At 34.7% G+C, this 121,525-nt stretch overlaps 6 protein-coding genes across 9 annotated transcripts; 2 read left to right on the forward strand and 4 right to left on the reverse strand.

The window, feature by feature from the left end:
* Positions 1 to 8: 8 nt before the first annotated feature.
* LOC128992552 (putative glutathione-specific gamma-glutamylcyclotransferase 2) lies at positions 9 to 4,237 on the forward strand. The gene is made up of 3 exons (XM_054416183.1): positions 9 to 315; positions 1,831 to 1,872; positions 3,748 to 4,237. Exons 1-3 carry the CDS (start codon positions 154 to 156, stop codon positions 4,144 to 4,146), a joined length of 603 nt encoding a protein of 200 aa, XP_054272158.1. The 5' UTR covers positions 9 to 153; the 3' UTR covers positions 4,147 to 4,237.
* An 11,433-nt stretch (positions 4,238 to 15,670) lies between these two features.
* LOC128992245 (leucine-rich repeat-containing protein 40-like) lies at positions 15,671 to 32,034 on the reverse strand. The gene is made up of 5 exons (XM_054415720.1): positions 31,785 to 32,034; positions 20,627 to 20,770; positions 19,454 to 19,621; positions 18,264 to 18,361; positions 15,671 to 17,290 (listed from the first exon to the last, which is right to left on the reverse strand). Exons 1-5 carry the CDS (start codon positions 31,933 to 31,935, stop codon positions 17,225 to 17,227), a joined length of 627 nt encoding a protein of 208 aa, XP_054271695.1. The 5' UTR covers positions 31,936 to 32,034; the 3' UTR covers positions 15,671 to 17,224.
* An 8,610-nt stretch (positions 32,035 to 40,644) lies between these two features.
* On the reverse strand, positions 40,645 to 49,659 carry LOC128993204 (alpha-ketoglutarate-dependent dioxygenase alkB homolog 6-like). Its single transcript, XM_054416968.1, has 5 exons — positions 49,594 to 49,659; positions 48,028 to 48,204; positions 44,780 to 44,887; positions 43,953 to 44,063; positions 40,645 to 41,333 (listed from the first exon to the last, which is right to left on the reverse strand). Exons 1-5 carry the CDS (start codon positions 49,615 to 49,617, stop codon positions 41,076 to 41,078), a joined length of 678 nt encoding a protein of 225 aa, XP_054272943.1. The 5' UTR covers positions 49,618 to 49,659; the 3' UTR covers positions 40,645 to 41,075.
* A 1,891-nt stretch (positions 49,660 to 51,550) lies between these two features.
* Positions 51,551 to 70,792, forward strand: LOC128991430 (serine/arginine repetitive matrix protein 1-like). 4 transcript variants are annotated; one of them, XM_054414298.1, is made up of 11 exons: positions 51,551 to 51,826; positions 54,451 to 54,651; positions 57,060 to 57,280; positions 58,148 to 58,456; positions 59,491 to 59,686; positions 60,466 to 60,678; positions 61,169 to 61,289; positions 62,087 to 63,521; positions 65,957 to 65,986; positions 66,696 to 66,902; positions 68,204 to 69,081. In XM_054414298.1, exons 1-11 carry the CDS (start codon positions 51,731 to 51,733, stop codon positions 68,805 to 68,807), a joined length of 3,633 nt encoding a protein of 1,210 aa, XP_054270273.1. In that variant the 5' UTR covers positions 51,551 to 51,730; the 3' UTR covers positions 68,808 to 69,081. The 4 variants fall into 4 exon arrangements, with proteins under 4 accessions (XP_054270273.1, XP_054270270.1, XP_054270274.1 ...); XM_054414295.1 differs by lacking the exon at positions 68,204 to 69,081 and adding an exon at positions 69,803 to 70,792 and having other exon boundaries at positions 51,554 to 51,826; XM_054414299.1 differs by lacking the exons at positions 65,957 to 65,986; positions 68,204 to 69,081 and adding an exon at positions 69,803 to 70,792 and having other exon boundaries at positions 51,554 to 51,826; positions 62,087 to 62,933.
* A 782-nt stretch (positions 70,793 to 71,574) lies between these two features.
* Positions 71,575 to 80,491, reverse strand: LOC128992969 (lisH domain-containing protein ARMC9-like). The gene is made up of 10 exons (XM_054416717.1): positions 80,432 to 80,491; positions 79,152 to 79,325; positions 77,605 to 78,114; positions 76,704 to 76,941; positions 75,875 to 76,026; positions 75,238 to 75,369; positions 74,136 to 74,452; positions 73,033 to 73,237; positions 72,403 to 72,630; positions 71,575 to 71,781 (listed from the first exon to the last, which is right to left on the reverse strand). The coding sequence occupies exons 1-10, from the start codon at positions 80,489 to 80,491 to the stop codon at positions 71,575 to 71,577; spliced, it is 2,223 nt and encodes a 740-aa protein (XP_054272692.1).
* A 13,863-nt stretch (positions 80,492 to 94,354) lies between these two features.
* LOC128991433 (uncharacterized) lies at positions 94,355 to 109,342 on the reverse strand. The gene is made up of 4 exons (XM_054414302.1): positions 109,329 to 109,342; positions 100,768 to 100,849; positions 95,930 to 97,359; positions 94,355 to 94,477 (listed from the first exon to the last, which is right to left on the reverse strand). Exons 1-4 carry the CDS (start codon positions 109,332 to 109,334, stop codon positions 94,451 to 94,453), a joined length of 1,545 nt encoding a protein of 514 aa, XP_054270277.1. The 5' UTR covers positions 109,335 to 109,342; the 3' UTR covers positions 94,355 to 94,450.
* Between the last annotated feature and the right edge of the window lie 12,183 nt (positions 109,343 to 121,525).

A 121,525-nucleotide genomic window follows, 5' to 3' on the forward strand; every position in this document is an offset into this window, starting at 1 on the left:
GTAAGTAAATTTGTAACGTCAAAGCAAGGAAAGTTTCAGGTTATGTTTACAATAATTAATTATCTAAATTTTATTGTATTAATTTAATCGAAATAGTGATTAGGCCTCCCTTCACTCTATTTAGTACTTACTGTGAGATGCAAACTTTTTGTAATGGGAGAAGTTAATAACGAGTCACCTTTATGGATATTTGGATATGGATCCTTGTTGTGGAAAACTGATTTTCCATTTGCTGAAAAGCAAATAGGTTACATAAAAGGATATATAAGGAGATTTTATCAATCAAGTGTCGATCATAGAGGTGTTCCTGAAAAGGTAAGTGGATTAATCTTACAAGCAAAATCTTACGCTGATTACGGTACAGTAAACTTAAGTTAAGTTACCACGATTTCCAATCAGCAACTGACTAAGTTGGGCCAAGAATCAGCCAGTGTATCCGACCGAAAAAATAATCCCGCCTAATGGGTCCAGAAATCCCGTTTTATCCCGCTTTTGAGTACCGGTAATGAAAAATCCTTTTTTATCAAAGACGGGAAGCTTTATTCGGTTTAAACTTATCATACTTCATCAGTTAGGCCTAAAATTAGCTGTTGTTTGGAATAGTGAATAATAACTAAAATTTATTCAGCGATTCGTTCAACTAAAAACCATCGATTGACGCTAAATAACTAAATGCTACAGTAGACTCCCTCTTATCCGGACACCTTTTAACCGGACATCGGTTTAAAGACTACACTTGGCGAAATTGCAATTTTTAACCGGACAATTTTTATCAGCACATCGGTTTAACCGGACCAGATCGGCAGGAAGTGAGCGTTACTGAAACGACTGTTCTCGTGGGAAAGATTTGAGACCAGTGATCACGTGTCTAACTACGTAATAATCATTATTGGCTTATGCAGTAGGCTATGCATTTAAACGGTCCGTTTTAACAAGTTTTTGGGGACGTAGGTTTAACCGGAAAAACCGTTATCCGAACTGGCCTCGGTCCCGAGGAGTCCAGATAAGAGGAAGTCTACTACTGTATTCAGTTTCTCATAAGATAAAAATTAGTTGTGCTTTGGGACAGTGAATAATGACTAAAATTGGTCCGGTGATTCATGCAACTAAAAATAACCGATTGATGCAAAAAATAACTGATAAATTATTCGGTCATGGAAACTATTCGGATATCCCATCATTACTTTCATTTTATAATCAGCTGGTAGTTAATGTATAATGTACCTAGCCTATAATAGTAAATGTAGGACATAAACTTACATGCAACCAAATGATTTTGCATCACATCCACTAACGTACTGTAGATATCTTGGACTTAGACCAAAACGTTATAGGCTACCGTACTAAGCAAGGGATGGAATGGTTCAGTATTAGATAAAGCTGTAGTTCTTATAAATTATCAGTATGTAGCAGCATTGGAATGTGGACCTCAACGCTAGGCCTACTACAGGCCTAGTTACCTTAGCACGTTCGCTGTGTTAAAAGATCCCGAGGTTTCGTATTGTACCTATATGTGCGGGACACATATTTTGGCCTTTTCCCTTAACTTAGGACATCAACATTTTGGCGTAAAATACAGGTCTGACTTTTATTAGGCCCTAACGCGTAGGTAATACTTTAAAAAAACCTCGTGCCAGAGGTAGGCCTATAGGCCTAACTAACTTATTTTATTTCCGTAGAGAAATAAAAAAAATATTCCTAAATCAAAACTGGAGTTGCAACGAATGAGTTGGTCTGATATTTAAATACCGAATCCTTATTAATAGGCATTCTTCTGTGATAGCCTAACCGTTGAACATTTGACCATCAATAACTTGGGTTTGTTTTCAGCCAGGACGAGTTGTTACATTACTGACTTCGACCAATCCTGAGGTAAGTAAATTAAGTTACGGTATCTAAACTCAACTTTTTATCATAGAGCTTAACTAGCACCTATGACTTTTTTACAAAGTCATTAGTTAGCATTAGTTTTAAATAATATGAATGAATATTTTAAACTGTTCAGTTACTGCCGCTAGTTGCTGGTAGGTAACTTGAAGCTGAAATATTCAGAAAAATTACATCAAATCTGTTTAAGAAAATAAAAAAATCTCTAGGCCTTTCATGTTTCTACTGCATAGGTAGGTTAATTCATGTTTTTGCTTTATCAAGGATGTATAAACTGTCATAGTCAATTCAATATTTATTGGGTCTAACTGAGTGTAATAAGTATGTGTCAGTGTAAAAAGTGATAATTGATGTAAACAATTACTGAGTAAACGACCAGGAAGTATGCAAAAATCGAGATGGGGATGCCTCATGTACCTTGATACCTTGATACCTTGAAGAAAGCAACCGTTGACCAGTAGACTGGAATGGGCCTTGTCGTTAAAAAACTCAAAACGCACACACATGCAAAAAAATAAAAACTTTTAGATATTTAACCAAAGTTAAATAGAATACAGGTGACTATCAAACATTGCTTTTAAATGGGTGGATAGCTCTGATAACACGGACCAGGCCTCATAGTACGCCCACAGGCATCCCTGTTTTAGCGAATTTCCCATATAGGGAATAAGCTATTACCATAGTACTCATGGTAAGACCTGGACGTGGGACCGATTTTTTTTTTTCGTTTTGAGGTCCCTAGAGGCCAAAAACACCATCCGTTCAAATTTATATATATATATATTTATATATATATATATGTCCGTCAGCACGATAACTCGAGCAAAAATGATCAGATTTTGATGAAATTTGGTACAAACGTGTAAACGTACGTTTATTCGAACGAGTTCGCGATCCAGCATGATGGGAACGGGGGTTTACGGGGGGTTTTATGGGGTAAAAATAGGTTTTTCCCATTTTTGACCCAAAAAACATAAAATTTAGCAATTTCTTTCCAAACTATTTTGTAGAGCTTAAAAAAACAAATAATTTAGTATATTGAAGCGTTTTTATTCGCCTAATGGTTACGGAGAAAATTCCAAAAAATTGTAAATTTAAAATTCCCATGTTATTCTTATGGAGAATAAGTAAACTGTTGTAGTTTGCTTGTTTGTGAACATATTTTGATCAAATTTGGAAAATGTTTTTATTTCTTACTAACTATTCACATTTTACAAAAAAAAACACAGTTTTACCCTCCCTGATGCAGCAAACCTAAGTACTTGTTAATCTAATTCTATTTAAATCAAGAATAAATGTTATATTTTTAAGTAGACATTTCAGTGTAAATCCAATCAGTCAAATGGAAATTTGCTTAGTCTGCAGGTTTGCTGCGGCGGGGGTATTTTATTTGTTATTGCAGAGTAAAAAAATGGATCATAGGTTTTAAATTTGATATTTTTATAGTTTAAGTGCAATTTCTAAAAGCCTTTAGAGTTAATAGAGCCTTAAAATTTATGAATTTCATAAATTGTTTGGCCAGATGCAAAATATTACCCGGAAAGGCGTAAAGATTTATAATAATAATTAATGAGCAGATTCCATATTGGAGGCATCTGATGCTGATCTTAATTACAGGATGGGTAAACAAATGTCAGCCAAGTAATAAGTAACACAAATTGGAAAACCCCAAATTAATTTTTATTGTGTATTTTCAGCCTTACTAGTTTAGTAAGCATATTGATAGTCAATATAGAGTAGACTATTTGTGTTCCTCGGCACAGATATAACCTTTATTAGGTAGTAGCTATTTTGTAAGGCCCCTAATCTAAGAAACTTAAGGAAAATATATATTGACTGAAAACATTTATATTTCGGCAGGATAAAGTATGGGGTATCGCATACAGAATAGAAAACTCGGACAAGCAAATGGTACTTCGCCACTTGGATTTCAGAGAAAAGAACGGTTATGTCAAGATTTCTGTGAAGTTCTACCCTGTGGATTTCATACATACCGTTGAAAACAGACCTTGCAAGGGACAGCCTTGTGAGCTTGTGATATACCTTGCAGACAAGAGCAACGAGCATTATGCTGGCGAGGCAGATATAGAAACAATAGCTCGGCAGGTGATTGAAGCAAGCGGGCCGAGTGGACCTAACAAAGAGTATGTCTACAAACTTGCTGAGTACATGAGGAAAATAGCCCCTGGGGAAGACGATCCCCATCTGTTCGCTTTAGAAGCAGCTGTGAAAAGGTTAGAGTGCAAAACCTTTGTTTAACTCATGATGTTAGATTTAATTTGACCAAAATGTCTTTCAGTATTATTAATTTGTATTGGTCTAAGATGGCATATTAAATTTGTTGATTAAATGCTGTGTTATTATTATTTATTTGTTTATTGTTCTGTTATCTATCTATAGGCTATTTAATTCTGTAAGTGAATCAGTCCCCACGAAATATATAGAGCTAGGAAAAAGGTAGCATGGCTTTTGAGGATTCATTTTAAAGCTTAAGGTGCAAGGATGGTGGGAAAAATATCAGAAATATGTAAAAAATTACCCCTGCTCTGCCCCACAGGCCGTGGGAGATTCAGTAATTTTCTAATGGAAGTACTGTTACAGTGTTTCTATCATGCTGGGACAGTGGCGACGTCCTGTAATCCAGCTACTGGAGGTCACGAATTGTGGATATTGATAGGCATACACTGTGGATACGATACTCCCTGGTGTGGATTAACGCCCGCACTAGTGAGTACTACGACTATCCGCAGTACTATCCTGATAATTGGACCAATTCGTTAATACCAAGGCAAAAATGTGGTTCGGATTTCACTATAAACTGTAGGTCCCTTAGTTGCCATTAGCTGTATGGGCTACTAATTAAGAGGGTTCCCTACCCCCACCGAAAAACGTCAGAAAACCGCTTCACACGGTATCATATAGCGATTCTAGTTTAAACATTTAAATTGTGAACCAAACACCATTTTGTATATAAAGAGAGGTTCTACTAAGTTTGCTTTTTAAAAAATGTCTATGCTTACGCAATCAAGGGCAACGACTTGTCAAAGTTAGTGATCTTTACAGTTAAATAATAATATCTTTTTATGAAATCAGGCCTATCGATTTTTAATAAAGCAATATAAGTGCGAAATTTAACTAAAAATATCAAGTCACTTTTAGTTTCAAGAAAAGATTATTTTTTGTATGTGCAAAATGAAACCGCGTAAAACCTTGCACGGCGAAAAGTGCTATGATTCTGACGGACTCTAGCGGCCTTTATCGAAACTACTGTCTCGTGGAGGGATACAAATTTTACACATTCTTCATCATTCATAATATTTCCCCCAAGATGTATCCATGACACATAATAACATTATATTAATTATTATAAACCAGTTAAGCAGTATAAATAAATATAGCCAAGAACCTGTTGATAATATAAAAACGTTCAGTCATATAGGTTGTACGGTGACACGACCAGCAGACAGCAATCCTAGGGAATATTTTGTCGACTTGTAGTTCCAACTAAACTCACCAGGGTTGCAGAAAATTGAAAACAGTCCAAGGTAGGGAACCCCCTTAACAGCTGTGTCTAAGGAATATGTCGGCCTTAGTCACTTACAAGACTACAAGATCACTCATCCTACACTCATCTCCATTCATACTTGGCTTAAAATACTTACTTTGTATGGTCGACATTTCATTGAAAATTAGTAAAGAATAAAAGTATTAAAAGTATTAACCCTCCCGAGTGTTATTTGTTGCTGCAGCGACACATAACACACGTTGTGTAGTGTTTTGTGTCGCTGCAGCGACTCACAAACACTGTTTACGGCGAAGGCTCTATGACTGACAAAATCGGATTGAACTGGATCGAGTTAGGTATCGTTTTATTTGACAGATTCAGAGCTTTCTCCGGAGGTCTGTCTCTAAGCGCTATTCATTTTAGTTCCGAAAATATTGTAGCAGACAACTGACGTGCGTATTTGTAAACAGCTTGGTTAACCTCGGACCGATGACTGATGTGTTTTATTACGTTTATCATTGTTTTATTGTTAAAAATCAAAAGTAGTGATATACGTGGTGCATTATAAGAAGATTTAAGTGATTTTGAAGGGCTGGTTGATGATCCTGAAGAAGTAGGTAGTGATATTGATGTAAATTATCAGCCAGATTCCTAGCTATGGTTAGGCTATGCATTCTTAGCTAAACGCTATGTACTGAAATCTGTTTTTTGCCCATAACTTATTTATTTGCAAATCTACTTCCTTATATTATTATATATTTGTAATCCTCATAAAATTTAGAACAAAGTGGCTATTTTCAAATATTTATAGGCCTATAATTTATACAATTTCATTGAGCGCGAACTTTTTTTTTTTTTTTGAAGATTTTCCAAAATATTTTTTTTTTACCTAAATTTTTTTTTTTAACAAATGTTCCTTATGTTCTATATAATATTGAAGCCCATGATTTTCCAAACAAAATGGTATATAGAACAGTATAATTAACATTGTTTTCAAGCTTCTCAGATCCGTTTTAATAAAACCTTGCAAATGAGCAAAAAATAGGCAGACATTAAGGCCAAAACAAGGGACACTCGGAGGGTTAAATATACCAACTGAAGTAAACATTGTATATTTGTATGTTTATTGATTTTAGTGTTCTTTTTTAGGTAAGGATGGTAATGCAGTGTTGAAATGCATCGTGTTAGGAAAAGACGACGACTAAACATGTAAATACCCCCGCCGCAGCAAACCTGCAAACTAAGTGAATTTCCACTTGTCTGATTACATTTTTACTAAAATATTTCCATAAATAAGACATATTCATTCCCAATTTAAAAAGCATCTATATATCTATCCATCTTACTTATTTAATACGCAAGCAGGTTTTTTGTGACAATTACTCCTCCGAAACTACTGAACCAATTGACATGTTTTTGGTGTCATTGTAAAGAGCGTAACGTGAAGTTGTGCAGGAAACTTTCTTTTTAGGGAAATAATTAGAGAGTTTAAAGTTTTGTATTTCGCATTAAGATTAACATGTGAAACAAACATTGTTATGAAACTCCAGCTGTTGTCAGAAATTAAAAGTGAGAAGAAGAACATATGTTAATATTGTAAACACTCAATAAGTTTGCTAATTTAACAGTTTGCTACAAACATTTACTGACTTGGTTGAAATAAAATATTTACTTATTTTATTATTTATTTATTTGAATTTGGGTGGGCGCAAATATTACAATGGGAAAAAGCGAGAGGGTCTGGATAATTTAATATACTAAAAGAAAACTAAATTAACACTGTGCTGCATTTCTTAGTAATCATTTATTGAAAGAGCTGATTTGCAAACTATGGAAACATAGGGAAGTCATAGAACACCGCCAAGGAAAAGATATAGAAATAATGTTTTTTTTAGAATTTATAATCGTTATTATGGACAACCTAATGCGGCTATAAGTAAGGCTATTCGTAGAAAACACTAAAAAACAAGATCAGCTTTTAAAAAATGATCTGTTATGTACATCTTGAGTATTTCCATAATCTTTTAGTCAAATCTTTTAAAGTCGTCGGAAATTATGACTGTTATTCAATAACGCCTGTAATACTTAGCAATTGCTCAAATTCAAGCAACAGGTATACTAGTTAAAGATTTAACGAGTGTTTAGGTTTGATGCTATGGGGAAGGTAAAAAGTGTTTTTTGACCAAACGTCAATAGTATGAAATAAAGTAATTTGCCAAATTGTATCAACATATATACATAAACAAGTAAACTACAACAGTTTTCATTTTCTCCATAAGAATAAAAATAAGATGGGAATTTTAAATTTACACTTTTTTGAATTTTCTCTGTAACCATTAGGCATACAAAAATGCTTCAATATACTAAATTTTTTTTTATGCTCTACAAAATGGTTGGGAAATATATTCCAAAATTGTATGTTTTTAGGGTCAAAAATGGGAAAAACACATTTTTACCCCATAAAACCCCCCATAAACCCCTGTTCCCATGGGCCGATCATGCTGGTTCGCGAACTCGTTAGAATAAATGTAGGTTTACACGTTTATACCAAATTTCATCAAAATCAGATAATTTATGCTTGAGTTATCATCGTGCTAACGGACACATTAATATATATGAATTTGAACGGATGGTGTTTTTGGCCTCAAGGGACCTCAAAAGGAAAAAGTAAATCGGTCCTGGGTCCAGGTCTTACCATGAGACCTACGGTAATAGCTTATTCCCTATATGGGAAATTCGCTAAAAAGTGTATATTTAATTTCACTAAAAAAATTTGTAAAAATTTGCTCTTTGTTGGATTTTGTGATATTAGTAGTTAACTTAGTTGATATCTTTTTTTTTAAATCCCATGGTTTCAAATTCAAATAGTTTATTGCCATTAAGTATACATGTCATACAATAGGCCAGGTCAATGGAGACAGGGGCGTCGCCTTGGGGGGGGTAGGGGGGGGAGCCTCCCCCCCCTAGAATCTGGGAAAGAGAAAAGTTGGGAATTTCCTTGCCACAAGTTGGGACAGTTGGGAAGTCAGAGATACAAGAAAAATATATTTAAAAAAAATAAAATTTAAATATTTGCGAAAATCTATCAAAGATTGAAATTTTTTTACTTGGACAAATAAACTTGACGTTTTTGCAACTTCCATTTAACTTTGATTAAACATTTTAGGCTAAACACACCTTATTTTAAGAAATCAATAATCAATTAGTGGTAAAGTTAGTTGGAATTTTGTTTTAGAGAAATTTTGTTCCTTATTGGACGTATGTTGGCTACCCTGATCCTATCCTGTGTGTTGATGATTCGTCATTCGTATCGTCTGCGACAATGCGAGTTAAGAAGTGCAAACGATGATGTAGCTCTACAGTCTTTAGTTGCATTGTTGCAATATGTTGTTGCATTATGTTATGTGTAGTGTTAAAACGAATTTCACACGTAAGTCAAGTCACATTAACTATATTTTATGCTTTTTTTGTAGTATTTAGAGCAGGCTAACTGACAGGAGTTCTTGCTAATAGTAGATTAAAATAACATTAAAGATAGATTTTGTGTATCGGTATTACCTTTAAAACTCTTATTTTTTAACAACTTAAATAAAATGTTAACTCTCTGAATATATTTAAAAACATCAACAAAAGTTATTTATCATTCCTAATTAAGGATTTACACTACACAAATTAATCAACTAATCACTCAATCACTCTGAAACAGATCTACGCGGAAAACATAACCTAAGGTTTGATGTTTGAGTTTGACACATAAGTTTGATTTTTGTATCCTGCGCTGTGGCGCTTTAGGTGGCAGAAATTGGAACCATCTGTTCTGTCAGCTTAATCCGAAATATTCCTATTATGCACGGTGGATTAATCGATTAATCCAAGGCAAATTTAAAATTCTGGTTTATGAATGTGAGAATGTGTAAAATGTATAATGTTTAATTGCTATAGGCTATGCTATAGAAAACGTATATAAATAAAGTTACTACGTATTTATCACTATGGTTCACAGCACAGTGCACTATGGTGTTATTATTATTGTAAAGATACTACTACTCCAGTGACTCCAATGTCCATTGTAACACTATATCTTCTTATGTTCTTATTAATATTAAAGCTTTTTAATTATTAATTGTTGTGCAATGTTGATTTAAATATTGATGAACTGTGTAGCCTACATCTTGAGTTTTTATGGGGGGACTCCCGACTCCATCTCAGGGTCAAATAACATCCACCAGTGCTTCAAACTTCAAACAAATTTTGTAGCATTGTGTTTTTGAACAATACCTGATTTTCGACTATTATTTACTTCTAATGATTAGTAGACTACACAGTAGGGTCGGAATCAGGTTTGTGGAAAAAGGCGTGACATAAATAATAATAATACTGTATATGAAATAAATCATTAATTTTATTATATTTTTAAAAGTTATTATTCTTACAATAAATTATTATAAGAATAATAACTTTTATAAAAATTAACTCAATTAAAAATTACTGTATAAACTATAGTATCTGCGTTCGTTTTTCAGAGCACTAACAAAACTAACAATGAAAAGCAAGAGATACAAAGTACAATGCTGCTTATGCAAAGCGGTTTTTAATAACGACTATAAAACCAATCATGAAAAATCCGTTCATGGTGGTAAAAAGGTTCATATACAAACAGTGGGAGCCCCAGAGAATCCTTTTGTAGCCTCCTTAGCTTCAAAAAAACGAAAAACCGAACATCAGAATGCTGATAACGATGTGGAAGTGGCCGAAGTGGGTGATGAAATACAAAGTAGTGAACCTACAAAGTTAGAAGACCTGATAATAATTGAACCATCAACTTCAACATGTGGTATGTCCATAGAAGAAGAAACAGCAACTGAAAAACAATTTGAAGAGGACGCAAGTACAGAAGTTCAACATACGGACGTGAAAGGGAAACCCCCAATTTATATTGTCATGCAGGAACAAGCAGAAGAATTTACAGAATTACATTATGAATCAGATAATTTACCCCAGTTTTGTAGCAGAGAAGAAAAGGAGGACAAGAATATTATTAACTTGGATAATGCTGAAGTAAGCAGCGAAACAACAAATTGGCCTTCGCTCATGGGGAATTTGGGTGTTTTAATTGATAATCTTAAAGAATGTAGTAATATTTATAAAAAATATTGTAAAGAAGAATTAGTTAACGAAAAATTTGCTGCAATTGAAATTGTGAGTGCTACAAGTTCTGTAGTGGAAACGGCAAAACATGTTTTGGAAATGGGAAACGATTTTATAAAAAAACTCGATATCAAATCTCAAAATATTATAATTGATAAATCAGATGCATCAGCATTGATAAGCCATGACCCAGGTTTACGTCCACACACAATTACGGACAATCAAAAATCGTATTTACTCCAGTTAGGGCCACATCAACCAAAACTTGCTAGTTTCCCTAGTGACGGTAAAAATAGATTTAATCCCCAGTGGTATAAAGAGTTTGAACATTTAGAATACAGCACCGAGAAGGATGCTGCATTTTGTTTTGTCTGCTGCCTTTTTCCCGAGGGTGTTGGAAAGAGGGGAAAAACTGAAGATGCTTGGATAAATGTTGGGGTAAGATCTTGGTCCAAGATGAAAAGCTATGGTAAAGACAAACTTGGGAAGCTTAAGACACACTTTACCTCTCAAACACATAAAGTTGCATTAAGTGAATATTGTAACTTTCTTTTGAAAAAGGGACATATAGATCACCTTATCGATAAATCCAAGAGACTTGCTCAGATAGAAGAACAAAAAATAGAAGTGCAGAATAGAAAAACTATTGAAATTCTTATCGATACTTGCAGGACTTTAGGGAATCAAGGGCTAGCGTTTAGGGAATCTGACAATGCTAACCAAGGTAACTTTGTTGCAGTGGTGAATCTCATTTCTCGTCACAATCCCACACTAAAAGCCTGGATTGAAGATAGAGCCCTTCGTCCATATAGAGTGACATACATGAGTCCAACATCTCAAAATGAAATGATTAGTTTAATTGCAACTGAATTAAAGAGTCAGATCATTGATGAAATTAACAGCTCCAATTTTTTTTCTGTAATGGCCGACACCACTCCCGATATGTCACACAAGGACATAATGAGTATAGTTGTGAGAACAGCTAGTGAAAACGGTGAGATTCGGGAAAGGCTTTTGAAATCAGTTGAATGCACTGATAAGACTGGAAAAGGGATGGCTGAGCTAATTTTATATTCTTTACACAAAGAAGGCATCGACACATCAAAGATGGCTTTCCAGTCTTATGACTACGCCAGTTCAATGTCTGGTCAATTTAAGGGAGTACAAAAGTATATAACAGAGGGAGTTGGTCATAATGTGCCCTACACCTTGTCAAGACCACAGAACTAACACTGCTCTGGAACATGCCTGCAATGTTAATACTTCAATACGAGAACTGTTTAATGTTCTCGAACAGTTAAATGTTTTTTTCACATCAAGCACGAAAAGATTTAGTCATCTAAAGGAAAAACTCAAAGACATTGACAATGCAATACAGCTTGTTAACCTATCTAGAACAAGATGGACCGCACGAGCAAAGTCCGTCAAGGCTCTAAATCAGTGTTTAGAGGAGGTTGTTGGTCTTCTTCAGAGCATCTCAAATGATAAGAATTTCGATACTAACACGAGAACTAAGGCAACGGGACTTCTGAAAAAAGTAACAACTTTTGATTTCATTGTTACTCTTTTCTTCATAAAGAATATCATTGAGAAGATCAAAATATTAACAGAAATCTTAGAAAGTCCGAACTTCAATGTCATTGACAGTATTAATGTAATTGAAAGCACTGCCAAGAACCTACAAAATATTAGTAATGACACAGATTCTATGAACGATCTGATTGAAAGTGCAGTGATATTTTCTAGGAAATTACACATCGATGCAGAAAACGATTACAGGCGACACCATAGATTAACAGCCCTGGAGATGAAAGCTTTTTACCGGAAAGAATTCAAAGAGGTCATTGACTCTTTAGCCATGGGTTTAACAGAAAACTCGGCAGTTTTAATGGAAATATTTGCCCCCATCACCAAAATCTTTAGTTTTCCTTTGAATAAGGACAATTTGTGCATTGAAACATTAACACAAGCAAACAAACTTTTTCCGCCTGGATACAAGGATCAAATTCCAGACGTTCATGTGCTTAAAAGTCAGATGGAAATTTTGTTCGATATCTGTTTAGAAGAAGGTGGTGAATATTGTAAGACAAGAACACCTGCTAAGACGCTGCAAGACATTTTGTACCATGCTGTAAAATTAAAGGACATACTCAAACAAGCCCACAAACTGTGCATTCTTCTCATCACAGCTGCTTATGGTGTAGCATCAAACGAGCGGTCGTTCAGTCAACTCAAGATTGTTAAATCACATCTTAGAACGACGATGAGTGATGAGAGATTGGATAGTCTGATGTTGTTAAAGTGTGAAAAAGAACTTTCTAAAGTAGTTAACCTTGAACATCTTGTTAAAGGATGGGTTCAACTTAAGAAACGTCATGTCAAAATTAAAGAGTAGACAGAAAATAAAAGACTAAAGTTTAAATATTGTGTGTAGTGTATTAGTTTGTTATCAATCAGGTTACAAGTTTTTATTTTATAAGAGGCCTATTTTATTTTCATTTATTTATAGACTTTAATAAACGTGTTGGTGTAAGTTTTGTCTAGATAAATTGTCACTGTATGACTAAGTTAATTAATCAAGTTACAAGTGTATGTATGTATTTTATACTAGGCATATTTTATTTGTATTTTATCTATAGACTGTTATGTTCTTCAAAACACTAATATTGTGTTTGTTTATGTGTTATTTTTATGAAGGTTAACATTTTTATTGTATCATTATATGTATAAGTTTATTATCAACTAAGTTTTTTAAAGTTAAAAGTTCTTATTTTATAGGAGTCTTCTTTTGGTTTTATTCTTGTCTAGACTATAATAATATTATTAACAACACTGTAACACTGATATTTCATCATTACAAAGTTGTTTTGGGATGTAAGTTTTATGAAAATAAAATTATTTTAATTTCATTATTTTGTAATAAAATTATTTTTTCCATACTAATTTTTACTAGGTTTATTTATATCACTAAAAATTTTGCACTGCTATGTCTGCTTCACAATGGTTTGTAAGGTTTATTTGATTTCAAACAATACTTATTCAAGTTTTTTTTCATAAAATTTCATTATAAATTGTTAGAACTTTAAGATTTTTTTTATTGAGTAATTTTGTATATATGTAAAACTAGCTATGTTAATAGATGTTAATAAATACTAAACTGAGTGTAACTACAATAATTTGCAGATTTTTAAAATAGTACAGAAATTGATTTCTTTAAAATAAAAAAAAAAATAGTTGGGAAATTTACGTTAAGCAGTTGGGAAAATTGTGGCTTCTCCCCCCCCTGGAATTTTACCAAGCAACGCCACTGAATGGAGATAATACACAATTCAAAGTACAATGTACAGAGTCAAGTGTAAATAGATGAACATGCTATACTAATAAACTAATAATACTGGTTTTTATACAAAAGTATTTGAGATGTATTGATAATGATGGCAATAATACTGTTTATAGTCAAGCACACAAGTTGGATAAGTGCCTATATTAAAATAATTAGGGCTAAAATTTGCAGTGAGATACAGCTTAAAACTAAATAACAATAAATTTTTAAATAAAGTTGACAGTAATAACATTATTATGAAAGACTATTATACCACAGTTCATGAAACCATTGTTACATACTTTAGAAACAATACCCTACTTAACAATTAGAATTTTACAAAAAATCATCATGTTTGAAAGATAAAAATTCCTCGATAGAGTAGATAACCTTTCTCTTCAAAAAATCGGTCAATACATTTTTCAGTGACTTAAAAGGCAAGTTGCGTACATTTTCAGTGAGGGCATTGAAAAGTTTGAGTTGTAAACATTTATAGCTGCGCTGTGTTGAGGCCAGTCTTAATGATGGTAACTCTAAATTATTCCTTAGTCTGGTGTAATGTTTGTGAGTTAATGAGCGAGATGAGAATTGTTCAATATTTGTTTTTACAAAAATGATATTCTGCAAAATGTACACACTTGGTAAAGTGAGAATTTTGTATTCAGGGAAAAAGGTCTTACAACTAACTCTACTTTTTATACCAGCTCCACACCAGGAAGGGGTCCAGAGATCCTCCCCCGAAAATTTTTTTTGCTATTTTTAAGCCATTTTTAATGTCTAGAACTGTGTCCAAAAACCACCGGTTTTTATGATACAGTTAAATTTATGTACAGTTTATTTATGTACAGTTAAATTTATTTTTTACTATAGGTAAGACTCACTTACTTTTGCCTGAAGGTGTCAGATGTTAACATATGCTGTAAATGTTTGGAGCTACTTACAGCTCATCTTCAGCAGCATTCTTGAATTTAAAAAAATCACATCAAACGATGTTTGTCGACTATTTACAGTTTATATATACACACACGAACACACGGAAATATATACAAAGAACACACACGCGTTTTGCAGTTGTAGGTACCGTAAACATGTTTGCGTACGCACGGTTAAATGAAGATAACCTCGACCGGGCGACATTTGTAGGCCTACTGAGGAGCTTGAACTTGAACACGGGAGAGTGACGTCACGGTATCAGCTGACTGGTGGTTCTTATTTCCAGTTTTGTTATCTACATCACAGAACATTTTTTAAACAGAGATTTTTTTAAATTCAAGAATGCTGCTGAAGATGAGCTGTAAGTAGCTCGAAACATGTACAGCATATGTTAACATCTGACACCTTCAGGCAAAAGTAAGTGAGTCTTACCTATAGTAAAAAATATTAAAGGTGTCAAGGCTGATATAAAATTAGTTAAATTTATATTTTCAGTCCAATGGGGTGGGCTTGAGCCCCTATAGCACCCCCCTTGGAACCGCCATTGAATTGATGTGCTAAATGCAATTTTTCTGGCATTGAAACTCTTAGATCGATATATCAGACGGTTAGCATTTTAATTTTTAAATATGGATTCTGGTTAACGAACCACCTGATCTTAGTCCATTACAAGCCTAAAATATCGTTCATGCAACATATACTGTTATTGATTTTGATTCTATTAGTTACTAACTAAAGTTAGACTGTAACAAAATAATCAAATCATCTATTAACCTTAACTATAAATTTGGGGTAGTTGACTTAGTAATGAATTAACTTAATAATGTTGTATTAGCTACAGAGTAGATTAGTCGATGGTAAAAAAATCAAACACATTATCTTTAAATATTTATTTTATAGTTAGTTCACATATAAAAATACAACATTTAATATAAATTCACTCGTTAAAATACTAGGATGAGCATTTAAAGCAATTGTTAATTTAGTAGAACTATTGTAATCCATCGGTAAATGGAGGGTATAAATACTTAATACTTATTTGTAATTTTGATTTTGAAATGTTATTACTTGTGAATATTGATGTATATAAAAAAAAACTACAAACATTTAAACTTATTTTAATTTATATCGTCACTGGTTCTATATTGTTGGAAGATAGTATTGCTTGAAAACCACAACCATTATATTTGAAAAAGTTTAAGAAATTTACCTTCAAAGATTATTAGCAAGTTGTTTATAAAAATATGTATCATTCACAAAAGTAAATAGGGCAGAATATCACAGTATGTAGGAAAACCTAAGTCACTAAAACATGTACAGCAATACAATACAATACTTATACATTAAACGTAGGTAACAGATTTTCCCATAAAATACAAAGTGGTGCTTACCTATAATGTTAGTCGTGTATTAAAATCTAATCTACTTTGATCATTGAATTGTAAAAATTCATGAGATCAAAAACTTTAATTACAAATAATTAAATGTATAACAACGGTACAAAATCTATGAGCTAATAAAACACAGAAGGTGACTTTGGCTTTGTCTTTAGCTTAAGAGACTGAAATACTATATACAAAACAACTAAAGAGTCAATTATATTATTTATCAGTTAAAATATACAGCGCACAAAAAGCTTCGACTTGATTTCAACTTAACAATGGTTCAAACTTATTTTGAATTTTCATCTATTATTTTAATTTTGTAATTAACTAACAAACATCAAGTTGTGAAGCTTTTTAATAACGGTGTTCATGTGCATTGCACAATAAAATAAACTATAGTTTTTTTTTAACTTCAAAATATTGTGACTTAAAAATTAGTTGAAGAATAAATAGCAAGATCGGTTCCAAAGTAACAACTAAAATTACTAAACATAACTGTAAAAACATAACCACTACCACATTGACTCTTAGTCAGTTGTAGAAAAGAATAGTGAAGTATAAGTGCTTGGATTTTAAAATTTAAATGCAATAACAATTGATTAATTTTCCAAACATTCCTTTTAGGTTATCCTGCGTTTATGTACCAAATAAAAAACCGAAACATTTGGTTATTAAAAGTTATCATGAGTCCAATTCAAAACTTTGAAAATATTTAACTTATAGTATCAGTTACATATTAATTTGTATGTAACTTTACAAGTTACAAATATATCATTTAGTAATTTAATTAATACTGAAACATTAAATGACTGAATTATATCATTTCAAGCATTATTTATAAAAAATATTATTCTTTTTTCAACACAATGGTAGGTACATCGTTTACAAGTCCAAATTCCTAAGCCTTATTTAGAATATAAATACATTTTCTAACATTAAGTAGACATATGAAGGCATTGTGATTGTTCAATTCAAGCACTTTTACGCAGATGAGCGTACTTCACGCTTAAGTGAGCGAGTATTTTCAGTCTTGAAACAAAGCACTTATACTGTGAGATCTTCCCAGTCTTCCAGTTGTCTTGGAGACAGCATTATCCTTAGGGAAGTCACCTGCACAAAAAACAAACTATTAGAATGTGAATGAGAATTTGAAGTCTTTTATTACATTTTCCTCTGCCTCAGTTTTCTAAGAGTTAGATGAAATTAGTTTGCTGATGAAATGTTTAAAATTTGTTTTACTGTGTGATTCTTAGCTGGGTTCTTTGTCATAGACCTCAAGCTAATTAGTAAGAGCATGTTTTATCAGTGAAAAATCCTAACATAAAAAGATTATAGACTTTGAAAATGTTGCAACCTAGCATTTTGGCTACCACTTTATTTTTCAGATTTTTGATCTATTTGGACCCATCAAGGAAATGTGTTGTAATTTTCAAGTGAAGTCAAAAGTAAAACATGAAATAAATAAGTAACTAAGAATAAAAATATAAAATATTGTTGGCCAAAACACAATGAAGAACAATGACTGGGCCTCGGAGATATTAGCCATCAGTGACATGTCCACTGTTTGCTTGTTGCTTCCTTTACCTCAACAACTTGGATCACTGTGTCATTCAAACTTGATCAAAGTAAAAAGAGGCAGCAAAATAAAAGAAGCAGCCCACAGTCTATGTGATCATGCCCGCTTTGTTCCGCTCTTTTACATAAAAAGTTTTGGGAAGGGATAGTTTATGAGGAGAGGGCAGTGGCGGTTCTAAGATCTTGTCAAGGGGGGGGGGGGTATCCCAAGAAAATAGGGTTTATCAAGAAAAGAGGGGGGTCCTCCCCCTGGAAAGTTTTATAATTTTAAAGCCTTTTGACCATCTAGAACTGTATCCAAAATCCTCCGTTATGTTTTTAAGAGAGATGCCCTTTTGAGGACCGCCAGTGTGAAAGGGCTAGAGATAGAGAGAGTTTGGCTAATTTTTAAGTTGTTCAATATGCTTTGATGTAAATTGCATACTAAAGCCCCAGTGACTTTTGGAGTAGGGCTGGATTAAGAATGAGTGGTTTAAAGGGAACATAATGTTGGTGTGTTATTATTTACCTTCTGTAGGTTGTTGTGGCAAGAGCTGCTGACAGGATTGTCCTGTAGATCCACCTCTTGTAGACTCGGACTGGCTTTTAATCGCTCAATGTCTACTTCTGCAAACATGTAGAATTGATGATTAACTATCTACTCATTTAAAATTATTGATTTAAGAATATTTAGTAAGGGTAACACTGAGAACAAACTCCTCGACTAAAAAATTGTTTTATAAACATAGCTTATGTGCTATGGAGTACTGTACAATTATCAAACGGATAAAAGTGGTACATTACTCAAATTTGAGGCCCTCAGGACTGAAAAAAATAGTGAGAACAATCACCCCTTCCTCCCCAACCTCAATTGTACCAAAGGCCATGTCACACCGAAAAATAATAAATATAAATTTGAACGGATGGTGTTTTTGGCCTCTAGGGACCTCAAAATGAAGAAGTAAATCGGTCCCGTGTCCAGGTCATACCATGAGTACTACAGTAATAGCTTATTTCCTATATGGGAAATTCGCTAAAACATACATAGCCTAATCAAACAAAAGAAACATGTTAAATTTAATTTCAAACTGCATTAAACTTGATTACTTTTAAACTTTAAATAGCTTGGCCTTTCGAGATGCACTTTTGCCTGTGCTTGACAAAACTCCCGCCAGCATTTTTGGTAGTCACAAAAAATCGCTCAGCAAGCGGGCATGGCGGACCCTACACAATAGTGCGGTGTGACTTGGCACATTTGATAACATGGTGAGCGATTTTCCAAAATTCGCTCCTGCCGCGGTAGCGAGCTCGGTGTGACTTGGCTTTAAAGTACAACAATATTTTATACAAGTATTAGTAATGTTTAAGAAAAATTTATTAAAAAGTTTTAAAAATTTTGAAAGAGAAGGAGGGGTCCTGAAACTCTGTTGACCCTCCTCGGGTGACTGTCCTCTCAGATGACCTTCTAATTGAGCTTTGTTTCTTTAGTTCTGAGCATGAAAAATATTTTTCTATGCTTTTCCAAGAAATAGTTCTTTTCAGAATTTTCAAAATTAACTTGACAAACAATAGCATGTAAAGTTTACAAAAATATTTTTACCACAACATTAGAACTTATATTGATTATTCATTCAAAAAGGGAAGATCAAACATAACTTTTGGAACACAAACTTAGCCGCAAAACTTTTAAACGACTCACCAACTGTAAGAGTTACTAACCTACGATATGGTTGTTATTTGCCTTGAGGGTGGCCAGCTTGGGCATTCTGTAGGCAACCAGAGGCAATGAGATGAACGAATTGTGGGAAATATCCAAACTCTCCAGCTCTGCCAGGTCGGCCAACTCATCTGGCAACTTGCTCATCTGGTTGTTGGACAAGTTCAGGTCTGGAAACATAACAGGTTAAATGTTTAAATGTTTGAAATAAAGGAGTACTGTATGTTGTAACAATTAGTTAGGGATAAATTTCTCAATACTTTGAGCACCAGGTATTTTGCTATATTACCTATGTGGTAATATAATAATGTATTATAATGTAGTAATGGTATTGGCCCAAGGACGAGAACGCATGTAGGAAATTTTCTTGGGGAGCAAAACCGGTATTTTGTTCCAAGGGTCGGGGAAAAAGTCCTTCCACCTTTTTGTTTGTTGGTGTATTCGTTACTTACTTCAGTCAGACTATAAACTAAACAGATTTATTTAGATACATAGAGCTGTTTACAACCCTTTAATGCTTAGTTTATTTTATTTTGTGTTTTCTCAGGGGGATCCGGGCCCAAAGGGTGTACCAGTTTACAAGAAGCAAGTCATCTCTTATCAGTTGTTAAATACTTATCTATTTCACTCTAAACATGCCCTTACCAGTGTAAGCACCTTTGTCACAACCAATAGGCCTATTAAGGAAATAAGAGTACCGGTAGTATGACTGGTGTTTGAATATTAAATTATACTAATTTTAAGATATAGGGTGGTGAGAAACAGTCAGTTATAGCCAATTACTTCTTCTCACAAATCGGACCCAACATTAATTTATTAGTTGTTAGTTACTAAAATATGTAGAAAATTTAGGTCTTTCTGAATAAAGACATTGCAGATTAATTGGTCAGTTGATTTGAGAAATGACTACACCATTTTATGTGGTTCAATTATTATTTCAACAACTAGCCCCTTGTATTATATAAGTGTGTTCTTTTGATTAACAGCATTTCCATGTTGTGGCCCTTCAAAGTATTCTATATTACTGCGTAAAGATTTAAACAAAATGTCATATAGTTTAACTAAACATAGCTAGTCAAACCTCCAGACTTAAGATTATTCTACAAAACTGTATGAATGTAACATAATTTTAAAAACACACTTCTTTCTGCTTTCTATATATGATTAATACGTACTTGTGATTAATGAGAACTTGACGGCAAACTTTGGCGGGATCTTTGAGATGACGTTGCTAGACAGGTTGCAGCCTTTGAGTTCTGTGTGTCTCATCAGGTGATAGACTGCATCAGGAACTTGCATCAGCTGGCACTCGGATAGGTCTGCCACAGAACTGGACGTTTACACACTTACTGTTGACTCAACTCAAACAATAACAATTGCTATACTGTAACATAGTTGAGTGGTTGGTGCTCGCCTAGTAAATCAGAAGGCCTCCGAGTCGATCCTGAGAAAATTTAGTAGCTAAGCTAATTCATAGTCAAAAATTCGGCCCTTGATTACATATTCATCTCCTATCTGGGGATTAGCTATATCAAAAAACACACTCTTCAAAATTCAAGTGATTCAAAACAAAATTCTAAGAATAGCGGTTAATGCTTCCTGGTTTGTTAGAAACAGGCATATACATGAAGAGCTATTAGTGGAGTCTATCTCGGCCTTTATTGAAAAAAACCACCTCAAAATTTCTGAAATCTTTAAACAATGTTCCTGGTGCATTAACTTTTTATCTTGGTGAAGCAACTGAGAACAGGAGGCTACGTTGAAGGCTCCCTCAAGATCTATTGGATGATTAAATCTATAAGAAGATTAAATATATTTCTCTACATTAATTATGTTACTATTTGTTAAACTCACCATGTTATTTTTGTTAATTTCTAGTTTTTTTTTTTTTTTTTTTTTTTTTTTTGTTAACACTTCTGTGAATTATGTCTACATTGAACCAGAAATAAATGCTGTAAAAAAGGGTCCAGCTTTCCTTGATCATTGGGCTTTCAAAAATTATCTTGGCTAATGGAACAGCTAGCTTAGTCAGTAACAAAGCTACATAGATTTTGTTAATTCTGGCTTAATAAACGATTTGATTTGATTGTCTGCGAAACCACTCTACACCTGCCTTGCATTCATATTTAGCTGGTTTAGTTTAAATACACATTTTAAGAGTGTCACTTTCTCGTGGAATTAATTGTGATAGTTTAAGTATAATTGATAAAAGATTGAAAAAAAATATTGAAGTTGCCAACTTAAAGTTTTAAATCATCTACAGGAACACTCTGAAATATCTGAATAAATTACAGCAATCTCAGAAAAACAATTAAAGGAAGGATGTTCCACTAGACACAGATTGTTTTCTGATATTCTAAAATTATGAGTGTGGTATTATTTTATTTATCGTACTGAAACTTTGTAAGTAACATGATTATATTTAATGACTTGCTTATATTGAGGTCTGACAAAACATATTGACACAGATGGTATTCAAGTTTAATAGTTTTTATTCATTATTAAACTCAGTAAAACATGATTACATTAGACTTAGTTTCAATTTTACCATAAAATAGGCTTTTATTCAATAAAAATATTTTAAATTCAAAATGAAGACTTTCTGTGGATGCAATTACCACAAATACATGGTCAAATTACTCAAATTTCAAATTGTATGCTACCATTGTGCAATTCTGCAACTAAACTAACAATACTTTTGAACGGCTACATCAGAGGTCATGATAGCAGTTTTACATATAACTATCTCATAAAATTAAATTGTTCAACATACAGTACAGTGTATACTCATCATATTATGTGTTATATATTTGTGTTATTGTTGTGTTCTAATTAAACTGTAATATTAGGCCTCTAACTTATACTATGTTTTTTGTTGTTTTTTTTTAGGGTAGTTTCATGTCGTAAGGCAAAGGCGATTTATTTACCGTATAACCATACAACCCATTTAAAGGAAACGCTCCTGAACAAAACAAAACAACTTACCCAGTTGCTGAGTGTCCTGAGCGGATTCACACCGAAGGACTACACGAGTTACTGCGTTAGCCATGACGTCACTAAAACTGCAATTGCAATGCAGACGACACGACTCTCGGAACGCAGGAATGGAACTATCGAAAAAATGAAACGAGGCCACCAGTGCTGCCAACATTGCGTCTAGAATGTCCCCGTTCTACTCCCGTGGCCGAGCCAAAAATACGCGAATACGCGCTACCGTCGATTAAGAATACTCCTAAGCAATGTGTCTAGGGACCTATCTTGTGCACGTGCCAGATCGAGTTGCAGTAAATAGTTCATGTTATTGTTGTCATTGTTTTCAAGCCTGTTTGACTCAAATATATCATAAAAATTAGTACCGGTAATACCGCAGTTTGAAATTAGTTCTACGTAAACTTACTTATATGAAGTTAAAATTCCGGCTTTTACATCATAATGTATCTTACAGGTAATGTGGTTTATCTAAATTAGTAGTAAAATATACTGCTGTTATCTATTTTATTCATACACAATGTGCAAATTCCGCTGAATTTTAATTCACCATGTTATTCAAAATGCATGTTGTGACGTGGCTCATGTTATTTAAATGAGCATACACTGAAGACGTAAAAGACCTCCAGCGACGCCGGTAATAAAAGACCTTTAAATTGTACTTAAAAGCATTATCCTGTTTGACTTTTATGCATTGTTTTTGTGGGATAAGTTACAATTTTGCGTGCGACATTATTGTTTGTCAAAGCCAACAAGACTCAAGTAAACTGTCCTGCCTGACTCATAACATCTCGGGCCCCCGAAGGTCGGAGCCGATTAAAGGGCAAAACCTCTTCCAAGTAAGGCAACTGGTTTCAAGAGCGACCCGCCGTACGACTCTTCCTGTAGCGCTCCGGCGACTACGACCACTACAGCGTGGTTCTTCTTACTTGAGTACCTGTCATGCATCGGTATTGTCACTAGTTGCGTACAAACCTACGCGTATTCCGGTATATTTAATTTTTTTTTACTGTATTAATTTGGGAATTGAAATATTATTGGCGAATTCCGTAATTATTGAACTTTTAATTGTGTTTGGAGACTTAACTGGGACGGGCGTCGTCGTCCTGTAATCCAGCTACAGTACTAGGAGGGTGGATTAACGTCCGCACGAGTTAGTACTACGACTATCTGCAGTACTATCCTGAAAATTAGACCAGATCGTATATACCAAGGCAAAAATAATGTGGTTCGGATTCCACTATAAACTGTATATCCCTTTGCCATTATATGAGCTATCAGTTATCAGCTGTGTCTAAGGAATAAGTCGGCCTTAGTCACTTACAAGACTACAAGATCGCGCCACTCATCCTACACTTATCTCCATTACTTGGCTTAGAATACCTACTTTGTATAGTCACCACTTCATTGAAAATTATATTAAAGTAAAGTATTCCAGTAATGCTGCATTTACTTTAAAAATTGCGGGTTGACTGTTTGGAGCTTATTATATAGATTTCAAAATTTAGAATTGGCTTCAAATTATGTTATGTAATAAAATTCCTATACAGTATTTTTATTGATTACTAGGGAAAGTTCTAAAAGCGGAACGTTCCCTAGGTTAACCTTTGAGCCATGCGTAGAATAAATTAAGCTATATTTTGCTTGCTTATTATTACATCTCCACATTATTAGGCAAAGTACACTGTATTATTACTTCAACGCAGGTTGTTACATTTTTAAAACTAAATGTTGGTGTTCTCCTTAAAAATAAAATACTAGCCTGGTTCTGAAGAGGCCCACGCATTTTTAGACACCCAGCATGTTAACCAATTAGTCCATGAGAGCACAATTAAAGGTTTACATAACTACACATACGTTTCATGGTTTCCAAAGAGACATTCCCTGCCAACATATCTTCCTACGTAAAATGTAAAACCTTACAAAAACTAATTAATTACACAGACACCATCGAGAGTTGCGCAGTTGGTACGCCTGGTTACATGGCAGTACCGTGCACTACCAGCTGATGAGTTCGGACATGTGATTCAGTTGCCATTGGCGACGAATTAATTGTTTAATTACGTTACTTCCTGTGCTCCTCGGATCCTACGCTTTCCCTGGTTTATGCAACCGGATGTAGCTTGCGGACCGGCTTGCGTCATCAGTTACGAAGCTACGCGAAGAGATGGTCCTAGTCCAAAGTTCCAAATCTTGAATTTACTGGAGAAAAAGTTTGCTCAAAATCTAGAGACATTACTATTAGTCGTGTTCATTGCATTTGTCTAGACTCGTTTCACAATGTAAAGTATTTGGAAATAAAACACAAAATAGAATAACGAAAACCATAGCCAAGAGATTTTCAAATGATTGTAGTATAGTTCATTAAATCATTGACTACTAATCAAAGGTCAAATCTACTATGGTTATCCGTATATAAGCCGTAAAGAATGAGAAACTCATCTACTTTAAAACTTGACCTAAATTATCTAAAAGAACTCATGCTCATGCATAACAATAACAATAACGTTAAATACCATGCAATTGATAAATGAAGCATACGTATAAGTTTCTCCCTCCAACAACTTAAGTTTTATAAAGTGTACAGTTCAATGAAATGTCCATAATTAATTACCTAGGCTTATTTCATCCGAAGTCGTGATTAGACTAACATTGGTTACTCCATAAGTATTTTTTTCTTACTTTTAAATGAGTTTGGCAATTTTTGTTTTATTTATGCGATTCGCGACTATAATAGCTAATGTGTCCAAGAGTTTTTTTTATCCAAAGTATCGTACATTTTTTCCTTACAAACAAAATATATTCATTTCAAACAAAAGAGAGTATATTTACAACTGTATCGGGTACGCAAAGAACTGGTCGGTCCGACTTGGAGCAAAACCGAGCGAAAGCAAGTGAAAGTCGGATGCTGGATACGGTTCATTGTTGCCAATGTCAGCAAAACAACTGGTATTGAAACAGCTGATCGGATGGGAAACTTGGAAGGCAGTCAGCTGAGACGCCTACTGGGTTGGCAACAACATAAATACAAGGGGCTCCGAGATGATGACTAGAAAGAAATGTAATCCGTTGGTGACTTGAGTGCACAGAATAACTAGCAAGACAAGACCCTCATTATCATCGTTCGTTATTCATCAGAATGGCTCAATAGTTATTCTGAGATTGTAGTTAGAATAATTTTAAAATCGTAAGTTAAAACATATCGGTGTTGTGAAATGTGTTATGCTCCCATATTCCATTAATTGCGTCAACTTATAAATCGGCCACCCTCATTTCTCACAGAAGACACTGCCTTCTGTATGAGGCTAGTGATCAGTCACTGCCACTGCCTCCTTGTTACACCATAGCTACTGCTTCGTTGCCACCGCCTAATTAATTGCATCACCGTTTTATCACTATCGTGTTATTTACATTTACGTTTACCTCATGTAGTTCATTGTTATTTCTGCTAACGAGAAGCATTGCTATCTCGGAGATTTCGCTTTCTAGATGTTCGAGTGACTTATTTTCTTTTTTATGTAAGGACGCCATAGACTTATACAAAAAAAAATAATATTTTACCGGGTATTTGGAATAGTTTCAAAACAGGGGTTTCCCAGCTGCCGAATCTGATGGTCGTGTAAATTTCATTAGTGCATTGTATGCGTTTTTTTTTCAGAATACCGAATTTGACAGCTTGAAAATCCACTTTTTAAAGCGGTTGTTAATTTCATGAAGAGAAATATTTTAAACATATTAAAACGAGTACTTGAATGTTTCCCTCTCTCCATAGAATTTAACGTACGGTTTTATAATAAATTATACTTTTTAAAGCGTGCACAGCTTGTAATAATTTACTTTAAAACTAATTTAACTTGAAATTTTGCATAACATGAGCTGAATCTTAAGTCACGATTATTCATTAAAGGTACATTGGTCAAGAACAGCTGTACCCGTTTAGAACAGTCATCAAGTACTTTCACGAATATTAGAACAGAAACTGTATGGATCATTATACATTAACATAAACAAATTACGTCACTGGACAGAATGCCTAGACTAACATCTTTAACAGCTGGTTTTACAGTTCCATTGAATTTAATCATACATTCGGGTCGGCGACATAATTTGTTTATATTTGCCTATACCGTTTCTGGTATAATTTGTGAGTACTTTTAACATTTCCCAGGATCGAACCTACTGTGGAAGGTAATTAACTTACCAATTGTACTAAACGAGTCCCTTGATAACTTAGCTAGTCGAAATATTTGACAGAGATAGTTTTGACGTAAGAAATAAAACTTATCAAAATTTACTCCTATGGCGTGCAATAATTTCAAGGTTTTACATTGGAAGATCGAGCCCTACCAACTGCATCTAATATCTCTCTCAACCTACAATTAGTTTATTCTCTACGGTTGCAATTTACACTGCGATTCATCTAATCAGGAAAACGTGATACATAGTAGCAAAACTACGCTTCTGAATCACACTAGGAAGTGGTAACACCCTCAGGACGTATAAACAAAATCCAAATCTCCTTTAAGCGCCATGTGTTGTGGCGAAGGCGGAAGGTTTCGAGGGGCCAAGGCTGTCGGGCAGACCTAACCTTAGAACAGCGGACCATACTTGGAATAAAGACGCGGAACTCCCTTGAAAGTGAACAGTGAACACTGTGAGAGTAGGAACATTGGTAGTGACAGGTGCTAGTGGGACTGTGGAAATGTGACTATGTAAACAGAGGAAAGTGAATGTGTTCCCTTGCGTCATTTAGGAATTCACGAGAAATAACAATTTCTGTCGACAGTTTTTGAGGTAGCTTTATGTTTTTGTAAACATTTATATTGCAATAGTTTCAAAGTAGTGCAAACTCTGTCCTTACTGCGGCAAAAAATAGTCATAAGTTTCAGTGGTGGATGGGGAAACTACGTTGATTATTCGCAATTAAAAAATCTTAGTTTCTGTACCCAATTAAATCCCAAAAATCCAAACCCTGTAAGATCTGCTAAACTGATAACTGAATCGAGTACAGGTTAATCTAATGATCTAACAGGCAGTCTTCATACTTGAAAACGATTTGTAGACTTACCCGTTATCAATTAATCAGGCATTATCCTTAACCAGACAATCTCCTTCGAAAGAAATCCGAACTACATTTTCCCAGTGCAAATTCAATTTGTTTTGAAAATACTAATTAGATATCGGACTAATCACGCTTGAATTAGAGTTCTATTGTAGTCCGAGGTCCGATATCACGATGATTGGCAGGTTTGGATTCACACAGAGTTTCTTTGTTGTCAAAGCAGAGAGTAATTACATTATTTCGGTGCAAGCCTCTGTTAAGTGTTTGAGGCTGTTTGTAAATAGAATACTAAATGGTACTGTATATTCCTATAAAGTATGTTTAAATGTAAGGTCTTAATAGTCAATCTTTTTTAGAAAATGCCACGTCCCAGATCCACAGCCATTTACCTCAAGTCCTGCCGGTGATCATGGATATGTCTACCATGATCGTGATTGAACTGACCGAAAACCCGTAAGATATAGAGATGCTGAGGGCAACATCGTCTTTGAATCACTATTTAAAGAAATAACGTGAATCATCCGACAGAATGATGCTCACATCCGGAGAAAAAAAGAGAGAAAAACACACCGTTCTCCAGAAACCTAGCTCGCTCTACCTCCAGTGTTCGTAGGAGCATCTTGCTTTTTAGTATCTTGTGATAGGGATCAAAGTCTTTCGCAGTATTCAAGGAAAGGAATTTTAATTTATTATGTTCCTCATGCTCTAATTTATTGTAGATTCGAAGATATGTTGGAGTTTAAGTCTTTTAAAGACAGATATTTTCGGCCAATGCACCTTTGGTAGAGCGCGGCGGCTTTGGTGAATAAAGATGAGACTTCTGTCCCATAAGCACTGTTTCGAATCCCGCTATTCACCAATGGGGTTTAAATGATGGTTCAGAACCAACGTTAAAATGTGGATCAGTATATATATATATATATATATATATATATATATATAGAAACTGAAAAAAGAATATGCCTTTTAAGTAAAGAGAACTCACTTTACTAAAAGGCATTAGGATATTTTAAGTTGTTAGTGCATCTTTTTAGAAGAACTTTTATAAGGGTACTACAACTTAAATGTAACTACAGTGACAACCCATAGAAATGTCATAGCTAAACCAAAACCATTTTAACTCATTGGGATAAATATATGTACAATACTGATAAACGCGTTAACGATTTATTTTTATATCCAACAAGATTTAAAGCCATTCTCTTCTAAATGTTCACCTTGCTACAATTTTAATTCAAAAAGTTAAATCTTGACATGCCTTAAAGTTTTGTATTTAGAACGTGCCCTGTGCATTTGGACCAATACGGGTGAGTTGGGGGAGGGGGGGGGGTTAACTGTCATACTACAGTATCGTCTTTCTCAGTGTGTATTTATTGTCATACCACAGTTTTAAAATTCCGTATCTATATACTAATAGGCAAGCATGTTTCTTTAAGTCTTATGGGTTGCCATGCTGGTGACGAAATAACAACGTAATAAACATAAAAACAAATGGAAGAAATTCCAATCACATGTTTTACTTACAGCTTGGGGTGAAAATAGAGAAGCCTGTACCTTTTGACTTACAACTAGACATTCCATTTCCATGTTAAAGTTGTCACCAGTTATTAAATTAAATTCGTCGAAGTTGATGTGAGCCACCAACAGATTGCGCTGATCTAAATTACTAATTTCTGTCGAATAGACGATGTTTTTTACCAAGTCAACTTTTGGAATGAGCTATAGCAACTGTTATGACCCATCCACTTTGTCAGCAACAAAAAATTAGGTAGAAATTAGAATTTTAGACACTCATTCTGTATGGCTCACACAATTACAATGTTTTATAATATAAAAAATGACGACGGCTGGTCCATATAGATGGGATGCCTACTTCAGTATCCAATAGTCAATGCGTGTGCATTACATATTTTTGGTCGAGTTTTCGACCACTGGACGACCACTACCTAGTATATATTAATTCGTCCAGAAACAACTGCTGCTCAAAAGGCAGACGTGTTAATAAACTCAAGATCGACTGCGTCTGTTCTCAAGGACTGTTTATTTATAGCTTGAGGCTCTTTAGTCTTCACGTCATAACAAATCCCATTTTTTTTTTTTAATTAATGTATTGTGACCTTGTTAGTATACGTTAACATAAGAATTTTAAATATAAACAATATTGTATTTAATGCCACACTATGTTTTTTTTTTTCAAATCTAGGCCTACATAATATTTTAGTCAGTTTAGAAATAAACTATTGATATTGTGTCTCAAAATTTAGAACAAAACAAATTGGTTTTGTTTGGGGAAACATTTTGCTGATTCCCGTTTTGTAAACTATATACAAACAGTTGATTCACGGATATTAGAACAAAAGCATTAGGTCATTATTATATTAGATATTAGATCAAAAACATAAACAAATGACGTCACTGGTAAGAAAGTAAACATTATTTTATTAATATGTAAATGGAACTGTCAAACCAACTGTTACGGCTATTGATATGGATATGGCATTCGATCCTAGGACTACATTCGAGCACAGAAAACAAGTATGTTTTCTGTGATTCGAGCCAGTGATGTCATTTGTTTATGTTTATGATCCATACAGTTTCTGCTCATTAGTTAGTGCTTGTATTTCCAGTACTTCGAATATAAATAAAATGTCTACCCATGTTGTGCTGTAATTTTAGATTTTATAGACTATCATGTTCTATCTTGTTCTATTTACAAGACGTTTTGGTTGATCAGATCAATAGATTAAAAAATAAACTCAACGGACTAAAAGGTCTTAACACCTTTTTATTTCTCTCTGTTTCTGAATTCCAAAATTTAAACATATAAATGTAGCCTACTTTACCCTACAGCGTCCTTCGAATAAAATTTTAAATTTAACCGTCTGCGTTAGTAAAACATACATTTGTTTGGTTCGACGAAGATAAGCACAATTTTCTTTATCTTCAGACGTTAATTATATTTTTAAAAGGTTTGGAAAAACACATATTTTGGTACAAGTTCCACCTAACTAACCCCTCATTAAACCAATTACAGATTCTTGACCTCATTGAAATAGATATTGGTTTACTCTTCTGGTCCAAATTGCATCAAATTCGGAAAATCATTACGAGGATTGTTGTGCCTACTAACACGCATTCACGAAATTTGAACGACTGGTATACCTAATTGATTTCTTGGTCATCAATAACGTAAAAATACAGTGTCTACCATGAAAACAACACTGATACATATTTCGTCAAGAAAAATTAGCAACAATTTTTAAAATTTAGGAAGTAAATTTCTGAAGTAACCCACTTAAGAAGTTGCGCACTTGAGAAGTAGCGCGTGTCCTTGGTCAACAGCTGTTGAGTGTAGTGTTGTTATGGATTGCGGTGTTGCGTTGTCTTATGCAATATAGAAAGGCTTCGCCACCCGATGGCAAACTTCATTTAAACTATCTTCCTACTTGTCTCCTATCTATTAGCGTGTTGACAGTTGGAAGTAATGTTTGTAAACAAAGCTTTGTCTTCTTTGTTTCCGCAAGCTGGCCCAAGGTTGCGCAATTGTCTTTGTGTTTTTAAAATCCTTTGTTGATTTGTTTTGTAAATTATTGAAGAGTTTGAATGTATGTTGAAATTGTTGAAGGAACAAATCCTTTTATGTAATATTTTTAATACAAAACTTTTTAGCGTGCGATTATTTTGTACACATATAATTAAAAATATTAACTAACTTTGAATATTTAAATAGTTTAGAGCAATCAATAAATGGTTTTTATATAGTGAGATTATTTACTTTTTTATTCTAGAAACTCGTAGGGACAAATATATGTGTAACAAAGAAAATACTTAGAAAATAGACCATAGTCATTGTACGGTGGTATGAAGAGAATACAAATGCTTCTATTCATAAAAATGTGTTGCAAATCTAATGCATAGGCTATCACCGAAACATTAGTGTTTTTAATGTTCCATAGCAAAGAATTAAACACAAGATATTTTAGTCAAGCTTTTTCGTTTTAACTTTCCAACTTAATTATTTTCACCAAAACTAACTTAGTTTAACTAACTTGTTAGCTAATTAAAATTAGCTAATAATTGAAATTCCTAACTGCACTTTTCAAACGAAGCAACTTTCTAACAATTAATATTCATTAAAAAAATTATGTCGTAGAACGATACTTTTTCAATCAAATATTTTCTTACTTTCCATTCCAATTCTTTATTTTAAATCCGACATCCGACCAAGACAAACACACTTTTTTCCTGAATCTGTTTACTAATCGATTATCATATTCTCTTACCCAGATTGTTGTTTTCCTGCGCCTCATTGCACCTGGACACCACTCTGATGATAGCTCTCCCGGCCAACCTGGTGCACAACATCATGGCGGGCATGTTGGGGTCCGCGTTTTCAACATCTTCATGCGCAACATCTTGAGACGGGGGTCGCATTTTGGTCAACACTTCCAATACACTACAAAAACTTGTCTGCAAGCTAAGTGCTGTATATGCTGTTTGTCGCCCAGCGCACCGTTCACTTCTACGACGCGCGAACGCTCCGCAAGTTTATATACGACCAGCTGATCGCAACAACAATGCACCACTGCGCACCGCTTCTGCGCATCTTGGCACGCGCTCGGTTTATTTTTGTTCGAATTTAGTACGAAACGCGTTTCTTTGTCGGTCTGTTTGCTCTTTGCTAGACCGGTCTAGTTAAAATTGTCGCGCAAATGCGGTATTTATATTTAGGAGTTTATTGAATAGCAACAATGGTTTAGAAACGCATTGTTGTCTGTACCATTGTACATAAGACATTAAATATTGTCCTTTCAGTGTTGGGGGTAGGTATTGTAACAACAGTTTACTATTCGTAATCCAATAAAGTTTTTTATTCAAAACTAGCTGGATTTGTAACATGAAAATATTATAGCTAAACAAATAAGCTTCTTAAAAGGATTTTCACAAGTATTTAATACCCCCACCGCAGCAAACCTGCAGACTAAGCGAATTTCCATTTGACTGATTGGATTTACACTGAAATGTCTATTTAAAAATTTAACATTTATTCCCTATTTAAATAGAATTAGTTTCTAACAAGTACTTAGGTTTGCTGCATCAGGGAGGGTAAAACTTTTTTTGTAAAATGTTAATAGTTAGTAAGAAATAAAAACATTTTCCAAATTTGATCAAAAATATGTTCATAAACAAGCAAACTACAACAGTTTACTTATTCTCCATAAGAATAACATGGGAATTTTAAATTTACAATTTTTTGGAATTTTCTCCATAACCATTAGGCGCATAATAACGCTTCAATATACTAAATTATTTGTTTTTTAAGCTCTACAAAATGGTTTGAAAAGAAATTGCTAAATTCTCTCCAGTTTATGAGAAGCGGAGGGGGTCTATAATTTGCAATATATCTTGTTGTTGAACCAACTTTAACATAAAATATCAATATTTGAGAACCAAAGAGCTAAGCGCAAGCATAAATCGAAAAATCTCACTATGCATTGGTGCAATTAAACTTAAACGTCACCAAAACACACGCCAAACAAAACAAACTAATCTTAATTTTGTAAAATATTACAGCATTACAATATGAACTAAAAATTATTACAGGGACGTATGTCTGTGTGTGATAGAAATATGCATATATTTTTTAAACGTTTTTATTAGCTCGCTTTCTTGTCCGGTACAAATTTTGCAATCAATTTTATACTAACTTCCCGTTGAGCTAGAGACTTGAAACTTGATACATAGCTCACAAATGGAAGACAATGCAATACTAAATCATTTAATTTTCATATTTCCCTTGGGCTACGCCCCATGGGCTTGTTTTTATTAATTCGCTTTCTTGCAAATGTTTATACTTCCTAAAGAGCTAGAGACTTGAAACTTGAAACATAGCTCACAAATGGATGACAATGCAATATTATATCATTTAATTTTCATATTTCCCTTGGGCTACGCCCCATGGGCTTGTTTTTGTTAGCTAGCTTTCCTACAAATTTTGATTTCAATTTTAAACGAAGTTCCCGATGAGCTAGAGACTTGAAATTTGAAATATAGCTCACAAGTGGATGACAATGCAATATTATATAATTTAATTTTCATATTTCCCTTGGGCTACGCCCCATGGGCTTCCAAATTTTCCTTGTTTACAATTTGAAAGAATGTAAATATATCAACAAATTTAAGTCAGCTGTAAATACTAAAATTTGACAGTTCGAAGTACAGATGTTAAGAGGTACAGGTTATGCTCCCAAGAGATTCTTTATATAAACAAACATTCCAAATAAAGATAAACAATCTGATTGCAGATATAAAGGTGTTTGCTAAGAATGTCAATTTTTATTTATTTAGTATTCTATAAAAAAAACAATAAATTAAATAGATTGATATATTTATAGTTAGTAGGTAGGCCATACATTCAATCTAATACATAATTATACGAAAATAAACTCAAATAAACCTTAGATTTCCCACATGCCTCTGTCTTAATCTCATATAGATGCTAGAGATAGATTTAACATCCACACACATTAAAAACTAAAAAGTAGAAAATAATTTATAAATAAAAAACCTTTTTAAATCAAAACGTTTTTAAACGCACTAAAAAGTAGAAAATAATTTATAAATATGTGGAGAGAAAAACATGGGGTGCATGCAATAGATGATTTACAATTACCTTCACCTATTTGAACTAATGTATACTCATCAATTGCATGCACCCCACGTTTTTCGTTTTAAATCTTACAAGTATTTATACTCTCCACATATTTATAAATTATTTTCTACTTTTTAGTGCGTTTAAAAACGTTTTGATTTAAAAAGGTTTTTTATTTATAAATTATTTAAAATAAAGTTATATTGTCTACACTTATACCGGTAAATAATTTAGAAACCTTAACAAATAGAACCAAATTAAATTATGTGAAAGCAAAGCACTAAACAGTGTTTTTGTAATTCACTAGCAAAACACGATAAATCGAGGTTCTGGCAAAGAGCAAATGGCAGATGCCTCGACCTAATCTAACTTCTGAGGTCCTAGGATTTGCAAAAGGTCGAACTGTCATGTAATTCTATTTGGGTCAACATTAACATTGGCATTGTTGGCTGCGCAACACTACAAGGGTGGCACTTGTTAAAGTAAATATACTTATGTTTATTGTTGAAAAATTATAAAACTGTAGAGGGCCATTTCAAAATACAAGTTAATTACAATTTTATTGAAGAGTACCTATTCTTTAGTTCATAGAGAAATATTTTCTTAAGGCGATGAAGAAATTGAAAGGTTTGCTCACATTATCTGGAATGATTTTATATTTTATAAATGATTTGTAAACACTTTGTATGGGACGTATCAATTCGAGCACTGACGCGTTTGATACAAAAATTAAAACAAATGTTTAAAATATGTTTTGTGTGTTTCCTCATTTCAACGTTATGGTCACATAATTTTATTGCATTGTGTGTATTATCAAATTCGTCTTGATTGAAGATAAAACTGGTTTTACCTGCCAGTATTGTTACCTATATGTATATATTTTTACCTACCAATGTTGACTATTTCCATACTTATGTGTTATTGCTTACCATGCGAAGAAAAATACATGTCTTACATTTGTTTTATTGTTCTTTATAACTTTTATGGTGGAACTCAATTAACTCAAAATAACGCGTCTCGTCGGGCGATTTAAATCAATTCCAAAACTAAATTAATTACGTCCACTTCCGCCTTCTATTTCGAAAAATGTGATGGATGTTGAAAACGGAACACGCGGAGTATATTTGTACTGGGGAAAACCCATGAGGGGGGAGCGTCTAAATGTGGCATGAGGGCCAGGCCGCTGGCCTTAGGCCAACACACAGCTGCTGGGCCTGTGGCCAGATCGGCCACTAACCCCCCTCAACAGGGCAGCACAGTGGCCGGTAGCCAGTGCACTAATTACTTAAGACACAGTAATGTACCATACACACATTTATCATAGTTGTATAAGTATAGGGATAAGAAGACAATTAAAATGCCTATTTTAACCAGCGTTTGAGCAAAGGAAGACTGAAGAATATGGAGTGATATGCCCCAGAATTGTGTCGCTTTGTTGTGTTTTATGTTACTTTATGTTGCTGATATGGGCTGTTTCTTCAGCCAGGACCAATTAAGCCCAATAATTAAGGACAGCTATGAGTCCAGTTTCAAACCATAAACAACTAACTTTTCTCGGGGATCAAACTTTCAACCATCTGATTAATCATTCAGCTACAAAGCAATTAAAATGATTCAGGGCCTCCTGGCAGTTCTTTTTGGATACTGAAGTAGGCAAGTAAAGTGAGCCGAAAGTGTGCTAGTGTCTGAAATTATATTTTCCTCTTTATTTACTCTTACTAAGAGATAGTTGATGGTATAAAAGAAGACATAAGAGCCATAACTAAGTTGTCCTATCAGTTTGAGTTGGTTAAAAAGTTAACTTAAAGGATAAGTTATAAATCAATCTATAAGTTATAAATCAATCTATTGGTGGCTCTAAAACCTCGTTTTGCATGTGATACGCTATGGGCCCGAGAAAAATTCACACCACCTTATGCACCTTCCTTGCCGGGGAATTGTTCTCTTCCTTGTGCATCCCAAAAACCTAAAACCACTTGCACCCCTGGCTCGGGCACAACAGACCCATTTACCAAAGCGGCTCTGGATGGCTCATGTCAACTACATCCATTAAAAACTGGCGACAACTTCAACACAGGGATGGAATGTAGAGTTACAGCCCCTATTATACAATTTATTACTGATGTTCATGATATGAGATTGTGTAAAAAGGGTTTCAAATATTTTTTTTCCTTTTAGAATATTTTTTAGGGTTATAGCTGGAATCACCACACATGAGAAGATTCGTTATCATGCCACATAAAAAAGAAAATCTATTGTGGGTGTTATAAAAGTCTTTGGTGATAGTATGATTTGTTATTGTTGAATAATAGCACCATATGAAATCGGCAAAGCTAGTATAAAGTAATATTATAGAGGTGGGTTCTGTACGTCTGGCTGTGTGTTTGTTTTGGGTTGACACAAAAATTAGACATTTTACCCAATAATGTAGATTATGAACTCTTCCAACTATTTTTACTGTACACTCAACTGGCCTGTAAGATAATTTTGGAAAAAATACACTATACATCTGAAATATCTAAGCTAATTGTTACACATTTAGTTCGAGTTAGGTGTCATCAGTAGAAACAAGAGTAGTGTGGGTGGATAGTATACCATTGGACCTTACCAAAGGAATTGGTGGTGGGTACATTTTATGTTAACTAAAAGATATGGCTTGCTCAATGCTCAGGCTAGATTATTTCATGATTGCAAAAAATATTCTTGACAGAAGTCAAATAGTGTTTTTAATGCATCTCCTCATCAAGACTTATATTTAGATAAAGTTCATTCAATCAGATATTTAAAAAAGTTTAATATTCAGTTTTTAAGTGACATTAATAGTTATTACAAAGAGTTATGAGTTATGACAACACTCATTTTAGATACTACATCAATTACAGCGATTAATTAGAACTACAAAACACATTTTTAATGAGTAGATTTAGAAGCATATTTTCCATTTAGACAATCTTTGATCATATATATTGCACAATGCTTACAAAAATATGATTAATAGTCATTGGAAACACTGGCGTATTCTTGAACTTAGTGGAAATATATAAACTGTGATGCCATCATCAAAATAAACCAATCTGAAACTACAGTGGAAAAGTACCAGAGACATGAAAAGACACAAAGAAAATTAATTTTGCACTTGACAAATAAACCGTCAATATTTTGATGTATTTAGACTATAGCGATGGTTATATGCACAAACATTGTATGTCCAATTTTTTTCACTTTTGACATTTTTATATATTTGGAAAGCTGTAGTCTTCATCTTTCAGATCACACATATTGTATGTCCATATTACAACAGGAAAATTTAATATAAATTCTCAAAAAAAAGTGTTCACTTTGGTATGATGTAATTTTATCCTGCACACTAACTTGTAGCATGTCCAATGATTGCAGTACCAGCTGAACAGAGAAAAACTCCTTTAGAGCACAGATATAGTATATTTGGACTTGCAATGATTGTGCATGAAAATACAAGGCCTAATATATCTGGTATTTGTTTTTCATCTTGTAGTATGTCCAAAAATCTGATGATCTCAAGTGCACTCTTATAGTATGTCCACATTTTGTTTTACAATTAGGTTAGGTTTAGGACATACAACATCTGTGCACAACAGAACATAACACCATAGATAAAACATACTCCCTTAGTAGATTTCTCATCCTTATGGAACAGCTGAAGACAATTTTATTGTTAGTTCTGTACGGTTTATGTAGAGGTCGTGTTTTGTTTACAATTTGTTTCCCGTTATTACAGCCATTTAAAACCTCGTTTTACCAAATAATACGATCTAATCATAAACAATAACTTGTCCCCTAGTTATATAACCAAACAGTAAAGCACAAATCAAGAAATAAACCCTAAAATAATAGAAACAAAGTATAACACCAAAAAAGAATCCGTGAATTGGCTAAAGGTAAAGTGGTTCGGGTTTCAAAAAGCAAACCCCTTTGAAATTCTATACAAGTACGAACTTAACAAGGAAATAGAGGTTTTGACTCTTGATGTACGAATGGATTCCGAGAAGCCATTTGTCTGGGAACGACAACTTCTCAGTCCAAAGTACACCGAGCCTATTCCGGTTTCCAGCGCCAAGAAAAAGGATTTGATGTACCTACTTAAAGCGGGTGTAATCCCAGAAGCATTCACGCATTTTGTCACTGAAATCCCTAGTTCGGGATCGGCAAGAGATATTGTAATTTACGTCATAGAGGAAGAAAAAGGAAACGAGCCTCTCACTGAAGTTACCAAAAAGAAAGAAGGAAGACGCAGTAGAAGAGATGTTATAGGGCAAGAAACCAGAAAAAGAAGTAATGTAAAGAGAGTTTACGAAAACCAAGGAGGCTAAAAAAACCAGAGAAAATAAAAGAAATTAAAACTTCATAAGAAAATAAAGTAATGTGTCTAAAGGACAGCACTGTTGAATAAACCCCATAAAGACTGACTCAACAAAATACAGTTTGTACTGTATAGGTACCATTTTACAAAAGGCACTACCTGATTTATTTCGTGCTTTGTTTAATGTTTCGTTTAGGCCTATTTGTGTTAGAGTTTCTAATAGCTAGTAGATAGGCCATGTAATTTTATTTTTAAAATGTTAAAAGTAAAAGTAGTCTTCAATGTAAGACAATAACAGTCATGGGCGCCCACAGAATTTGGAACAAGGGGGTGCAATATATAGGTCTAACGAACCTCCAGGGGTTCGAGGCCTTCCCCGGGAAGAAATCTGAAAATATAGTGTTTTAAAACATATTTTACGCTATTTTGTAATACATAAAACCAACCATAACAAAATAGTGCATTGTGCATCAAGGACGGTCACCTGAGGGAGTCGTTGTTTTTAATGCCAACATTAACAATTAACCAAACAATTATAAAGAAAAAAATTATAGTTGAATGAAGCCTAGATAACAGCCAAGAAAGTTTCTGTTTTGTTTTCTGAATAGTTTTGTTAAAGTATAAAAGTATACAAAGTATAAAAGATTTTTACATCTGTGAGTCAACTACTTATTTGATTTAAACATCAATTTAAAACATTTTTTAGACATGACCATTTTGAACATACTTTTTATAAATTCCTTAAAACCCAAGTGATCACAGAACATTATGTGTATTAAATTTATTTACAATTTTTTTTATTTAAATTCATTGTTAAGCCCCTGAGCTGTGGATATTATTGTAAGAATATATTACTTACGTCAATCAGCTCATTGAGTCAATGAGCTGATTGACGTAAGTAATATATTCTTACAATTTTTTTTTAGCCAGAAGGCGCCCATGATAACAGTTGTTTAAATTTTCCATTCATACTAAAACCATCTAGGGGCAGTTTTTGTATTGCACACTCGTAGCATGTCCATAAATCTGCGCGTTCAGAAGTGCACATATATAGTATGTCCAACATGGTTCGATTTACAAATTGTTTTTAAAAATGTGGCTTGAATATAGATAAAACTATTTATGTAGATGCATTTTTAATAAATGGGGCCAATAAAATTTATTCATTTCAAACATTTAACAGTTTAAGTTTAAGTTTCCCCCATAATACAAACTTTGTTTTTGCGGTTTCCGAAAGTTTACCAAAATGGACATACAACTATTGTGCTTATAACCATCGATAGTTAGGAGTACACACATGTACTTTAAAATATGAAATAAATTGACGAACAAAGACTTTGTTATATATAAGCTACACCAATTTATTTCTAATGTTATTTTATCAAGTTGAAACCCATCTACAAAATCACAAATGTAGGGGTTTGTTTTTGTTGAAATAGAAAAGTTTCACTTTTTATTACACAAAAGTACCAAAACTTATTAAGAAAAAATGTTTTTCTAAATCAAAATATAATCCTAAAAAAATGTCTTGGTAGAATCAATTCTGCTATACTTGACCATTACTGTAGACCTACCGTGTTGTAATATTTTGGCTAAAGATTTATGAGCTGTATTTTGGCTTCATTCTAAACGTAATTACTTAGAACGCGCGTGACTTTTCGCGCAGTTTACGGAACAGAAGAGACGCAGAAGTCGTGGGTTTCCATGCCAACTTTTGGCTAAAATTAGATGGTTTGTGGACACCAGTACTTTGTCGAAGTTGTAAAAATATTGCTATAGCATCCTCTAGGATGGTTTTAGCATGTCTGAAGGGTAGGTTATGAAAATAAAACACGGAAATGTTGGAACCAGTTTGAACACCAGCCTTGCTCTTGTTCTATAAATTGATCTGTTAAATATATACAAAAGAATATTTTAAATTTTATATTTTTACAGTGCTGCAAACAGTTTTTTTTTTGACAAAATTATTCATGAAACCCGTGTTAAAACTAATAACCAGATTTTTTTTTTCATTTTACTTATCATCCAAGTAATTTAGTTGTATAAGTTAGGTACCTTAAACGTCATATACATCTGAGTGTGAGTGGATGAGAAATTCACATTTACATAAAAAGTCTAGCTAAAATGACCTTGTCATATAACATCTTTGTTTTAAAATGATTTAATTTATGTTAAAAATAGAAATATGGCAAAACAGAAGGATGATGTAAGACTAAAAAGTTGAGCTCAAAGTTTGTTGTTTTGTTCTTAAATTTATTGAAATTAAAGTATCCAAATCTAGAATTAGAATTTAGCACTAGACAGTATTTGTTAGACTTTTGTTTTACTGTGTTACAGATTGATTAGTCCAAAAGAACAAACAATATATAATTTTTCAGTCCAAATTCTCACAGAACTTAATCACAACTTAATGTCGAATGGTAAAATTTAGCTTTCTTAATTCATTAGCAAACATGAAAGGCCTAAAAAATAGTAACATTAACGATGGATGGAGAGAAAAACCTTGAGTAAGGAAATGATTCACCGAAATGTAAACAAAAGTAAAAATGATACAGCAATCATCTTCTCACTTAATCTTATACATCATCTTCCAAAATTAATTTTTAGCTTTGATGTTTTTGGCACATGGCGAATTGTGAGAGATATCCTAGTTGAACGCTCTAAGACTTGTCCGTCAATGAAGTTCTCTCCGGTTTGTCTAAGGTTGGCTACACTGTCACTGATCACATCACTGTCAACTGCATCAATACAATGTTGGTAATCGTGGTACATGGAGTCTTGCAGGATCAGAAGGCTCCTGGGTTCGAGTAAAAGAGAAATTCTTTTGCAGTCTTGAGTAATCTGCAAAGTTTATTACATTTTCATGGTTACGTCACTGATATCACAATCATTACAACTACACTAGCTGCTGTAGTGATAGTCAGAAATCATGTCAATAAAATTTCAAAAAACCCACTTCACATGAAAACAGATGTTTTGAAAGGATTATATGGTTTAAGTTAATTTACCTGTCCATCGGTGATACTAGTCATCTAAATGGCAATCGGTTTTGAGAGCGAGTCATGACCTTCCATCTATCGGTGTTGTAGTGTCGTGTCTAATACTGGCCAGTTATATCTATAGTTATGTTCATTCATTAATGATTTGTGTTTTCAGTTTCCATTACGAGTGTTCACTGACCACCCAGTGACATTTAAATTAGCCTGATAATGATACTGTATCTTAATCTCGAATCAGGTTCGAGATTTAGACGACTAGGATCATTGAAGGACAAGTATATTAAACCGTATAGTTTTACAAGTGATCCTGGACCACTAAGCACCATGATGTTCTAAGGACTTGATGACACTACCTATGAGTCAAAATTTTATAATTTTTATACTAAGAAGTTGCACATAGTTAAGGTGGGTTTGCGCTAAACGGTGCAATTTTTGCGGCATATGAATTGGATGCATGTAGCAATTGCTTACATACTATGCTAGTCGCATAATCAAAATATTAGATCAAAAATTTTTAACACAGTCAAATTTTTTAAAGTTGATGCTAAGTAGGTAGTGAAGACGAGTCTTTGTTATTGAGCGCTCTTAGTGCTGAAAAGAAGAAGACGCAGAAAGAAGCGTCGATGGTGGATGCACCCATATTAGTCCAATAATGCTACTAATTCAAGCCAGTGGCCAAAAAGTTAGAAAAACATGATGTATAAAAAAAAGAACAGGAAACTCCTCCAAACTTGGACAAACTCACAATTTACCTGGTCGTTTTCAGGTAAAAGCATATTCTCTTGGTACAACACAACAAATTACTCAAACAGTCTATGAAGATTCAACTGATGAGAAAAGGTTATTGTGCATGTGCCAGGGCTGCATGAAATTGTGCGAGCTGCGTGCGATTCGCGAAACACTAACCAGTTGGTTTTGCGTAGCAAGTGTAGATCGCACCGTGCGGCGAGTCACACCAGTGTGTAATCTGCCTAACTATTGTCACAATGTAAGCTACTCTTTACACTCAAATGGCTGTTTTATAAAATTAGTACATTTCATCTTCATATTAGGATAAATCAGATATCCTACTAATATTATAAATGAGAAAGTTTAGATGTATGGATGGATGTATGTTTGTGACAAGTGAACGCGAAAAATACTGGTCGGATTGGGCTGAAATTTGGCATGATGATAGCTCACATTTCCGATTAACATATAGGCATATTCTTATTTCAAAAATCCTTTCGGGCTCCGCCCCAGTGGCTCTGGAGTTTCCCATGTTAACCTTATGAGAAATGAAATTATTGAATCTTAACAGCTGTTTCAATTAAACAAGTTGGTTCTGTTCTGTGATGTTCAATAACATTAAAGTTACAAAAATTACCAACAGGGTGCAGCACTATTATTTTTTTTACATTTATGACAACAGCTAATTTGCAACCAAAAGGTGAGTGAGCGTAGCGAACGAACTTCAACCTAAAGGTGAGTGAGCGTAGCGAACAAACTTCAACCAGGACGTGATTGATCCATGCGAACGAGATAATCTTGAAAATTAAGAAGTTAAACGGGGCAAAGCCCGCGGGTTACAGCTAGTAATAATATATAATAAAGTAACTGTAATCTAATCATAGTTTACTAAAAAAAGCCATGCGGATAGTTTAAAATTGTTGAAACAGGTGGTACTTGTCAAACTCAAAAACCTTTCTATTCACAGTTACACTGCACAATTTCCAATTAACGCCTACAACAGTAATAATTTAAAACACTGGTCTCATACAAAAAATCAATGTTCGTTGTTATCTGATGTGAAAAGCCTCTCGATCTCTCATAGCCCTGGGCCCCTTTAGTAAATGGACCCGCTGGGCTAAGGCCCAGGGGCGCAAGGGGTTTTGTTTGGGGGTGCAAGGACGAGAAAAATTCTCCCTCAAGGAAGGTCGAGGAGGGCACGATTATCTCTTGGAACCATAGCTTGCCACATGAAAACCGGGGGCCAGCTCTAGTCTCGCATCTCCACTATGTTTTCATCCCAAGTTGGCTATTTGTCAACCAGTATATCTAGCAAAGATCAAAATGTTATAAGTGCTATAATATATGCTACGGATTAGCCATTTTTATTAAGCTTATGCAGCTAAGTGTTGGAAATAGATTGACCAAGCAAATAAAATAAGACAGAAATGTTTTCAAACCTCAATGATTAAGGAAAGCTTGATCATAAACTTAATCTTAAGTATTTATATACTGTATCAGTATGATCAAATTAAATTAAATATTTCTACCTGTATAAATTCCTTTATCCAATGACAAACATATTGAAACAAAAGTAAGTCACACAAATTAGTCATTTAACATTATGCTATAGCAATAGCCACACAAAGGAACTAGAATATTTCTGATGGATTGTTCGATTACTGTTCTGTTCTTTCTCACTATTTCAGTTATAAATAACAGTTACTCAGAATGAATCACAAGTATAACTCACCGGATTGTTTACAACATCAAAGTCATTAGCCTTGGTGAAGTGAAGAATTGTGTGTGAGCCACAGCTGATCGTAGCTATTGTCGGATAGAACAACGGTCCGTCGAAATGAGGCTGTTAGAAAAATACGATTTTGTCAAACACAGAGGATTGCAGCTATTAATATCTTAATATAAGCATACATAACCTAGGATTTGTATCATCAGAAGTTTACAAAATACTAAATAGTTGGTACTTTTTACACCTAGTGTCACTGAAAAGTTAGGTAAAGTAGGTACGGTACTATAGTGAGTGGCTCAAATAAATTAACTGTTTTCATAACATGATTTTCTTGTACATTGCTGTTTAAAAATTGCATCTTAAAAATTGAAGACATAAAATTTAAAAAAAATGTGTATATTCATAAGCTACCGATTTAATTTGAACAATCTTGTTTAAACAAGCAGAGATAATTTGGGTCAAGATAAACTGAGAAGTAATTACTAAATAAATTTTAATCTACATTTAATCAGTAAACTGAATCCTACTAAATTGACTTATAACATTCCTACTTCCTAGCATTGCCAAAATAATTACAGTATAAAAAAATTTAATTTATAAAGGCTTTTCAAGATTATTTCTAAGATTATATTTAAAACATGTTCATGGTACCTTCTACAGAAAGCTATTTGTAAAGCCATATTTTAAAATGGTTCTTTGATGCTGTTGTCAGTTATCTTTAATATGGTAAACACCTGTTACTTGACCATTTTGTGTGCCAACTGCATCAAAAGTGTACCCATGTAGATATCCAAGCAATGTAAATAAAATGTTAAACTAACCCAACTTACCATGATCCCTTGTCCGGGAAGATATTCATTTATTAACACATGGTTGGGCTTCACATTCTTGTCAAATGCTTCTAAATTTGCAACTTTATCTATAAACTCTTGTAGCCACTGTAATAGAACCAGTTGAAAAGTGAAGTAGAACAAGTAATTTTAAACAACAATAAAATCACATTAAGGCTGCACTTTAGTTTACGCCCCACATTTACTCACATACAGCATGTTTGGTTAGGTTAGGTTGGATTAGAACAGTTTCATATAATCAGCTGGTAGTTAATGTATAATCTATCTTCTAATATATAAAATTCTCGTGTCACAGTGTTTGTCTGCAAACTCCTCCGAAACGAATTCACCGATCGTTATGAAATTTGGTGTGTAAATTCTGTAGGTATGCGAATCGGACGTAAACTATTTCCCGTTTCGAAATTCTTAAAAGGGCTCCGCCCCAGTGGCTCTGGAGTTTCCCATGTTAACCTTATGAGAAATGGAATTAATGAATCTTAACGGCTGTTTCAATTAAACAAGTTGGTTCTGTTCTATGATGTTCAATAGCATTAAAGTTACAAGGATTACCAACTGGGTGCAGCACTATTATTTCTTTTACATTTATGACAACAGCTAATTTGCAACCAAAAGGTGAGTGAGCGTAGCGAACGAACTTCAACCAGGACGTTATTGAGCGATGCGAACGAGATCATCTTGAAAATTAAACGTAACGGTACTTTCTTTCCATCGGTCTGTCCATGGGAAACCTATAACTTAGGCGATACGAAGTTCGCCGGGTCAGCTAGTCTATCTATACTATTATAAAAAAGAGGTGGTTGCTGTATGTGTGTATGTGTGTATGGGAAAAGTAAACTCGAAAAATACTGGTCGGATTGGGCTGAAATTTGGCATGATAATAGCTCACATTCCCGATTAACATATAGGCATATTCTTATTTCAAAAATCCTTTCGGGCTCCGCCCCAGTGGCTCTGGAGTTTCCCATGTTAACCTTATGAGAAACGGAATTATTGAATCTTAACAGCTGTTTCAATTAAACAAGTTGGTTCTGTTCTATGATGTTCAATAGCATTAAAGTTACAAGGATTACCAACAGGGTGCAGCACTATTATTTCTTTTACATTTATGACAACAGCTAATTTGCAACCAAAAGGTGAGTGAGCGTAGCGAACGAACTTCAACCTGGAGGCGAGTTAGCGTAGCAAATGAGCTAACCTGAAGGCTAGTGAGCGTAGCGAACAAACTTCAACCAGGACGTGATTGAGCCATGCGAACGAGATAATCTTGAAAATTAAGAAGTTAAACGGGGCAAAGCCCGCGGGTTACAGCTAGTGTAATAGTAAATGAGGGTCCTTTAACGTGTAAACCACATTAAAAGTAAAAAAACATAGGCTATGGTTAAAATTTCAGTTTTATGATAGAGTTATACTTTAGAATGTTTCATGACAACGGTTAGTTTTCAGCAGTGACCAGGATCTGAACCCAAGACATCGCTGCCTTGGACCTGAAGTCCGTGAAACTACCGACTGAGCCATCGACTCACTAACTATAGTACGGTCTAACCTATGGTATGTTGGGAGTTTTTCAAAACCTATGATAGACCAAGGCCACACTAAAAAAACAGGCCGTAATGCTCGTCCAGCATGACGTCACGATAGAAGACGGCAATGACGTAATTTTGCCGTTTGTGATCAGCTGCTTGTTTTAATCTTTCATTGGAAAATAAATAAATAAGTACTTATACGTCATAGCCGTCTTCTATCGTGACGTCATGCTTGGCGAGCATTACGGCCTGTTTTTTTAGTGTGGCCTTGGATAGACCTTTACTTTAGAACGGTTTATAGTTGGAAGAGTACTGTATTATTTTTCCAAACAGCTGATTGAATTAAACCAAAGTGACTCTTGTGAAACCAAGTAGTTAGCTATGTCGACACTTGTGCGCTTTCAATTTCAACGAGCCTTTCAGCTTTAAATTCAACATGCATCAACGCAAGCGGTATTGCACGCCCCATGAGGCATGCGATTTAGCTGTCCACACTCATGCCTCACCTTCCTCACTTTCTAGATACCTTTTACTAATTGGATAAAGATGCCACTATTCTGATATTACGGATGGTGCCGAACATTCAGTGTTAATAAAAGTTTCAAAACGTAAGAAATCATGGCGGACAATGTAGATGAAGATGTACTATAAAACTAAAAATTTTCTTATTTAATTTAATTTATTTATTGATTTAATGTAATCTCAATTAATTTAATTGACTTTTATTTTATTTTTTATTTATTACTCAGTAGGCCTATGTCCCACTAAAATAAACGAGAGCAATAATCCTCTATGAGTTCTAAGGTTTCTTAGTTATTCAATATGCTTTCAACAAGTAGGCCTACAACATGGAACACTTGTCAAATATGTAAAGCAGTTATAAGTTGAAACGCTCAAAAATCAAGGGCTAGTGGATCGTCTAGCGCTAAGCTCTGCACTATGGAATAGAGCTCCTTCGGCTCATTTCGGGCATGCCTTGATGCATGCATCAGTTGCGTCCCTCTGCGTCAGGGCATGCGTTAAGAGGCATGCGCTTAGCGTACACAAAAGCGCATGAGTGTAGACATAGCTATACAATTGACTTTTTTTTCTAAGACATAATAGCAGGTGGTCCATAATAACCGCCAACATTTAATGTTTTGTCACAGCTCAGCTAATTCATGGGATAGTTTTACAAACTATCCATTTTTTTAATCGATGTGGCATACAAAATAAATAATGTGTGAAATCTAAGCAATGTTTGTTTTGTGGGTGTGAAGTAATAAATATAGTAACACTGTGAAAAATATCAATTATAGTTTATTAAAACTCAAAGAAATATTTACGTAGGTAGCTAAACCATTTTTACTTATAGTATATGACATCCCTCATATGATGTCCACCGACATCCAAACATGTTTCGAATCTTGTTTTGGAAACTCACAATCACCCGTCGTGTTATGGGCATTGGTAATTGTGGCGATTTCTTACGGATACTGATCGTTCTTCAGATCTGCATTAGTTTAGGGTTTCCTGGCAAAAACCTTGCTCTTTAGGTAGCCCCACAACCAGAAATCACAAGGCGTTCGGGTTGGAGACTGGGTAGCTGCAAACGGGGATAACCGACGATAGTTCGACATTGCATAGATAGACCTATGGGGTGTCTTGTTTGTTAGTACAAAGAATTCAGGAATAGGTCAACCCAGACATATTAATTCAACTTACACTAGGAATTGTTTCGGATATCATTCCTTTAGGGTGAGGAATCCCGCCCCAATTTTGAAGCCTCCTGTTAGAAAGTTGGGTCCACTTTGGCTTGGGCACATTATTAACTTTTTGGATGATTAATTTTTCATCAGACTCTGTGATAAAGTTGGGAATGTAATAAACTGACTTGGGAACCTGTAACAGAAATGAGTATGTCTGGTTAACATTATGAGTGCAAAAGATAAGTTAGTCATAATATTAAACGTAGGTTACCACATTTTACTAAACAGAGTTGTGTTTTGGTACAAAGTCAAGTTATAACTCACGCTCTTCTACATTAACAATGATTACATTTCAGAATGAACTGCAGACAATTTATGAAATACACTAAGTTTTACCTTACTACCAGTTCTAGATCGTTTGCCGGTACTTTGGTATTATACGGAGGCCACTTATTTTACAACGTGCTGCAACAGTTATGTTATGTTGGGTTATCATAAATATGTTTGTAGGACATTCCTCGTTTCATTATGAATCGAACGATACCAGATGACTCATACTTTCTATTTATGATAACTCAAACAAACATAAGTGCCGCAGCACGCTGCATAAGGGTGGCCTCCATATAATATCAAAGTAACCTTTTGCCTCTTGAGGATTGATGATGTAAAAAAAATGGCTTAATTTATTCCCTACATGAGAAATTCGCTTAGGTACCGGTAAACTTTTTTGTAAAAAACCTACAACATACATTTAAACTTAGGTGTGGATTGGAACTTTAAGTTAGGTAAATTCAGCTCCAAAATTCATCTATAAAATATTCTTCATGAGAATTTTTTACCCTGTTCTCAATGTATGGCAAAAGTCTCCTAACCAGGCTTTTACTGTCTTGGCTTCTGACAGGGTTAATTTTTTTGTAGATCTTGAAGGCCTCGGTGAAAAAAAAATTCTGAGTTCTCACCAGCCTATTTCTAGAAGAGTCTAGATAGTCTCGCTGTCTTGTCCCCGTGATCATGGATAGCAGCTCTGGGACAAAACTTCTCGATTATTAAGGATAGCAGAGTGCAGGTCACCATGTAACTTAATTCAAATACTCATACGGTATCTAATAATGAAATAAATGGATATTTTGAAATTCGCTAGAGCATAGCCTACCCTAATCTGAGTTCTGGAATTAGATAGCACCTAGGGCCAAAGAGAAACTATCATCGCCAACTCTCCATGATTATTTAATACCAGCCTGGCATGTATTTTCAGCCTGTCTATGCTTATCTACTTTTGTACGATTATTTATTTGCATGATGTGTAATAATTCTTTATTATTACTATTAGTTGCCTGAACTTGACTTGTGCCTCTACCAGCATGTATTTATACAATTTGACTGTGTCTCATGCATTTATATAATGTCTATAGACGAATAAATATCATTTCATCATTTCATTTCATTTCCAAGTTTCAATGACATTTAGAACTGGAGAGAGATGTTTTTATAGATATCTCATTTTAAGATTTATACGTACACTGTATATCGAAATACCTATAGACCTGTTCGTCCTATGAATTAAATAGTCTTTCCTACTTACTTCATCAATTATATAGCGGTCCATTTCAGCTCAATGGCAGTGAATCAAAACAAAAACAGGTTAGGCCTAGCCTATCTAACAGGATGTAAAATTTCAAAGCAACTATGTTAGAGTATAGTAACTTAGGTTCAAAATAATACTTTGGGGAATAATTTCATAAACTAATTAAGAGCTGTAAATAAAAATTAATGCATTAATTTATATTTTTTGTAAAACGCAGGCACAGTGACACTAGTGACAGTTTACTTCACAGTTGTAGTTGTCTGCTCCGTCCTCTGCTTTTATTTTTTTTAAACGTAAACAAAACATAGAGCTTTAGAATCCTTTAACATAGAGGTGGTGTTATAATCTTAGTTATGCTAAAGCAATCGGAAGGAACCATTGATGGTAGTGTATTATTTGGATTCATTGAATAAATGTGTGGTAATTTTAAAACAAAATCTTGTAATTAATAATGTTAGGGCTAAAAATATAAAGTGGTCCATGATTCTATTTATTTATTAGTCTGCTGGGTAGCTCAGTGGTTTTGGCGCTCTTCTAGTAGGTAATCATAAAAAGTCACTCTACTCAACTGAGAAAAGTTTGTAGCTTTTTTATGGTTATTAACTACACTGAGTGGTCCATGATCAGACTTTAAAAAAAAATTGTCCTGGCTAATAAAATAGCTGGTTTTAGTAAATAACTAAGCCAAACATGGCATCTCCCTTCATTCATTTTCCTCGTAGTTAAATTAAAATATGCACATATGTGGCGTCCCCATTGCCCCATCTCAATTAATAGTAAATAATAATGACGATAAAGGCTCGCCAATGTGTACATAGATTTGAGTTCTTGTCTAGTCGTCATAGTCGTCTAGTTCATATGTCCGATGACACTGTTGGCTATTGTTGACAAAATTTACAATAAAGGTTAAATTACCTGTGTCCGCCAGTCGATCCTTATGTGCTGTGTCCTATTACAGGATCCTGTAATAGGACACAGCACAATAGGATCGACTGGCGGACACAGGTAATTTAACCTTTTATTGTATGTCATACCGATCCGGAACAACAACAAACAACATAAAAATGAAGTTGACAAAATTTGGTTTCTATTATTTCAGAGGTAATTTCATTATTTGTGTTTTACTGTTTGGTTATAGGGGATGAGTTATTGTTAATGATTATATCGTTTTATTTGGTTAAACGGGATTTTAAATAACTGAAATAACAAGAGTCAAAACACGACCTCTATATTGCATCGGACAGAACAAATCATAAAATTTGCTTTAGCTGTTCCATAAGGATGGGAGTGTGTTTTTTTTCTATGACAGTGCTAAGTTTGAGCACAAAAATAATGTGTGCAAAAAATGCACAAAAATGTGCTGCAGACAGTGCATGATTCATCACAAAAATGTTAAAATATCAAGTAAGCTTTGCCATTGGTGTTCCGTAGTTCAATAGTGCAAATAAAATCAGGTTTCTCATTTCAGAGTGTTAAAGATTTAAAAAAGTATAACCTATGTTTTAAGATATTTAAGACCTTGTATTAAATATATGCCTTCCTTGGGAAAATAATTTATTCTAGTTTTCGACATTGGGCAAGGACCAAACATAAAAACAAAGGGCAAAATAATAGTGGTAAGGAGAGGGGCTTTCTGCATTTGGGATGCTAACATTTTATTCATCAAGTGTGGAAGTATAACTTATTTGTCCTTTCTTGCTTGGAAAGTTCTGAAGTTTTACTTAAGTTATTGCAAGAGATTATATGACAATAATTGAAAGCCCGAAAGAACTTAATTAATAATCAATGATACAGCTTATATGCTTACTTTGTGTAAGAAAAACCTATTCGCCTGTTTCAAATTCTTTTCAAATTCAACGACAGGTGACCTTTGGAGTGAAGTCGAGTGAAGTAGGTAGAAATGGGGGGAAATTAAAACAAAACAAAATAACCTATAAACCTTACAAACGTCAAACTAATATATCTAACCTATAAGATTTTCTTTCAAATTGCTTTAACCGGTCGAGTGAGAATTTCTTCGATAGAAATAATGAGCCAAGATCGTAATTACTTTTTATATTTAAATTTATTGTTCCTTAGTCCTTGGCCTAAGTGACCAAGCAATTGTTTTTCCAAGAGACCAACTGAATTAATCATGTCATGTTTTGAAAAATGCTCAAATGCAGGTATGAACTTAGAACTAGAAAGGAAAAAAGAATTCGAAAGAAGAAAGAAACTACGACTGCTGCAGGTAAGCCTATGTTAATAGTATTAATTAATTACATGCCTTTTACAAAAATCTATTGCCCAAGTCTACATAGCCTACCAAATGAGGCTAACTTTAATACATGGGCTAGAACTAAATTAAATAATAGGTTAGCTTTAGTGGTGTTTTAATGAATCTATTCTAAGCTATAGCCTACCATAATATGTCTATCCAGTGCTTGATTTGTAAAAAAATGAGGTACCGGAACTGTAGGCCTAACCAATTTAATAGGATTACTTAGGGAGTAGGCTACCTATTTACTTATATGACAATATTTTTATTTTTCTGAAATAGGTATTGCAACCCAGTTCCACCGCGTTCCCAAGCAAATCGAGCACTGGGCCTATCAATTATTCAGTATGCAATATCATTGTTTATTTTTATTTTTGAGACATTGTCTTCCTGATTAATTACTTAACAATTAGGCTACTAATCTAGAGATTAAATTCCAGCGTTGCCAATGTAATCCTTGGAACGTACCGGTTTTGACACAGTTAAGGTGTCATTGTTAAACTTAGACGTGGTTGTCATTCCCAGGAGGTCGTCATAAAGTATTCAAATCACACATAAGTTATGAGACGAATAAACAACAACAAACACAAACAAACATTTTTACAAACAAAAACAAATAAAACTGTATGACCATACTCTATGATTTCGGCACGGCTGCGGGTTCATGGTGTTGGTCTAGACACACAGTCTAGAGTCTCTTCATCTGAAATCGACATTACTCTGTTTACTTTGTTGAGGATACAAACAACAACTTGGAGATCTTTTATCCAACTAAGACCCATTACATTAGAGGATTAGCACCATTGTTTATTACATAGGCTATAATGTTAGGCATATTTTGACTGATTTGTAATTTATTTTAACATTGATTTTACTGACAGGTTAGATTTTTTATGATAATGAACTAAGAACTAGAGCAGTAGTTTTACATCACTTAAGTACTTAGGCCTGTTGCAAAATTGTTCCTAAACACAAGCACCTGAATTCAAATTCTTGTTTACCTTCTACATGCAAGTATATTTTTATTGGTTTATTTGTATTGATTTATTTGTTTAAAATTAAATTTAATTTAAAGTGTAATTTTATAAAATAATCTCTATGTAATTATAAATATTAGAATCACACAATGTAAAAATGCTAGGCCTACACAATGTAAAAATTGTAAAGAGCAATAAATAAATAAATACATTTTAATAGGTTCAATTTTGTTGACCATACTCTTATTTACATTGTTCACTGTCAGTTTGAAATATTAGAAATGTGGTATGTAAGTTACCTCATCATATACAATTTTATCTTTATTTGTATATTCATCTTGGCCTACTACCACATAACTTACTATTGTTAATGTTGACGGTGTCTGTTACCCAGTGCTTTTTTTTTTGTATAATCAACCTTGGCATTTGTAAAACTATTCTTAGAGGTAGAATGATGGACTTACCCCTTTTCTTGGACTTAGCCTACAGGCTTTCGCCAAATTAAATTTTTTCCACAAAAATAGCACTGGTGTGTTAAATGGCTCTTTTTTCCACAACAATAACATTCTCAAGATTGCACAACTGTAGAAACTGCACATGATGCATTTGATGCTTTGCTGTGTTGAGGTCGTTGCGCTGAAGAGAATCGGTGAAGCCTCATCGCTGTCGCCGTGCTGGTGCTGCCCTGGTACGCCAGAGAAGCTGTGTCCTCCTCTGCTGTTTTAGCTATTGCCAGCTGCTCCACCTTGGTAAACGTTAGGTTGTCCTCCGCCTGTAGTCTCTTCTTAATTGAATTATTATCGAATACTGTTCATCTATCGGTCCCTGAAATCAATTGATCAAATTGACAATGTTTTGATAAATGGTTTGAATGAACGATATATATTCCGAAATAGTCTCGTGTTCCAGTTGGTCCCGCTTGCTGAATCTATACCTCACCATGATAAACGAAAGTTTTTGATGACCTTGTAAAGTTTCACAACATCCTTTAACGATTTCTCCAACGGTTTTTCAGGTGTTATTAAGTCCTTAAGCAGATTGTACAATTTCACTCCAAGCACTTTTAAAGAAGCACAAACTTACCTATTTTTTTGTTGTCCGCAATTACATTTCACTATATAGTTCAAAATGTACCGACACGTATGTAGTCCATGTCTCCTCCGAACTGTCAAATGGCCCAACATTTTCCGATGACACTCATTATAGTGTCTTCTGATGTCAACAATTTCCCAGAAAAAATTGCTGTCCAGTCTCATGTAGCACCGTATCAAAACAATAGTACCGTGCCATAAAACGCACTTTCTTTATCCACGCTAAAGGTTGTCACTAATCGTCGCCATTGTCGCATCTGGAAATAGATTTAAATAAAGGATCGGACAGTTTTATATGACATCACATCCTATGATATCTAAGGGTAACATGGATCGAGGTAGCAAATTTAATACAAGTAACTAGGAAAATTACAAACCGAGAAATATACAATGCTTTTAAGTTAGGATAATACATTTACAATCTACAAGGTGGGTCTGTGTTTGGAATCTAAGGCAAGGCAATTCTTATGTGTTTGATACTCCAGAGTATTTATTTGCTCTGTATCCTATAGTATTATAACACTTTTAGGTAAGGCAGCAGTCCAAAGAATTTGCAGATCAGCTTAGAGGAAGAATCAGAGGAGAGATTGTTAAACAAAAAACTAAGTATTTAGAAGCAGAAAACAAATTAAAACAGGAAGAACACTTAAAAGAACTGCGCCATTTGAAAGAACTGTATGAAAAATGTCTCCAGTCCATTGGCAATGGCCATAAAGAAGCCTCTAAGCAAGTAAGTAAAGGTTAATTTGGCATTATTGTATTAAGTTTGAAAACAAACATTAAACAAAACTGTTGTGACATTCAATCAATATCCAAAGATTCAACTTTTTTAGAATTAGAGTACACATAACATACACATTCTTGTATATTCTTGTATACTAGAAAACGCATAGTATGAAACATAACGCCGAGGAAAACGTTATGCTTAAATTCGAGTAATTCTAGTTGTATCTTAGAGTTGTTTAAACACTTGTTAGAAACTAATTTTAAATATCTCTATTTGCGTCGTCAAAGCTCACTTACATTATTTCTGCTCTCAGTTTTAACTGATAACTTCTAATGAATGCTAAACGATCTGCTTCAATTCGAGTTAACATGTTGCAACAAAGTTTTTCCAGCATTGAGAATTGAAGAAAACCGTTACCTTACTGATAAATTGTGTTAAGTAATTTAAGTTGGGTCATTTTATTTCTTTGATTTGAGACATCCCCTAATCAAACAAATTTTCTCCGTAGAGAATCATGAAAAGTGGGCTTAATTAACCATTTCATGTGCTCCATTTTTTACCCACAAAATCTGGGTTACCAACTGGACAGCCACAATCTGCTTTGAATAGGCTAAAGCAGCAAACACCATTGAAAGTTGGTTAACGTATTTTAACGTGTTGTCTGTCAGTCACAGTATTATGTCCCGCACAAGAACATTCTCACGTTGTTCTGATCAGTGGAGTTTCTCTTAATACCTGCCCTAAAGTTTTGAAAGTATGGATTCATTTGTCGAAATAAATTGGATAACTCTTGTAGCTAAAAGATTTGGATATCAATTTTCATTTTCTCTTTTTGAACAGCGTATATTATTTGCCTCCCCTGAATCATAAAAACAAACTTGACCGTAACTACTCGATCGTTGAATACATAAACATTAATTCCTTCACTTAAGTTTGGTCACTTATATTGCCACTATAACTTTCAATAGTAAATGAGTTTTTGAAACTTCCTATTTTTGACTTGAAATGTCTGAACAGTTTTTTGGTGAATTCAGTCAAAAAAACTTTGTATAAGTTTGTTTGAGGAACTGGCAACATAACCTAGAAGTAAACAATCGATTTGCGTTTTTTCTCAATTGAAGTAGAGCGAGTAATACAAAAGTTTACAATAAAAACATAAGGTCCGTCAAGATTTTGTATAATCTTACTACTTTAACTCATCATAGTCAAGGCATTAATATAGTTTATACTAAATGTTTTTAAATATATTGATCTATCAGTGTCAGAAGTAAACATTTCTTGCATGCATTCATTTGATCTGACATTAGGCAAGTTTACCTTACCCATGACAACACTATGTGCTTCGTATATTTTTTCACTTCCAAAGTAAGTTGCATAGCAGAACTGGCAAATATTACTCTTCTCACAAAGTGAATGTGTATCTGGATGGGTATCTGTTAGACCAGGTCTCTCTTTTTCTACTCTCCTCATACGCATAAAGATATCTTATTATTAATTGTCTCCTCCTCCTGTTTTTAATATTTCTTCTTTGAACTTGAGGCATTTTCTGTTCTTCCAACAAAACTGATTAACTGTTTAACTTGGTCATAACCTACTGAATATTACAAACATCAATATTTACTCCCAAAAAGCTAATGAGTTTCTTTTTAAAAACAGCTGTGTTCTTGTTTTTAAATTCGTTCTATGTATTTCTTATGGGAAAACCCCAACCTTTGAGAGGGTCTCACGGCCTTAAGAGGAGGAATTTTAAAATTCCAAAAACCTTACTGCAAAACTACATATTGAGACGAATCTTTTGACACCTTAAACGTTAAAATTGGTCAACAAACAAGGGAGGAGTGGCGTTAACAAAAAACGGCTTCACATATTATATATATAGATAGATCCTACTGATTTATTTGATTTGCAAGTAAGATTTCCTTAACTTTTGTCACTGACCAAAGACACTAATTTATGTCTTTGGATGACCTAGATTTTTCTTTTTGGCAAAAGAATTTGGCCTCTCTTCTCCTAGGGATCCCTCAATTTCTTAAGCACATTTAAAATATAAAATACAATTTTCTTCACATATATTTGTTGTCTGGGTACTGATTTCAATAGGGACCAACCAGATAAAACAACAACAATTGAATAAAACAGTGCAATTTATATTCAGCGGAGGCGTAGATTTTTTTTCTGACATCGAAAATTGCTTCTACGATACTTTGTGTCATATTGATGTAAGGACCGGCTCGGAAGGAACTATTTGTATTAGTGAAGGAAGTTTAGATACACAATGCTAGTGTTAGATTTGAACTAGATAACACATTCACAACAGGAGCTTGTTGGACCTTATTTTCAGACATCCCTCGTATCAAAACAATCTTGATGCTATATAAACTCTTGGCAAGTACTATTTTTGTTTGTTTCAGCCTGATATAAATTTGGAAAAGCAAACGCAATTGGATAGAATAGTTGAACAAGCAGCAAAGAGAGGAACCAAAGCAATAAAAAAACAAATCGAGGACAAAACAATACAAAAACAAACACGTGAAGCTCCAGTCAAACAAAAGAAAGTTATTCGAAACAAGGAAAATTTAAGAGCATTTTTTATTTCTTCATTACCAAAAAATTCTAAAAAAGATGATTCAATGTAAGTTACCCATCTATATTGTAAAGAAGAGTTTCTGTATGTTTATGTGTGTTAGTTTTGCTTGGAGTGAATGCAGAACTATTCAAATTACTGGAAAACAAATGAACATTTAAATTTCATAAAAATATAGGCATAAAGGAAAGATTTTGTAAATAGTAAGTTTGTATGTTTTAGAAAAAAAAAGATTTAGACACATAAATATCCATCCCAAAAAGTTAAATAGTATTACTGACTACATTTTAGCTTAAACTTTGATTACTTTTCCTGTACTGTTCCATTCACATATTTATATCAGCTGACCAGTCCACAAACATTATAAGTTTAATTCATTATTCAAATCACCTTTTCATTTTGGCATTACCTCTCAATCAATATTCAATAAAAACACTTTCAAAATTTTAGTTTGTACATTTAAAAACCAAAATTTTTTAACAGCTTCCACTTATTAAAGTACCTTCTACAGCACATAAATCTCGACATTCATTATTTTAAAATCATTTAAGTTGTAAACGAACCACACCTCTTTTGTCCACAGGTTTGTAAAATCATTCTTCAGTAACTATTATTAGGTTAAGTATTAATTTAAAATTTAGTATCATTGACTATTATTGTGTTAATAGTCGAAGGTAGTATGCAATGTAGGCTAAATGTTATTTGTTAGTGCTTGAAGGTTAGTGATCATTTCCATTTGTATTTGCTCTCAGTTTTGTTTATCCAGGTTGGAGTTTAATGGCTTACAAATTAGTAATTCCAAAATAAGTGATATTTCAACTTTTTTTTGCGTCATTTCAAGGATCTATAAACTACCGGTATTTGAATATTTTGGTATTGGTAGGCTACTGATTTGCTAATTGTATTAATTTGCAGCTCTCCTCCAAAAACTTCCCACCAAAACACAGAGACTCCACAAGTTAGAAGAGTTTTGGAAGACATACCGAGTAACATAAACAACGGCAATTCTAAAGTCCCTGAACAAAGCCGGAAAAATGTTGAGAGTGTGAGCGTGGTCAAAACTGTATCAAAAGTTGGAGAAAAAGTACAATCTAGGGAACAGGGCTTGCCTGAAACTGTTGTTACCGAGACCAAACCGGCAGATTGCACATCAGTTGTTTCTTCTCCTAGAGATTGCAGTTGCGACTACATAGTCTGTCTTTGTCATCAAAGTCCACCAGATTTGTAAGTATAATACTAGAAGAACTCTCTTTATTCTTTCACAATATGCCCCTTTTCTATTTCCCCAAAACTTAAGAGTTAAAATTGAGTGTGTTGCTAGCCTAGTGGGTAGTGTCTTGGTCCTCGATGCAGGAGGAACGGGCTCAATTCCCGGCACATACAAAATGTAAATGGATTTGGACTGTTTCATTTTACTTGATTACAAAAATGCCACAAAGAAGCAAAAAAAATATACATTCTCTGAGTATTTTGCAATTTAAAAAAAGTTCAATATGCAATCTTTTATATTTTACCTGACTTTACACAATTGTACTGTACTGATGTGTGTACAATTAATTGATAGCCTAGTTTAAATAAAATTAAAAAAAACATGTTACTTTTCACAGTTTTTGTATTGTTTTTTTTTTTTTTAGAAATATATATGGTACTGGTGCCCATATTCTAAGTTTAGAAATTTACACTAGGTACGGTAAGTTAATTGTACATTGCTATGATAATTACATGGAGGGGGGGCTTGGTTAAATGTGAGGCACTGGTAATGGTTATGGTGAGGATAGAATGGCTTTCTTAGTTATCAGGGTGTCAATTCAACATTCAACGTCCATTCAATTCAATGGAGAATTGGTTTGACCAGAAGGCAATACACATCTTTAACTGGCCAATTCAACTAGTGAATCTAGAGATTTTTACATCATATAATTTATAAAATGAAATGAACCAAGTAACAACAAGCTGTATCAGTACTGAAACTATTGGGAATAGGCCTAATTGAATAAGGTTAGTAATTTTTAAAAGGAAAGCAAACTTAAAACGATATACAATTATCTGTTAAACCTCATTTCAGTTCACCAAATCTGGTCTTTAGAGAGAATTTGTAGAAGACCTTCAACCAGTAGTTGTTTCTTAAGAGTATTCTTTCGGATTTGGGAACTCTTTGCAAATCACTACATTTTCATTATACTATGAAATCGATTGAAATGGTTTTTCTATAACTTTTTTATCCACTGTATAGGTTTGAAATATTTTTTTGTTCTTAGGAGACGTTCTTCCTCAGAATCTCGACTCAGCTGTGACAGAGTCCCAGTTTTTGACGATCCTGTAAAAAAGAAATACAGAAGGCGCTCTAGTTCACCGCAAAGTGTCAGAACCTTAAAATATTTTGGATGTGGAAATGTTTATGAAAGTAATCAGCGGAGCAGTGTGAGAGTAACACACCACTCAAGGTCTCCAAAGGTGAGATTGATTATTGTTGATTATAAATCTATTATTTTTTTAACTATAAAAGTCTGATAGGACAATTGTGAGTTAGAACAAACTTCCCGTATAACCATTGATAGGAGCGTAACTCTACAAAGCAGCTGAAAACAGTTGCCTACCTACCATGTCCTGAAATCTGGTAGAGAAGTTTGGAACTTATAGGTTATTGTGTTAGGTTTAAGTAAGTGTTTTGCTAGTTGCAACTTCTAAAGCATTTTGTTGCTTTCGTCGTTAATGTGTACAGTAAGATCGAAAACTTGTGGTTTTTAAGCATTAATAATTTTAAGTTATTTGTTTAAACTTGGGAAATTATAAAAAAAAATGGGCATTGCCCCGATCAAATAAATTAGTTATTATTTGGGTTCAAGAAATGAGGGAAATGCAAATGTATTGATTGTTTTGGAATCGTACGATTTTTACTCAAAAAGTAAACACCAGAATCGTCACATTTTAATGTTAGTTAAGTTGGAAGTACAATCGTTGTGTACAAAATTATATAACAGCTTAATACACTAAAACCCGTTTAAACCTCCCCTGGTAAACCAAACCCCGAGTTAACTATAACCATAGTAAAACTTAAAATCAATTGGAAAATAGTTTTACTGACTGGTCCCCTTTATTCAGCTCAATTTGAGTTTTACTGTGACTTAATATTGTATGTTATTCCATAACCAATCACTGTGTTAGTCAGCCTACTAAATAGTATATTTGACTGTTGCTAGTTTATCTTACATTAAGTACTTAATGTCTTTTAGAGAACTGAAGAACAGGCAGAAGAAGTTAAGTCGAGTACAGTTGCTGAAGTTCCTATCGAACAATCCATCGAAGAGCTTAAAAAACGAGCTGAGGAAAGAAGTGCCAAAGCTTTAAAAAAGGAACAACTAAAGAAGGATTTTCAACAGCTTATCAACAACTTGAAGAAATTATCTCAAGAAAAGTCTGTGATAAGCAGCAAAACCAAAGGAAAGGTAATAATAAAGTAGTTTATATATTACACTATTTGGTGTAGCCTAGGCTTTGCAATAGGTTAAGATGCCCAATACAAGAAATTAGTAAAACTAGTTTTGATAACACCATCACAAAGTTAATATGATATGAGGATATGACATTTTTCATAAAAAAAGTTAAATGTAACAACTTATAGTGGATGTAAAAATAGTTTTGTTACAACATTAATATTTTTTATTATCTATCTAAAATATTTGGCAAATACCCTTTTAATTCGTGTGATTGCATAAAAATGTTTTAGTGGGTAATGAAAGAGAGCATAAATGAGATTCTGATCCTACTTAACGTTTATAGGCAAATACAATAATAATATAAGTAGGTTTATTACAGTACCTTAGTATAATACTAAGATGGTCACTGTTTGAAGCAGAAACAAAGATGTGGCAATGCAGTTGATTGTTCGCTGTATTTCTTTCTTTAATCCTTTTTAATTAAAAATACATTTTTCAGTCCAGAGTATTTGCCAGTGAACGAGACATCCAATCAAGAAACGAAAAAAAGCAGAAGAAACTGAATGATGCTTTTGAAAAACTACCACACAGCCTGAAATCAAACAAAGCTCAAAACTCAGGTTGGAGTTTAGATTATAAATAAGTAAATCCAAAACTAGTATGTAATACTATACGGGGTGACATTTAAGTCTTAGGGCGAATTTTATAACTTTAAAATGAAAATCGATATCACAACCAAATTTGTCACATCATTAATAGTTAACTACTTTTTTGTGTACATGGTGATTGGATAAGGTCTGGTGTGCGGTATTGTTTTTAGTTCAACAAAAGAACCAAATTTGATGTAGCCTACATATCACCCTATGCTTTCCTTTAAGATTTTTAACTTAAAGTTATAATACAATAGCCTAGATTGTTAATATAAAATAGGTTTAATATAATAGGCCGTCCCCCATAGGTGGCATCTAATCACCATGTACACAAAAGATTAGCTTTATTACCAGTAAGCCAAATTTGGTTGTGATCCCTCTTTTCGTTTTAAGTTATAAAGTCGTCCTAAGACTTAATTGTCCTGTATAAACCTCTATATATAAACTCTAAATCCCAGTGACTTATTACAGTTTAACAGATACAATCCTGATAGTTTACTCTTATATTTAAAAGAAACCTTTTCGCAGTTTTGGTTCATAAAATAAAATATAAATTCACAAAAATAACAATCTTGTGAGTGATTCATGCTATTTAGGCTTAGATAAAGCAACTCTGTTTGGTAGATGTCTGTGGATTTATTTTCAAGATGACAATGCTTAAAATTGTACTTTTAACATATTAGCAAATTTCTCATAAGGAGAATAAGCTATATTGTAATTTTTTAGCAGTGCACTATGTTAATATCAATCTAAATCTTCTTTTCTAGGTACTGAAAAACAAAAACCAAACCAAGTTCCTTCTGACGAGTCATCTCCACCTACGTTAAATCTTGCCTTGTGTCAGTCAAACATGTCTCCTCCAGCATCTCGAAGAGTGGTTTCTGAGATATCAATTTCAGACACCTCGTCTGCATATAGTGGTGGTAGCAAGAGGATGAAAAAAAGAGCAAAGTCATCCTCGTCCTCAACAAGATTACGAGCTGAATCACCAGAAGTCCTTGTCAAAAGAGATCCTTCTGGAGATGTCCACATTACTGTAAAGGTCAGCGAAGTTCTCTCACGACCAAAGTCAAAGTCACCATCTCCACCCTCAAGGAGAAGACACATTTCACCGAGGTCCGACTCTTCTTACATGAGCCCTCCTTCAAACTTGACTCCTTCACAGCAACATCTGCTGAATGCTTTATTGTCTCAGGTGAACAAGAGAGGGATCGGTGATGAGATGAGGAAATACATCCAGAAGCTTTTAAACATGAGCCGTGAGAGTATTGACAATCTTCATTCACAATCTCGACCACAAACGCCGTTGAACAAAGATTTGGAGCAAGATTTTGCCAAACTTAGCCAGCTGGCAGAGGTTTACGCTGAGAAGGTGAACACACTGGTAGACATGTACGAGCAGATGGGCTTACCCTCCCCTTTGAGTCCTGGGGGATATGTCGATCCTATACGAGCTCCTCCGAGTGAAATTCAGCAAAGAACACCCACTCCTAGGAGTACGAGGTCTGCGTCGCCTACAATGAGACCTATGATTTCTCCTTCTGTGGAGCGCTTCAGTACGCCCAGCCCCACCCAGAGGCCCAAGATGACTTCACCTTCGCCTTCCTCCTCAGGGTATCGTCTTACTCAACCCCACTACACCCCTTCCTCTCCTGGTCCCCTCTGGACACCAGAACAGATACAAGAATCAGTCTCCCGTTACCACCATCCGGAGAGACCTCAGACTGAAACTCCTAGTTACATTCCTTCCATGCCCATACCTGCTAGTCCCTGGGGAAGTCCCCATATTCCGCCTGTAGCCCCGCCTGGCAGTCGGGACTCCAAGATACCAATTGCTGTTGGGAGACAACCCCGTCCCATCCCAAGTCCTTCCATACCTGGACCTCATAGCAGAGCTGATACTCCTCTCAAACCTTCACAACATATGATGCACCATCTGGGGAATAAAAGACAATACCAATCACGTACACCAATTTGTCCTATTTCAGACTCACCAAGTACTACCAAGCCTCAAGGAAAAAAGACATGGCAGTATGGTAGATCTGAGACGAACCTACAACACACTCCTCCTAACCTGTGTCCTTCATCCTCGGGACCGTCCCCTTTTCCTGGCCGGGAACAATGCACGCCTCCCTTGAGAGTTGAAAACCGTAGAGTTAGGTTTCCTCAGGATTCTGAGAGATCTGTTGGTGGTCTCAATACGTAAGCGTTAAACCCTTCACTTAAGTAATTTTGATGTAGAATTTTGCTGTGCAGCAAAAGGCATTGGTTGAAGCATCGAGTATTAGTTACTGAAGTAGACATCCCATCTATATGATCCAGCTGTTGTAGATTTTTTGTAAAAAAAACAAAAATTTTAGTTGTGTGAGCCAGTCATGGAACGGGCTAGTGTCTAAAATTCTGCCTCTTTTTGTTGCCGAGATAGTTTATGGGTTGTAACAGCTGCTGTAGCTCACAATTAGAGGTTTCATCAGTTTGACTTGGTATACAAGTTTGTGTATTTGACAACAGTAAATTAATAATTGACATCAACACAATCTGTCTGGCTCAAAGATGACGATTTTGATTGAAAAATAGATGAAAATTTTAACATTGGGATGGAATGTCTAGTTGTATCAATAGTCAAAGGTTGAAGTTAAACAGTTTGAATTTTAAATTTAATCTAATTCATATACTTTAACATTTTTGAAATTCTAGATAATTAACACAAAATTTGCAGTTTGGTATTTTGTTCAGTAAATGTACATATCATTTCTTATATTGGTAGTAAAACTAGTAGTACGCTAATTATGCGCGTAACGGGATGAGTGAACGTTGAGTGCAACGATGGAAGAGTCCACCTGCACCTAGCCTACTTACCGGTGTCACTTGTGAACACAAATGCACTGTATCATCTTAAATATATTTTACAGTTACCTGATTGCCTATTCAAGTGAGTTCACTCCAAACTTGTTGGTACTACCAAGTACAGGGCTGTGCGAATAGTTCGAAAAACGAATCGAATCCGAATCTTTTTAGAGATTCGATTCGGATTCGAGAACGAATCTACTGTTTCTAACTGGATTTGGATTCGGAATCGATATTCGAATTTACTGGTAAGAGATCCGGGTTCGGATTCGATATTCGAATTTCTTGGAAATAGATCCGAGTTGGGATTCCATATTCAAATTTACTAGATTCTGATTGAACATAATTTTCAATATAATTTTTTAGACACTAAAAAACTACTTGTGCACTCCGATTTGCTGTTGACTGGTTCACGTTAGGAACCTGACCAACTTGGTGTTAGGCTTTAGGCACATTAGTGTAGGTCGCATTTGAACCCTATCTTGGCTATCAGTAAACTTAACCTCACAGTGTTAGTTGTTACTTGTAATAGTAATGCAGACATAGGCTTGTGTGGAGGATTAACACCGAGGTGTATAATAGGCTGGGCCTATGTTTTAGACTACACAAATTGGTAGTCCATCACTTTTAGCGAGTAACTTAGGCCTAGGTGGTATGCCTAACTTATGCCCAATTTTTTAGTTTCAAAACTTCAAATAGGTAGGCCTAAATTTTATAACTTTTTTATTTGGCCCATTTCAAGAATTTTTTTAAGCAATTCCCTAAGTTATTTCAGCCCCAGAATTGTGGTCTAAAAATGTGAAAATTTGTACTGCTGACTTTCCTCGGATTTGGATTCGACTCTGAACAGGTTTAAATATTCGGATTCGATAACAGCTTTAAATTTCAGATTCGGATTCGATCCAGGTTCGATAATGGCTGTAAATTTGAGATTCGGATTCGACCCAGATTCGACTCGGGATTAATTAAAATATTCGGATTCGATCCGGATTCGATAAAATCTGTACAGCTATGATTCGGATTCGGATTCGATCCAAAATTTCTGGATTCGCACAGCCCTGGTACGGTACCAAAAATATGACCTTTATGGTTCTGATTTGTCAAGTCATGGTAAAGTAGCTTTCTTACACCATACATGTAGTAGCTGATAGGGCTGTCCCTAAATTTTCTCTTGTGTTATCATTGTCTGACATTATTCAGAATAGACTACAGTACAAAATTTCAAATACGAAACACAACATAAATTATTGTGAAGGGTTATTCTAAGAATTATTTAATGTTTGTTCTTTGAGTTTTAAAGAAACATTACTCTTAGTCAATCACAATACCTCATTTCCTTATTTATTTTTCCTTATTTCCGAATATTTTCCTCTCTTGATTGTCCTTCCAAACCTGAGTCTGCAAATATCTTTGATTACTTACTAAAAAAATCTCTTAGCCATTTTTCTCGTTACACAAGAAACTAGAATAGAATTGTAAAGGCAGTAAGTAAAGGCATGTAAAGGTATATGTGGCTTGAATCCTATCCGTAACCTAAGACTTTGATTGTTCGATGGTGCATCAGGATGGTGGTGTAATGGAAGTTAATACAAATTTCATTTTTATTTTCTTAAGTCCCTCAGCTTTCCATTATTCTCTCTAGTATTTCTATAGAATTAATCATAAATCATAGCATTTACAATATATGTCTACAAGACAACACAATTTAAACATTTATTAGGTTAATTAATAAATGGGCCTAGTTGTATTCACATCTAATAAATTAATTATGATACCTTTTTTGCAAACAGGATCAATGAAAGTCCAGAGTGTGCCAATATGTGAGTTTTTTCTGGTTGCACAGTATTTAAATGGAAATTAATTAATTTTAGAATATTTTAAAAGTGAATAGAAAACATAGTATTGATTTGTCTAGACTGTAGTTGAAACATTTGCTATATTTTACTACAAATTTGGTTTCTATAATTTTAGCTATTAAATTTGACAATTTTTACTTTCCATATATAGTAAGTCAATATGTCTGTTTTTTCGTCAATGATTGTTTACAATTGTTCTCCTGCTTTGATTTTTGTTCTAGCTTCAGAAGTCCAACTAACTGTAGTTTATTTTGTTCTGCTTGACGTTTGACAATTTAAAAGTTTTTTTGTATATAGCCAATATAAATCCTTAGTTTCTTAAGTAATGTGTTAGCTATCTTAATTGTTATTTGAGTGTCAAACCCCCTTTTGTTTTAATAATTAATTACACAATTCTCAATGTAAAAGTAGAAGTTGGGTGAGCGAGCTGGTCTAGGGGTTAGAGCGCGGGACTCCGGTTGATGGGGTCCCGGGTTCAAATCCCGCCAAATCACCAATGGATTTTATCTAAGTGATAATGCCGTAACCCCTAGGTCTAGCCTGAAGTAATGTGAAAAACAATTCCGGGCTCGTGCCTAGCGTCGTAGGAAAAAAAATTAAAGTAAATGTAGTACAATAAGGGTTTCAACCTCAACATTTTCTTAAAGAACTATAATCATTGTTTGTTTTCCAGATCAGCAAATACAGCTGACACAATGGAGTTAATGTTTGGTGGAATACCCGGCGTTCAGGTGCCCACAAGGGAGGAGTGTGAGGCCATGAGGGCGCAGAGGAGTTGCTCACCCGGCTCAACACTCCCCCTACCTGACGACTGGGACATGCAGGCTTGGTTCTCGGAGAAGCGCCAGCAAATACTGCAGCAAGGGACGGATTGTGACAGGTAGAGTGACATAGTGTATTTTTATGAAATGAAATTAAATGAAATATTCCTTTATTGTCACAATACTTCAACAATATTTCAAGTTTTTAGCAATGCTGATGAAACAGGTGACATTGTCCATTATTAAAACTAGATTTACAAAACATTCCTATAAACTAAATAAATGTAGGCCTACTGTAATAAAAAAATGTTTAACTGTTATTCAAATATTCAGAAATAGACTCAAACTGTTTTTGTAAAAGATACATCTTAAACTTGTTTTTGAATTTTGAAATATTGGTAATTTCTCTGAATTTGGCAGGTAGACTGTTGTCCGACTGTTGTTATTATTCTTATCATCAAATAAATATTTTGTAAATACAGGTCACAAAAGTTTTATGGAAAATGTTCAAACGTTCAAGTTCAGCAAATACTTAGGGAAACTAGACTAATGTATCTTTTGTGACTAATCTCTGCAATTTTGGTTTGTTTCATAACAAATTCACCGTCAACATTGATGGGTTATCAAAACTTACAAATAAAAGTTTAGGTTATTAGGACTATAGGTTAGATTAGGACTATAGGATCAGTCTGTTGTAGTAGATGGTTATACAACTAACAAAAACCTTTATTTGCCAATTAATTAACTAAAAAAATTCATTTTATAGATTTTCTAACGTGATCCAACATTTTTCGGAATATTGTCTATGTCTAGATTCTACTACCTTTTTCTACTCAACAAAGAGGAAGTCGTAATCTTTTGTGGATTCCATTTTTATTTGTGGAGTTGATGTTTTTATAAACATCACAACTCTGAACATCAATCACTATGTATATTATAAAAAAAGTTTGTGGGCATTTTTGTGCAAAAGTAGCTAGATTTTAAATTTCCAGGAAGTCTTGTGGTATACCAATTCAACTTAGTTAATATTTCTTTGATCAAGGTTAAAAAAATCAAACTTAAAATAGTTACAATGTACTAATAGATAGCTGAAAATACTTTAAGTTGGTCGGACATTTGTAAATTGAAATTAAGCTCAAAGCTATACCTCCAGTTTATCCAGCAGCCAGTGAAATATGGAAGCCTCGTTTTTTTCACAGTTGCAATTAAATTTGAAATCTGTGGTTGGATGAAGGATGAAACTTTCTTTTTTTGTTGAAATAAAGATCTTCATACTGTTTAGTACTTTTGCTTTTTATTGCTACTATTATCTGATTATAGACTAGCTTCATTGTGATAAAATGAAAAAATAAAGTCAATGATTGAAAGCTTAGTGTTTTATTCAGTAATCTGTTAAGTAGTCAAGTAATGGTGTTTGCAGGGAGTTAAGCAACTGTAACTCTGCACGAAGCAGCATCGGCATAGAAAGGGTCGTTGCGGTCAACCAAGAAGAGAGCCAAATAGATTTAGGAGCGACAGATTTAGGTATTGAGTTACAGCGAATTCTCCAAGAAGTGGGCTGTACAGGAGATGGTGGTGATCATTCTGTTTTTCCACCACAAGCTGATGATTGTGATGTGAGTTTGAAACCAGATTCGAAAGAACCAATGCCAAGATCATCCCAAGATAGTCTTCATAGAGAACATTCTTTGTTGAACAAAGATAACATTCTAACAGATGTTCACTTTGACGAGTCGGTATTTCAATTTCCACTAAACCCTGAGAAATTAAACGCCTTAAGGCTTAAAATGGTGGATATTTGTAAGGACCAGTTATGTGAAATTATTAACGATCTTAAAAAAGACACCAGTTTGGAAAAGCCAATTGCCGACGCCCATGTTTTTCAACAGGATGAAAATACAATAGTTTCAACAAACCGCAATACAGCCAAGACACAAAGTGTTACTTTGGATTCTGTGTTGGGAAATTGTAAATTTAGTCCGGGTGTTAATTTATCAAGCAGTTCTTCTAGTTTGGGTTTTTGATGAATATTGTGTTTGGATAGGAAATAATAAATTACGACGAGTTTATGCAGAAAATTATCTGACTTAAAAAAATTCATTTTTGAAAAGTGCCACTTAAATAATTACAATTAGAGGTTTTTGTGATTTACAATTTTTCAACTCATCTATTGACCCACTGCAATCAAGCTTATTAACTTAATTATCACCCTTTGATGCTCAGCTAAAAATTCTGGGAGTTATCGGTTAATATCTTTATAGCAGTGATGAAAAACTGTATGTATTTATTTGTAATAAACAATATTTTATTAAATTTATTTGTTTTACTTTCTCCTGATTATTGGGTGCAATATTTTTTCCCCTACAGTTATTTGACAAAACAGGAAAGGCTTCCTTGCACTGTTAATATTATAGCACGCAAAGTAGCTAATTGCTGCATTTACTTACTTTTGTCACACTCATTTTACTTTGCCGCACTCCAGTATTTCAACCAAACAACACAAAACAGTGTGTTTTTATAAAACACGTAATACGTGTACGCTTGAAAATAAGTTAACAACACTCAAAGTCACTACGACTACGATCAGCTGATGCAGCGTTTCACAGCCTTTGGAATGAGTATTAATACTACAACTTAACCTGTTGTTTTTTGTTTACTTTCTATTTTCGTTCAACGCTTGAAATTAAACTTACCTAAAACATGTTGTTTAGTGTTTGAAAGACTAATTATTTTTGCTTTATAGTAACTGTAGGAAAAATATTATGTGTAACCCAATCCTCTTCGCACACTAGTTATACAAATAACTATTCCAATAGTACAAAGGGTGCCAGAAAGTATTTTAAATGTAGTTAAATAGATAAAAACTCTGACTGTTCTGTGAAGTATTTTAATATATGTATTTTAGCTGTATATTGAACCCAGTTATCTCTACAATGATTAGTGTTTTTGGATTGTTGGTAATTTTCCACACTAAAAGATTTTTAAAATTTTAATTTAAACATGTACTATTGCTTTCCAGAAATTCATACAGTCCAGATAAAAGGGTCCAAACTGGTTTACCAAAGAGTCCAGAAAGATCGGCTCCTCAAAATCCTTTCAGCCCAGGTCAAAACAAAAGTCCTGGTTTTAGTGGTTTTACTCAAGATTTCGGAGAGTTTGCACAAGATGACTTTAACAAGGATTTCACTGATATGGATTTCAACATGGGTATCGATGCTGTGCTCCAAGAAGAAGCACGTGGCGACGACTATGTAGAATACCCAGAAGATTTCCCACCACCGACAGATGTGTTTGGACCCGGCTTTGACTGGGAAACTGCCAACTTTGACCAGCCAAATTTTCCAAGATCATTCCCAGGTGAATCTCTTGCAGGACACTCAATGTCCAGCGCGGGTAGTGTTAAACTGGACACAAGCTTTGACACGTCAGCTCTACAAGGTCCTGTGAATCCAGACAGGTTGAACGCCATCAGGAAGAAACTTTCAAACATCTGTAACGATCAGTATCGCAACATACTGGAGATGCTGAAGGAAGACGCTTCATCACATCAGTTGGCGTATGGGAATCTCTTGAGACGGGCGACATCAGACCCGTTTTTGGATCCTAATGCAACTCTCGCTCCTATTGGGTCTCCAGGCAAGTCATATTCTGGGTCTGAGTACACTGTGCCTCGACATGTTAGTTCTCCTGGGAGTACAAGATCAGGGTTTGAAGCTACTGGTAGAACACCTCCAGCAGACAATCCTGTGAGTGATTACGGCTCACCTGACTGGAGTAGTTCCTTCCCCTCGTATCTCAGCTCTGACCCAAATACCCGTAGTGGAGGTCTAAACTCTTTCGACACAAGCCCTCAATACTGTGACTTCAATGATGTGTATAGTAACTTGGATAACCTGATGCTTCTGATGAAAAACCACCAAGAGAGGCAGTAATTGTTGTTTTGTCCTGAGTAATTGTTGTTTTGCGGTCTATGAGAAACAATGTAAATAAATGTGCTTATGTCTTCTGATTTCTTTATTCAGTGTTGGCTTGGTTAAAACAGGGTTTCAAAGGCAGTGTTCATTAGTACTTGGATAATTAAGAGCAATATCTAATAAATTTATTATTTTCTAAAATTAATAAAGTTATAGTGCACAGACTGGGTAGCTGAGTAGGTTAGTGCTTGCCTAATTGACATTAGGTTGTTGGTATATTCTGAAAAGAAGCCTATTGCTTTTTGATGGTTTGAAACTAGACCTAGCTTCTTAAAAAAAATAAATAAAAAATTTTTGGCTAGTTAAAGAAAAAAAAACTGGTCTTCGTAACAAAGCTACATAAGGTATCTAACTCCATTCTAATCTTTTACTATTCTTCACTCGTATTCAGGGTTAATATACACATAATATTGTTTCCCATTCTCATTGTTACGATATAATAAAATGGATAGTACAGTAACATTTTCTTTATAAAATAAACAACAGAGTATCATGACAAAATATTAAAATTAAAATAGCCGATGTCTTTTGGGTTCAACCGTGTCGTCAATGCTGATGTTTTGGAGACTTGTAATTCCTCAGGGGGCAAAATGGTATACACTCATACTTGTATTGGTATTGTATTTTCTCATGTCTTTAATCTAAATTTATGTGGAGTGCACATTTTGATCTTAGAACAATGTCAGCTTCTCATTATACTTACATCATTTAATCTGTGCTACAAATCTTGCATCATTAACTCTTTGAATTTAAAAAATATGAAATAAGCACAAATAATTTTTTATATTTATTGATTCAATATCACATAGAAACATAGTTACTTCTCCCTGGTGGGGGGTCGGGACCTAGGTGTCGAAGGCAGGATGGCAATCTCAGGTTCCTTAGTGTGAGGACATACGATGCCGTGAGACGGGAAAATCTTCCTGTACTGGTTGACAAGTAGTGGCTCTCCACTTTGGTCATCTCCTGTGGCTCTTACAGGGTCTTCTGCATCTAACTCTGTCTCTAATGTTTCAGGATCATCCTGGAATGAGGAAATTTAAGTACTCTTATAAATACCAGATTCCTAATGTAACCTGATTGGAATTTTACAAAATAAATTATTTTTTTAGTTGATTCTCGATCATCCACTCTAAGCGAGTGTGACAATGTCAGACAGGTGGAAAGGTCGGATATTAGAGAAAATAATGGAAACTATGAACTATTGTAATAGTGTTTAAGATCAAAAGTTGAAAATATTCAAAAGTCATGTTTAATAACTACACGTAATAAGCGACCAAACTAAAAAAAAAAAAATTAGCACACGTCCATGTCCACCCAGCCACAGGTTTTCATATTAATAGGGATGAAAGAGAGCAGGGTATGCAGGTGGAAGTAGTTGATAGACTCTTTGCTTTAAAATCCATGGTACATCATTCAGAAACAAAGGAAAATTACAGTCAAATGAAAATGTCTAAAGTCTTTTGTACATCTCTGTACATTCGGAAGGTGGCATAAGGAGTTATCTTGATGCATCTGCTATGGTGCACAGTTAAACCACACCTAATTTGTATGTGCTTGATTGTCAACAGGGAAGGTTAGATAACACAGAATGTCAGATTGGATTACCAGTACTACACTGTACATATGATCTTCAGTTGATTACCAAGTCATCCTCAGAAGGTTCCTCTGACACAGGTAGTACAGAGTCTGAAGGTAGTTCACCTCTCAGTAGTTTGAGCAGAGTCTGTATCTGCCGCAGGATGTGAGGCTCTTCTGCGTATCTCTGGGACTGCAGAGTGAGTACGCTCTCTAGGTTCATCTGACGAGCTGTTGTGTTGAGTCGGTCATGACTCAGCAGACAGTACAGTGTGCTGGCAACCATTGGCATTATCTGTGGGTGGGAAATACAATCAATGAGAGATATTTTGGAGAAAGTTGCTAAAACCGTTAGGTGTTGTTTATCACGGTATATTATTACTTATGTATGTCCTATCATAAATGTTCAGATACCACCAAAAGCTGGCTAGACAGTGCTTCATTACTGATATTTATATGACAACCATCAGAAGATGTGGAAAAGGTAGGAATGGACAATATTTCAGTTTTTGGACTTAAAAGTCACCTATACATATTCAATCTTTGACCTCATGACAAGGCCAGACATGGACAAAGAGTTCACCCTTCCCTTGTTGAGGTGTTCCACCAGACAGGGTGTCCAAGTTTAAAATGCATCATATTGTGAAGGAAAATAAGCTCAATGAAGACTCCACGTTATGAAGACATAGCTACTGACCTGCAGTTGACCAGTGTCAAGGAGGTCAGTGAGAAGTTTGAGGGTCGAGGTGGGACATCGCTCCCTCCCCTCGACGTGAAGACACAGGTTGAGTAGCAGAGCTGTGCTGTACTCAAGAGTGTACAGACGCTCAGTCTCGCCACTCAGTTGAGACACCAGCCACTCTACCATGGACCGCTCTATCATCAACAGCCGGGGATGTCGCCTGTTGCAGAGATTAGGGTTGACTGAGTTGTCATACTAAATAGGAATATGGCAGAACTGTACGGTTCAAAGCCATATTACTAGCTCAATACTCAGCAGAGTATTTAGGTTGTAGACGTATAGTGTAAAATGTCAAACTAGCTCTTACAAAATTTTGTTCAAGGAAAGGCTCTGGGCCAGGATTTTGAATTGTATAAAAAGGAGGATAGCATCTATCTTACCTTGAAAGTGTTGGTAGGAAGGCCATAGAACATGTAGAAATAATGCACACTATATTTCGTCCCCTGAGGGACTTTGTCAAGTGTAGAGAAAGAGTTTAGAAATTTAAAAAATGTAATTTGTAATTTTTGTAGTTTGTAAACTCTTTCTCTACACTTGACAAAGTCCCTCAGGAGACGAAATATTGTGTGCACAGTGTATTTTCTGCATGTTCTATGGCCTACCTACACTTTCAAGGTAAGCTAGCTGCAATCCTCTTTTTTCTTACACAAAATTTTGGAATTTCACTATCAACAGTCTCTGGGTAGCCAGACTGTAGATAAATTTGCTCTTTTTTGGAATTATGTTTTTGATTTTAATCTCTGTATGTGGCTAGATACATCTAGAAACAATTCAATTTTTTAATTTAATTCCAGTTGCCATAATGTTAGGACTTCTCAAAATAAGTAAAATTTTAATAAGAAAAAAAATGAACTCTTGATTTATAATAACACAGTCTCCTCTAATACAAGGCTACAGAGTTTATATGTTGCAACATCACACCGCCCAGATTATTGTCATGTTAATAACAGAATAAAAAAGATGTAAATATAAACATTGCGCAAACGCTCCATTATAAATTAGTGCAACAGCTAGGGCAAGTTGTTCAGATGAATGTTATTTCTAGCAGCATTACAAACCTGAGGCTAAGTTTCTGCAATGTAGCCAGCAGCATGTCGGAAGTAACACTGTCCAGTCTTGCACCACTCTCTTGCTTGAGGCAGGCCATCAGGTGTGTCATGAAGCTGTCGGATGCTGTCAGATAGTCTCGGCCAGCTCGCAGTGAAGCTACCGCGTTGAGAAGGCGAGATACAGCCTGCTGCAGTGGGTGAGGCGTGATGGCATCAACAGGTTGTAACATGTTCTTGACCATGTCCGTGTACACGCTAAGCAGGTCATGACGTGACAGCCACATAACAACCTGATCACGCTCCTCGCTGGTCCCTCGAGTCATTCTCTAAGTCAAATAAACACTTGATGAGATTAAGTTTACACTAGGTATGTAGTGTATAGTTTTACCATGTCTGTTATATTAATGTAGGTCTATTTTTTTGTTAGTTACTAGAGCTAAATGTATCAGTATAGTTGAGGAGAAATTTTAGTATTTACTCAAATTCTTTCTGTGGTTGTATATTTACAGTAAGCAATATTTGTTGCTCTTATCATAGATTAGATTCGTTCAACACTCACACAACCAGGGTACATATTTTAAGGTGAAGATGAGTGAAGGAGGAGTGTTGAATAGAATAAGATGATAGCTTTTTATTGATTAAGATCAGCTAGTTCATTAGTTAGGAAGTTAGGACTAATTATTTAATGCCCAATTATCAGATAGCTCGGGTCCAGTCTCAAACCATCAAAAGCTATACTGACCATTTAGAGAAACGTGTTAGAAGCCTTCTGTATTGTATCATTATCCTAATCCTAGGGGGTTATTAATGAATTACCAATGAAACAATGGTCTTAACCAAAATCAAACATATCATAGTTGCACATTATTGTTTCATTCATATTTGGGTTAGCATCCATTTAATTAGATCTTCATCTTAAAAACTGAACAAAGTGCAGCTTCCAAAATTAATAACGGTTTATTTCTATTAATTTTAATCAACTTAAATTTTAAGCTTTGAAATACACTCATATGAGTCATTCAAACTTGCTTTTGGCATATTTTACAAGAAAAATTCACTTTATCATTTATTTTCAAATGGTTGCGCAGCACAGAACATTATAATGAGTTACCCAACGGATAGCTTGAAGCAGCAACAGCTTAGTCTTCATACTCGCTGATACCAGGTGAGTTTTGATCTTGTAAACGTCTAGCTCAGAGCAGCAAAGGACTTTAGGATTTTTGAGTGGCTCAACTGTAGGGACCTACAATTAAAAGTACAGACTCAGTAAGTAAGTGTTAGTATAAACATCAATGTTATAACACCTGATTATATCAGTTGGATTTATTTATATGTTATAGAGCAAACCTTTTGAAGGATAATACTTCCAGTACCAACAAGAATAATCAATTCTGTCCCATCTCTAGGAAACAGCCCTCAGTGATTTAATTCCTCTTCATTAATTTGATACTTCCGTTCTTAAACGTGTGTCTGCTTAAACTAGCTGAAATCTATCGTTATGGGTAGTGAACGCAACCCATTGTGGTGAATCATGTTGACAAACCCTTATACCTGCACTCATCAAAGAGAATAGCTAAGTATCATACCCCATCACCATCTTTCAACTTTACCATCCTTCATAAAACTTACTAACCTTTCAAGGACCTAAGTAAACTTTGATGAACAAAGGAGAAAGGAGAAGCTACCTCTTGAATCGATCGGTCATAAATCAAATTGTTTATTTCCTTACTTGTATCAAACTTGACTACCTTTATTCGCTGAGGTGAGCTACTCCTGGAGAACGACTCACTACCGAATAGTTCAGGAAAGATTAGAGAACACTTGTTGAGAGTGGCTCTCAAATCCACAGCTTGGCCTCGGACTGAGTTTTCCAAAGCTTGAGTGAGTTCAGCAGCCACACCTGAATATGTTTTAAACATAAACAAATTGTAAATAGGTTAGTTAGGCCCGCCGCCTAATTTTTATATCAAATTTTCTGTCATGTTTTTTTTTTCATTTGGGTCCCTATAACAATCCCTAAACATTGTGTCTAAGGATATATATAGATTCCATTATTTCTTTTTCCATAACACTAGAAGCACTTTTTATAATCTTTGTTCTTCACATTTAGTGTGTTTATTTGGATAAAAGAAACACCATCAATTTACTACTAAGTTCATAACTTTTGGAATTGTGAATTGTCTTCATGATATGACATGTTGAACCAGCAGAAATACTTGCTGACAGTTGGGGTGTCGCATCTTCGGGGTAAGCTTATGTTTCAACTAATCGAGGAGCTTCAATTTCACTCTTCTCAGTTAAATTTTTGCTTTTTCCAAAGACCTATTGCTGCAATGTATAAAAAAAATACTGGAAAGTATTTTCCAGTTTAAACTGCAGTTTTTAACTAAAATCTTACCTTCTACTTTGGCAAGATAATGTTTTACTTAGACATTTAAATAACAAGATTAAACTAGATACTGTGTGCGTAGTACATAAAATCTAAATAGGAAGCAAAAGTTTCTTTCACTAGCGTATAACTTTCAAAATAAATTATTATAATGGGCTATGATTTGTCATTACCACACAAATACTAACCTATAAGATTCTGATGATCCTTATGCAGCTTGCTGAACTTGCGTCTAGCTTGTTTGTATCTCCTCAGCGTGTCAGCTGCATTTGACTGAGAAGGGCTATCGGTTGAGTTTTGTCTCAAATTTGGCGTTCCCAAAGCGGGTTCTTCACACAGCTTCACTATTTTTGGGGCAACTTCGCCACAACTGTATTGGTAAATGAATTCATAGAATCTTTCATTCAGAGAACTGAGCCATTTTTCCTGAACATCAAATTAATTTATATTTTTGTATAGTTGTGAAATGCAAATTTTTACATGATAGTTTTGAAAGTAAAAGAAATTGAATACAGAAACCGTTTTAAAGAGTTTGACTGCACAATTGGTTTGCAAACATTGTTTTGTATTGCAAAAGTTTTTTTTTAATATTTTATTTTAATCACTATAGAGTCCCAATTAAAAGTGTATAACATAATTTTTCTATGGACAAAAATTACCTAATACTTTTTAATGAATAAATATTTTGTTTCAGGCTCAGAAGTTAAGTTTCCATTAACTCAAACTAGGATGATAAATCACAGATTTTACTTGAGACATGATAAACAGCAAAGGGTTAAACTATTATGAGATTAATTTTTAAGATCAGTAGACTGTACTTAAAATATTTTAATTGGTGTAAAGTGAAAAACTGCACAGTTATAACCCATAATTTGTTTTTACACAGTACAAAAAACTATATTAGTAGCCTACACAATTAATACTTTTTATAGATAGTAGTTGTGATTCAATATTAATTACTCAGTAACAATTTTTGTTTAATTTAATTGTTGAAGAAAATCTAAATTACTCAGTTATGGGCACTATGATTCACCATACTAGCAATAACTTCATTCTTAAACACTAGAGGTATATTTTTATATACCATACCTGAAAAAGAGCCGTGAATGACACATGCTTATCAGGACTTGTAACATAAGGAAGAGCGAAGAAAGGTAAAAACTCTTGTTGGGAGCTAAATGTTTCCCCTTCAGACGCTAGAAAGGTTTTTAAAACTTCCATTCCAGTTGATAGTTGTGAGTTTCCATTTTCAGATTCTGTTGTATGTTGTCCAAGCCTTGATTTTCTGTCGATTTCTTCAATACTCCTCTCATTATCAATGACAACTCGACTTTGGTCCAAGCTGTCGGTATCATATTCCAAGTAAGGACTTGAAGTTTCTTCTATAACCTCTAAGCGTTTTACAGGTGTATTGTTAACTTTGTTTTCAACTCCGTTTTCCTGCTTCAGGTTTGTTTCATCTTCTGAGCTCAGTTCTTCAAATTTATATTCTTCACTTTCTCTGAATGGGAGGATTGCAAAGTGTACGTGTAGATAAAATGTTAACTTCTTGTAGTCAAAAATGTTCTTTATGCTCTCTGGAATTAGTTCCATCCATACCTACAATTATAATAGTATGTTTAATGTATTGTTACCACTTTGTTTCATGAGATACCGTGGGAGTTCTTGAAATACATTGAATAAACATAATCGTCATGCTAGTCATAACTATAGTTTCTCACTGGTTACATTCTGTGGATATGCTTGTATGATTATATGAAGTTTGGAAGTGAAATGTTTTAAATACTTCTCATGATGACCATTGTATCAATCTTGATTGGATAAAGAGTTAATGGTTCCTTCTCCCACATAAATCCCATGAAACAGTATTTAATTTAAGAGAGCTTATGTGAAACACAATTTTTTTCAAAGATAGGTGTGTACCAACAAATATTTCTTGGACAGGCATCTTGTTAGTTTCGAGTTTGAATCATTGGCAAACATAAACTATTTTGGGGGAGCAAGATTAAAGTAAGGGTAGGTAACGTAATTAATTTTAAGTAGACTAACTTTTTGTAAAAACGGTAAAACCATTGATAAAACATACTCCCTTTTGGTTAGAATATGGCAAAACTAAGTAAAATTATTGAGATTTCTCAGCTTGTTTTTATTCAATCTTTTTGAAGTTTGTATTTTTTACAGAGAACTTTAAATAGTAAATAAAGATGTTTTTAAAATATTTTTATGAAATCAGACATTTTTTGTAGTTTAAGCCATACAAATTAAAACGGCAGCCTTTAAAGCAAAAGATATTGTTCAGTTATTATTTTTTGCAAATAGCTTATGATACCAGCTAATATACAAATTTTTATAAAGATGCCCAACCTTAAACCATTTTAATAAAAACCAATAAATAAAAACGGTGGTTCAATTGCTAACAAGGAGTTATTGAAAATTGTCCTTTTTTATTTTCGTTATATTTTACCCACTAAACATTTTCCAAAATGTTTCTACTAACCTAAGAGCAAGTGTGAAAATCTAAAATAACAGTATTCAGTACTGAGAATTGTTCAACTGGGAAATATTTATTTAATTATTACAAATTTTAATCAACAATCTATAACATTTTTCAACTATTTTGTAGCTTTTTAAAATACCTTAAAAAATTCAGTGTGATCATTTGACTGAAACACATTGATCAGTTTTTTGACATCTTCTCTCTTTATGTGGTCAACTTCACTGAGTTCTTCATTCGACAACTGATAGTCCAGGGAAACAGCTTCTTCTATGAAGACTGGAAGGGAGTTACTGAAGTCATTATAGAGGAGAAACTGTAAAAGTAAAGCTTTCATGGTTATTGGGTTGCATGCTATATTAGTATATAATTTGTTGTGAAACTATTTATTTGTATACAGGCACGAGGTGTCGAGAAACTTATGGCCGATTTTACGTTTAGTTATACAAAAACTGAAATTAGACCTAAGTTTTATGTATTAATGAAAATGTATATTAGTATCTTAACAAATTATTACTTTCATGGGTTTCGTCAACATTCTCATGGAATTATCTTTTAATGAAAACTGTCCTGGACAATACAGTAATGTTTATAGTAATATGTTTAAAAACTAGTCCCAATCAATAAATCAAATGGATCATTCAATTACTAAAAATCATTACCGTATCTCCTTATATTGATAAACAGTATACATTTCATAGTCTAGGGCGTATAAAGTGACACTTTTCTGCACAAGCTCAAGTTTTTGCATATGTAATGAACTATATTTTCGTCATAATGTAACATAAATTAGCAAGTTACAACTCAAAAATACTGTCCAATTTTCAAATTTGTTTTCAATTTCGCTAATGCAGACTATAGTATTATTTCGTCTATGACGATTGTGTTACTGTACATTATACCAAGGACTAGGGAGTCTCCCTAGACTTTGAATATACTGCCAAAATGTTGAACTTTTGACAATATAGCAACAGCAACAATAAGCTACGACCTATTAAGTCAATCGATAAATAATTTCATAGTTGCGATTGCTACAATCGAAGTTTACAACCTATTTACACAGCTGACTTTTAGTGCTTTACTTCAGTTCCTATAGGGACTAAAATAGCTACCGGGCGGTTTTTTCACGTACCAACGCAGCGTGAAAACACGCGAAACATCAGAGCAGCATTAAATGTAATGGGGAATGCCACACTCAACGTGTTTTCCCGCAGTAGCGGACGCCTACTCGTTTCAATACTACTCTAATTTTTCGGAGCCGCAGCCAGAGCTAGGTACTTCAGACCCACATCGCACGTGCATGAAAAACGGCTGTTTTTACTGCAGTATGACGGAAATGATATTATTTATATCGTAATGTGGTTTCCAATAGGGAGATCACATTTACTATGGTGGAAGAAGAAATATATGACTTATTTTTACCTGAGCTATCAGCTGGACACATTTCTGCTCAGCCTCCAGATAACGTTTTATGTCATCCATTGTCGTCTACATTCGGAAACATCGCAGGGAGCCTGAAACCATACAGATGAAACATGGAGTTCCATTTTTAGATTCAACACAAAACACCTCTAAGAATTGTAAGTCCTCTTGTTGATGAGTGATTAAACAACTTAAATGAACCAAAATAGACCTTAAGAATCATCATTCTCTAATAGATTAACAGATTCTCAAAGGATGTGGATAAAATATATTCCCTGATATATTTACTATCCTTAATCAAGGACTAAGGACAGTTTTAATGTATGCCAGTTTCGAATCGGTGACATTCATATTTGAAGCCGAGCACTATAACCAAGCTATTCAGAATGTAGATCTGAAACTCGGACAAAAAAAAAACAAATAATTATTCTCCTTTGATAATTTTACCAGCTGGGAAGCTCAGTTTCGCGATCCAGATTAGAGAGGTCTACCTTGAATTATTAGCTTTGACAGCTAAATATTATTGTTTAACGAAATCATCGATCTTAGCAACTGTTCCTTGTTTTAGGTACAATCATAGACTAAGCAATACAAGAGAGTATGCTTTATCTATGGTACAATATAAAGAATATTGTCATAGGCCTCTTTCCACGGATATTTTTAATTATGCGATTCGTGATTGGTAAGCAAACGCGCGAGAATCAAATGCACGAGATATAAACAATCTTCTAAATGCAGAATGTTAACCCTACTATCACAGGTGATGGACCGATAAACGAAAGATCAATAGATTCCGTTATGTATTTTGGACAATAATTTATGAGTAACGGTATCAAATGAACCAAATGCGGTTGAATTGAATTAAAAGCTAATCCACAGTCTAGGTGTTTAGACCCGACCTGCAAACATCACTCTGCTCTTCCGGTTACCAATCAACTTAGATTCGCGATTCGCTGTTAGAACGTGATATTCCATATTCTTATTACAATAAGGGTTTCGTCTGTAACATCCCTTATTGGTATACTCATCCGATTTTTACGATGGTGGTGGCATTATAACGCTATAATCTAGCGTAGTGACGAATGGTAACTAACAAGGTCGCGTTTCCTTTGGGACTTCAAATTTGATTTTTTTAGTTTTCATTCGCCAACCAACTTTATTATAACGGTTTGGATGTGAATTTAATTGTTAACAGCTGATCTTTCAGCTGCATGTTTAACCACGGTCAGTTTTAAGAAAGAGACAACCCATTTTATGGGCTACTTTTAACTGTGTACCCTGAGGTAGGTAAATAACTCTTCAAGTTATAGATAAAGAAGTAAAAAATATTGCTAATTAGTTGTTTATTTTGCTTTGGAATCGAACCATGTGACAATGCGCAATTTGTGCACGTCCCCTCTTTATTAATTACAGCCTAGAAACATAATATTTATGTTTGTTTATGTATGAATTGTTGGTCTTCTTGTGAATGAAAGAAGAGACAAGTTGTAATATCTCTACGGTCTTTAATGCAACAAGAGGTATTTTCAGAATCTAGACTATACCTTTGCGCTTTAGTGATGAATCCCAAAGAGCCAAACCACCAATGTGCTGCCTCCTAAGAAGTAGTAGCATTGACTATATAACCATACAATATAATACTTTAAGGTTTCCATTGTCTGTGATATAACACTAGTAGCCTATTGGACACGTTCACTAAACTAAACGAACAAAAGGTGAAGAAACACACTGTTAAGTCTTACAGTATGTTTCTTTACGGATAAAAAATAACAACATTTTCATAATTAAACAACTATTGCGTGATGTAGTCATTTAAAGATGAGCAATAGTTTCAGATGTTTAAACATTAGTTCACCTTAATTGTCTTCTATTCAATAATCGTCCTTAATTCGCCTTCTTAAACCACGTTTCTTGGAGTGTCTGCCATGTAATTTAATAATTTACAGGGACTGAAGCAGGTGTGAATTATGTAATGGATGAATCACATAAACATTATCACATAGGCCCAATACAAACGTCTTGACAGTTTGTAAGGATTTTACATTTTCTGCATAAATCATTTAAAAGAATTGATCGACGTCATTATTCAGATAATGTACACTCCTATCATCTATATATATAACTAGTGGCTTGTAGGGACATAAGTCCCTAAAAATCTCAAATGGAAAAGAAATTATTGTAATATTTAAACGAACTCAGAATCAAATTATCTATGTGTCAGGATAGATATCCCAGTAAAACATATCTTTTGTGTGAAAAAGAAAAAAAAACAGTTTGTCTTTGCTTTTGTTGATGTTATTTTCAATAAAGAATTTGAATGATTCCAGAGGTTTAACTGCTAAAGGCAGCAAACATGTTTATGAATAAAAATTAGTTTATTAAGGTAGCTTTGGGTTTTTGGTTAATGTTGATAAAAAGGCTTCCCCGATTGAAATACAGTATTGGAAATTGTCTTCTTTAAATAGGAAAAGGCAAAAAATGATGTGTTGAAATAAACTTAGTTCTTGTTCAAAACTGCTAAATTAGCATTCCTACCCTACCCAGTTATTATTCCTAAGTCTATGCTCATTTTGTAAAGGTTTAACAAATTAGTCTTAAGTAAAGGCATCCCATTGACAGAACTTAATCCTACATTTGTTTCTGATCAACATTTAAAAAAACCACTATTAGCCTAGTGTAAGTATATGTGGTGGTAATCCTCCTAAAGGTGCGATTGATTTACATATTCTACCAAAAAAGGGCCTAATCAACGTCTAATTACTAACTATTTTGCGACTGGTTAGGGTTCTATTACCCAGTTATCGAAACTAATCACGACATAAATATTTTTTGTTAGTTTTAAGAAACGGAAATTACCTCATGTTCTACTGTTATATATAGGTTCTCCCTTTACTACCGTGCATGCTAGGCTATATTACCGGTATTTGAACCTTTTTTGCTTGGAGCAACAAAGCACTTAAGTACTTAATGAACAAATTCCTGTACGAACCTACTTCATCTTTATTCCCAAATTGTTTTTAAGAGTAAACGTTGAGGTTATTCCACTTCATAAAGAAATATTGATTAAACACTACAATAAATCTCAAATATAAATGTTAGTAAATTTATAAAAAAAGTGTGGAATAAATCTTGTTTCTTTAATCTTGAAAACAATTTATTTCAACTTTGACATAACTAAAAAGTCTTGATTATTATGGGTAACGTTATCCCTTTATATAGTTGGTTTTATATAGTATACATTACATTGCAGAATTGACTGGCAAATGAGTAATCCAAATGTAATATTGCTTAGAAATCACGATCAGCTGTATTGTCTGTTTTAATTTCAAAAGATGTAAACAAATTAAACCCCATGTTGTTTTACTGGGAAAAGTTTTATTCTGTTGCGAATTTATGGTAAAAAAAATAAGAAAAATGAATAGTTTTCCCTCAAAATTCACGTCAAGACCTTTAAAATAAGACCCCTCCCATCCTTCTACGGCCATCCAGTCACTCACAATTTCTTTACAAAAATTTGACTTACGGAATTATATATATAGATACGCTAAGCCGATTTTTGTGAACAGAACTCCTCCCTCATTTTTGGACCGATTTTGATTATTAAAGTGTCAAAAAAATTAGCCTGATTTTTAGTTTTGCAAAGTGTTTTTAGTTTTTTGATATCTTTATTAGTTTGGGCAGGATCTTCCATCAAAGTTGGATTTTCTCCCATAAGATTAACATGGGGGAATCTAAATATTTAATTGGAAACTTTGTCTCCACTAATTTGAGAGAACGGCTGGGCGTAGAAATTTGGCAGAGGTGTCCAAAGAAAGGTCTTGGTCTGTAGATGAGTTATCAAAAGAAAAACGAAGTAAATTCGCTTAGGGCTCTGCCCCAGAAGCCTTTTAAGATCCCTCCACAGGTTTGTTTACATTTTGGCCATGTGGATAATACTTTTTAATGAAACAGCTGTTAATTTTATAATTGTATTTTAAACAACACACATCTATTGGGAGTTACTAAATAGTCCAATAGTTATTTGTGCAACTAGTGAGAAAAGTGAGCAATTGACTCACTCGAGAGAAATCCTTACTCACGAGCCGTAGGCGAGTGAGGAATGGTTTCTCGAGTGAGGCAATTGTACTTTGAACTCGAGTTGCACATTATGCTTTTCCTACAGTTACCATAAAACAAATAAATTGGTGAAGAAACATAACCTATTTTTACACAGAAGTGAACTTTTAATATAACATTTAACGTGAAGTGAAAAATACAACAGTACAACAGCTGACCAGCTGATTTACAGCCAGTGTTGCCAACGTATTTCGCGCGCATACACGACGTTGCCTGCATGTTACGCGCTCACTATTTCGTGCCTTCACGTTGCAAATCTGGAGTGAGACAAAGTAATTAGAGTGAGACAATGTTAACATTGTCTCACTGATGAGTGAATTGGCCACTTTGCTTTCTCAAATCAGTGAGAGAACATGTACATTGTTAGGTAACTGTAGGAAAAAGAAGTATTTGCAATGTTATTTTCTGATTTTAAAATTGATTTTCTTCTGGTGGAAAATCTTATTATAACAGTAACTTTTGAGATTATTCCTTATTGAATTATCTTATATCTATTGAACGGGTTGTGTCTGCATTTTTTACCACTTTTGCCTATATCATTCAAGACAGATGATCATAGGTTCGTGAGATTATTGTCATACAGGCTTTCAATCATTGGAAAGATCTTCAATTGTGTAATACAATACAAAATAATATAAGTGCAGAAGGGCACGGTGCCCATTTGAGCTGAGTCCATATTTTGTTAAATCAATAGTGGTTTACAGCAACTGGACAACACGTTTTACAATATTTATGTAGAAATATGTGCATCATTTAGAAATTTATTAAGCTGGAAAACTGCAATATACTGCAGACTTTTAAGAGAGGTTACTTCCATGTATTCATTCAGCTTAGTGAAAAAATAATATAGATATGTAAACAAATAAGAACCTAAACTTTTAGAGAGCCTTTGAATGTCATTAGACAAACGAAAAGGGTTGTGCATGTTTACTAGCGCTACTATGCAACAAAACCCATTAATTTATCTCTAAAATATATATTCTTAAAGTGCACTGAGCAGCAGTCTAAAAAAATCTATGTATTTTACCCATAGTACAAAATAATTAACAGTTAGTTATAATATATTAATTATTAATATATTAGCTATATAATTAGTTTATAATAGTTACAAAATGATCAAACTCGCATTGTGACATTTATAATTCGGCTTATATTTCTCCAACAGAAAGTTCATCTGCAGAATTTGATTGTACTCTTACCGTTTCTTACCGTTAATAACATCAAACACAGAAACCTTGCCTAAAATAATACCTATATTGACAAATATTCAATTCAATGAAACGCATTGAGTACATTTATTTACTACGAGTTTGTGTAAACATAACCCCAAGACGGATCGTGTTAGTATGGTCGTATCTTAAATTTGTGTATTTATCGTTGTTTTGTGTAGCTATAATTTGTTTATTTGTTGCTTTTTCTTTTAAGTGCCTCCGACGTGACGACAACGAAACATAGACAGGAGGCGTAATCGTGATAACGACCGCAGCTACAGAACAGTGGCGCATAGGTTACAAAATAATGCGCCCTAACGCTATACCCAAAACGACTTTTCGTTCTCAATAATTGACCCTCTATCAATGACCTGTGTTGCCTGTACAGCAAGGCATTTTGAGAAGAATAAAACTGGTCGGAATGGTTTATCAATAACAAAGATAAACATGGTCTGAGTTACATACCGGTAATCTTTGAGTTGACTCTTTTAATCATTATAAATATGACTGTTATTCGTTTTTAAATGACTCCTGTAATACTTTGAAATTGCTCGAATTCGAGCAACATGTACACTAGTACATATTATTTCACTATATTATTACTGTATTTGCCGTTTGTAGCACACCTTGAAATCGACGGGAAACCCCACTTGTTGACTTGTTATAGGCGTGTGTCACTGTATCCCCTTCTAAGCAAAATAAACAGTGAAATGAAAACTGAAGCTGCCTCAATACGATTTAAAATGCAATCCTGATAGAATGTTTGTTATGAATCATTTCGTTGTTTTCTCATTTTTAACTGTGAATTTTCTGTTTAAACGATATCCAACAATGCAAATGCAGTATAAGCACTTCATCCCCTTAACGATAAGGTTGGAGTGCCCCTTGGGTCATGTCCTTGAACCTAGAATCTTATCACTCACCTTGCCACGTGGCGTCACGCTAAGTTCTTTCTCCAGCTCCTGCGATACTGAGGTGAGAATTGATTCAGTAACTTACCAGCCGCGCCGTCGCGCACAGCATTGTTGTGACTCGCTCCTAGGATACCAAGCTGAATATTTACACCTACCTCCTCCTGTCAATGTGTACACGCTATGATACTGCATACCTTGATCCTCTACACACAACATTGATCCTGATATCCTACACAGTACACAGCATTGTCGTGGCTCGCTCCTAGGATACCAAGCTGAATATTTACACCTACCTCCTCCTGTCAATGTGTACACGCTATGATACTGCATACCTTTGATCCTCTACACACAACATTGATCCTGATATCCTACACAGTACACAGCATTGTTGTGACTCGCTCCTAGGATACCAAGCTGAATATTTACACCTACCTCCTCCTGTCAATGTGTACACGCTATGATACTGCATACCTTTGATCCTCTACACACAACATTGATCCTGATATCCTACACAGTACACAGCATTGTTGTGACTCGCTCCTAGGATACCAAGCTGAATATTTACACCTACCTCCTCCTGTCAATGTGTACACGCTATGATACTGCATACCTTTGATCCTCTACACACAACATTGATCCTGATATCATACACAGTACACAGCATTGTTGTGACTCGCTCCTAGGATACCAAGCTGAATATTTACACCTACCTCCTCCTGTCAATGTGTACACGCTATGATACCGCATACCTTTGATCCTCTACACACAACATTGATCCTGATATCCTACACACACAGCATTGTTGTGGCTCGCTCCTAGGATACCAAGCTGAATATTTACACCTACCTCCTCTGTCAATGTGTACACGTTATGATACTGTATACCTTTGGTCCTCTACACACAACATTGATCCTGATATCCTACACAGTACACAGCATTGTTGTGACTCGCTCTTAGGATACCAAGCTGAATATTTACACCTACCTCCTCCTGTCAATGTGTACACGTTATGATACTGTATACCTTTGGTCCTCTACACACAACATTGATCCTGATATCCTACACAGTACACAGCATTGTTGTGACTCGCTCCTAGGATACCAAGCTGAATATTTACACCTACCTCCTCCTGTCAATGTGTACACGTTATGATACTGTATACCTTTGGTCCTCTACACACAACATTGATCCTGATATCCTACACAGTACACAGCATTGTCGTGGCTCGCTCCTAGGATACCAAGCTGAATATTTACACCTACCTCCTCCTGTCAATGTGTACACGTTTATGATACTGTATACCTTTGGTCCTCTACACACAACATTGATCCTGATATCCTACACAGTACACAGCATTGTTGTGACTCGCTCTTAGGATACCAAGCTGAATATTTACACCTACCTCCTCCTGTCAATGTGTACACGCTATGATACTGCATACCTTTGATCCTATACACACAACATTGATCCTGATATCCTACACAGTACACAGCATTGTTGTGACTCGCTCCTAGGATACCAAGCTGAATATTTACACCTACCTCCTCCTGTCAATGTGTACACGCTATGATACTGCATACCTTTGATCCTATACACACAACATTGATCCTGATATCCTACACAGTACACAGCATTGTTGTGACTCGCTCCTAGGATACCAAGCTGAATATTTACACCTACCTCCTCCTGTCAATGTGTACACGCTATGATACTGCATACCTTTGATCCTCTACACACAACATTGATCCTGATATCCTACACAGTACACAGCATTGTTGTGACTCGCTCCTAGGATACCAAGCTGAATATTTACACCTACCTCCTCCTGTCAATGTGTACACGCTATGATACTGCATACCTTTGATCCTCTACACACAACATTGATCCTGATATCCTACACAGTACACAGCATTGTCGTGGCTCGCTCCTAGGATACCAAGCTGAATATTTACACCTACCTCCTCCTGTCAATGTGTACACGCTATGATACTGCATACCTTTGATCCTCTACACACAACATTGATCCTGATATCCTATACAGTACACAGCATTGTCGTGGCTCGCTCCTAGGATACCAAGCTGAATATTTACACCTACCTCCTCCTGTCAATGTGTACACGCTATGATACTGCATACCTTTGATCCTCTACACACAACATTGATCCTGATATCCTACACAGTACACAGCATTGTTGTGACTCGCTCCTAGGATACCAAGCTGAATATTTACACCTACCTCCTCCTGTCAATGTGTACACGCTATGATACCGCATACCTTTGATCCTCTACACACAACATTGATCCTGATATCCTACACAGTACACAGCATTGTTGTGACTCGCTCCTAGGATACCAAGCTGAATATTTACACCTACCTCCTCCTGTCAATGTGTACACGCTATGATACAGCATACCTTTGATCCTCTACACACAACATTGATCCTGATATCCTACACAGTACACAGCATTGTTGTGGCTCGCTCCTAGGATACCAAGCTGAATATTTACACCTACCTCCTCCTGTCAATGTGTACACGCTATGATACCGCATACCTTTGATCCTCTACACACAACATTGATCCTGATATCCTACACAGTACACAGCATTGTTGTGACTCGCTCCTAGGATACCAAGCTGAATATTTACACCTACCTCCTCCTGTCAATGTGTACACGCTATGATACTGCATACCTTTGATCCTCTACACACAACATTGATCCTGATATCCTACACAGTACACAGCATTGTTTTGACTCGCTCCTAGGATACCAAGCTGAATATTTACACCTACCTCCTCCTGTCAATGTGTACACGCTATGATTTGATACTGCATACCTTTGATCCTCTACACACAACATTGATCCTGATATCCTACACAGTACACAGCATTGTTGTGACTCACGTCAACATCCTCTTAAATTAGATTATTTAAATAATATGTTATGCCATAATATAATACTAACAAGTCCGGTGCTTTACTTCAATAAAAGGGAAATGAAATGCAAAGTTATAAGATTGCTGCTGTTAAAAGTATTTGTAAAAGTTAGTAAAATTAAGTAATAAATAATACTAGGGGGTTGTAGGGACAGAGTCACAGTCCCTAAAAAGATCAAATGTAAAACTAATTATTATAATATTTTAACAAACTAAGAATCAAATAGTATATTTCGTACCTAGGGCCGAAAATGAGGTTTTGCCGGCTCGAGATAGTTTTTAATTCGATCGAGAGCTGCATAACCATTTCGGTCCGTAGTACGAACGCTATTTTTCACCACACTATACCCTATTACCACTATTCACCACTATAAAAATGCACACTGATAGTCAACACAACTACCTACAACTTTAAGGTTATGTAAAGAAATAATTTGAGGAATCAGCAAAAATAAAAATAAAAAGTTGTTAGGCAACGGTGATAATAACACAATTCTATTGCAATGCTATGGATTTTGATTGTGTATTTAAAATGCGTTCATGTTTTAAGTAAGTAAGCGGTAAGGTGATTTTGCGGCCCCGGGCTGTAAAAACCTGCTCGGTCCCCAAATTACGCTGACAGCTGGCATGGCCAGCAAAACGTAGCTTTCAGCCACCAATCAACGTATGTAATACAGCCAAAAACATCATAGTGTGGTGTAATAGTATATTTCGTACCTAGGGCCGAAAATGAGGTTTTGCCGGCTCGAGATAGTTTTTAAGTTCGAGACGAAGTCGAGAACTTAAATCGATCGAGAGCTGCAAAACCATTTCGGTCCGTGGTACGAACACTATTTTTCACCACACTTTACCCTATTACCACTATTCACCACTATAATAATGCATACTGATAGTCAACACAACTACAACTTTAAGGTTATGTGAAGAAATAATTTGAGGAATCAGCAAAAATAAAAATAAATAGTTGCTAGGCAACGGTGACAATAATACAATTCTACTGCAATGCTATAGATTTTGATTGTGTATTTAAAATGCATTCATGTTTTAAGTAAGTAAGCGGACAGCTGATTTTGCGGCCCCGGCCTGTAAAAACCTGCTCGGTCCCCAAATTATGGACAGCTGGCATCGCCAGCAAAACGTAACTTTCGGCCACCAATTAACGCATGTAATACAGCCAAAAACATGATAGTGTGGTGAAAATATATTTTCAGTACAGTGTGATGTTTTTAGCCGTTTTACAAACGTTTATTGGAGGCCGAAAGCTACGTTCATGCCAGCTGTCATCGTCATTTGGGGAATGAGCAGGTTTTTACATCCCTATGGTCGAAAATCAGCTGTTTGCTTATTTTCAAAACATTAGTGCATATTAAATACAAAATTAGTATCCAGGAGGAAGGAAAATACACAGTTGTGCTATTCCTCCCCCCATCATATGCTGACGTCGCCCAGATTGTAAACACCGTTTCACCATTTAAAAATAATTATATAAACAACTAGCAGAGTACCCGTCCTTCGTCCGGGGTTGATGTATGTTTAAATGGTGCTTGTTGAAATCTGAAATGGAAAATAGTGTAAAATAAGATTCAATTCCAATAATTGTACCTATCAAAAACTTTTAACTTACTAATTACATAAAAAAATTTCAAACAATAAAACAAATAAAAACTCAAAGCTTTTACTTACTTTTAAATGAAAAAATCACACATAGTTAGACAAACAATAATTTACAACATCTGGTTAATATTACGGTTTGAATGAAAAGAAACATGTGATCTTGCTTCTAAAAAGCATTGCTCACTTAGCATTGATTACAAAATTATCTCATTATATACTATGTGAACAAACAAAAACATTAACACTCTTAGTACTAAAACAAACAGAAATGTACTTAGCCCTACTATTTATAGCTCCTACTATTCATGCACCAAAGGCAAGTACATATACAGCTTAGTTTTTTATTGTTATTTTTAAATTAAAATATTTGTATATCAGCTTAGAATTAGGCTAGGAAGTTTAACGTCATTCCAACAATGTTTATGTCGAGGGTAGGTTAAGTTAAGAGGAACTTAGTTGAAAATATACATGTAATGACCATGAAACGCTCGTAAAAATTTATTCATTATTAGAATAGAATGTGAAATCTACAGGAAGTGTCAAAAGTTATAATATAGATAGGTAGTAGTTACCTCTGGATTAGAAAACATCCATGGTGGAAAACATCATAACTAATCTATGGGTAGCTACATGAAATTATGATTAAAAAATTTGTGAAAAGGCAAATGGTGTGAACAATATTTCACTCAAAATGGCAAAAATATACAATTTAACTCCTTGAGAAAAAGTTTCAATTTTAAAGGTGTGTGCCCTACTCTAAACACATGTTAATTGTTCAAAAATGTTAAAATGATTCAAGTAAATGTGAACTGTATAATTTCAGTATTTTTTACACCAAAATCTTCCAATACAATTATTCACATTAGCGAAATGTTAAATAATTAATTAGGGTTAGATACAGCAACAGATATACAATCTCACTTTATTTCATAAAATCAATAATCAATGAACCATCAAATATAAGAATAAATAAACATGTTACATGATTGTAGAGAATATTATATGCCTATTTATAAACCAGCCGTGGAATTGTGAATTAATGTGGTTTGACAGTTCAGCTTGTTTACATTTGGGTGGCATAGCAAATTGCAAATATTGTATTTGTTCTCATGGCAGCCATGGAGACCAATCAATATTTACTTTTAAAATCCTCACCTCAGAACTTTTAAAGCCAAAGGGGCAAATCCCACGGCCAGTATCGAAGTGTGAATAGTCCTATAAAGGTCATTGGTATGGTAGATATATTTTTGTATAATTTAAGCCCGGTCACTTCAGTAGTTTATGCGCCTATTAGTAACAAACATACAGACAGACACCACGAGATTTTTATATAATAGTAGTAAGATAGATAACAACCAAATCAAAACAAATATATACTTTTATGGCAATACAATCAGGTGATTTTTTTTTTCAATTTGGTTGACGTTTGAAGAATGAAGGGAATAACACTCCTATGTATTTTTCTTCCACCATGTGTACCTATCCATAACATTGCAATAGACTTGTTTTCTTGTCTCCGCTGCCTAGCAACTATTTATTATTATTTTTGCTGATTACTCAAATTATTTCTTCACATAACCTTAAAGTTGTAGTTGTGTTGACTATCAGTGTGCATTATTATTGTGGTGAATAGTGGTAATTAGTGTGGTGAAAAATAGCGTTCGTACCACGGACCGAAAAGGTTTTGCAGCTCTCGATCGTCAGGAAAAAACTCATTTTCGGCCCTAGGTACGACATACTATCGTGTCAGGATGGAATAAATATCCCTGTACACCATATCCTTTGTGTAAAAACCTTCCCTTTGTATGCTTTGTTTTTTGCAATTTTCTATACATATTTTGATTCCTTCCAGAGTTTTAAATCTGCTAAAGGAAATAAATGTAATTGTTTGTGGAGATGAGAATACCAAGTTATCCACATAGCCACACAAAAATGTCTGGTGGACTTAAGATCTGGTGAGCTGGCGGGCCAGCGAACCACGCCATATTATTATCATTAAAATATGATCATCCAAGTTGTGCATTTTGCACTGAGTCAATCTTGTACATATCGTTTGAATGTACCATAGTTACTAACACCGTAAACGACATTTAATTTTTCTCAATGCCTAAAAACCCAAGATTGGATATTGATCACAAGGCATGACGATGTTAATCCTATCAATTCCTTAATATTCTTATTATGAATTTTATAAGGATTCTGAAAACTACAATAAAGCCCATTTGAGCATTATTTTTAATGCAGGTGATGCCATATTTTTAAGCAAAGACATGCTTTTTACTCTATTTTAGCCGTTCCGTGTTTTTTTAAGAGGGACTTTTAAATTTTATGATACCACTTCAAAGAATCAGTAGGTTTTTATACACCATTTTAAAAGTTATTATTTGAAGAAGTTTTTAAACCTTCATTGCTGAATGAGGTTTTATACAGATGTTTTTTTCTCAATGACACTATGTAAAACTTACTGTTACTATTAGAAATTTAATGAGGATTCTGAAAATTACAATAAATTGGAAATAAAATAATATTTAGTATAGGCATACTTATAGCAATTTTATGTAGGTAGGTAATTACATATATTTTGAAAAATTGTAATTTGTCTTTGATTTCCTACATGTGAGGGTATGGAAACATAAATTGGTGCCATTTGTCACCAATAGGCCCTACTTAGTAGTTTAACACGTAAAATCTTTAACACCAACTTCGTTCCACCCTGTATAGGGTGGATACTTTAATACTTTTCTTTGAAATGGTGACCATACAAAGTAGGTATTTTAAGCCACCCTGTATATATATACATGATTTGAATTCAAGTTTTCAAATTCTTTAAATAGATTCAAATGTTGGCAAACGTCCGAACAAAGCAGGGTTTAGTAAAATAGTGTAGGTACCGGTAATTAAAATTGTTACATTTTCTTTGTTTGGCTGTAATTAACAGAACATAAAATATTAAAGCGACCATTTTGGCCTAAGGTACCTTATGACAGCGCATAACTTTTTTTATATTTTTATACTATGTAATCAATGCTTCCCATTACGAATCTTAGCCAGTATAAATATATAGCTTATAATATTACTTAGACATATAATGTGGGTCAAAATAATCCATAGACATTTTCAAAAGGACGTTTATTTTAACAATATTTACAATTATCACTACTCACTAATTTCATTGGTGAGAAAAATAAGTTAAAACTGTACAAAACAAGAGTTAAATAAATTACGTGATTTATGAAGAACTGCTACTTGTGATATCCTAAAACAGAAAATAAACATTAATAACATTGTCAAAGCCACTTTAAAATCGTTAACAACATAAAATATACTCGTACTAAGTGTTCTAAGTGTTTAGATTAGGACAAATTTTGTACGGATTATCATGTTAACTTTATTTTTTTTTTATAGGGCGCATTAGGTTGAAAACGGTCCCTGTTTATGACGATCGAGTACACTAGAACACTCTTAAGTTAACATTTTCCAACTGCTGGCTAGCTATTAAACATTTTCATTTTTCAGTCATCAGCTATCAACGTTACATTTTTCCTCTTTGCTCATCAGACTGCATTGCACGGACCCTTACCCGGAACAGTATTTATTTATATACTATCTAATAATTTTCTGGCTCATATACATATAGAAAATTAATGCACAGATTCACAAGCAATTTACTGGCATGAATTAGAACGTAATTTACAATGGTTATGATCGCGTGAAACGTTTTGTTTAGCAAACTAATTGGGACTTATAGATTCTTCACTAAATTTGTGTATCTAAATTGCCCTAAAAATGTAATCGTTATTTCGCAATTGAACTCAATTTAATAAGATCAATGTCCAAATACCGATATCAAAGGTCTGACAAGCAAACATGAGTAGGTAGATGGCTTTATCACTTTAAAGTGTTAAGTTTAAATAGCTAAAGGTAAAAATGTTTTTGTTAATTGCCTTTCTATTTACATTATTTATGTAAAATAGTTCATTTTACATTTTGATCATTGCTCCGTAATAATCCTAAAAATCTTGAAATACAACAAGAAAAGTTTAAAGGCATCGCATATGTTAATTAGCAGTGTAATAACTACTGGTACAATTTTCATTTGGTTAAATCATGCTAAACAAAACTCATATAACTTTATCAAACTCGTCAACTCAAACATCATACAAAACTCATCAATGACAGATAACAACAAAAACTCCCCTAAACCCAGCGTCAGCGTCGACAACGCGACCGGACCGGTAAAACTGGCAGAAAAAACGCGACAGAAATGACGCGAGTTCTGTTATGCGGGCAGGTTTTACGCGGCAGATCCGTGCTTCACCCCCACCATACTCCTCCGACAGGGTAGTTCCCAGGCGGCAGTTGTGCAATACTGTTGTTGCGTTGAAAAATGCAAAATCTGTCGCGTTGAAAAATGCAAAATCTGTCGCGTTTTTTCTGTCTGTATAACATGGGCCAAAATGAACAAGACAATCAATAGCGACTCGTTTTATACGGTTATTGGGTTCTGTTGACCAATTTAGGGATGTGTGTCGGTGTACAATACTTACACGTACGACAGTTTTTATTGATAACGTCAATGTAATCAGTTAGTAAAGAATCCGTCGGTGGCTGGATATGAAACAAGTAAAATTGTCGACCTGGGATCGGTTAAGGTCATAAATTCTATTTAATATATCTTAAATCTGGTTTTCTAGCTTTAAAGACCTACCTGAGGCTTGAGACTCTGCCATCCTGAGAAGTGGGAGGGTTTGAAGGCTCCACTGCTACTGCTGCTGCTGCTGCTGCTGAGAGGACTAGAGTTGTAGTAGCTGCCTTGGTAGGAGCTGGCGTACCCGTGGCTGTCTCCAGCTCCACCGCCGTGCCCTCCTGATGAGTATCCACTCCCGTGGCTAGAGCTGCCGCTGTATCCTCCTCCTACTGGGCTAGAACTGTAGCCGTGGCCACCGCTTCCGGAGTACCCGCCGGTGCCATGCCCGCCACTGTAACCTCCGAGACCACTACTTCCGGAGTATCCGGTACTTCCGGAATATCCTCCGTGGCCACTGCTTCCGGAGGATCCTCCATGTCCACCACTTACGGAACTACCATGTCCGCCCCCTGACGAGTATCCTCCATGGCCAGAGCTTCCGGAATATCCTCCAAGACCACTGCTTCCAGAATATCCCAGACCACTGCTTCCGGAATATCCTCCATGTCCACCACTTCCGGAACTACCATGTCCGCCCCCTGACGAGTATCCTCCATGACCAGAGCTTCCGGAATATCCTCCAAGACCACTGCTTCCAGAATATCCTAGACCACTGCTTCCGGAATATCCGCTACTTCCTGAGTACCCTCCATGCCCCCCACTGCTATACGCTGGACCACTGCTACCGGAGTACCCACCGTGACCACCACTTCCCGAGTAACTACCGTGTCCACCACCTCCGGAGTACCCCCCATGGCCACTACTTCCAGAGAATCCTCCATGGCCACCGCTGCTGTAGCCTCCACTGCCACTGTATCCATGACCCCCGCTGCTGTAGTCACTTCCGGAGTAACCACCACCGGCACCGCCGGAGTAGCCTCCCAGGGTTGCTACTGTGTGTCCGGAACTGTAACTTCCATGTCCACCACCACCGCTGTACCCTCCGTGGCTGCTTAGGTCGTTTCCGGAGAATCCACCACTGTAACCGCCTCCACTACTTCCCGAGTACCCTCCGTGTCCTCCACCTCCAGAGTATCCTCCATGTCCTCCACCTCCAGAGTATCCTCCTAGACTTCCACTGCTGTATCCTCCACTTCCATGCCCTGGGTATCCACCGCTGCTGTAGCTACTCCCGGAGTGTCCGCTGTATCCACCGTCCGAATATCCTCCTCCGTAGCCCCCGAGGCTACTCCCGTGTCCGCCACTATATCCACTGTATCCTCCATGTCCACCGCCTCCTCCGAGGTTGCCAAAGAGGCTCGACAAGCTCTTCCCGCTTCCTCCATCTCCTCGGATGACGATGGTCTTCACCTTCCCGTATCCCTTCCCTCCAAAACCTCCACCTCCCTTGTATTTGCCGCCGCCATGAAAGGAGTCCTCGTCCAGGTAACCTCCATGCTTGGCTACCTCCAGGGCATGACCTCCTCCACCACCTCCATGGCCTCTATAACCTGAAAAAAAACATTGTTTAAACACAACAAATCGACTTGTAAGATTGTAGCCTACTGGTCATTGCCATTTATTACAGCCAATTCTTCAGCTAAGGTCCAATGCACTGCAAGAGTTAAAATAATATAAACAGACGTGTCCAACAAAACATACCAACTAATGATTTTGATATTTAATTATCAGTCACTGAACTTCCATGGTTTGATTTTATATGACTGTTTTCCATAGCACTAGAAATGTTTGTTTAGTGTAAGGAGATACTTTGTACAGTACCGGTATTCATTACTGGTAAGTAACGGTTTCTGACAAACGTCAAGCCTTTGCATTTACCGATTCCAAAGCTAAAATACATTGTTCAATCAAATTAATCAGAGTTCACTACATCGTAAACCTACAATATTTTTACAAATTACAAATTGTAATCCCAATATATTTTCTAATAAAATACAAACCTTCGTGAAATAACTATTTCAGGATATTAAAATAGTATTTATAATCAATTCTTACTATCCACACAACAGTAATATTTTTGTTCTTTGGTATACCTAAGAAAACTAGGTACGGTGTACCTATCTAGGTTTTACCAGATCGTAAACCTTATGTAACTTAAGTCTACCTGTGGGCAACAAAAAATAACACTTTCCACCGTACTACCTAAGAGATATATTCAAATCGGTGCACAACTAAGAATCTTTACATCTAAACACCCCTAAAAGTATGTGAACGGTGAACCGTTTTCTGGAAATTTCCAAAAGTATTTATTTATGTAAAATCAGAATCGCACCCATATATTACAGCTATAACATGATCAGGCCCTGCGGTCAAACAGGTATATGCCCTGCTCTCTCTAGGCGGTCAGAATACTGTAGAAAGTGACGGGGATCAAGTGTCGAAATGCTAGGAAAGCAACCATGAAATTTTAGCCTGGAAACCTACAAGTGTCGGGTGCACTTTTCTATTTAAATTAGTTTAATTTATCTTGTTCACATAAATGCTTTCCAACTTAATCAATTGGAAAATTCTTATGATATAATCTGAATAATTGTCGTTGATGCCATGTTCAGCTTTAAAGTTCTTTTTTATGATTCGTTAAATTCAGATTTGTTATAATATGCAAAATGTTATAAGATAATTATCGTAAACAACTTATAAAACAAATTAGAGGTCGTCCAGTGGTCGAAAACTCTACCAAAAATATTTAATGTACAGACTCTATTTTCATCCCACGCTGTAAATAAAACATGTGATTGGAATTTCTTTAATTTGTTTTTGTTTTCTGTTTATGTTTCGTTGTTATTTCGTCACCAACATGAAAACCCAAAAGGCCTATGTTAATTTTTTTTTATTCATTTTTTGTGCTTATTTTGGGCCTATTTTAATTTATAAAGGGATTCTGCACATCAACAGATATATCTTTCTAACAGTATGCGATGAACACGAGCTGAGAAAAAAGGTTCTAGAGAAACATGCTTGCCTATTAATATATAGATGCCATAATACAAGTTTGAATGTATAATGTGTTAATTTAAGTAAAGTATAATCTAATAAAATAACTGAAAAACTTAAACTTTATTGAATTTATAAGTGCATTCACTGAATAACTAGTCATAAATTTGTTCGTCTAATTATATCGTACAATCGATCAATGTAATAAACAATAAGTATTCTCGCCAAAAGGTGATTGAAGCAGGTTTCCAATTTAGTAAAATTATAAAAGCATTATAACAATTAATCTATAAACAAACATTAACTGTTTCTGGTTTAGATGCATTATATCTTTGATTGTTCCCAAAACCAATGATTGCATCGATAACTTTTGGCTAATTACCATGACATGTGTTTAATATTAAAATAAAAATAAAATTAGAAAATGATTCCATCCATATCCTAAAATCAGTTCAACTGGACGATGTCAACAAATTTTTCTAAGGGTTACATTAGTACAGTAAGTGTTTAATTTATGAATCGTTGCGTGTTCATAACCAGACTTACATCAATTCAACATAACCGTCTCATCCCAATCGCAAAAAGTTGTTTTTAATTGTGTTTTTCTATTACCAATGTCCCTGTTGCTCGAGTTCGAGCAATTGCTAAGTATAACAGGCGTTATTTTAAAAGGAATAACTACCATAATTTCTGATGACTTTAAAAGATTCGACTCAACGATTATGGAAATACTCAATATGTACATAACAGATTGATATAATCATCATTTCTTGTAAATATCTCATAATTTTTCAGAAGCTGATCTTGTTTATTTAGTGTTTTCTACAAATAGCCTTACTCATAGCCGCATTAGGTTGTCCATAATAACATAGATTAAACACCGATTATAAATTCTATAAAAAAACATTATTTCTATTTCTTCTCCTAGGTGGTGTTCTATGACTTGCCTATGTTTTCATAGTTTGCAAATCGGCTCTTTCAATGATTAAAAGAAATGCAGCACAGTGTTAACTCAGTTTTCTTTTTAGTATATCAATTTATCCAGCCTCTCTTGCTTTTTTCCATTGTAATATTTACGCCAACCCAAATTTAAAGGGTAAATATTTAACTTCAACCAAGTCAGTAAATGTCTGTAGCAAACTGTTCAATTAAGTCAATTAACATATATTCTTCTTCTCAGTTTTAATTTCTGACAGCAGCTGGAGTTTCATAACCATTTTTGTTTCCCATGTTAATCTTATGGAGACATACGAATCTTTAAAGGGGGCCCCAGGGCCTCACTCTCTAATTATTTCCCTAAAAAGAAAGTTTCCTGCACAACTTCACGTTGCGCTTTTTCCAATGACACCAAAAACATGTCAATGGGTTCAGTAGATTCGGAGGAGTAATTGTCACAAAAAACCTGCTTGCGTATTAAATAAGTATATAGATTTGCATATGCATTGATCACAACTTATCATTGATACTTTTTAATACTTTTTAATGAAATGGTGACCATACAAAGTAGGTAAGCCAAGTATGAATGGAGATTAATGTAGGATGAGTAGCGCTATCTTGTATAGTCTTGTTAGTGACTGAACATATCCTTAGAAACAGCTGTTAATTAATAGACCATGCAGCTAATGGCAACTAAGGGACCTACAGTTTATAGTGGAATCCGAACCACATTTCATTTTCACTTTAGATATCACAAACATATCTAAATAATCATCACTTATAATTTCTTTGGAGGTATACCCTTGGTTATAAAAACCAAAAGACTCATTAGTGAAAGTACAGTTTCAAAATTGCAAATCCAAAACACATTATCACACTAGTTACGTAACAGAGAAACCCTCCAAAAAACCCAGCTGATCGCCAACATGCCGGAAATGGAGGGAACTGGTCCGTATAATGATACAGAGTGATTATATCGATGAATATGAGCGAAGAAAGTAGTCAAGGTCAGGGTGAAAGTTACTCACCAGAGGGGGGCTCGCCGGTGGCACAGGGGGCGAGTGCCAGGAACGTGTAAGCGAGTGCCAGGAACTGCGTTACCAGTGAAACCTGTAACAGTGATATCACAACGATTAGTGAGGTTAACATTCCATATGGGAACTGTAGATTACACCTTGGCGTTGAATAAATATGGTTTCTCCCTTTCCATTAATTTGTCGCACTTTCTCGTCGAATAAGTTTGCTCTGAAATGTGAGAAGCTTTGATTAAACTGTCTTTAAGTGATGGAACTTTGAAAAGCAGGTTGATGAAAAGTAGAATGAGATAATCAGTGTAGCTTTGTTGTTGACTAAGATCTCAAAATCCTATTGATAAAGAATGCTGGGTCTTGCGAACCACCAAAAAGCTCCTGACTTAATCAGGATCGAACCTGCTACTGTTTGATTGTTAGACAAGTGCTACATAGACTGACAAAAATGCGTTAGTAAGGCTAAAACTGTAAACCTTTTAATGTTTTTGATGCTCAATCTAGATATATATGATATTAGTTTTTATCTTGGCTTAGCTAGGTGTTCTTTTAGTCTACGCTACGAGAGATATACCACTTGCTACTAAATTGCTTAATTTTACTTTATTTCAATACGAAGAATTTTCAACTCATGAGAATCAAATCAATGTCATAAATAATAACTTAAACAATTTATAGTGATATACAATAAAATTATGTTACTATAACATAGCCAATTACGTAATTACTTAACTAAAACAGATTAATTAACTAAATTAAATAAAGATTGCTTGTTTACCTAAAAAAATAAAACTCTTTCACACTAAAACATTTCCCCGTAGAACTCGAGCAAATCAGTAGATATGCATAAAGAAAGAAAAAGTAGTGGTTAAAGAAAAACACCTACCAACAAAAATAGTGCATAGAATGACTAGAATGATTGAAGTAAAATGTACTAATTAAAAGATAAATTACCTTATACAGTACCTTATAAGTCTAACTAAAACTATTCCATTTACATGACCATGATTAGAGACTTATTTATACCAACGAGCACATAATAATATATTAATATTATGTGCTCGTTGCTTTACACATTTTGACACGTGTTTTCACCCAATCTCCCCCACCTCCCCCCCATCAAAGTAAACAATACTACATTTTATATGTTAATCTAATGGGAAATACACTTAGGGTTTCATATATTTTATTAGTGCATTTTCATGATTTTGAATAATTACAATAATAATATTTAGAAAATTCTATTTAAAGGTTTCAAAACTGTAGATTATGCGTTACCTCTAAAAATGGGCTTCGTAAGGGACCTACCGAAAAAAATTCCTTTAGCAGCATAAAGATAGTAGACCTATTTAATCTATGATTGTAGCTGTAACTAAAGAACAAATATAGTAGGCTTGTCTTTATGGTTTTGGTATTGCCTATCCAATATGAGTATTGTAACTAGTCATCATCATCATCAATCAATCTTTATTGTTGTTACAAATAACAGCAGCATTACAACATATTAATAAAAAAATTATTACATGGGCTTCTGCCTTGTGCTAGATAAGTTCCACAATCCACACTGCATATGATTATCTTCATGTTGAATCAACCAAGAAAAAAAACACACTTACACTTCCTTAAACTAAATACATCGGTTTAAGCAAGGTAAAGGATCTTGGGACTGTGGGTTTGGTCAGTTATCGAGTAGACCCAGTTTCTTGTCAGCTAATCATTAAATGTATCATCAATTGACTCGCCGTCTATACGACGTCTTCTATTATAACAACTGCGATTAAGAAGATTCAACATTGTATACTGACTGGAAAACGGACAGTTAGTCAAAGCATTGGCATTCTAAACAAAACTAGAATCATTTGACATTGCTCAAGAAATATATTTATGTTTAATTTACTGTACAATATTTCCGTCATCTTTTTAACTACTTCATACAACACTGGCATGCTAAACTCTACAGGTCTAATTATTAGTTAACATCTGCCTAGTGTACAATCTGTCTAGTAATAATTTTAGTTTCGTCCCATTTTCCCTCGGATTCCATTCTATCTAATGATGGAATAACCCCCACACCCATACCATTACAATCTCATGAGGCAAGACAAAGAGAAACGAATCCGTAGAAAGCATCTCGCTTTAAACACTGTGTTTGTTATAATTTGACGGTAGAAAGTAGACACATAAATCAACAATGCTAGAAACTATGTTTTCTTCATACGTCCAGCGATCGCTTGTCCGTAACTGTGAAGTGCTAGAAAGTGACATAACAAGTGATGAAGTGCACTCGTTCACGTCATGTGACAATTACATGGACTTTTTACTGAGTGTCAAAAAATTCCTGGACGGCTTGATAAATGTTAAAATTGAAATTTGGATTCTATCCTTTTGGTAAGTTACCTTATGCATGATTCTACATGCTTCAAATCATGATTAGTCACGTTTAAGGTGTTTGATATGAGATTTGTTATCAGAATAAGTAATCTGTTATAATTTGCTATGTTAATTACAATTATCAGACCCAACTTTTATTCAAACTTATTTTCGCTTACGAGTGTCATTTCTTTTTAATATGAAGTTATGTTAAATTTGGGTACTTATTGATATTTGCAATATGATACAATATTAACTCATGTCTGTACTTTAGACGTGTAATTTCTAATCTGATATCAAAGCGTTGAATATTGAAAACAGGGCAATTTTATACTCAACAGTCTCACACAGCAACGTTGTTTTGTATTCTCCATCTGATTTAATATATATTCTGTCGGTTTCTTTAAATGGGTTGATATTAGATTTTCGAAGGCAATGGGATAGGTTGTGTTAAACTGACACTTTATCATATCCAACATTGTCACGCAACACGCAACAATATTGTCAATCACTGACGATTGAAAAAATGCGTTGCTCTTTGTTGTTTATCTGTATAAAGGGTTAACCAATAGCCACATGAATGGCTTTTGAGTTTATGTGTTTATCCCCCTTTTCTATGGAGTTCGTTTACGAGTCTTGATTGAATTATACAAATTAGAGCAACAGTAATGTAGGCCTTTATAATTCTATTGAATACGAGGCTTATTAGAGGATCTGTTCTAAGTAATAACAGTTCATATTTTATTCGGATTTACTCTATTTAATTTATTTCCTACATCTAAACATGGTAAGATGTAATTATACATTGGGAGTATTATTAAATGTTCTTATATAATCCATGATTATTAATGGGGCGGGATTCAAAACAAACCTGTCATTCATCGAATTACTTTTGAATAATTCCCCAACAGGTTATTTGTGACACAAAGAATTTGCTTGAGTACTGAAGTCGATTGTTTCCATCGTGTTCCTCGTTTGTTTCTGAAGTGACATTCCATACGACTTACATGTGGGAAAAATTCCCTGTGCGGGGAAATCCAGTACCTAAATCAACCGAGAAGGACACGCTTGGCAACTCCCTGTAAACATATCTCGTCCTTGGTATCAACCAACCATCAACCAACGGAAACATCTTCCAGATCTCTTGATTGTGAAAACATGTCGGAAGTCCAATGTTGAAGATTTGTTTCCTGCGAACCCTTTGAAATTCGTGGTTTCCTGCATTTTACGAGTTTTCCTTATCTGTAATGTTGATGTTGTGCAGGATGTTGGTGTGTGACATGTTCCAGGTTTTGATTTACGATGGGATTCACTTTTGTAATCGGCGTAATAAAAAAATAATTTTTGACGCGAGATAAGTCAAACGTTTTGTTCAAGACTACAACTTTTGTCAGTTTTGGAATAAGGAAATGCATCTGAGGTTTTTTTTTGCCCGGATGCTGAATTGTCAGCAAGATATGGGGTTGCCTTGTACGTTTTGGAAGATTTATGTTGATTTTGTGGCATTTCTCGAGTATTGGGTTATTAAAGTTTTAGAAATAGTAGGTTCAATATCAGAACTTATTTTACTGTAACTGGTTTTTTTTTATTGTATGTGTTGTTTTTACAGCATTTCCTAGGTACGATGTTACTTCGCTATCAATTTTTTTTTTGCCCATGAAGCATTAAGATCAGGCATGGTAATTTCAGAACAATTGGTTTATTATTGGCTTGTTGTATTTAAAATGGTTGGAAATATCATTCAAACTATATTTAATCACATGAAGTTATAAGAAAGAGTTCCACGGTTCTCGAATTAAAAATAAGGGTTCATTGTCCTAATTGATATCTGCGAAAATATACGTGTTTGAGTTTATATAGGCTTTACCCATAACACTGAATATGTGTCAAAAGTATTTATTCTTTATAATAGTTGTGATAGGGTAGCGAGCTGGCGTAGTGGGCAGAACACGGGTCACTGAGGTCCGGGTTCGATCCCCGTCAAGTCACCAATGGATTTTATATAAGTGATAATGCCGCAACCCCTAGGTTTAGCCTAAAGTAATGTGAAAAACAATCCCAGGCGCGTGCCTAGCGTCCTAGGAAAAAAATAGTTGTGATATATAGTATTTATGTCATGCCAGACGATTAATAATGCCTAAAAATAATGTAGTATATACCTAAAAAGCCAAGAAATTGCTATTTACTTATTATATTCCATTTTATTGACATTTTATAAATGGAGAATCGGCATCGACTAAAGATGATAATTAACAGTTAAAAAATCTGGATTGATAAATATTTTTGATGTGTGAATTATGTATTTGTTAACCGTTAAATCGCCGTTCAAAACTATAACTTTTAATGATTAAAACCCAATTCTAAACATTAGTTCTCACCTATAAGTCACAACAAAAAATTTGTGTAATTACATGTTTAACTCAAATATACGGAAAGGGAATAAAATCATCCAAGACTTCTAACGTTTTTGTGATTTTGGACTGAACAAATTGGTTGAAGAAAGTTGGATCTTTTCGTCAATAATGAAAACCAAGACCAATTTCAACTTTTCACAGCGGCTTTTAGAGGTCCATTTGTGTGGATGCAATAAAAGAGTACTACAAAGAGCACTTGTTATTTAACTAATTTTATCTAATATTTTGGCGTATTTTCTTTTGGAAAATGAATGAATGAATTATTTCTTTATTCCAACAAATTATTTACAAAATACGTACACAAATATTTAAAGGAAGAACAAAAAACATAAGTGAATTTAAAAGAATAAAATAAAATTAACCTTTACATTACATATATGTTAAAAAAGCGTACATGTTAATAGGGAATAAGTCGACATGGGCAGCGAGCCTGTGCGTCGACTGCAGTTGCTTCCAAACATACATTATTTATCAAATTCGATAAATAAATAAATGACAGAGATATGATGAGGTGAAAATATGATGTAATGGAGTTACAAGAAAAAAAATTAAAATTGTGAAATGAATGGCTATGTGAAAAAATATTAGGTGGCATAACTAAGTTTAAATCAAAATAAATGAAATGTAATAGTGGCAGGAATTCTACGGCTTTGAAAGTGTGTCTAGAAAACTACACGAACATATCACCAAAAATACGAACAATATTGATACAAAAATTGCTACACTCATTTTGAATTACTTTTGATTTTTCATTTTGTTTTGTCACTAATTATGAACAATTCCGATATCCCTAGAATTGTATTGTTGAGGGGCGTATTATAATACCTAATGTTTTATTCATTGACAAACTCATAAAAGTTTTGGTGTTATTCAATAAATCTCAATATAGCCACCTTTTAAGGCTCTGTCGACGTCAATAATCTAAATTCAACGTCTCGCTAAACATTGCTCAGCATTTCTGGAGTAACATGTGCAATACGCTCTCGCAAGTGGTTCAGGTTTCTAATTTTGTCAGAACATTGTTCTTTATATAGTACCAGAAAACAATCTACCCATAATAGGCTAGGCATATTAGGAATATAAGTGGCAGTTAGCGGAAAGTTTTGGTACAGTCCTAATCATCACATTTCTTTATGTTTTTTGGGTCGCTGAACACGAATATGAGGTTTGCTGACAGATATTTTGCCCGGAACATTGGTTATTTTGTGAAAAACCTTAAAATTTGGGCACTTTTTTTGGTTTTTCAGGCAAATCTCGGTAAGTATGGGTTTATGAGAAAATCCTGCTTTGTAAAATTAAAGATGACAAAATTTACTACAAGTTTCATATATAATGTTTGTTTCTACGACAAACCGTTTCGCCACTAGAGCACACTAAAAAAGGCCAAAAGTACAAAAAATTAAAAACATTGCTAAATGCTGCCGTTTTACATTAGGTTTCCATGGAAACAACCCATGTTACGATAATTTTAACTATTTATTCATGATAACAAACTGAAACACACTTAAAAATACCCCCGCCACAGCAAACCTGCAGACTAAGCGAATTTCCATTTCCCTGATTGAATTTACACTAAAATGTCTCCTTAGAAATATCACATTTATTCCCTATTAAAATCAAAGTTTAACGATTATTTAGGTTTGCTGCAACAGGATGAGGGTAAAAAGGTGTTTTTTGTTTGATAATAACGGTTTGCACAAAGAACCAAATCAAATCTTTAAAGGCCTAAAGCCCCTGTCCCCATTGAAAACAAGCACTTCCATGGTCAAGTGCAGTATGTTATTGATGGTGGGTTCCTACTACACAAAAGTTATGGCCAGAGCATATGGTGGGTTCCTACTACACAAAAGTTATGGCCAGAGCATCAACCTTTCAACCATAAAAAACCAAGCATCAACCAAGAAAAACTTAATCGACAACATACTCACCACTCCTTGCCTTGCTATAAATAAGAAAACTGTAGGCAGCTAAGAATATTCAAAGATAAACTTGGTCCTCAGATTCTTACCCTTGAGGAAGCCTTAGAAGCAAATGAGGATGTGGAAGAAGATGTTTTTTCTCTCATCTTGGGCCCATAAAAAAATGGATGGAATGCCAACCTTCAACCCGAAGAGAGTGAATTACATGATCCTACCAACCAACCTATTCATGAGGTTATTAACATTATAAAAAGAAAGATTGTCCCCATTTTCCACAATTTAATCCTAAAAGACGGGTTTTTCTTTCAGGTTGAGTTTTGTGGTCAGACGAAAAACTAGTTAGTTTATTAGTGAATTTCCCCTATAGGGAATAAGCTATTAGTATTACCGTATTACCCATGGTAAGACCTGGACCCAGGACCGATTTACTTTTTTGTTTTGGGGCCTCTAGAGATCAAAAACACCATCCGTTCAAATTAATATATGTGTCCCTTAGGGCGAGAACTCGACAAAAATCATCCGATTTTGATGAAAATTGGGACAAACGTGTAAACCTACGTCTATTCGAACTAGTTCGCGAACCAGCATGATCGGACTATGGGAACAGGGATTTATGGGGGGTTTTATGGGGTAAAAATTGGTTTTTCCTATTTTTGACCCTATAAATTTAAAATTTAGCGATTTCTTTCCATACCATTTTGTAGAGCTTAAAAAACAAATAATTTAGTATATTAAAGCGTTGTTATGCGCCTAATGGTTACGGAGTTAATTCAAAAAATCTGTAAATTTAAAATGCCCATGTTATTCTTATCAAATTTGGAAAATGCATTCATTTCATACCAAATTATTACATTTTACAAAAAACACCTTTTTACCCTCCCTGTTGCAGCAAACCTAAGTACTCGTTAAACTTTTATTTAAATAGGAAATAAATGTGATATTTCTAAGGAGACATTTTAGTGTAAATCCAATCAGGGAAATGGAAATTCGCTTAGTCTGCAGGTTTGCTGTGGCGGGGGTATTTTTAAGTATGTTTCAGTTTGTTATCATGAATAAATAGTTAAAACTATCGTAACATGGGTTGTTTCCATGGAAACCTAATGTAAAACGGCAGCATTTAGCAATGTTTTTAATTTTTTGTACTTCTGGCCTTTTTTAGTGTGCTCTAGTGGCGAAACGGTTTGTCGTAGAAACAAACATTATATATGAAACATGTAGTAAATTTTGTCATCTTTAATTTTACAAAGCAGGATTTTCTCAAAAACCCATACTTGACCGAGATTTACCCGAAAAACCAAAAAAGTGCCCAAATTTTAAGGTTATTCACAAAATAACCAATGTTCCGGGCAAAATATCTGTCAGCAAACCTCATATTCGTGTTCAGCGACCCAAAAAACATAAAGAAAAGTGATGATTAGGACTGTACCTAAACTTTCTGCTAACTTTCCTAATATGCCTAGACTATAAAAGAAATCACATGCAACGTTAATTCCATCCCCGAGAAATGCAGCAAAGGTGTGCGATGTGCTAAATTTTGATTTAACGCCAACAGAGCCTTACACGGTGGCCGTATTGAAATTTATTGAATATCATCAAACGATTTTTGAGTTTTTCTATCTGTACATAATATGTAAATGTTACCATGTAGTTAAAATGGTGTAAATAAAAATGTATGTTAAAATCTCTCAGTTCTTTTTGGACCACCCTGTTTAAATTATCAAATACACATATATTCAAAAATATATTATTCCTGACACTAAGTAAATCCAAATTTGATCAACAAAAAATTCAAAACGCCAACATCTTTAAATTTCAAATTTTTTCCAAACCTAAAGTCATATTGGTAGTCAAAACTTACCCACATGCTGAAGGGTCGGGAGTCACTAAGGTGGCGGGGCGACAAAACCAGCTTTATACTGACCTTCGGGGGCGGGAGATGACTCCAGGGGGAGAGGGGGGGGGGAGAAAGTGAATCTGAAGTCTGGAGGCGGTAAACACCACAAGAAAGTCCAAACTGCTCTAGACAATCAGACATAACAGGCGCAGCATGAAACTGACATAAAGCCCTGCAATGCGCCCAGCGTCTGGGTATTGTTGCAAGGCGGTTTAAACTATTAGAAGCACCTTCCAAATGGTATTTCCTGCCAAATGCGATGCCATCAGCTAAATAAACGAGTAGTTAGAGAGTTTGAGACAAGAGAGTTTTTTGGTCATTCGAAAACACCGGTTCGCCCTGAGAAAGGTTGGCTTTTGATTGCTCAAAACTGAGTCTAGTTCATGTGGGGGCTGAGCCTACTACTGACCCCACTGTTTTTAAACGGGTTCGTTTGGTAGAGATTCAATTTAAACTAAACTCAAAACACGCGTAGCCAAAACAATTAATATCTAGGTACTAAGTGGTACTGATGATTCCCTTATATTGTAAAAGGTAGCCAGTTTTTTTACTTCATAGCTGGCTTTGTATTTAAATAAGTCCGTGCTATAACTATAACTAGGTGAACCTGGGCGAATTCGCACGAATAATACATTAGGATTTTATAGCAACGTCGTTAGAAGTTGCGTCGTTGTATCGACGTTGGTCTTGAGCTCGATCGTTGACTATAGTTCTTTTTGCTGTTCAGTAGGGGTATTTTGCAGGATGGAGCTCATCATGCTAAAAAATTGCGCGTATGGATTAATATCAAGTTGAGTCAGTGCTGCAAGAGCCATTAGCTTTGTTTAGCATTCTTTCTTGAACAGTGGTTTCGACGTCCGTAGGTATCCTAAATTTGGGCATATGTGGGATGCTCCCCTTTTAACGGTTGAAAGGTGACAATTGGATGATAAATTGTGTCGTGCACCTTATACATGAAAGGCCCTCCACCGTTAGTTTTTCAATTTTAGGTCGAGTGCTGACCATTGCGAGCGCAGAGTTGTACCTGGTTGTACGATCTAATGTTCTCTTTGTAGTTTCTGCTCAAATGATTTGCTCCATTAAGTAGGCTCTTAATATAATAGATTTCTTGGTATGGTGGTAGATTCACTTTTCCTTTATGGCAGCAGGATGAGAATCCTTTGCCTCGTCCTCTTTGTTCTTCTTTAAAATGTAGCGCACCACATTTCTGACATTTTAATGCCATCTCGCCAAGTGAATGCTGCTAAATTCTTGTTCTTGTCAGTGTAATTTTGTAAATACACGTTGCCACTAACTGTTCCAGCTCCACGTCTTGGCTCCTTACGTTTTGCATTGCTTGCCGTATGCTGACTCGCCGTGTCCGACTGGCAATTTTCTTTGTCGTCGGGTCTTTGGCATGTTTAAACGAAAATATAATGTAAAACTTTTCTCCCGTCGTGTCCTATTGGTAACATTTATTTGCCGAGTTTCTAATTATTTTTAAAAACATGCAAACTGTTTACATTTCAAAACCAAAAAAATCAGCTGGGATTTAATTTTTTTTTAAACTAATGTATTGACATCTGTTTCAGAATATAACAACATTCAAATCAATCACAATGTTATCCTTATGGAAGGAACTTTGAGGGCAGCCCACGCCCTTAAAAATATATATTTCGAAAATCTAAAGCCAGTTTGCACATCTACACACCTAGACGAACATTTTGGTGTATAATATGTGGGGTTAAATCTTAAAATAAAAAAGCCTTATTGTTCACAAAGTTTCATGTCGAGTATTAAATATATAGATAGCAGTTTTTTTTTTACAAGGGGTTTAATAGACTTTCCATTTACCGGCAACACGGTGCATACTGCATATTCAGCCAATATAAACTACAGCGGAGTGGTTTTGCTCGCATTGTACTTAAAACGTTACCAATTTTTTACTGGACGTTGCCTGAAAAAACAGCTTTATGGTTTAAAACAGAGTATAGCTAGTGTTAGATTAAACTGAACCCACTAGGCCTTCAGGTCCCACAGTGGTTTTAGAGAAGAATCATGTTGTACACATTTACATCATCATTTAATTTTGATTTAACTTAACTCAAGTTTCGTGTTTCCGGCAGAAATATTTGGGTATTCCTCGGTAGTCGAGTGGTTGAAGTGCTCGTTTTTTAATTAGAAAGTACCAAATTCGAGCTTCAGATAACCAGAACTGGACTTAGCTGTCGCTCATCATTGAGCTTTCAATTATTATCCCTGCCACCAAAGAAATTTGACTTCATAATGAAGCTTCAAAGCGCAAAGCATACTAACGAATTTATAGTACTACTGTACTATTGTGACTTTGAACCTTTGAATTAGAGTTAATAATTGCACGCATTTGAATAAACTCTTTTATTGAATGAAATATTTATAAACTGTAAATTGAAAAGGTAAACATTGAACTACATTGTTTTATGATTATAATAACAACAGCTGATCATAGAAAGTATAAAGGATAAAGGAAGTTACTCTACTTGTATTCAGCTCAAAGCAAAAAATAACCATAACAAATCTAGTTGCAGTTTGATTCCCGGACTGCAATTTGTACATGGATTTAAAAATTCCTGTCAGCAGTTTCAGACACAAATAATTTAACTAATTTAATTAATTGATTAAAATCCATATCACTGATATCTGAAAACACACACAAAAACAAAACTATACTTGATTTTTCACTTAAGACAACATAACATTTCAAGTAAAAGTATTTTAAAACCATGGCCGATTCGATGAGTTTGAGGTTATCTAGAATATATCTACACATTTTGCACGACATAAAACGCATGCTCATTAGTCTTAACTCAATGCTCAATCAGTGATGAGCATAACAGCAGTAACAGTGGTAACAGCCAATCACAACTGATATTCTCTACAAGAGCTTCATGACGTCAGTGTCAGTATAAATCACGAATCCTAGAAAAATACGGTAATCGTGGTATAAATGCACATGTAACATGTCGTAATGATAAGTCAATACTCTGTGGATGAATATTTTTAAGGCAAAATATCAATGCAAACGAGAAAATAATTATTAAATTAATTACTACACAACAGGTGGCCTTTGCTGAATATGACTGCAAGTTCACAGTAAGGTGATCTGTGTAACTTCACAACTGACTAAAATCAGCTGTTACATTAGTCAGGGTCATTAATTAAAAGCCCAAAAAGGACAGCTGTGCCCAGTTTCAAACTATCAAAAACCAGTTGACTTTTCTCAGGATCGAACAGGCGACCTCCTGATTATGAGGCTACCACTATAACCACCCATCTACCCAACACTTCTATCCGTAATTTTTAATAACATTACATACACTAACTATCAACCTTCCCCTCCACTGAGCCCCCTGACAAGTTAACATCAAATTTGCAATGACAACTAGACGTCGGACATCCAGCGATCCTTCCCAGCAAGGACAGACGAACATACGAGACACATTGATTACGTCTTCAAACATAATAATCATCCAATCGCAGCTGCAGGAAGTCCGTTCAGTTGTGGGTCAAGGTTTGTATTGTACGGTTGTAATCATTCCATTCAAACGGTTATCTATCTGTGGACATCTCCGTGGCACTGGTGACCAAGAGCTTGGCTTTGTGCAACATCCTATAAATGTGCAAGGTTCATTTGAAACATACGTTCGATGATGTGATCAAATCACAAATGATCAAACAAATTGTATAATCCATAGGGGTTATTGAATTAAGTTAAAATACTTGAAATTGATGACTGATATTGGAACGGACCTCTCGTTCTATAGTCATTGATGATTTCTTATCACGCTAATTTATCTAAGTTTGCTATATTGTTTCCAAAATCAGCAATGCATTGCGAAATGTCTAGCACCAAAGTTTGGATTCCTTTTAAAGAAAATAACTTTTACTGCAAGAACTTTCGAGGAGAAAGGCAACCAGAGTCGAAGGTAGTCATTAAACATGGAATTTCTCAAACACACCTTTTTGTATGAAACAACTTATTAGCCAATATCGTGTTAATCTACCCAGTCACTGTATTGATTGACAAACTCTAGAGAGTTTAGATGAAATAATTAGCTCATTGTATTGCCTATTATCCATCAAGCTATACCCACGGCTAGCATGCGGTAGGCGAACTTTCACTGCTTTATATTGCTGTACTGTTTATGTCTATACTTAACTGACGCGAGCACGACCGTAGTCCATTAACTCAATGAGGTTTCATTAAGTTGAATATTGATATTTAAATGATTGTAGCAGCAAATTGTTCACAATTCGTTAACGATGAACAAAAATTACGGTAGCAAATAAGCAATGCATATTTTGATGGTCCGGTCGGTTGAAAAATGAAACATTTCGTAGACCTGGTAGCACAAACTGTTTTATATTCTAAAAAAACAATGTTAGATATTTTTAACTCATATTTGTAATATTATTCATTTGTATTTAAAAAGTAGTTGTCGTTAAGTAGTTGTGTTAAAAAGTTGTAGTTCCCAGGAATGGGAACATTACATGGCACCTCTCATTTTCGGAATGAATGTTTGAATCTGTAGAAGAAGGGCCGATTTCTCCAAAGTGGTTTAAACTGCAGAAACGGTTTAACTATTAGTTTAACTGGCTCATTGATTTCTTCAATGTTCTTTGGAAGTTTAACTTGGAGCAGAAGTTAAAACATGTTACCAGCTGGTTTAAACCAAACAGGCCATGCTGCAGCATGGTCAGCGCAACACTACGTCACAGTGGTGGATAGTTGTACTAAACTCTTACCATTAAAATCTTACAAACAGCCAGCTTGTTTATTTACCTAAAACATATGGGAATGGCGATGGCAATGAATTTATCATTGAAATCCATCCGCTAGTGTGACGTCGTGGATCCTGCAGCATGGCCTGTTTTTTTTTCTAGTGGGGCCTTGTTTAAACTCAAAGTAACGTATAACTTCCAAGTTAACTTGAATAAGGACTATGTTGGTTGAACAAAATAACAAGGAAAGTGTAAAGAAAAAAATGTCACTACTGACATCTATTCTAGGCCTATATATAATTCAGTTTTAAAAATCTTTGTACAACTAAATCTAGAGTTCTACTGGACCGATTTTATTAATTAATGGGTCGTTGAAAAGCGTAAGTCGTGTAGATTTGCAAATAATCATGAAAGTTTGTTTTTGTTATGATTTATGGTGATAAATTAAAGAAAACGTGTTTTCCATAAGAAATACATTGAAAACAGTGTTTTTCACTCTTTTTATTTGGGCGCAACTTTAACTGCAATTTTTTTTATATTTCCAAGAAGTGCATGGTATCAATTTGTAGGAAATTTTATTTTCTTTCAGAAAATCACCTTCTACTTTGGTCGATTTCCTCACCATTTAAAAGTTATTTGCAAAAAAGCTAAGCAACCTCCGAATTTATAGTAATGATAAAATATTGAGTTTGGGATATTTTTGTTAAACTTTGTAGAACGAAATCTAGACTTCTACTGGACAGATTTTGTTAATTAATGGGTCATTAGAAAGCCTAACCCATGTAGATTTGCAAATAGTTATAAAATTGTGATTTTATTAAATATTTGTGGTAAAAAATAAAAAATAACAATAATACATTAAAAACTGGGGTTTTCAAGTTTCTGTTTTCAAGATTCTATTTGTAGCCAGCTTTTGGCTGCCTTTATTAAGTATTTTCAAGAATTGCATAGTAGTTATTTGTAGTAAATTTTATTTTCTTTCAGAATATCACATTCACTTTGGTCAATTTCCCCTCCATTTAAAAGATATTGGCAATAATCTAAGTGATTTCCAAATTTATAGTGATGAGAAAATACTGAATTAGATATATTTTTGTTAAACTTTGTACAACTAAATCTAGACTTCTACCGGACCGATTTTGTTACTTAATGGGTTGTTGGAGAGCCTAATTTGTATCAATTTGCAAATAATTATGAAAGTTTGATTTTATTAGATATTTAAGGTAAAAAAATAAAAAAATGAAAAATAATACATTTAAAACTCCTTTTATTCCAGGTTTATATTTTCAATTTTATCCAACTTTAGGCTGCCTATATTGAGTATATTCAAGAAATTCATAGTAGTAATTTGTAGGAAATTTTATTCTCTTTCAGATTATCACCTTCCACTTTGGTCGATTTCCTCGCCGTTTCAAAGTTATTAGCAAAAACGTTAAGCAAACTCCAGGTTTATAGTAGTGAGAAAATACTGAATTAAATATGTTGTTAAACTTTGTACAATTAAATCTACAGTTCTACTGAACAAATTTTATTAATTAATAGGCCATTGGATAGCCTAATTTGTGAAGATTTGCAAATAATTATGAAAATACTGTTGAGGTTGCAAGCAAGATCGTTAGGCTATAAATCGATGATAAATAACTCAATTTTTTGAACAATTTGTGTTGGTGGTGATTTAGCTGCGTGCTTTAATGGAATGGAAGCTGGTATTTCAATGAAGGTTCTTAGGTCAAAACAAATAGAATAACGTAATTAGATAAACTAGTTGCTGTACCCGTTGAATTTAACTGATTAAAACTATCAATATCTCAAGTGAAAGCCTTTGAAGTATTTTAAGACCAAGACATAACTTAAATAAAAATAGAGTTACGTATCATTGATTGCAGATAGGTACTAAAACGATTGTATTTATTGTTGATTTGTAAATATGCAGTGTGCTTTAGGTAGTCCGATCTTAATAATCAATAGCTCAAATGAAAGCTGATATTTCACTTAAGGGTTTTAGACCAAAATTTTAAACGAAGTTCCCGATGAGCTAGAGACTTGCTAGACAATGCAATATTATATCATTTAATTTTCATATTTCCCTTGGGCTACGCCCCATGGGCTTCCTAATTTTTCATGTTTACATTTTGTAAGAATGTAAATATATCAATTAATTTAAGTCAGCTGTAAATACTTAAATTTGACAGTTCGATGAGCAGAGGTTAAGAGGTACAGGCTATGCTCCCAAGAGATTCTTTATACAAACAAACATTTCAAAATAAAGATAAACAATCTGATTGCATATATAAAGGTGTTTGTTAATAATGTAATTTGTTATTTATTTAGTATTCTATAAAGTAAACAATAAATTAAATAGATTGATATATTTAAAGTTAGTAGGTAGGCCATACTTTCAATCTAATACATGATTATATGAAAAGAAACTCAAATAAACCTTAGATTTCCCACATGCCTCTGTCTTAATCTGATATAGATGCTTGAAATAGATTTAACATCGACACACATTAAAAACTAAAAAATTAAAAATAATGTTTAAATAAAAAAACTTTTTAAAAACAAAATGTTTTTAAACGCACTAAAAAGTAGAAAATAATTTATAAATATGTGGAGAGTATAAATACTTGTAAGATTTAAAACGTAAAACGTGGGGTGCATGCAATTGATAATAATACATTAGTTCAATAGGTGAAGGTAATTGTAAATCATCTATTGCATGCACCCCACGTTTTTCGTTTTAAATCTTACAAGTATTTATACTCTCCACATATTTATAAATTATTTTTTAATTTTTAGTGCGTTTAAAAAAGTTTTGTTTTTAAAAAAAGTTTTTTTATTTATAAATTATTATCTGCTGTATTTAGTAAAATTACAAGTCGAACAACGGGTTTCAATTACTAGAGGGGAGTAAAATTCTATGCGAGTAGTACTTAAACTTAAGAAAGATCATAAAAATGTATCTTATTTATGTTTAATTGCATGCTTTTACATTACAGAGTTGTTAATATTTCTTTGATCAAATGTCTGTTTATGGTTTGTAATAAATGTGTTCAGTAAATTATCAAAAGTTTGTTTACAATATTGTTTTATTTTAACTATTAAACCCAACTAACTACAACCGAGCAAGGCTCGGTCCCCAGGTACTTATAATACAAATGTTATATATCCTGAAGGCAGAAATAAACCATGAAATAGATGTTTGTAGGACAACATATGCCAACCATGCCAACTAATTAAATTTTGTAATATTAAAGGATGAATAATCTGTAGTGTATAAGCAGTTATATTAATTGTTAATATAATATTTGTAACTTTTTAGCGAATTTACCCATAGGGAAGTAGCCATTACCGTAGGTGGCACGGTAAGACCTAGACCCGGGACCGATTTACTTTTTAGTTTTGACGTCCCCAGTGGCCGAAAACACCATTTGTTCAAATTTATATATATAGAGTTATGTGTCCGTGAACATTATTTGTTCAAATTTATATATAGAGGGTTATGTGTCCGGGAACACGATAACTTGAGTAATTTTTGTTTTATTTTGATGAAATTTGGTTTAAAGGTACCCATAAGGCGGGATAAACTTGAATGAGTTCGCGAACCAGCATGACCGGGGCTTATGAACGGGGTTTTATGGGGTAAAAATTGGTTTTCTCATTTTTGACCCTCAAAAAACAAAATTTCCCAATTTAACTCTAAACCTTTTTAAAGAGCTTAAAAAACACAAATAATATAATATATCAAAGTGTTTTTGTACTGTTAAATTGGTAACGGAGGAAATTCAAAAACGTTGTAAATTTAAAATTTCCATGCTATTTGGATGAAGAATATTGTAAAATGTTGTTTGCTTGTTTAAGGATACATAAAAAAACTTGGAAAATGTATTTATTTTATACTAAGCTATTAATATTTTAACACACTTTATTAGTTTCAATTCGCTTAGTGTCGGCAGGTTTGCTGCAGTGGAGGTATTTACTTTAACTTAAAACGAAACCATTGACCAATAGTCAAAGCTAAAACCCACCGTTAGTTTATTAACACTTACGCTTAATGTAAAAAATATCGTCATGATCATTCAAACTAAAAATTTGTTATTGTCCTAAGTTTACTGTTTGTTCACCACCGTAACTTCTACACCATATTTGATTCCTCTTAATGCAATTTTCGTACTTAGATTAACGATGGATAACTTGTTTTACGTTTAGAGGGTAAGGCTATCAAACGATAGCGAAATGCAGTCTAGAGAGCGCGATAGTGCATTGGTGTTATCGTTAACGTCTATATCGGGCGGGTTACATACAATCAGTGGCGGTTCCAGGGGGGGGGGTTTAGAAACTAACCCCCCCTTATACATTTCAAATATAAATTCAACGGAAGGGCTTTAGACACAGTAATAGACGTTGAACATGGCTTTAAAAAGTCACCAAACGGCTTCAAAAATAGCAATTTTTTTCGGGGGAGTACCTCCAATAAACCCCCCTCCTAGTTTGGGACACTCCCGTTAGCCCCCCTTCACATGGTCCTAGAACCGCCACTGCATACAATACTTATTATACTTCTTATGAAATGGCGACCGGGCGAATGTAAGCCAAGTAAAGATGAAGACAGATAAAGATATAAAACCAAAAAAACTCATTGTTGAAGTACAAGACTATTCATGATATTCTCAGGTGATCAAAAGTTCGATAGTAAAACAGTGGTGATATGGCGCTTGACAAGTTGTATTAAATTTATGTGGAAAGAAGCTGTAAAAGCTCACTGTATCTGATTGCGAAATGTAACGTTGTTATATTTATATTTGCTCATATTGGCGTTGCCTACGCTATAGTCCAGATTCTTGCTTACGATGTTTTAAAATGTACAGCCTCACACAGATAAAATATTGCCTACATTGTACCATGATTAAATAAACAAACAAGTTTTACGGAAAGTAAATAGAACTACGTCTAATGAACCCTTGGAACCTGTATTTGCCCTTATACTGTTTAACAAGATGGTTAATGTACCTATATGAAAGGTATGGTAGTGGTGATCGATTCTATATGGATACTTCAACCATCAACACACCCAGGCAAATTACGTCATTCACCTTTTGGGTCTGATAATAATTTGATGTCTAATTTAAATCACGTACGATACAAACTTTATAGAATTGTAAATATAAGTTATCTCTAGCTAGGCCTACATCTCGTAAGAAACTATTCATATGCATTTTGGCGAAGACAGTTTCACTCGTCTGATGGATATATTTTTTTTTTATTTTTTTTTTTTTAATTAGGTAATCCCACATCTTGAGGTGAACTAAGAATAATCAGTCGAAAGCATAATCACGTAGCTGTGCCATTTTGGTGATCGGATTGATAACAGCCCATGATAAACCATGACTTCAGGACGAGGACAGAACTTCCCAACTACGCTAGCTGTTCTCTTCCAATGTTTAAAACACTGAAATGGGACAACAATGTGTCCTTGCTTATCTAGGACAATTATTGTTGCTTCAGAACTTACTGGCTGAGCGCTCATTCACATTTCGCCGAGACTGGTAGGTTGTATATTGTATGAATGGAACAACTTCCCCAGCACCCCTCCCTTCTGGGGCGGATACCGATAATCGCCCGAGGTCAGGGACATATTTCCGAATAGGCGGACTAGGCGCCCGCCTAGGGCGGCAAATTTTAGGGGCGGCAAAGTTTTGAGGGTAAAAAAATAAAAAAAACAAAGTTTTAATCTAAAAAAAACTTAGCAAATAATTTTGGGAACGGCAAAATAGCCATTTCAAATATTTTGATTAAGTATACAACTATTTCAGAACGCATCCAAGTCAAACAAACGTCAATAGTTTATTACACAGATGTGTAGAGTTGTCCGTGCTGCCCTATTGGTCTGGCGGACATGCTCGCCGCGGGAGCGGGTCGCCGTGCCGACCGCTTGTAGTGACAAACGTAGAAAACACTCCCTTCTGTTTACTTCATACACCACTACGCAGCGACAGCACTATAGCTGAAAGATTCTTTTGCTAGGTTAAAATCAAGAAGGAAAGTGTGAACTAAATACTTACCACTGTACCAAACTTAACTAACTTAAAATTATTTAATATTCTTTCAGTAAAAGTACGTAATTTTTCTTTGCGATTCATGTGTTTTTTGTAAGAAAAAAATAGTTTAAGAAAACATATTTCTTTCATTTCAAATCAAAGCCAATAGCACGTCTCTCAAGTGGATCTGATTAATAGTGTTCAATGAAAAGCGTAATAAGAACTATTGTATACAGACGATTTTGTGTGCCGTTTAAAGCCGCAAAATGGGATTGTAAAAATACTGATTAGATAAAAAAAAGGGTGCCTTCCGTATAGGCCTAACCAAGTCAGAATGTTTTGCAAAAAACGGCACAAAAAACATCCATTAAAAGGGGTCGAAATAGTATATTTCTTACCTAGGGCCGAAAATGAGGTTTCGCCGGCTCGAGATAGTTTTTAGGTTCGAGACGAAGTCAACCTAAAACGATCAGAGCTGCAAAACCGTTTCGGTCCGTGGTACGAACGCCATTTTCCACACTATACCTTAATAGCATGAGCTTAATTCACCACAATAATGATGCACACTGATAGTCAACACAACTAGAACTTTAAGGTTATGTGAAGAAATAATTTGAGGAATCAGCAAAAATTAAAATAAATAGTTGTTAGGCAGCGATGACAATAAAACAATTCTATTGCAATGCTATGGATACTGATTGTGTATTTAATATGCATACATGTTTAAAAAAGTAAGTAATCAGCTGATTTTGCGGCCCTAGGGATGTAAGAACCAGGTCGGTCCCCAAATGACGATGACAGCTGGCATGGCCAGCAAAACGTAACTTTCAGCCACCAATTAACGCATGTAAAACAGCTAAAAACATCATAGTGTGGTGAAAAGTCATTAAATTTGTTGATGCCGCATGCAATATTACCGATTATTTTTCCACAAAACCAGCTGACAGGGCATGCATTGGCCATTGGGGTGATATTAGTGAGGTCGGGGAGTGCGTTGAAAAGTGGGAGCGGGAGGGGCGGCGGCAAACTTTGTTGCCTAGAGGCGGCAGATACTTAAATACGTCCCTGCCCGAGGTCACGGCGAAGAACCGACCGCTCCAGGAAAGCGGTTCTTCACTCAAAGAAAGTGAACAATCACAAAAAATGTAAACCCGTAACAGCCGGAAAGTGAAGTAACCCTGACTTTCTAAATCCTGTTTAGTTTATTCCCAGTGCGATCGGAAATTTGGCAGATGGTTCGCTAGAAGAAATTCAACTCAGGTTTCACAGTTGTGGCGTCTGGCAGGGAGTGTACATAGGCGATGGCTGGGTGAATGGTGGCCGAGCTTTGCTCAAAATATACTAGAAACCCACAGCCATGTTGTGGTGTTTTAATACAATCTA

Source organism: Macrosteles quadrilineatus, unplaced genomic scaffold, assembly GCF_028750875.1.
Source record: "Macrosteles quadrilineatus isolate MER2022 unplaced genomic scaffold, UCM_ALF_1.0 Scaffold_4__1_contigs__length_99947679, whole genome shotgun sequence".
NCBI lineage: Eukaryota > Metazoa > Arthropoda > Insecta > Hemiptera > Cicadellidae > Macrosteles > Macrosteles quadrilineatus.

What these genes read in the sequence shown, in the direction of transcription:
- LOC128992552 (XM_054416183.1), top strand. Translation starts at nt 154, where the DNA reads ATGGGAGAAGTTAATAACGAGTCACCTTTATGGATATTTGGATATGGA. An exon ending in ATAGAGGTGTTCCTGAAAAG is followed by an intron (nt 316 to 1,830) that starts GTAAGTGGATTA and finishes GTTTGTTTTCAG; the next exon opens with CCAGGACGAGTTGTTACATT. An exon ending in TGACTTCGACCAATCCTGAG is followed by an intron (nt 1,873 to 3,747) that starts GTAAGTAAATTA and finishes ATATTTCGGCAG; the next exon opens with GATAAAGTATGGGGTATCGC.
- LOC128992245 (XM_054415720.1), bottom strand. Translation starts at nt 31,935, where the DNA reads ATGCGACCCCCGTCTCAAGATGTTGCGCATGAAGATGTTGAAAACGCG. An exon ending in GCAGGAAAACAACAATCTGG is followed by an intron (nt 20,771 to 31,784) that starts GTAAGAGAATAT and finishes GTTCTGTGGCAG; the next exon opens with ACCTATCCGAGTGCCAGCTG. An exon ending in CAAGTTCTCATTAATCACAA is followed by an intron (nt 19,622 to 20,626) that starts GTACGTATTAAT and finishes TTATGTTTCCAG; the next exon opens with ACCTGAACTTGTCCAACAAC.
- LOC128993204 (XM_054416968.1), bottom strand. Translation starts at nt 49,617, where the DNA reads ATGGACCGCTATATAATTGATGAA. An exon ending in ACCGCTATATAATTGATGAA is followed by an intron (nt 48,205 to 49,593) that starts GTAAGTAGGAAA and finishes TTTCTGTTACAG; the next exon opens with GTTCCCAAGTCAGTTTATTA. An exon ending in TATCCGAAACAATTCCTAGT is followed by an intron (nt 44,888 to 48,027) that starts GTAAGTTGAATT and finishes GTTCTATTACAG; the next exon opens with TGGCTACAAGAGTTTATAGA.
- LOC128991430 (XM_054414295.1), top strand. Translation starts at nt 51,731, where the DNA reads ATGTCATGTTTTGAAAAATGCTCAAATGCAGGTATGAACTTAGAACTA. An exon ending in TCTAAAAAAGATGATTCAAT is followed by an intron (nt 57,281 to 58,147) that starts GTAAGTTACCCA and finishes ATTAATTTGCAG; the next exon opens with CTCTCCTCCAAAAACTTCCC. An exon ending in AAACAAAGCTCAAAACTCAG is followed by an intron (nt 61,290 to 62,086) that starts GTTGGAGTTTAG and finishes CTTCTTTTCTAG; the next exon opens with GTACTGAAAAACAAAAACCA.
- LOC128992969 (XM_054416717.1), bottom strand. Translation starts at nt 80,491, where the DNA reads ATGGATGACATAAAACGTTATCTGGAGGCTGAGCAGAAATGTGTCCAG. An exon ending in GGATCATCAGAATCTTATAG is followed by an intron (nt 76,027 to 76,703) that starts GTTAGTATTTGT and finishes AAACATATTCAG; the next exon opens with GTGTGGCTGCTGAACTCACT. An exon ending in GCTCACCTCAGCGAATAAAG is followed by an intron (nt 75,370 to 75,874) that starts GTAGTCAAGTTT and finishes TTTTAATTGTAG; the next exon opens with GTCCCTACAGTTGAGCCACT.
- LOC128991433 (XM_054414302.1), bottom strand. An exon ending in CACCGGCGAGCCCCCCTCTG is followed by an intron (nt 97,360 to 100,767) that starts GTGAGTAACTTT and finishes GTTTTTTTTCAG; the next exon opens with GTTATAGAGGCCATGGAGGT. An exon ending in GGCAGAGTCTCAAGCCTCAG is followed by an intron (nt 94,478 to 95,929) that starts GTAGGTCTTTAA and finishes TTTCTGTTTTAG; the next exon opens with GATATCACAAGTAGCAGTTC.